At 39.9% G+C, this 140,540-nt stretch overlaps 3 protein-coding genes across 7 annotated transcripts in view; all 3 read right to left on the bottom strand.

The window, feature by feature from the left end:
* Positions 1-65,918: 65,918 nt before the first annotated feature.
* Positions 65,919-112,448, bottom strand: LOC118229261 (lysine-specific demethylase 4B-like). Of its 5 annotated transcripts, none has more exons than XM_035421068.1 (22): positions 112,392-112,448; positions 105,904-106,058; positions 105,034-105,209; positions 103,954-104,068; positions 103,459-103,652; positions 90,280-90,329; positions 84,473-84,576; positions 83,450-83,587; positions 80,550-80,746; positions 79,934-80,094; positions 79,583-79,851; positions 77,144-77,249; positions 76,299-76,474; positions 75,970-76,213; positions 75,062-75,138; positions 74,413-74,468; positions 73,659-73,767; positions 71,313-71,498; positions 70,267-70,434; positions 69,771-69,890; positions 69,089-69,181; positions 65,919-68,237 (listed from the first exon to the last, which is right to left on the bottom strand). In XM_035421068.1, the coding sequence occupies exons 2-22, from the start codon at positions 106,042-106,044 to the stop codon at positions 67,905-67,907; spliced, it is 3,213 nt and encodes a 1,070-aa protein (XP_035276959.1). In that variant the 5' UTR covers positions 106,045-106,058; positions 112,392-112,448; the 3' UTR covers positions 65,919-67,904. The 5 variants fall into 5 exon arrangements, with proteins under 5 accessions (XP_035276959.1, XP_035276961.1, XP_035276962.1 ...); XM_035421070.1 differs by lacking the exon at positions 112,392-112,448 and adding an exon at positions 112,065-112,372; XM_035421071.1 differs by lacking the exon at positions 112,392-112,448 and adding an exon at positions 111,217-111,817.
* A 1,272-nt stretch (positions 112,449-113,720) lies between these two features.
* LOC118228977 (E3 ubiquitin-protein ligase UHRF1) lies at positions 113,721-130,396 on the bottom strand. Its single transcript, XM_035420573.1, has 17 exons — positions 130,229-130,396; positions 128,266-128,428; positions 127,573-127,830; positions 127,091-127,233; positions 126,078-126,293; positions 124,348-124,463; positions 124,033-124,219; positions 123,126-123,249; positions 121,931-122,038; positions 120,438-120,542; positions 120,128-120,234; positions 119,775-119,937; positions 119,555-119,692; positions 118,372-118,507; positions 116,962-117,110; positions 116,746-116,844; positions 113,721-114,833 (listed from the first exon to the last, which is right to left on the bottom strand). Exons 2-17 carry the CDS (start codon positions 128,416-128,418, stop codon positions 114,687-114,689), a joined length of 2,349 nt encoding a protein of 782 aa, XP_035276464.1. The 5' UTR covers positions 128,419-128,428; positions 130,229-130,396; the 3' UTR covers positions 113,721-114,686.
* A 9,074-nt stretch (positions 130,397-139,470) lies between these two features.
* LOC118230597 (protein fem-1 homolog A) overlaps positions 139,471-140,540 on the bottom strand; it is a 3,242-nt gene continuing 2,172 nt past the window's right edge. Inside the window, exon 1 of the mRNA XM_035423733.1 lies at positions 139,471-140,540. This exon is cut by the window's right edge and continues 2,172 nt beyond it. The gene's annotated coding sequence lies outside the window, so the exon portion shown is untranslated.

Raw genomic sequence — 140,540 nt, 5'->3', positions numbered from 1 at the left:
GTCTGTGCTCATGCCTGTACATGAAAGCGTGTTTGTAGGTGTGCGTGTGTGTGTGTGTACTTGAGTGGGGGAATGGGTAATAATTTGTTGCGCAGCTTTCCTAATGACAGAGAAGGAGCGTTAAATGTATTACATCATCACTCTTCTTCCTCCATTTGCTACATTTCCTTGTTCTCAGTGTCCTTCATTCATAACATCCCCCACCTAGTGCGTGCCCATCTACCTGAACCCCTCACCCTTGCAGCTTTGCATTTTAATAGAGCTTAGCTTATTTCCCCGCTTATGCTCTCATCGCTTTCCCCCTCTTTTTTCATCTCTTCTCATTCCTGTTTTCTCATGCTCTTCAGCTTTCCTCCTCCTACTAATTCCCTTTTCTGCTCCCTTCATATCTCTCCATGCCTCCCTCTTCCATGCTATCCGCTATAGATATTTATCATTCCCTGGCACTCCTAGTCTCTCTCATGTTCCTGTATCCATATCACTGAACTCGCTCCTTAACTACGCTGGCCCTAATCTGCTCACAGACTCAAACTAGTTTTGCAGCACTTCACTAACTGCAGTAATTCAACACAAGTTATTATGCACCAACTGACTTCCGTCTTTGTTCTCCAAGAAAATATTTTAAGGTTGGGCTGTTCAATTCTTGAAGAAATGGCACACAGTGCCCTCTACTGTTGCACATGGAAATGGCAAGTAATATGCAAATCAAACATAAATCTCTCTTGTCCAGACGTGGGCAATACCAATGCTAGAGGGCCAGTGGGCAAGCAGAATTTTGCAGTTAGCCCATTGACACCATGCACTAATGTTGGTTTAAACCAAGTAAAATGTTTTTTATAAAAGGTACAACAACTTTGTTTAGCTGTTTGTCAGCTGTTTAGCCACAATTCCAACAAATGTTCTTCCTATTTAAATAATTAAGAGCAGAAGTCACATGCAATTCAGAAATAGATATGGCCCCCCTTGCCTACCCATCCTATAACTGACTCATGACCACAGAAAATTAGCATCACAAACACAAATAATGTTTTTGCTTCAGGAACCACTACAATCAGTAAACAGTAGCAATAATGTCTCCCTATGTAAAGGCTGAGGGCCAGTTTCCCAGAAATGGATTAAACCTAGTCTCAGACTAAAATAAAAATTCAATGAAGCTCTCTACTGCAAAAGGTTTTCAGTCTGGTACTAGGCTTAATCCATGTCTGGGAAACCAGCCCTTAATGTTAAAGGGACAGTTTGCGTTTCTGATGATCTGCTGGCTTTACAATGACGGGTATAGGGCATCAGGGGGTTTGTGGTCCAAAACAAGGCAATGCATTTCAGGTAACTCAAAAGCAGCATGTGTTACATTCTCAGGGGTACATCTGTGCATCCGCAAAGATAAATTTCATGATGCTTATTCACAATTATAAATGTAAATATCAATTTGTATACCTTTCCAGCACTTTCCTTGAGTACAGTGGTCTCAGGTTGCATGTACCATAGTTAGGGTCACCAGTTTTTCTAAAGCGCATGACCCACAGAGACTTAAACTTGCATAACAATCGATATCCTCAGTGTGTCCCCATCAGCACTGCACTGCCACGATCACCGGACTAATCATGCAATTAGTGGCTAATTTAAAATCAAATAAAAGCAATTTGTTTTTCTAACACACGGAGAAGAACAAAAGTGAACATGGATGGAATGTCAAGCAATTCAATATACTGTACTTCGCACAGTTTGCAATTTATCCATTGACTCACACGAAACAACAGTAGCTCAACAAAGATGAAAAAGCCGCATGGTCTTGTGTGGGGAATCCATCAGCAGGGCACAACAAGGTTTTGAGGGGTGGACAGATGTCATCCATGATATGACCAATGCATTTCTCAGTGCAGAACCGGATGACCACAAGCCATTTCCTCAAAGCTGACAAATTTGTGGGAGTTGTTATACAGTTTTTGCCAAGCATATAGTTGCACTACACAGCACTTGTAAGGAATGCAGTAACAGAGAAAGGTTTGTACCTACCAGTAAAACTGCAAAATGAAATGGGCCAGCTGGCAATTTTTAAAATGACAACACAAACAGTACAGCAGCTATAGGCATTGCATTAAGAGAGGAACATTCAGCCGTAATGCAATGAATTATAACATGATTGATAAAAATCTGCTTCTGATTGATCCTATAATATTAGTCCAAGATCTAATGCTTTTTCTCTCAGCTCCATTTAGCTTGGCATGAGACAGCCTGAAGGAAAGACATCCATGTGTGTAACAGTGCAGGTTTGTACCAACCTGAAAGATTGTTTCCCTTGCTGTTGTCACTGTTGACAATGAGCAGCCTCAGAGACAGAGCTCGGTGTCATTGTTCAATGGAATGAGTGTGGGACATTCCAATTAAATTAGACAGAACAAAATGTGCCTTCATTCCGGAACTTAAAGTTGGCTGGGTATTTCCAGAACATATGTAGGGTAGTTTTGTTTTCATTTAATTGCTTTCAAGAGAATCATTGGCAAGTTTAATTTGAAAACATTTAAATGGTGTAGTGTAGGCCCCATCTATCAGTTTAAATAGATGAAACAGAAGTTTCTGGAAGCAGTGCCTCAGTTTATATTCCAGATTTGTGTACTTGGAGATGGACATCTCACCAAATAACTTATGCTGTCCTAGCATAGCCCAGGGAGTTGAGTGTAACGGGTTTAAGGGCACAGCTCACATTAAATGAGGAGCATGTAAAAAAAATTCAGAAATATTAAAAGGGGAGCGATTCTTTTCCTATATTGCTTTATTCAGAAAATTTGCATGAATTCATGTTATGCTATTCACAATTAAACATTTAAAAAATCTGGATTCCTTTACATTGAATATGCCTTTAAACTGGCTAAATTTATTTAATTGAGTCTGGAGGTAAGTGCATGTGTTCTCGGGTGCATTTTGTAAGTGCAAAAATCCCTCTGATTTTTAATGTAGTATGTCATATTTCAACTGATGAAATAGATATGGAAGTGTCCACAGAATTGGTGGAAAGAGTATCTGAAAAAAATGGTTATAAGGGTGGCCAAGACATATGGCATTGCAAGATATACCTCCAAAAAGTATCCAAAAACTAAATTACTGATCCGATAAATTACTCTAATGCGAAAATCTCTTAAACACAACAAAAATCCAGCCCCAAGCCTACACTTGCTAAATACCTAACCCGTACCATAATCTTAACCATATTAATATATTACTATAAAACTTATCACTAAAAGGTGGATACGGAGTCATTACATTATGTTTATCTGGCAGACACTTTCATCCAAGGCAACATACAATAAGTGCATACCAAAGGTCGTTTGAACAACTACAAAACACAGGTCCGATATGGTACAATACTTATTATGTAACAGTTATCCATAGCCATGAACACATTATGTCCCGTTCACACAGTAAACATAGGCTAGGTCAGAAAGTTATGGTAAGTCAAGAGTCATGATGACAAGCTACAACACCAAGATAACGATGCAAGTCCAATGTAACAACTGGATGGAGATAGAAGTGTAACATGAAAATGCTACAGGAACAAATTAGAAGGATTCAAGTGATAATTGCGATCCTACATTGGGAGTGCCCTGCAAAGTAGTGATAGTTAGTCCAGGTACAGTCTGCAGAGATGTGTCTTGGCGGAAGATGGGCAATGACCGAGTGGTGCGTAGAGGAGCGGGGTGCTCATTCCATCACGGGGGAGCTAGGGTGGAGAAGCAACATGGCTGGTATGAGCGGGAGCCATTCACCTGGATGCCAGGGAGTGCAAGTCGCCCTGCTGCAGCAGAGCGGAGTGATCGAGCTGGCGTGTAGGGTTGAATCATGTCCTGAATGTAGGTAGGGGAGTCATCTTAAACCTACCATTTTTACATTAAGATGGGTGAGAAACTATATAACTACACTGTTTTTTGTTTTTGTTTTTGTTTTTTTTTGTTTGTTTGTTTGTTTTATTTTTTTATATTTCACTGAAAAAATATCGAAGTTCATAAGGCTATAGTGTTATTTCAGTGAAAATACATAATATAATAATGTAATATATAAATATTCTCAGATTCATACATTGTTGACCATTTGAAATATTGCCTAGGGAACAAAATAGGCTAGGACTGCCACTGGGCCAGCGGGTAGATTAGTTAATATGAGTAAAGAGTGAGTATTTGTAGTGAGTGTGGTCATTATTTGTGTTGAAAAGCCTGAAAAGTTCAGAATTCTTTTTGCTGAATAGGTATTGAGTATGCCCTGCCAGATCTGTAATTTGGATATAATATCTGTTATCCTAGTAGCATATTCTAACTGGATCAGCACTGCTGCATCCATATTTGCCACAGTGTTACACACAGTTTTACACTTTCTTGGCAGCAGACGGTATAAATGTTCTAAAAAAAAAGTTTCATATCAATGAAGAGAAGTGTCACCCCAACTAATTTTAGCATTCACACCAATGGTCAACTTTGACAAATCTATTCTGGTTCATTTTTACATAAACACAACAAAAAATCACAAATACCTTTTGAAATGAAAATGTGTTGTATTTAGAACCTGTAGAAATAGGCAACCATCTGTGCTGTCAACCTGAATTTCAGATAAGGGTAAAACACACAACAACATAAATACTGAGATCACGGTAAAACCAATATCCTACTGGTACACTGCATACTGACCGATTTAAATTTTTTTGCCTATCTTGTAACATATCTTTGGACCACAGGACAAAGATTACAATAGATCAGCATTTAAAGACACGCACACACATAAAAACCAACAGTCAGTGATGGACACAAGCAATGGCAAAACAGCTGTCAAAAACCATAAGGGTGGAAGAGAGCAATGAGTGAGCACAATTTAAATTTAGATTTAACGGAGGCATTAGTCATTGGGAATATTCTTATTTAAAAAGTGGAATGTTCAGATATGCACGTGGTAAACATTAGGAAGCATTATCCAAGCATGAAAGTAATTTATACAGACTGAGAGTCATATTTGAGAAAGATTCCAATGCATCTTCCTCCGGAGCCATGCAAAACCAGTTGGGGGATTCAGTATTCTCCTGGAGTGTACCATTCATAGTACATTAGTTTTTATTTAAAGTTTGAGGAGATGGAGATGAACATTATACTCAGCACTGATGCATGAAAGGAGCTTTGAACATTGCTGGAAGAAATTAACAGTTTAGATAAATGCCTCTCTCTCACTGTGCAACATGACAAGAGTCTGCCTGACCACATCCAGTAGTTAGAGAGTGGGGAACGCAGAATTCATTAAACAAAATTCACAATAAATTTGAGCAGCCAATGAATGAACATTGAATGCTGGAATAACGGGTTCACTGCACAGACAAATAATTCTGAAGGCTCCCAGGATTTTTCACCCAAATCTAATTTGCTGTCTGGATGTAGAAATCTTCCCTGACAAGGACTGCCACTCTCATCAAGTGTCTTCGGATCAGTTCTGTGTACAACAAAAAAATTGTTTTGAAATTTTGCACAAAAGGACAAATACTGTTGATGCTGATATAAGTATATCTCCCTGTGGGCAGAATTTCACACATCTATCCATGAAAGAATAGACAGTAAACAATTCATGAAATAGCAGCCAGCAAACCAAATGACAATGATACATTTAACTACTATTTTTTCACCTGATAGCTCTTTATTGTACATTAGGTGTTAAGTTACTGCCTGCATCTGATATTCAGAAGAGCGTGGTTGCACTTCTTTTTATTGTGTTACAGTCTCTGGATCCAAAATTCTTATTTTATTTTACTTTATTTTATTTAACCTTTATTTACCCAGGGTAGGTTCGCTGAGCACAGATGCTCTTTTGCAGGAACGCCCTGATTGACACTTATACACATTCACACCTGGGAGCTGCCCAGTACAACCACAATCCTCCATTGTTGGCCACTGAGCAGCTCCACTGGAGGGAGAGGACTTTTTTTTTTGCCAATTGAATCAGGGTATGATTAGGTGGCAAGTTTTTTTTTTTTTTTTTTGTGAGAGCCAAATCTGGAATTTTAGCCAGGACACCAGGGAAACCCCTACTCTTTGCGATAAGTGTCATGGGATCTTTAATGACCACAATGAGTCCGGACCTTGGTTTAACGTCTCATCCGAAAGACGGCATCTCCTACAGCACTGCACAGGGGCATTGGGGTTTATTTGACCAGAGGAAAGATTGCCCCTGCTGTCCCACCAACACCACTTCCAGCAGCAACTCAGTATTCCCTGGTGGTCTCCCATCCAAGTACTAATCAAGCCCACACTTGCTTAGCTTCAGCCAGTCGGCAGGAGCAGAGTGTGTGGTGGTATGGCTGCTGGCAAAAAAATATAATGCCACACAGTAAAATGTCCAGTGTCAATTCAATTTTGACAGAGTACCTATGTGTCCAACAGGGACCATATTTGCTTTGTATGAGTTAATTTAACACTGGACATTTTAATATGTAATAATGTATTGTATGTCTTTGTTTCCATTCTCTATTAGTAGCAACATAGTCCACTATCTAGTGTACCTGTTTCTCAGCCTCAAGTCTATGGAGAGGTGGTACTGTTTACAGGTAAATTTAGTTGTTTTATGCCAATTTTGGCAGATCTTGACCTTGAAATTTAAGAAAGGCTATGTTTACACGTTACAGAGGTCTTTATGACCTTTTTTCCTACATCCAGTTTTTTTGACTGCCAGTTTACATGTACTTTTACTTTTAAGTTATCCATATCCAATACCTGTGCTCACAAGGTTTACACTTGAAACAACTTGCCTGCGCACACAAGGGTTTGGTTACCGATACAAAAGTAAAAAACCACACGGCCACGGACATATCACCATCTACAATGGACACAAAACGAAAAGAGGAATAATAGTTTAAGTTGGTGCTTTTCGAAACATCTTAGGTCCGACTCTGCCCCACATACTTAAAATGACATAACCTTGGTTTTCACCACTGGACCGAGCCCTTGTCCTCCATTTAACTTCTTTTAACGTTTGCAGTTACCAGTGGGGAGTGGTTGTGCAAGTGATGTACGTTACGTATCATTGAAATGCAATAAACGTGTGAGAATATCCCATTTTGAATGACGCGCAAATCGGAATGACCGGGAATTTTCCATCTGTGCGTTTAGATGACAGTCGCATTGGCAGATTTTTGGTTCCGATCGGATTTATTTCCACATAAGAATGCGGCCCAAAACGGATCAGGAAATATCTGATTCCATGTGCTTTTTCCTGTTTACACATTCATAGTACATATCCAATATGTGTGGAATGTGAGCAAAAAATCTGAATTGGGTCACTTTTACCAGGCGATGTAATCGTAGCCTGTTTGGTACAATTAGGAAGAAAACCATGATATGATAGCCACAGTAGCACAAAGGTTCAGAAACACAGATTTAGTGGATGTGGATAAGGAGATTATCAGTAAGGCTAACTACCTAGCCATATTAACAATGATATTCTTAGTGGCAATATTGTCAAACAGTGGTATCTTTTTTATGGTGACAGAGCTTTCTCTGTGCAGGCTGCCAAATCATAGAATGCACTGCCTGATTAATTTTTGTTGCAAGGGCACAGATGGTTGTGTTTCACATTACACTGACTGACACATTTTAGCAGATATTTTAGGTTTTATTCGTCATGGGTCATTTTCAGACTTGGAGATTTACGCATCTGTTAAGAGTTTTGGCTATGAAGCCTGTTTATAAAGTAGGTATTCAGAACCACCTTTCACACCTGATTATCTTCGATATTGGGAGGCACTTCTTTGCACACACTGGAAAATGTACATTTTCTCAGGTTAAGCTCAAAATACTGACACTTGAATTCCAGTTGCACTGCCTTTAAAGTATGCCTGACTCATCTAAACACTCTAGAGAAAAGAGGAATCTTTAAGCAAGATTAAACTTTGATTATGAAAAACTATTAAATGAAAGCACTCATGAAATAAAGAGGTTTCTGCACGTTCACAGAGGTTGTTACGTGGAGGTGAAATTACTGCCCCCTGATGGTGATCCTGTACTGCTCTCTCCTCTCTCTCTTTTGATCTGAAGTCTCATTTTAATGAGATGCTGATTGTTTCCGCCTGCCTGTGGCCCTATATAACCTTTGATCCAGCCTTAGAACTGAGTGGTATACTATGAAGGAAGCTTAACATACTGTAGAGTTTCTTTGTGTTAGCTGGCTTCATAAAACCATACAACCGCAACCGGTCTTAACTGGTGTCACAAAGGTGGTTATAAACTTGCTAAGTGAACATGGGCTTTGCTCGGGCTCTGGGTGCATTCCCATAAAAGTGGCGGTGCCTGCCAAAATGAGCTGAGAGCAGTACAGCATTCTCAAAGCCTATTTCTCTCCTGAGGAAAAAAAGACTGATATGGACAGATATGGCTAACTGGCCCTCTTTGTCGGTGCTGCAGCATACGCATTGGCTCACATTTATTTATAAGTCCATTCTTGGTGTGCTCTCCTACCTTTGCCCTTACATTTCACGCTACATCAGTAGATCTATAACCTACGCTATGACCTGTACTTATTATCTGTCCCTAAGGTCTGTAGAGTATTTGGTAAGAAGGCCTTTAGGTTCTGTTCTCCCTCTTCCTGGAATAAACTGCAATCTGACCTTGGACTGGAAAATCTGATTACATTTAGTGAATTTAAATCACTAATGAAAGGCTTGGAAACAGAGTCACTAGCAACTTGCCCTTGTTTCTGAATGACTTAGTTCCTTTTAACCCCTGTCCCAGTTTTATTGCATATGATTTAAATGTATTTTTGTATGATAATGCTGTATGTTGGTTTTTTTTTTTTTTAACCATTGGTGCATTTTACTTGTATATTTTATATGTGTTGTTTATAAGTACAGGGTTTGATTGGATTATAAAATTTGTAGTGTCTGTAACTTTTTATATTTATCTTAATGCAGCCGTCTTGGCCCGGTCTCTCTTGCAAAAGAGATTCTAAATCACACTGAGACTTACCTGGTTTAATAAAGGTTGAATGCATTTTTAAAAAAGATATAGGATGGATACAAAGAACATAAAACAATCATAATGCCAAAAAGTAGCACTGTTGCTACCAACAAAGCCAGGGATGAGGGTTAACCAAAATAGCTAAAACCATAAATTTGTACTTTTCCACTCTTCGGGGAAGCCTAATAAAACATGATTAACAGGATAAATTAAAATATGCTCATTTTCTGAATTCAGCAGTTCCAAAAGTCAATACCCTTAAATGTTCAGTGCTCTGAATATTGAGCGCAAGTGGTATCACATACTAGATACCATACATTTTACATAATTTAATTTAATAGTTATTATTGAAAATAACAATTATCAATTAAATCAACAACTCAAAACAATCTATGTCAGGTCTTATGACTAAATAATTTTATTAAATAAGGAGTCAATTCGAATAATCAATTCACTCGCTCCTTCAAATTTTAGGAAACATCTATCCATCCATCCATCCATTATCTATACCCGCTTATCCTGAGCAGGGTCGTAGGGGGTGCTGGAGCCTATCCCAGCATGCATTGGGCGAGAGGCAGGATTACACCCTGGACGGGCCGCCAATCTATCACAGGGCACACACACCATTCATTCACTCATTCATACCTATGGGCAATGTAGAGTCTCCAATCGGCCTACCTGCATGTCTTTGGACTGTGGGATGAAACCGGAGAGCCCGACAGCGCTACCCACTGCACCACCGTGTCGCCCATTTTGGGAAACAGAAGACATTAAACAAGATGTTAATTTGAAAGTACTAGAAAAGAGAGACTTCTAAATCAGACCTCGCCAAACCTTGAAGACTATATTACACTATTTCAGTTTCAGCACCTCAGGAAAAAAGGAGATGAGCTAAAAACACACAACAAAGGAACCACCACCAAAATAACTAGGAAACGCCATCTTCTCCAATGCTTTAAAATCAACTGCAACACAACCAAATTGTTTTTGCTGTGGCTAAACAATTGTTTTAGCCCGTTTCCAAACATGAATATGTTGGGAGGTAATTCAGCTCAGCTATTGAATACCACAACAAGATGGAAATTTACTCCTGCTTTTTACAACAGAGGTGATATTTGTAGACAAATCCAGCCAGTTATAATCACTAAAATATTTTCCATGTAACAAAACCAAATCAGGCCCCGTAGGTTTCTGCTTGAAACTGGAAAAATGTAGATTTCAACTGTCAGGCTACAACCACCATTATCTACAGTATATAGACATTAAGATTTTGACTTCAATTAAATGCCACAGATTGCATTCAAACTTAAAATGAAAAGGAACATGATCCTTGTGGCAATCTGGGCTCTGACACCCCATAAATAGCTTTGTCTTCTGGCGTCTCTTCAGAGGAAACTCTGCAGGATACGGAACCCATGGATTTATTCCTAGATTAGGGTATCAGTGAGACTTTTAATTGGCTCAAGGGCATTTCCTTTGATGTTTGTGGGAGGGGGGGAACGGGCTGCATTCTTAGAAACAATATAATATTATATGAACCTTGAACAAGTTACATTGTTTCTCTCTCTAAGGCGATAATCTAAACACCAGGTGTCCAACACACTTCCAACAAATTAATCTACACTCTCACTAATTGTCCTACAGTTTATCTCTAATGTGACAACAGCTCATTCTAGAGCTCCTAAACCTTAAACTTGGCCAGCCTACAGGATATTTAAAATAGGCTATTGCCTGAAAAATCACACCAAAGTTTATTCATAAACTCAATAATTATGGGACTCGGGCATTGTCCCACAGTTAAGGGAAGTAGATAAGGATGTGTAGGGTTCAAGAAGCATGCATAGCCTGTCCACCCTGTGAAAACTCCCCCAAACACTCAGGATCCTGGAGGAATGGAGATTCAAGGAGTTGATTGATCAAAGGGTCATGCTTTTATATGTTCAATCTGATAGCGTGAACATAACCTGACCCAAACCAGGCAAGCCTTGGAGCATAAGTCACCATGGCATTATACCCCGATTTAAAGTCAGCGCTGTGATACAGAAAACCCCAGGTTAGAGCTAAAGTCAGCTCGCTAACCACATAATCTCACTTCGTAGAAAACCCCTCTGGTCGTGTCCTAAGGTGTTGAAGCCAGATTGCTTTGTGACTTGTGTGCCATTGTCATGGTGGTCTCCACTTGTTGCTGTCAACTTGGGCCCCCACCCCCTTTTTTTCTTTCCTTTAAAGCAAATGGTAGCCAAACCTCTGTGTTGGCCTAACTTTTGACTGTTCGAGATAGACAGGGAGGCCAGTATGCTTTTGGAAGCATTTATAAATTAGTTCTAAGAAAGTTCTGATCAGTTTTATTCCCAAAGCCTGCTTTCTTTCTGAAGTCACCTTTTTACTATTTGTATTTGTGTTTTTACAATGCACCTCCCAGTGGTTTTGTTGGTACTCTGCCTCCAGATGTCCTTTTAAAGCAGAAAGCTGTCAGTCACACAGGGTGAACTTCACAGTTATTGCCAGGCTAAGGAAGTATTAAGGTTGTTGTTACAGTTGTCTCAGTAGAGTTGAAAGTAGCACCCACTATAACACTCAAATGCTCTGTGTGTTTATTTACAGCCCATATAGTTTATATTTGACCAATGTGATGTGCCCCGTTCCCTGTGGACTGCTTGTGTGTTGAAATATTTAAACAATGAAGCTCCAAGGTGCCTCAGAAAAGGTTTTTAAACTCCCCCCACTTTACATTTTGAATACACAAATGGGTGAAACGGGCTTCACATTATTGTGAGATTAGCTTTAATATGGGACCTGGCAACTGCTTTGCAGAAACGCTTTGCAAAATCACAAGCTGTGACACTTCTAAACGTAACCACATTAAGCTAATACAAAAGGAATCCTAGTTGATTTTATTGCTTGACAGCACCGACAGATTAATGCGAGCTGTTATTGAAAGTGAAGCCTTTGCGATTTCTATTTGCTGCATGTGGACCTAATATTGTACTCAAAATGGCTTGTACTCAAATTCAGCTGCCTCTTTGCAACTGCCGTTGGAGAAAGCAGCCGTTGTAAGCATCAAGGTAATCTCTCACTTACGGAACAGTCCATGAAGGCAGATTCTGTGTCACACTGGTGATGAATCTGGATTTAGATCACATTTGACAAGCTTGTATGTTTAACCTGACCTGGTTTGATTGCAAGTTAAAGCAGTGTCACGCAGATGTTGACCAAGTTGTTATGTTTTTATTGTATGCTACCACTTACTCAAAAGCTAGTAGATAATTAATTAGCCATTATTTAGTTAATTGAGAAATAGTAAAACAAAAATATAATTTCAAGTTTTTTGGCCTTACAGATATACTATTTAAATGTATTCTATCGTGTCTCTCAGTTCATCTGCCAACAGAATTAAACAGAAATTTGAGTTTTGATGGGGGCATCGCCTTGAAAAATAAAGATATTTCTGATATTGCTTCAAAATTTGCCAAATTAAGGCATCTTAGCTAGTAGCTTTCTGTGAAGCCTACAGACTTCATATGTAAAAATGCTAATCAGAATTTTGATTAAACTGAATGCCTTGGAATGCAGGGTAAGTTGAATTCCAGTTCAAGCACTTTTACACCCATGGGGGCATGCTTAACCTGCACAGACTTATATTTTTCAGTGCATACAAGGAAACACCTACCAATATGTCAATGACATCATGGGCTCAGTATGCCTACTTTTCACAAATGCCCAGAAACTTTGGAATGATAATTAACTACAGGCTTTGAGATTGCTGCTCCAAGTCAAATGGACCATCCAACTTGGAGCCCAGGCATGTCACAGTGAATCCAAGAAGGTTACATTTTTGGAGCATACAGTAAGCTTTTTGGGAGGACCATGATAAACGAGTGTTGGAATTATGACATAATGAACATATGAATGATAGAACATTCTGCGAAAAATAGATTTATTTGTGGGCTGGAGGAAAATTCTGGGAAATGCATTTGCATTTCCTCCACATATAAGCAAAATATCCCTTTTCGCACATTTAAGCCAAAAAAATCTGTCACTTTCTCAAGCATACGCTTGAAAAGACTGATCTAATAAATAATAAATAAGCATTTAGCTTAAATATTTATTTTTGTCTTAAATATCTAATTTTATGATGGCATATGTAATATTTAGAAATTATTCAATTTAATAGGGGAATATCCCACTTAATACCAGTTTCTATTAACCAGGGTGCTGGCTTATTCAGGGTATGATTATCAGAATACGGTATTCACAAGACTCATGTCAAAATATTTGAATATTTCAAGATTATTTAACATCTGAACATTTGTCAATTGCGTGTGTGTGTGTGTGTGTGTGTGTGTGTGTGCGTGTGTGAACATCGTCGACAAATCCATTGTGCAGGAGTGTGGTGCTTTGGAGCACTTTCAGTTTGGAGATTTAAGACTGGCTGACAACAGGTTTCTCTATCCAGAACATTGGACCCAAAGGACTTTGTCAACACGCTTCCATTCCTCAACCACAGCAGGCTCACTGACTATTAAATAACATTGATAGAATCCGCACAGAGAGGGTAAATGTAATTCATTCCACCATATCTTCATTGTTATGCTGATGTGCTGTTGCAGGTGTGCTGTGTATTGCTCAACCTGCAGAATCCCTTCATCAGAGGTGGCAGCTGATAGGGATTAGGTGATCACTTTGCACTGCCGCATGTCTTCCTTTGGCAAGTGGAAAGGCCCTGGGTGCTTTAACAGGAAATCTGACAAGCTGGTCAGTGCTTTTCAACCAACTAAAACCATGTCGACACAAGGCCAAGCACCTTGACAGAATTCTGCCTCCTGAGGGAGGTTTGCTGTCTTGCAGTTTTGAAGCATTGTCAGAGAGGTGTAGCTGGAGACCTTGGAAGAGCTACATTCTCCTGAAGATAAGGTAGTATTTTCACAAGAATAACATGCTAACTGTCGAATGCGGTAATCAGAATGTAAATGCCTGATATGTGCCTGACCCATGTTAGTTTCCTCACCTGTGTCCATCAAAGCCAAAGCATCACCTGCCTGTGCCTCCTGTGCTCATCATCAAAACCAGAGCATCAACTGCCTGTGCTTCCTGTGCTCATCATGAAAGCCAGAGTATCACCTGCCTGTGTTTCATGTGCTCATCATGAAAGCCAGAGCATCACCTGCCTGAGTTTCCTGTGCTCATCATCAAAGCCAGAGTATCACCTGCCTGTGTTTCATGTGCTCATCATCAAAGCCAAAGCATCACCTGCATGTGTTTCCTGTGCTCATCATCAAAGCCAGAGAATCACCTGCCTGTGCTGACTGTGCTCATCATCAAAGCCAAAGCATCACCTGCATGTGCTTCCTGTGCTCATCATCAAAACCAAAGCATCACCTGCCTGTGTTTCCTGTGCTCATCATCAAAACCAGAGCATCACCTGCCTGTGTTTCCTGTGCTCATCATCAAAGCCAAAGCATCACCTGCCTGTGTTTCCTGTGCTCATCATCAAAGCCAGAGCATAGCCTGCCTGTGTTTCCTGTGTGCATCTTTACTGCAAGCATGTCTTATTATTCATATGCTTTGTTTTGGTTTATGGATTCATTTGCACAATTTGTGATCGCTGCATCAGAACATCTCCTGCCTTCACAGCAAGAATATCCCATCTTCCTGCGGTTAGAGGCCCTCAGTGGTTTAACAGAAAATCCGACAAGCCTGTAAGATCTCAGCTAACTAAAACTGCTGTCAACATGAGCCTGGACACCCCCACAGGTACTCAGAATGCACCTCTCCCAGTGCAATGTCTCCTTCACTTAAATCATGTTTTATTTTTATAATACTTTTATTGTTGTTTTGGAACTGTACCATGGAGCACTACTTCCTCCATCTAGAATCCACAACTTTCACTGCAGTCATTCTAGGTTTTAAGCTTAACTCTTGGAACTGTGGAACAAACACCACACCTGCTTACGTTTTACAGTACTGTGAAAAAGTATTTGATTTCCTGATTTACTCTAGTATTACACATTTGACAGACTGAATCTTTCCAATCTTTAGACGAGATGTGATGTTTGACAAAAGAAAACTAAGTAAAGAAAAATTATGAATTTGTTTATTTAATTTAAAAAGTTATCAAACACCCATATCACCCATGTGAAAAAGAAACTGCCCCCTAAGTGCAACAAACACTTCCTATAATTTGATATCAGTCTTTCACATTTCTGTAGATTAACTTTAGCCCACTCTTCTTGGCAGAACTACTTTAATTCTGTCAAACTGGCAGGTTTTCAAGCTTGAACTGGTTTAAGGTCTTACCACAGCATCTCTATTGGGTTCAAGTCAGGACTTTGACTAGGCCACTCTAAAACTTTAATTTTGTTGGACTTGCATTTGTGTGTTGGATTATTTTATTGCTGCATACCCCAGTAATGCTTCAGCTTCAGTTCATGGGCTGATGACCAGACATTCTCCTTAAGAATTTAAACAGAAAGGGGGCAAATACTTTTTCATGGCACTGCACATTATGGAATATGTATAGCATTCAGACCCAAATTATATACATCACACCTTTAAGCTATATTGTGTTTTTCATGCCAAACTCCATATTTATGACACTAAAAATGCTAGTATGAGTCCTCTGACCATTGCTTTCAACAAACAGTATTACATCAACATATACTGAGATGGGGAAGATAAATATATGTTTGCAAAGTCATGATCAGTTATGAATTTGCATATGTTCTTTCCTGATAAAGTAGGTGAAATGAACAGTGCGAAATCATTTTGAGCACTATCTTTTTTTCCCGAGCATTCTTACTTAAATTCTTTCTGCTCTGTCATCGTAGTGCAAATATGCCGTGCAGCACAGGATATCACAAGATGCAGTACAGCTTTGAACAATGACTCACACCGGAATCCAAAGCATGGGTAGTTTAAACAAGTATTTAGCTACTTAAATTAATGAGATTGATAACTATAACTGAGGTGTAATGTTTTCTTGTTATTGCCACACTTCAGTTTGACAGCTAGCTAATGTTAGTTAGCCACCCTGATGGGGATATCTGCTTCTGAGGAGGAAAAGGTACTATCACAGAAATCATAGTTACAGTAACTTACTCAAACTCAACTCAGAGGAAGAAAAGATCAGTAACCTCATCCTCAGTGTTGATGGCATCCATTACCCCTTCTCCCCTATGAGTTTTCCATCTCAGGAACATTTCCAGAGCCAGGACACTTCTCAGCTGCCACTGTGCTAAGAAGCTCATTCATGTATTTATCACTGGCCATTTGGAGTGCTGTAATGCGCAGTACTATGCCAGAATGCTTTAGGATCTCCTAAGGGTTCCGAGCTGCACAGTCAGGCTATTCAGCAACACCCAGACTTTTTTTAAGAACTCCACCGGCTATGAGTAAAAACCTGCATTGACCTTAAAATACTCCTACCAGCTTATAAACCATTGCACAACTTTGCTCCCTCCCACCTTTTTGATCACCTGTTCTCCTGCCAGCCATTGACCGTGTCAGTATGTTCCACAGCTGGCTAACTGACAATCTCACCCTCCCAGCATCACGCCTTGGCAGCACAGGAGCCCCTAATTTCCGGACTGCTATCCCCGGACACATCCAGGCCTCTGACAATCAATGCCATATGAGCTCGCTTAAGTCTGGTCTGTTTAGTGTGGTGTATTGCTGTTGTCTTATTGTATTGTACTGTGTATATTTAGTATCACCAGGTGCAAATTATTATTATTATTATTATTATTCAGCCTTTTGGATAGCTTGGCAGTATCTCACAATCGCAGAAAAACCCTCAAAAGCTAAAATAATAATGGAACAGGCTACAGCCTTGAATCTGTATTGCATGCACCTTTCCCCATTGTTGTTATTCTGTAATACTTTATCTGAAATGGCCTGCTGGCCAATAATTGAGAAACCTTGAAATGAGGCCATATGTGGAAAAGGATGAAAGGGAAAGAAATATTTTGAAAGAGAAAGGTCCCAGCCATTGAAGCTCAACAGGCTTAAGTGGGAGTCGACCATGTCTTCAACATGTCCCCTCTGTGAAAGGAGGATAAAAAGAGTAGATGGATGAGAGCGTGTTCGCAGCGCCCGGTCTGGGTCGTCATGCAGGTGTTTGAGTGAGAGAGATATAGAGAGCAGTAAAAAATGGCCACTTTGACACAGAATACAGAGCCACTGACAGAATGATGCTCTCCCCAAAACACTTGTAATTCAGCGCCATACAGAGAAATCGGCAAGGCTGCTTTGGAGATGCGAGAGAGCAGCCATAAAAGTGTATATATCAGCCTTTCTGACTGTGATGCACTGTTGTGCCTGCAGCACGGCTGCCTGTTGATGGGAGATTTGTGTGGCTCCTGCGTGATAACATGATTTATAGCGTCCCAGAGCAGGGGTCCATTTCAATGAGATTGACTTCCTTCAGTATTCATGAGAAAGATGCTTTTGAGCTGAGGGACTGTTGGTTTGTGTATGTGATGTGATGTGATGTGTGTGTGTGTGTGTGTGTGTGTGTGGGTGGGGCGGGGCAGGGTGGGGGGAGGGAGGGAGTCTAGAGTCTATTTCTGTCAAAGCACAGCTTATTTTTAGGGAATAGAATACAGATACAATGATGTATTGAAGTACTTACTTACGTATGTATTCATGTATGTATGCATGTATGTATTCATTATGTGTATATATAGGTATGTTTTTGCATTCCATAGATATATGTGTGTGTATGTGTGAATATCAGAGTTGGAGTCTATCTTATGGAATCGGTGCAAATAAAATAAATTGAAACATCATTTCTGTGACCCATATAGCCACTGAAATAAATGTTGTGTGAAAAACCAACATATACATTGGACATTTTGGAGAGTGAAATAAAGTGAAAATGCTTCTCTTTGAGGAAATGCTGCTGTTGGTCTGTTGCAGTTTTTATATACAGTATAGTATGCAGTACCTCCAGGACTGCATTGATGTGATCGTATCATTGGGAATTACTTGGCTCATGACATAACAGATTAGTAATCATCACGTGTTGTTTGTGTATTGGCAATGGGATGTTTATCTGCTAATATTGCTTTATTAACAGATGTAGAATAAATATAATATGCTCATTTTTCTACATTGGATTTAAATATTGTTACAGCAGTAGTATCTATTTGCGGGTGCCTCTGCAAATCTTAAATATATCTTCATTTTCCTCATATTTATCTCTTATTAACTACTGGAACACTGCTGGTGTACTAAGACCAGGTTTTTGATTAAATCATTTTCATCCTTTAGAACAGGGCTGCCCAACCCTGTTCCTAGTGATCTATCGTCCTGTAGGTTATCATTTCGACCCTAATTTGGCACACCTGATTCTGCTATTTAACGAAAATCTCTAGGGTTTCATTCCAATCGCTTATTTTTTACCTCCTACTTCCTTTCCTTGCGTCCTCTGATAGGTGGAGCTAGCAGCCCTATAGATTTTGTTGAGCTTTTGGATGGAAGGATGGAGGAATCCAGGAAACATGTATTAGGCAAACTGAATATCCTTGCTGTTTCAAGCATTAGTTGGAAGCAATTGCAGACATGGCAGATGTTGAGGTAGATCCACAGGTCAATCATTATGTTCCAAAACAATACTTCCACACTCGTCTGCACTCATCTTTCCATGCTCAAGTATCATTTGGGAGCCTTCTAGCTCCTTCAAGGAGCATTTAATCAGTTGGAATGTCCTTGAAGATGGCAGACCTTGAAAAGATTTCCGGGTCAGGCAAGAACTAAGGAGACAAGGACGGATAAAGTATGTGACTGGAATGAGCCCTAACTGTTGAATGCGCAGGCCAACAGTTGATCTCCACCATGTCCCCTGCAGGGATTAAAACTTGTATTTCAAGGGTTATCCTCCAGGGGTCCCCATTGGCACTCCAATGGCACAGTTAAGTGACTAATCATATAATTGAGTTTCTAATTGAGTCACTTATGAAAACAATTAGTTGATCTAAAGCTACAAATTTGTGTACTACATTGTTTTATCATCTTGTTGATTAACATTTTCAATGATAGTCCAATAAAGCATGACATTCAACAATATATTTGCTTATGTTGCATCTGTGTTTCCTACCTCATGGCATGCTCACAAGAGTACATTAGAAACACAGTTCTTACCTAATGTAATTTGAGACCTGTTCACACAAATGACTGAGAAATAATTTAAATAGTCATTTAGCCATGATACGATGCTCCTTGTAAACGTCCGTATGCTGCAAATTACATTCAAATGTACGTAGCCTGTTTACACCCAAACCCACCTTATAAGCTGACCAGTATTGGCCAAGCAGTTACTCAATATAGCCAAAAGGACCCACAACCACACAACATGGACGGTATAACTTCTGCCCAGTACATTGCCAGCCAGTGGCAAGCTATTATAGTGACAACCAAGAAGCATTTTAGACAATAAAATTACATTTCTAACGGTGTATTGATTGGTAGGCTTACATAAAAGGCCACACATTATTTCTCCTGCGTAAACAAACCATAACTTTTTCAGTGCACATGCTGAAAACATTGTGCATGAGTCTGAATGTTCTTGAAACCTTATGCCTACAAAGGTTGTTTTACAAGAAAAATCTATTTTGAAATGGCGAAGTCTGAGCAGAAAACTTGGCATTTGGAGGCCTTGGAAGAAATCACTTTCCTTTAATTTGTCACCCATTTGTGTGTATATATGTGTGACAAATTAAAAAACCAACATAAAGTTTTAGTATGGTGTTGGGCCATGAGCCATCAGAACAGCTTCAATGCACCTTGGCAAAGATCCTACAAGTCTCGTGTATAGAAGCGTCGGCATTTGTTTTATCCACTCATTTATTCAGGTTTTTCCTTTAATTTGTTACCCGTCTGTATGTATATACAGTATGTATGTATGCATGTATGTATAGTCAGTGACATTCTCAAATATTCTCAAAATATTTTTATTATTATTTAGTACTCTTAGTTGGCATACAGAATAGTACTAATAATAAAAATATTTTGAGAATATTGGGAATATTTTCACAAGTGGGATATTTGATGAAAACTTCAATCAATGGACCTCCAAAGACCAATCATATATCATTTGGTTACCAAGTGGCCTTTTGGAGTCTCCAAATAGCCTTTTTGGAAATCTGCCTAGATTTAGCTCAGAAAATAAAATGCAGAATGCTCATTTTTGGCATTGCTATCAAATTAGAACCAGGATTTGTCCAGCATAATGGCTGTGGCTGCATTGTGTGTCTAAGCCCAGCAAGCACAGCCACAAGTTTCTCTATCCAATAAAAAAATCATTTAGGTTTCAGAAGAGGGGGGTTGTGTCTGTATTGAAGAATAGTGACAATATTATTTTGAATATGTAATTTTCAAGCTTGTGTTTAAAAAGGGGGCATTAATCAGGTCCACCCTTTTTTTGGAAATACAGTGATTGCAGAAATACAAGTGAAATTAAAGGGGTGAATATGACTTAATTGAAACCTAAGTAGACAGTTGGACTGTCTATTATATTGAACCTCAACCATAATGATTATCGTTTCAATTCGGCTACAGTACACTATGAATACAACTGCACTACAACATTGTCTTCTTACAGTGAATGTGAAAAAATGAAAATGATTATGAAATGAATGTAATTAAATAATTGGTTTTCCCAGTAAAAAGCAAAAACCTAAACAAACATAACAAAACAAGAAATTCAAACAGGTGAGATCCTTTCAAGCCATAAGTAGTTTGCATGTTTGCATACAGTGTATTTTATATATTTACCCCTAGTTATTGAAACTGTTAAAACACAAGAGCATCCTCTTCTTGCTAATCTGGTTACTTCCCATTGATAAACCTCATTATTACATCAATTTTAAGTAGATTATAATATTAATATTGTATATTGATCAATGAAATAAACAATATGGAATGTATCTCCATGTCAAATGAAGATGGTAACTTAGCTCATTTGTTTTAACATCATTGTAACCCATAAAACTACATTAAACAATGACAATAACAGCATGATAATGGTCACCACATGAACAATTTTAATAAATTAAATTTTATAACTTGCATCTCATTGAAAAGCAACTACTGTTATACAGGTGCGTAAAATTATTTAAAAGATACAGACATAGTAGGCCACCAAACACAACATAGGCTAACATTAACAACACAGACAAAAATAGCAAGCTCAGGCTATAAAAAAATAACAGTGAAATAGGCGATAAATGGAGATATGCATGTTGTGTGGGCTAGGATATCGTTTTAAAGAAAAGATTCAGCTGTTGCTGAAACAACATGGTTGAGCTGTCAAACTGCAGGTGGTAAAACCGCTATGATAGCATACGGCAAATGTAAAAATCTTTATTGAATCTTTAGGGAGCTTGTTCAGGACAGTCCTTCGGGGTTGCGCATGTACAGAATGAGGCGTGCTTTGTTAGTGTTAGAATGAAAACATTCAGGACAGTAGATCTCCAGGAACAGGGTTGGGCAGCCCTGTTTTAGAGTGTCACTGTGGCATACATTTGCATAATTCTCCAAATGACCCACCAAGGACCACTTACTCATAAGCAATAATTATTTGGCCTCCCTCTACAAAAAGTGCATTGTGAAGTGTTGGGTGATAACCTTTCTAAATTGTGCACTACAAAAATAAAAACAGATTTATAGATTCATTGAAAATAGGGCCCACAATTCTTAGTTCAGTGCATATACCTTATGAACACCTTTGCTGAGACAATTTTTTGTCTTGTCAACAGTTTCTCTGTTGACCACTTCAGATGGCTTAATGCCACTTAATGGAGGCCTTATGTGTAGTACAGTATATTGAAAGGCACTTTACATTAAGTGAAAAGAAATGGTTTTATGCAGCCTCAATGCATCATTTTTAGTGTATTATGCAAAGTAATTTGGTTCTTGAGTGCAAAACAGCTTAAGTCTTTATGCCTGCTTTACAGTTTCAGTAAAATTATTCCATTTATTGCTTAATATTGCCTTGTATAAGCTTTTGGGAGGTGCACTGGCTAACACTTCTGTAAGCACAGAAAAAATCTTTATGGAGCCATAAAGTTATAAATTCTTACATAAGTTATTCAGCTCATAGTTGATATCCTAAAGAGATGTCCTTGTATGGCTTCATTTGTGATATATTCGAGTCCATTCATCAAGAGAATTCATGCATCTCTAAGAAGACACAATTTTTATATAAGTATAAAGATGCATTTGTGGATGAATGTAGCCCAAAATAGACATTTTGCACATGCAAGCACCTTCGGTACGTATTGATTTTCACCAAAACATTTGACTATAAACTCATGCAGAATTTACAATGGTCGTGTTCATTCTGGAGCATGGATTTGTTATTCATGCAGAGGCACCCATGAGTCATATGAAACATCAGATTAAGTCACATGTGACATTGCATGTGACATAAAATATGCCAAAATTGTCAGCTTAAAAAAAGCATTCATGAATACGCTTTAGGTGGCAGATCATCTTTATTTTACAGGATAAGAAGCAACATACTAGTTCTTGGTGATAATGATACAGTATATTAATAATGTATGAACCACAGTGACAGTGTTATTAGATTTCATTCTAATAATACAAAAGTCCACAACCAGACGTGGATGTGTTGAGCCCCTGTCATAAAGCCAGGTGGTATTAAAAAAGAAGAGAAAAAACCAACACAAGATATAATATAGCACCATAGTGTTTTTTTATTATTATTATTTTACAGCCAAAACCAAACAAAAAACAAAAAGTAATTTAAACAAAGCACATATTCCAAGATTTAAAAAGGGCTGCCCAACCAAAAAAAAAAGAACTGCTGTTTAAAATACACTAATAATGCTGTGATTTGGCACCCTCTACTGTCCACCCAGTGTAGTGTCAGTAAGGGGGAATCTCCTCTGGCTTATTTGGCTGGAGTAGAAAGTAGAAGTAGAAAACTTACAGTTGAGGCCAAAAGTTTACATACACCTAGGCTAAAGATATTCAAACTCAGATTTTCACAACTCCGTACATTTCATGTTACCATACATTTCTTTTAGCAAGTCAATTAGGGAATCTACTTTGTTCACATCAGATGTCATTTTAAAACAATCGATAGAGACAGATTTATTGCAGCTTTAATTCACAATATCAGAATTCCAGTGGATCAAAAGTTTACATACACCAAGTTGACTGTCTCTTGTCTGAAAGATTCCAGAAACTGATGCAATGACTTTTTAGAATCTTCGGACTGGCCAATTGTAGTAATTAGGAGTCAATTGGCAACTGTGGCTGTATTTAAGGGCCTACCTTTAGAGCCACTGCCTTTTTGCTCTTGATACCATGGGAAAATACAGGCAACTCAGCTGAGACCTCAAAAATAAATTGTGGACCTCCGCAAGTCCGGTTCCTCCTAAATAAATCTGTCTCCTAGCTATTATTTTGAAATTACCTCTTATGAAAATAAAGTAGATACCCAAATTGACTTAACACAGAAAATGTATGGTAATGTATGGTTGTGAAAAATTGAGTTTGAATGTCTTTAGCCTAGGTGTATGTAAACTTTTGGCCTCAACTGTAGGTGCTGGTGGCCAGTGACCCGGTCAGGCACACCAAGGAGGTCCGGGCAACTGAGGCCACAGAGAACTAGCCTCTGCTTTGAAAAACAATAAAAAGTTTGAGTACAGAGAACATGGAACCTGCTGCGGCAGTGTTCTTAGACCTAAGACCTAGACCTTTCTGTTCCTAAACCTCTGTGTTTGTATGAGGTGGGGAAGATTGTAATGAGGTTATTTTGTGAGGTGTCCGGAGGCTGACACCACCAGAGGCCAAAAGTTTACTGAAGCAATTTGAGCAAAGCACCATTCTCAAGGTAAGGCAACGCAAGCAGAGTCACGCTCGGGATTTAACCAATAAACCCTCTGTTGCAAGCTTAATTCTCTACACACCGAAGAAACTGCAAAAAAATACAAAAAATAGTGATGCAATGCCACAGTTTTATGTTAGCAACACCTGAGGCAAATGCATGACATCACTTTTTGTCTGTTCCGAAGGTGGGTATACGAAACGGACATCACCAGATCCACTTAGAGGGACAGAACAAATGCGCGCAATATCTTTTATAGGCCACATGGCATTGCAAAAGCCTAGAGCGCAGAATGTTTCATAAAGGGTCACTGGGATGAATAGACAGCAGAGGAGAACAGCCTTGTGTTTTACTAGGCAATAAAGCATCAGGCAGGGAAGCTTGAGTGGCCACGCTGGCGAATACCCAGAGGACTATGGGAGAGCGCAGGGACCTGTCAGGGAGGGAGCATAAATTTATTGCCAAATAGATTCCGTCTCCTTGTTAAATGTACAAAATGCTGCAAAGACTATGATCCCCGATCCAGCTTTCACGAGCAGAGACCACCCGAGCCCAGCCAGCCGCGGGGGCCAAGACGCCATTTGCAGGAGAAATGTCGCGCGCAGTCCGACAATTAAGATCCTCAACCTTCCATTCTCCCTCACCGACTGCCGCAACATTCAAGACGTGTTAACCTCCTGACTTAACATACCGCAAACACTTTTCAAATTCTGCCCTACGAAACGAAATTCAATTAACATTCGGTTTCCTTGGTTACCGTTCCAAAATTAAAATAAACAACATGAGGCGTGCATTTACGCCTGCTGCGCGTAGAGCGCTGATCCTTGGTCCATGGGCGTGTGTTGCATTCAGTGGAGCCCTCCCGAATGCTGACTGTGGCAGGCCGCCCTGCAGGGAGAGGCGTAATTGGTGGAACCATCACCCGGGGTTAGGAAGGGTTTAAGCCGGGATCCGCATCTCATCACTCTCCTCGGCGGGGCTTTGTTGAAAAGGTAATTACAACCGCAGTCTCCTTGCCAAGTCTCTCACTATGAAAGGTGATTATTTTCACCAGTGTAATGCTATGCCGCGCGCCGCTAGCTCGTTATTGTTGTTCAGGATCCTCAATCATACTCCCAAGAGTGGAATGGCAATGCCTAGTCTCGTAAGACATTCGCAAAGCTACATTGAGCTTCTGCTACAGCTGCTGCATGCTTTATCATGTGTATTTACTCCATCATACACTACACAATATTTACTGTGATTTTGATGTCAGACAAATTTTCAGAATCGGGAGAAATCATCAGTTTCAGCTTGAGTGAGATGTGCTTCTGTCAGCAACAGTTGTTTGGTGTGAGATGGTTAATGATGCAATCAGAACTGCCCTGATCTTTTTCTCATTTTGGACGCTCTGACAAAATCGAACAGGTTTGATTTTATCTGCTGTCTTTAGTCATGGCTCGTGTAATGTTGTGGTGTGTAATGATCCAGTTTATAATGTCTATAGCGGTGGTTTCCAACCTCAGTCCAGGAGACCCCCTGTGTGTGCTGGTATTCATTCCAACCACCGTTGCAATCCCAGAATTTTAACAAGCTATAACAAGATGTAATTGTTTGGAATACAGCACTATAAGTACAATGGGAACATTTTATTTTAATTTTTGGTGGCATGCATAACTATTTCTGGCATAATGTGACTAAAGGGGGGTACATAATCCATCTAAACATGAAAAGCACCTAATTAAGAAAAATTATCATATAGTTAAAATTATGGGATCACTGCTGGAGTTGGTACAAAAATCAGTATACACATGGGGTCATGGGGACCAAGGTTGGGAAGCACTGGTATACTGGTACTGGTCTACAGTATAACCAATGAGCTGTGCTGTCTTTGATTCTCATCAACCTCATGCACAGGTAGCTAAGCATGGCAAATGCCCGGAGCAGGAATGCTGGCAAGCCATGTTTCTACTGGTCTGTGGAACAGGAGGAGAGGCTGCACATAAAAATGTTCAGTGTTAAATCAACTCTACCCCTATAAGAGTTGAATTAACAGTAGACACTTTACTGTGTGGAGTTGCTGAGTCATCACAAGTGCCTCTTCCATATATCGTATTCCAGGCCACGTTCTGCAACATCTTTTTTCTCTTTAGGTGGTTTCTCAGCACAAATCAGTGCACACAATTGTACCAGCTGCCAATTGCTGCTGGTGGTCCTCCATTAGCTGCTGCTGGTGATCCTCCATTAGCTCTATGTACTAATCTTCTTTGCTGTCAAGTAAAACCAGTGTCTTGGTGTCCCACAGCAAACACCAAACAATCAAGATCAAGATCAAAGTTTGTTACAACAAATAATCCTTTAAAGAGTGCTGTAGGAATCATGTAAGATGTGGTACTGTGTGATTCCCTATCTTTGCTGATCGTACAGGACTGAAAGACCAGCGATTTAGAAAAGACTGTTTAATGTGAGAGGGTATTTGACTACAGTCATCTAAATCTCTTGCATTTATAAATGCACTTTGTATGCAGTAGCTAGCGGTATGAGTTGCTGCTTCTGTAAACACATTGAGATTTATTGCTTTCACACAGTTTTGCTCTATGATCATCATCAGTTTTGCTGGTACAATGGCCATACACTCTGGAAAATATCCTCATTCCTTTTAAGAGAGTAATAATTTTGTTTGAGCTATTCCACACCATGGAATTCACATTTAGTGAATTCAAAATGACTGAATCCGTAAACAGTAAAAAGAAAAAAAAAAGTAAAATACATTCAAATGTATTTGTTTCAAACTCAGATAAATTCAGATAATTACATTGACATTCAGAATATTTAGAAATTACGGTTTCAAATCTGGTTTTTAACTGTTTCTCAGGTGTTTCCTTTTGCATGGATTGTTCACACATAAAATAGCAGAGAGTGCCTGGTCTTAGTTTTAGACTTTGTTTTCATTTGTGGAGATTGCATTTAGAATCAGAAGCATACATCATCATTAAGACTAGAAGACTAAATATGGCTGAAAAACAATTAATTGGTATGCTGAGAAGACAGAACAGTTCATTAAGAAGGACAACACAGAAACGGGGTGTGCCTAGTTGAGTAGATTGGAAAGTCTTGAAAAAGAAAGAAAGCACTGATAGACTCAGAAATAAACACCGTACAGGTCAGCCAAGGAAGACAACTGTAGTTGATGACTGAAGAATCCTAAGAGCTGTGAAGGAAAAACCGTAGGTGAATGGTCAGTGACATGACCAGCAGTCTCCAGAGGGATGGGGTGAAAACATCACAAGCTACGATACATAGAAGACCTTGACAGCAGAACTATGTAGGCTGCACTGCAAGATGCAAACCTCTCATCAGCAGCATCAGTGCAACAAAGTTTTATGATCAAAAATAAACTTCACCACAGTGATGGAAAAAAAAGTGTAGAGAAAGGAACAACCTGTGATCCAAAGCACCCCACCCCCCCCGCCCCCATCTGTGTGAAATACAAAGGTAGTGTTGTGTTGGGCATGTGTGGCTGCTTCTGGAACCAGCTCACTCATCATTACTGATCATGTAATGGAGGATGGCAGCAGTAGGATGAATTCAGAAGTGTACAGACACATTTTGTCTGGCTACGTACAAAGAAGTTCCTCAAACCTCATCGGTTGGTGTTTCATCCTGCAGCGAGACAATGATCCCAAACACACTGGCTATGCAACCAAAGCATCAATGGTGGAAAAAGTGGAAGGTTTTGGACTGGCCAAGTCAGTCTTCTGATTTAAATCCAATCGAGCATGTCACTTACTGAAAAGAAGACTGAGAGCAGAGAACAGAAACCCCCTGAAACAAAGATCAACTGAAAGCGGCTGCACTGAAGGCCTGGAAAGGCAATTCCAAAAAAGATACCAAATGATCGGTGATGTCAGTGGGTTGTAGACTTCATGCAGCTATTTAAGGGCTATATATTAGACTATATTGCATTTGATTTTCTCAACACAAAGATAGCTGTTTCTGTAAAATGGTAAAACATATACATTACACATATAATACCGTGAAATAAAAGCTGATTCTTTGCACTTTTGTCTCATATTCATCTTTTCATTTCAAATCCAAATGCCTTAAATATTTATCAGAAATAACAAATTTCACTCTCCCGTTCCCATACTTTCAGAGGGCTCTAGAAGCCAAATGAAATGCAGGATCCCATGGCAAGTGCATGTGATTGTTCTGGATGTATTCCAAGATTTGTATAATGAAGAACAGATAAATATTTGATCCTATTTTATACCAGACGGGGAATGATGTCCTATTTTCTTTCTCCAACTGCCTCATTTTCCTAGACTGCAGTGCATGGTTTTTATGTTGTTTTGGGCAGGAGAGAAAGAAATGCATCATGGGGGATTTTTTCACTTAACTGTTTAGGAAGAAAATCTCTTTAGTTTGTTAGCTTGAATAATTATTATTTTTGTATGACATACGTATAATTGTTCACCATTGCATTCATACTACAATAAGAGTGAAAGAAAAATCACTACAAAACTGAATATGGTTAAAAAAATGACCTTTGTCTGGCACAGTACATGATACCTTTCAGCACAATGAATAGCATGCAGCTTTCTGGAAGAAGGTATATGTTAGTGAAACCCATATTCTAATAATCAGTCAGGTAAGTCAGGATTGTTTTTATAATAGTTAGTCTAAGTACTGTTTCCTTTTCTTTTCAGAGTTAGAAGTAATCTCTTGGACCCAGACAGCCTTTTGCCTTCAGGCCAAACTGTATTTAAAGGTTATCAACAGTTCCCAGAGATCTGCTAGCCCTTGGGCAGAAGTAATAGCATGTGCAGTGGTCCTTTATCAGGAAATCTCATCATCCATGAAAAGTGTTGAAAAAGTGTGCTGAAATGGTGCCTCTGTTGTTGGAAGGAATATGATGAGACACTGGGTGATGCATCATCGTGACCCTATCCCTTGATCTTAATAACTTGTGGCAGTCCCATTGCAAGGGATAAGACCATACTGTATTATCTCAGTCAGGGGCAGTATGATGTATGGGAGATTGGTGACTGGGGCCAACTGTGTGTGTGTGTGTGTGTGTGTGTCTGCATGCGTGTGTGCTTTTGTGTGTGTGCATGTGTGTGTGTGTGTGTATGTGATGTGTAAAGTATGTGTGCGTGCATGCATTTGAAATTGAATCAAGCTTATGTTTACAGTACTAAGATAGATAGAAGTAAAAACAAGAAAACATGAACTTTCAAAATGTTGAATTCCCAGGGGCATTTCTCCCCAAATTAAATATTTAAGATCTCCCAGTAACTACCAGTACCATAGTTTCTTCATAGGTACAGTTCCAGGCAGCCAACTGGTAGAATCCTATTGTATCTTTCTTTATAATTTTCTTTTCGAAGAACTGCTATGACTGGAATGGTCCATGAAATTTAATTAAACGTTGCAATGTTAGTAATGTTTGGAAATAGTAAGCCATATGAATATGGCAGTTTGGCCACATGCAATAATGAAATTAGTCTATAAACTTTGAAAGGTTAATTCTTGTGTTTGGCTTGATTTAATGTCTTGAAATTTGATATATATGTCATTTTTCTTCTGAAAAACAAATATGACTCAGGGGCTTAGTTTCTGGCATATTAGATTTGTACCATAAAATAAAATAGATACACATTTTAAAAATCCAAGAGTCGATTTGACATGAGACATCTTTGTACTAAACCCCAGGCAAGTTGAATCTGTGACTAAATATGCAAACAAACTCACTTCTTTCATCATTGCTTCAATTGTCATACATGGCGTATTTAAGGACTGAGTCATGAAATGCTTTATGTTCCAAGTTTGAAGATAATTCCACATGGCTGCTAACTAGCTTTCGATACTGTGTCTGTCTGCTGACTGTAGCCCACAGTTGTACATTTCCTATTGGTGTCACTGAGGTGACATCATGTGGAATGGGCTACTTTTGGGCTCAGAGTTCACACTGCCACAATGCAGGCCATAACATGCTATGATTCAAGATTCTACTGAGGGGCAGATGGTGTTTCCATACGTTTCTGCATTAAGTTTGCTACACTACCTTTCTCTCCTCTCTGCTGGAGGGCACCGTCCAGTAGATAATTATACAATTGCACTCCCCCTCCTCCCCCTCTTCCTGGTGGCAGAAAGCTGCGTGAGTGAATTCTTATCACACCGTCTGAACTCAGTGTGTGTTATTGGGAGTAGAATTTTAAGCCAGTGCTGCTGGTATATTGTTCTAAATACACTATTACAGTACTTCCACTACAATATATAATATGCTAAAATATTCTGTCAGATCAGCGTGTAAATCAGGTCATGTTGACTGCTTTCTTTCCTTTCACTGAGGTGGATGTTTGAGAAGCCACCCGGCTTAGCTGACACACAGTATGTGCTGCTGCCAGTTGGGTGTATTCCAGCACCTTTCCTTGTACTTGCATTAATGCGGCTGCCCCCAGTGTGGAGGGTTCAGCAGTTCTTGGTGTGACCCATCACTCTGCTGTGAATGATGGTGGCACAAGGGTGTTTGATCACTGTGAGACTGCCTGATAGGGTGCAGCTCTGTGGCGTAGCTCACTGGAAGTGGTATAGGGGGATACTAATCTGTAATGATCCAAGCAAGTGAAACATAACAATGGCTATCACTGTCGCCATGGTTACGGGACCTCTTGGATCAGTACAGACCACTGTGTCAGTAGCCTCCATTACCGTGAAGTGTATGAGGAAATAGCCAGCTCTCTCACCTTGAGCCTTACACTGCACAACAGAAGTATATACCAAACTGTAGTGATCCAAGAGTTCACATTACTACAGTCACAGTCTTCACTCGGCCTGACTTTGATTTAATTTATTTTTTCAACTTGCTCTAAAATTCTGTTTAACTGATTCCTGGGGACCAATAATGTATGTTGGCCTTGATCATTTAAGGTCGTTGAAAACATGTTTTTAAAATGTTCTACCATAATTTCTTCCTCAAATTTATTTTAGCACTATGCAGATTTGCCTGGTTGTCATTTGCTCTGCATGTAACATTTTCCACAAATGGTTAAATTTAGTGACCATTTGTCCACACAATTAAGCACCATTCAGCTGTTGAGACTATATCAGTCAATACAAATATCTTTTTGAAGAAGTAATTTGTCATATAGCACACAGCAGAAATTGAAGGAATTACCTGGTAGATTAAAAGTTCTAGGATGTGAATATTGAGCATTTATTCTTAATAGCATGCACAGCTGTCAATTACTGACATGCTGTATTATGGCCTTAAGAGGGTAAATAACCCTTCAAGAGACATTTAGAGTCTCATTAAGAATAATGGACTGCTTAGCATTCAGAGGTTGCAATTATGCAAGATATTATAAGCAACATTTATTTATTTATTTAGCTCTTTTCAACCATGGCACACAGTGATTCACTGATGATGAAGGAAAAATTAAATAAATTATATGTATACACACACATATATGGGAGGAGAAAAATGCATTATATAAGATACAAATAAATGAAAGAATAATAAAAACTAATAATAAAAATAAAAAACCCACCATATAATTAAACATTAGTAAAAGCCAACTTATACAAATGGGTCTTCAGAAGAGATTTAAAACAGGCCACAGACTCAGCAGTTCTAATGCTGAGAGGAAGGCTGTTCCAGAAGCTAGGAGCTTTAACTGAGAAGTAAAGATCACCTTTTGATTTCAGTCTCTAGAACAACCAACAGGGCCTTTTTCCACAGAGCTAAGAGGTCTGGGGGCTATATGGAGTTTAGAGCGCAGCAATGTAATCTGGGGCCAGGCCATGCAATGCTTTAAAAATGAACTAGTAAAATCAATTCTAAAATGGGAGCCAATGTAAAGATGCTAAGATTGGAATAATAAGAGTACTTAGTTTTATCCTTGTCAAAAGTTTTGCTGCAGAGTTTTGTATTACCTGCATCCGTTAGATAAATTAATGTACTGAAATCCATGTCTCCACTAAGACAAATAGAAAAATTACAGTACAGTTTACCATGTTGTCCTGCTGTGCAGCACTTGGGCATGGCCCCTTTCTCGACGCGGGTATTTTTGTCTCAGAAATAAATAAATAAATAAATAAATAAATGTAACTGATAATAAACATAGCCATTCCATGGATAAATGCAGCTGATAGACAAACAAATGTAACTGATCAACAAATAAATGCAACTGGTTCACATTTGTGCATCACCTGTCGCTTGCATTTATTTTTGAGACAATGGTTGCACCATGATTGCAAAACAATCCAGAAATAGGTTTTTTTTTCCACCAGTCCAGTCTAATCCAGCCAATCAGGTTTTAACACATCCTTTCACTGACCCCCACATCATTCTTACCAATCACAGCATGTATACACTTCAGGATTGTGATGTGTGGTGCCAAGACAACTGCTCAGTTCGGATGACTGTCGAGATGACTACCTCTTTGATCAACAAATGAAGCCTTCAGACCTTGAACCAAAGTGAAACTATATTGTAATGTGATAAACCAATCAAAGTGTCATCTTCCATTCCCTTTAATGCCGCCTGCGTTTGCCCCTTGTCAGATTGCTAATATAACGGCAGATTTAGCAGGACTTTGAAAGGACCAATTTATCTCTGAGGAAAAAGACCTGCCCTTGTGTTAGTCCATTAAAATTGTTTGAATTACTTCTCTTTATAATTGTTTTGTTCACTTATGGAGTAACAGTTGAAATCAGCAAGGTTTTAAGTGCTGGAAGTATAGAAATTTGGTCAGCGTAATTGAAAAAAATGTAAAAAAAAAAAAAAAAAGAATAGGGTAAAAAAAATATGTTAAAACCGAGAAATTTGGATTCATCTTTGTATTTGGCTGGACCGCAACACCGGGGCCAGCCCTAGAAACACAAATGTCTGTGACTGACTGAGTGAGTGACTGACTGAGTGATGAAGCTACACCATTGGTCGGCCAAGTTATGAAGTTACACCATTGGCTGGCCGGATCACATGTGTTAGGTCCAGCCATATACCTGGTCTTGTTTTAATCTTAGCGAGATGTAAAAAAAAATGTTTTTTCAAATTAAAAAAACTGTCATGCACAGTGAATCCCCAGGACCACATTTGAAAAACATTGCAATGCAATAAGGTGCTTTAAAATGTCTAAATATGTACATCATTCAGTGGACAAAGTTGGACTTCAATCAACTAAACCATTCCATCTGCTTGCCAGGCTATAAATGATGCAGCTCTTCTGCCCGCTGATTCCTCCTCGGTGGTGCTACTGGTGTATTTCAGTTCATTAATTGGACATGCAGTTCACCATCATGCCTTCTAAAGTCCTGTAATGTGTCTTCATTTGTGTTTAAGACATCTATGACTTTTGGCAATATTATGCAACACAGAACACGTCACAAAGAATATTCAGGCTATCCGAGGGCTGTATTGTAATGTTTCACCCAACTTATGCAAACAACTGAAATGTATTTTCAGTACTCTAAACTCCTCTCTATTAGGCTACAGTGTGTGTCTTATGAGTTTTCCATTCAATAACAATTGACACATTATATATGTGTCATCAGAAACGTGTTTAGCAGACAACCATTATCCTAATATTTCCCATTGGCCAAATTTATTCGTCATTTCTGCAATTGCCTAATATTACCTAATATGACCATCCATTATGGCAGTTGTATGTTTATTGTGTATATTGTATATACACAATAATAATCTTTCATATTTGTAATTTAGATATTTTTATACATTCTTGTACGTGCCCCAGTGTGTGTAACAGACAGGAGGGTGTTTGCGCATTGCACACCTGCCTATGTAGGCACATTACTATCTTAATATTTCATCCTTAAAATAACAATGAAACTGTGACATGACTTAAGACCAGATTTTGTTTGGTCATAATGCAGAGGGTTATATAGCTGCATCAAAATATCAATATCCTGACAATGACCATGACCACACCTCATTTTAAGACCAATCTGCTCACATGGGCACAAGGCCATTTGCTATTTTCACAGCGTGGGCGCTGGATGGGAAAATGACAACTGCGTCTGAAACTAGCAGAGACACTGCATGTGCGTTACTGCTACGTTGCAATGAGTCCAACATAGCCCCTAGTGGTTTAATGGCTTTGCTAACCTCTAGTGGCAGTTGGGAGTGGCAGCTGTCCCAATGAAATTGAATCCTCAGAGTATTCCTGTTGCTGGTGATATTCGATAATTCCTGATTATTAGAATTATCATGACAGAAGATATAATTATTGAAATGTGTTGTTTCATCTCAATAAACAGAAAAAAACGTTTGATGAACAAATTCTTCCAAACCACAAAGCTGGTTTGGGATTTGGTTACTCTTCTCCGATCTCAACAGAGTTCCAGTGATTAGGAACACACAGGCACGCACGTGCACACACACATACACACACACGCATGCATGCTCGCACGCATGCACACATGCACACACACACACACACACTCAAAACTACCAGATCCTTTGAAACAAATATTTCACCTCTGTTAGCTTGTCCTCAATTTGTTTTTCTGCATCTCCAGTAGACATGCTTTCTTTTCTTTTTCTTCTCTCTGACAGAAGCGGTTTGACTTTTGCAGCAACAAGGTTGTATGTTGTTAGCGCACGGTCAGCATACTCTACTGCAGTTCCTTGACATCCCCCTCACTCTGACCTTCTTTTCAGACCATCTATTTCATAAGTTACAGTCTTCCTCTTAAAGTCAGTTACTTAAATGTTTTTGTTCATCTAGATGACCGGGTATTTCTGCTTTGAACTTCAGGCTGACATTGGCGACCTGTATTATGGTGGTTCTTTAGACTCGTCTGATGTGTTCCCCAACAACCTTTTGAGCTGCAAGTAGCAGTTCTTTAAGATTCTTTAAGACCAGTCCTTTGTTGACAGAGAATAACCTGTCGATTTGAACAGAATTTATGGTTGTACTGCCAGAACCCATCATTGTGCCAAGTGAAATCATAGAACTCCCTCAGAACACCATCACACACCAATTCCAGCATTGTTTTCAGCTGTGACAAGTTTGCGAGACTCTACACCCTGCATGTTCCTGTCCCGTGGGTATCGTAGTTGAGCTGTCCTCAGAAGCTTGATTGGGAGAGCACGTAGACATTTTTTTGCTGCCAACCTTGATCTTAAATGCCTGGCTGTCAGAGACCTCTGTGGCAGCTTTAAGTTGATTGATGGCTACTCCTGCTGTAAAAGCAATGTCAGCCACAAGGCAGTCCTTGTGCTGGGCTGTAACTTCAGAAGGAATAGTAAGGAGTGCTCTGGTCGAACTGGCCTTCGACAAATTGCTTAGTAGAAGGTAAACTCATTTGTAATGCTAAGAGGCATATTGTTAAATTATATAATTCATTCTAATGTAACAGTCTAATGCATCATGTCAAAACATTTACCATAATAACAATAACTATAATAAAAATATTATTATTTATAATATTATTTTTAATAAAATGATCACAAAAATGAAAACATAATTCACCCAAAGGCCAATAAAAAAAAATGCATTTTTAAAAGTGATTTAAAACTGTAAACTGTCTGTGCTTTTCTAATGTTTGCAGGGTGTGAATTGCAGAGCTTGGGAGCCCTCATAGAGAAGGATCTATCACCTTTAGTTTTTAGTCTGGAGCACAGGACTGCACTACCTTTTTAATGTGAAGCTTAGGTGAAAATCAAAAATAACCCCAAGGTTCCAAGAGGCAGACATCACGTTCATTCGCTTAGGAGGTTCATAAGTCATTCAAGTGAATGACCCCCTGGTGTCCATAGTACCCATGTAATCAGCGAGTACTTGTTGGAAACAATGGTGCTGATTGCATTAGCTGGTAATGTCTGCACTTCTTGGCACAAGCAAATTCATGGCTGCAGCGCTGGCATACCCAAAGAAGAGAAAAAATTCTTGCTCTGTGCTCTGATTGCCTCAGATTTGTTTATACATAAATATATACATGATACACTAAACTTTTGGAAAGTTTGATTTGCCTTTTTATTCACAGAGGGCCCTTATTCAGATTTAAACATCTGCTTAAGTGATTTTTTTAAGTTGAAGTTACACTTTAGTTCTGAAAAACTGAAATGAAAACATTTGTGAATTTAAGAGTTGGATTCTACACCTTTTCAATAAAATGTCACCACTTTGAAACTGATATTTATTTGAAAAGAATAAAAGATTTTACAATTTAAAATTGGTAAACAGAACTTCCTCTTGTGTGTGAGTCTGTATTTGTAGTTTCCAACAGACCCATTTGAAACAGAATCCTATGAATGAGAAGTGGCATTAAAAATATTAGATTTATCTGTTGAATTACAGCCCATATTTTTGTTTCTGTTTTACCAACGTGATAAGAAGGCTTGTATGTTGAAACAAACTGATTATTTAAATAATGAAGTTGCAATTCACATGATAAAATGTGTTTATCTCCTTTTCCCTGAAAACACAAATTGGTGAAATAGGCTAAAAATTATTTTCAGATGAGCTTTACCAGTGAGAACACAAAGATGATCACTTTGAAGAATCCCATAACGCCACAGCAGACTGTGACACTGCTCAGTGCCATTCAGTGATGATGCTATCCAATCTCCACAATTCCAGTGTAACCCCAGGATTATTGTGGTAAAATGAGCTAGAATGTCTAATCCATGTTATACATTACCTTAAGCCTTTAGTTATTAATGCTGAAAATAAGCTCCTGGAATAAAATAAAGGTGACATTTTTATTGTTTTGCCTATGTATACCAGAACAGTGAATATGACATTAAATTGCAGACTCTCAGTGTTAATTTGAGAGTATTTACATCCATATTTGGTGAGCCATGTAGGAATTACAGCCCTTTTTATACATAGACCCATGATGTGGCTGCCATCAGCAGTCACAACATGAATTCTGAAGTGTACAGAAACATTTTATCTGCTCAAATTCAACCAGCTTATTGGACGGTGCTTCACCTTGCAGCAGGACAATGACCCCAAACATACTGCTAAACACACTGCATCAGCAGTGTCACATGACTCAGAACCTTCTCGTGGGAATGAAAAGCATTAACATTTTGAGACCTTTCATTTGCTGTACTGAAACAGAGACCTTTCATTTTCCCTGCTGAAACGCTGGGGATCCCTGCTGCACCCTCCACAAGGTAGTAGAATAATTGCTGCCCCAGGCACACAAATCACCCTGACAGCTGCAACTTCTTCCTGCAGCTATCACCCTCTCTGCAGTGAAAGCAGACAGAGACACCAACACAGCAATGCAGGTAACTTTGTAGTTTGGTTCAAATCCGTGACTGCTCATAATAGGCAGAAATATGTCAAGGTTTAACAACAGAACAGATACGGTCTAGCAGTTTCTCCAAATAGCTCTATTTTAGTGCCTAGAGATGCATTAAACTATTTTCTTCTTCACCGCCCATTTATTCGTTTTTTAAAAATCAATGAAACAAGGAGTTTGGTTATTCAGTCTTATTTTACAACAACACTCTGCTGAAAAGCTTGTGTGCGCATTTTGGTATTAATTATACCCTAATCATTTTCAAGCAAGCACTAGCAACAGGCCACAGTCTGTGCCAGAGAAGCATTAATGAATTCAGGAACACTGCGAATGGTGAGGAAATTAATACTGATGAAGCAAGCCGCGAAGAAGCACTTTCTATCTTTCAATTAATTTGAGAAACAGCAACTTTTCAACAGAAGTGAGGAAAGCTGCGAGCCCTGTGGGAGAGTCAGGGGTGACGCCACGGAGAATAGACAGGAACGGTTCCCGCTGCTTTTGGAGCAGCATGAACAAAACTGATTGTATTTTGCAGATTAATCATTTACAGGGAATAAATAAAATATGAGGAGGATACACAGTTCTCATAAAAACATATCATTTGTGTTCAGTTACACTGGGAAGACGATTTCCACATCATCAGTTTTGATTGTGTTATATCATGAATCTGTCACTCAAATGAAAATGGAGCAATTGCCATTTGCAAAAGGTAAAATAATGCATACGTGCATTGAATGTGTTATCCGTGGTATTTTAATCAGTTTTCTGATTAAAATTGAAATATCCAAATGTGATCATTCTACTGTAAACAATACTAGATTGTAAAGGTACCATAACAGCACTTTACAAGCTGGCAATATTATACAATATAATGACATGAATTTACTGTTTTTAAAATGTGATAGGACATTAACAGGGCATGTTAAAACCTGGGCCCAAAGAACATGTCGATCGCGTGTCCATCTGAGCTGCCAACCTGATTTTCAGTAGTTACCCTTCGGGTGTCCCTGTTGGCACTGCATGCAATCGTTTAGCAATCAGCACACACTTTATGCAGTTAAGGACTGATTATAAGGTGTTCAACAGGGATGAACATGAAATTGAGATTGTGCGCACAAAGTGCAACAAGGACACACACACAAAGACCAATGACAGAGTAAAGCAATATCCATCTGATTCATTGCACACTGATTTATTTAGTTGCACATCTTGCAACTTACGTTTGGACTGCAGGACAAATATTACTATAGACCAATACCAATATAACCCCTTCTCACAAGCCCCCTAGTGGCCAGGATTCCAGTGTTCTGAGACAACTCAGACATTCAGTGCTCCTGCAATCAACCTATGAGTGGAAACAACAAACTCTTCTAGTGTTCTAGCTCCATTAGTCGATGACACATGACAACTATGCCAAATACAGAGTTTCCAGTGCCAGCATTCTTGTGTCTCCTGTCTATTTAACAAGCACCCCCTCCCTGCAGTCTCGTCTACACCCCCCAAACATGACACACTGGACAATAGTGTCGATCTGGGAGTTCATACAAATATTCTTTCACCACCAAAAATTAGCATTTCACAGCAACAAGATTAGCCTGACAACAGCCATCCGAAAGGTATGCTGATACAATGCTGAAAAACACTGCTCACTGAATAGCAAAATAAACAAGAGTACTTTTTGTGAAATTACACCATGTAATTCTACTATTAATATCTGCAACTAAATATGGAATAAATATTCAATCTTTCCATTGGTTAGCATTACGTGTAAAGGTGTCACTTTCAAGATAAAGAGATCATTTATTAGTAAGTAAATTGCGGGGGGTCCATCGTTGATCTGACTAGGGGCCTGAGGTGGGAGAACACAAACCTCTCCAGGGTCTTCATTGCATGTGATGTTAGCACCACTGGTCTGTAGTTATTCAAGACTATGAGGTGCCCCTTCCTTAACATTGGGGCCAGGCATGATGTCTTCCATGCCTTGCCTGAGCATAGTTTCACCAGACCACTTCACACAAGGTCAGCAGTGATGTTTAGAGGATGGTTAGGAACAAGGCAAAGACTGCTTGTAACATTTCAATTTTTACATTGTGTCATATTTTTGTCATGATTACATTTGAATTGGTCATAAGAGACACCTATTAGCCTTATGCTAATAATGCTCAGTATATTTGTATTGGGGGGAAAATAGCTATTAGTGTAGGGGCAATTGTTAGCATATCTGGGCAGTGTTAGCATAGTGGCTTGTAGTGACCTGCTTTGTTAGAATTCATACCATTCACAATGGAATTGAGTATCTTTCAAGAGGCCTGTAATATTCTCTAATGTGGGCATTTCACATACTAAGCCTTCATAGGTGGCTTAGTCATGTGTTATGTTTGATGCACTGTTTTTCTGTGAAGCTAGAACATTAATAACATTTTTCTGATGGTGTAATATTATTTTATTGTGATCTTATTGTATATAATGTGGGGTATTAGTATATCCATGGGCTATACATGTCACTTAGGGCATGAAAACATTGTTTTCATGCCTAAAATTTATTTTGTGCTGATATGTGTGAGATGAATGTAAAAACTTTCCTTGAGTGATTATAGTAACATTTGTAAAATGTTGTCTCATCCTCGTGCAAAGAAAGATTACATACTGTAGAGTATGGGAAAACATGCTAGAGTGGATAGTTACATATTTAGGTACAGTATGCGTACCACGGTGTGCCACAATGTTTCATTTTAACAGGCCAATTTATATACAAATTATATGCAAATAGCATATTATTCATTTTGAGAGGGGTTTTGGACCCCTAGATATCATAGACCCCTACACTGATGAATAGATAGTAACTCCAACATGAAAATAATAAAAAACTGAGTTTTGTGAGTCAAAACAGTTTATTTGTAGTGACATATATGATTATGTTGTGATTTACAGCAATGCACAATTTAAACCTTTTGGATAGATATGGAGATACCAAGGGACACCAGGGTACACTGCTTACTTTTTGCTTCATAGATCTTTAGTAGTTCTGCTTATCACCTTCAGATTTTCCGCACTTGTTATACATGTATAGTTTTACCGGTTTTAAATATGTGATCTTATTTCAAGCTAAAGGAGAACAGGATTTTTTAAATTTCCAAGATAATTGAATTTGTGGAACTCTATTTTACATAAATTATGAATTTAAAGTAATCTAAGTTAGTATTGTAAATGCTCACGTCTGGAGTTATAAAGCCTTAAATAACCCACCCCCCAAATGGGCAAGAATTTGGGCAGATTTGCTTTTGCAAAGAGGTTAAAGACACAAAACCATAAAAATACAAACCTGAGACGGGTAAAACAGCTGTCGAAAAGCATAAAGAGTAAAAGAGCAGTGAGCGTCAGATTTTTAATTTATGATTTAATAATGAAGTGTAAATATTCAAAAATATGTGCATTTTTAAGAAGCATATGGTAAACAGAGGGACATTTCCAACATCTAGCCAACTATGCCGTAAGTACCCCAAATGCTGATTTGCATGAAAATATATTCAAAGAACAGATCAAAACAGCAGGCAGCCTGTCTTGTCACTGATACATCCACATTATGTTCTTGCGAAATTTATTTATTTTTCGAGGACAATCAATTACAAACCATTTGAGAGCCATTTTAGCAAATACAGCGTATTGACACACCATGAATTACTCTGCAGCAGCAAAAAGAATGTTTAATGCATTTGAAGATGATTTTAGGAACCTAACTGCATTGTATTGGACAATGCAATTCACATGATTAAGGTATACTGTGATATTCCATGCCTTAAGTTTGAGAGTCGGAAAGGCAGCATTCAGAGATCCTACAATAAACACAAACAGTTCAATAAAGTTTATGAACGGATAGCCCCTTGAGACGAACCATCTCGTTTTCGAGGGGGTCCAGCACAAAACATACAATACAGTACAACAGACACAATCACATACACAGAGGCTCTCATTTACTGACCCACCCACACGTCATTCCCATAAACCCACAACACCCACGCAAAATAAGTAGGAACTAGATTCCAAAAACTCAAACAGTTGATTGGATATCAAACATTGTCATAAGATTCACAACACAAACCAGACAATAAACCATCAATATATAAATTATTCTGTGTGAATAAGTTTAAGTATAAAGCACTTGCTTATTCTGTAAAAAATAAAATAAAATTGGATAAAAAACATTAAAAGTTTTTTGTGTGTTTTTTTTATTGTGTACTGAAAGAAAATTGTTTAAATACCCCACAGATATTTATAAGTGCTAAGGATTGGAAATTAGGATTGGAGCAATGGGCTTAGTAAAGAGAGAGAAGCTAAAACTGAGAATGAGTTCCCAGTTCTAGCCAGGTACAACTTAGCCTTAGCAGCTGTGATGGAAATGCAGAGCATTAGCAAGACAGACAGGCAAGCCTCTAGATTTGCACCATTTTCTCTCTGCTGCCCCTTATAAGGTTCTGTTGGCGTGGACGGTAGCAGATAGCTGTGGGCCAGCTGTAGCTGTAGCCTTGCATGTCTGGTGGCAAGGGGACATAAAATTAAGTGTTAAAGAAAGAGAGGAGAGGAGTGTGGCTGTAGCAATATCAGTAGCTTGCTGAGAGAAATGTTCCAGAGATTGGAGGGATGTAGTGAGTGTGGAGGGTGAGAGGTTCCAGAGATTGCTATGGACAGTGACAGCAGGGAGTTTGCAGAGTGGAGGACTTGAGAGGAAAAGTGAAAGAGAAACAGCCTGTAAGTGTTCAGAAAGTAAGAGAATGTTCAGAGACAGGAAATAACTGTTCAGTGAAAAAACTAGATGCGGTCATATATTCGACAGGTGAAGCTTATTGTTAGAAATATGCAACAACTCCTGCTAGTTAGCTGGATACATGCTGCTGATTATTTCAAATGAAAATTAAATGAAATTGCAAATTTGGAAGATAACAGCACAGTCCACCTAAGGGAAAAGTAAATTCTGTCAGCCAAAATGTTAGCCTTTTTCTTCACATTACAATTGTACGATGTTATATACGTTATTTTTGAAATTACTATGCTGATTCCCCATTTCCATTATTGCATTTTAATGAGCATACATCAGTTAATTGTCATAATATGATTAAAACTGAATCGTGAAATTTTGTGTTTGGAATGGAACACCAAAGTGAAATAAGGATTGAAAGCACACACATCTATTTAGGCTTGAACAGTCTGACACAAGAGGAAAGCACAGTCTCTAAATACCGGCTGCTCAGGAACTTATCTTTATTTTTTCTTCCTTCTCTGAATTTCTGAATTAGAATTTGAAATTGGCTGAGATTTATATGTCTATACCATGGAGGACCGTCCTCCTCAAGAATTTGACAGGAGAAAGAAAATCTATAAAAATAATTCTAGAAAAATAATAGTGCCAACAAATCACTTTCATATCCATTTCTAAGCATTTAGGATACACAGAAATTTTATTGCCCATGTTAAAAACAGCAGCTTCTAGCGCAATGAAAAAATGTAGCAGGGAGAACGCCGCCATCTCATCCTCCCCAAGCCTCAATAAGCATCTGTTCTAATATAGCCTCATTACCACAGCTACTCCTCTCCTATCTTTTACATAGCAAAGATGACACAGAGAACATTCTCCTCAACCAATCAGCCATCAGAATAAAAAATGACTTCCTGTACATCCAGTTAAAGTATACAGGAGGGGTCGATCAAGTGTCACGTGGCATGCGCTCCGCCATCCTCAGTTGTAGAGTATGAGGAGATTTTGTGAAAAATATATAGAGCAAAGCTTTTGATAAAATGTAGTTGACAAAATCTATAGAATTAGTGCTCTGCATGTTTAAACATCAGAAAAAATCAGGATTCTGGAATTACAGTAAATTGTTATTCTTGTGTATACTGTGAGATGTTTACTTGGTTATGTATAGTGTGAGATGTTGCTGATTACATATTAACTTGTGTCTTGATGCAAACTGCAATGCCAGGTTGATGTTTGTGCATGCAACTACTTGTACTTGAAATTTACAAGCTATTGTGCAGCTTTAAATGGCTGACCACGTGTAAGATGTGTGATTGACTACGAACCTGTTTATAACACTTATGATAGGGCTATTTCATCAATAGTTGACGTCGGCTTTAATGACAGAGAAGATAAGCAGTCCAAATTTTCTTCATGTCTCCCCATTCTCTCCTTTCCTCCACTCGTCTGCTCACTTGTACATACTTACAAGCGGTAGTGGGGGTGTGGAGAACGCACCCATTGATTAGTAATGGGACACACCCATTGAGAGAGGCAGACCAGTTGAACACCACCTGAAGCAACAGGAAAAATATGCCATTCAAATGGAGTTTTATAGGCCATTAGTGAAGAATTTAATATTATTTTTACAGAGATCTTTTGTGTTCCTGTGTTGCTCTACAGCTCCAAGCTGTATATATTGGTATGCATTTTTCTATATTAAGATCTTAGTATCTTTACAATGTATTATGAAAAATGTACAGCTATTAAAATGTTTGCATTTCTTGAATCTACAGAATTCATTATTATGCACATTCAGTCAATTTTGTAAGTATGTACATTATTAATCTTGGAACTTTGTTGGTATTCAAATTATGTCTTAGATGGGAAAAAAACAATGGAAAACATGGCTAACTGTAATTTGAATACCAACAAAGTTCCAAGATGAATAATGTACATACTTACAAAATTGACTGAACATGTATAATAATTAATTCTGTAGATTCAAGAAATGCAAACATTTTAATAGGTGTACATTTTTCAGAATACATTGTAAAGTCAAATTTTTACCAGCTTTTAGGGGTTATTTTAGGGGTTTAGGGATGATTTTCAGTCCCCCTTCTTTTCAGGGCCAGAATACCCTCCCCCAAGCAACAATTTATCAAGTAATCCAGAGCACAAAAGAAGACAAATTAGCCATTTTCTGTTTCTTAATCCCATGGCACATGTTTGGCTGTTGATCCAATCCAGCCCTTAAATTATCTAACAGTATTAACCGTATGATTACAAGCCTAATCATGGCATTAGTAAACATCCCGTTTATACTAAGTAGGAATTACTCATTACAAACGCAGTTGGCTGTATCACAATAGCTGTATCACTGCCAGATAATGTAATTCCCAGATATTGTACAGGATAGATGTACATACAGATGCAGAACTCAGTAAATACCACAAAATGGCTGTCTTTTTGTTTATTATGAAGGTTCATTTTTCATGTTTTCTGTGTTCTGTGTCTCAATTAATTAGACTGTGGATGTTAGGAGAGTATGACATTCCATCTTACATTCAAATATTTTGTAATGAGATCTTTATTTTTAAAACAGAATTGTTTTGTTGTGGGCTGTGACTGCTGTTTTATATTTTTTATTTTATTTTATTTTAATGCTCATGCACTCTCCCTCCTTGATTTTACATTTTGAAATACAGGTAGCTAACACACACAGACACCTGAGCCTGAGCCTTATCTGAGCCTGCATCATCCTTTTTGTCTCAGATGCTTATTCTCACTGAAACGTGATGCACATTTGTGCTTTGTTGATGGAACTGAAATTAAAAGGGAAACATGTACACAACGTACACAGCGGGTACACAATGCACCACACATATTCTTCACACAAGTTCTCATAATGCTGAGGTACTAAATATGTTTACTTTTTATATATTTTGTATCTTGTGTGAATATTTTCTATCATTGTAAAGGATAAACCTTATAATTAAATTATGAATAGGCCATAAACAGCATTACCCATGAGGCCCTGATGGACAAAGCTGAACAATAGTGTGCAACTCCAATTTCATATGTTCTTCTCCCTGAACCCCTTCGTGCAAGCCCCCAAGTGACCAGGACCCAGTTGTCACGGGATTGCAGGAGCACTGAATATCTGAGTTTAGCAATCAAACTATTAGTGACAATGACAACCTCTGTATTCTACCATTAGAAGACGATACAGGACATCTGTGTTGAATGTCCTTTTAACAAAAGCCCCCTCCCTGCAGTCTTATCTGCAACTGTACCTTCAACAATAGCCCGAAGGTATGCCAGTATAGGGGCAAAAAACACTGATCACTGAATTGAAAAATAAACAAGATGAATTCCTGTGTAATTATACCAGGTCATTCGACTATAAATATCTGCAACTAAATATGAAAGAATATTCATAGATGATTCATACATGAAGAGATGTCCCTTTCAAGCCTGAATGGTCATATATTGTTTTGCACAATTTGTTTGTGAAATATACACTCATTTGTGACACCTGGGCACCTTCCAAGATAGCCGAGCGTAAAACCACACATGCTGTCATTGTCGGTATTGTCATCCATAACATGTGTTATGTTACCTGGATCACTGGACTAGCCAAGCACAAGAAGCACGTCTCAAGAATCGATTGACCCATGGCGAAACACACTAGCAAGTACAAGTGCGAATACAAGGCTGAGACTTCAGGCTTCTGTTCATGACTATGGGAAATGTAGCCTTGCAGCAAGAAACTTTGAGAGAATGCACACCGTAAAAAGCTACAACAACCTCAAAAATGCAGATGCATTTAGCATTGGGTTTTTTGACAGCAAATAAGTGTTATCTTCTGCCATCTTTTTGACTGAATCTGCTTTCAAAATGGGAAGCAACCCAGATGGAGGATAAGCCAGATTCAAACAGCAAATGACATAGACAATCAAATTTAGAGAATGCCAAACCAAAACAGTGGACCTACAGTGAACACCCACAGTTTCCCCTGAGAGGTTTTCAGCCAAAGAGGATACTTCATATGGTTTTATGCGGTACTAGACTGATGTACATAATCATTGATGATAAATCACAAAGTGGCACTTGAGCTCATAGGTGTCGCAGCTGGTAAAGGAACTCGTCACATACACAGCCCAGTCTCAATAGTCTAAATGTCACAGGTTAATCCTTTGAAGAGCAGGTTTTTTGGAATGTTTTTTTTTTTTTTTTCAAAATTCCAAGTCAGTGTTCGAACTTTTCAATTAACATTGCTTTCAGTTAAGAAATGTGACAGAAGAGGCAATGGTGTATCGTGAGTATAGTCTCAGCTACAGTGGAGTTCATAGGCACGAGATTAAGTGGAGTGCCAAGGACCAGACAAAGGCTGGACATGCGGAAGCAGGAAGTATGAGATATTCTTTTGTAGCCGCCTCCACGCTGCCCACTTCCGTCACCACCAGCCGCTCCCCGCCGTTGTCACCTGGCCCCGCCCATATTCTGAGCCGCCACCTCAGCATTGTCACCTAGCTGCCTCTAATTTTATTAACATGAACAACTCTTTAGGTCATTTGAACCTTCACTCTGAGCCAACCAGAGATGGATGTATTCCCCCCTTGATTCTGGCACTTTCCCAGGTTTCTTGCTGTCTGTTACCAGGGGGGTTTTCCTTGCCACTGTTGCCTTCGGCTTGCCCCAGGGTTGTCTGTGAAGTGTATTGTGACAATTGTTTGTGAAATGCGCTATATAAATACATTTTGATTTGAAGAATTTTAAGCATATAAAGTCAGAGTCAAACCCGAGCTTCCTCATTTTAGTCTCTTCCTGGTTTTTGAAATATTTTGTTAGAATTTATCAAAATACCCCTGAATCCCACCACTGTCCTTCTAAAAGCCTTGGCCGTGAGATGTGAAAAGACATTAATCTTTCCACTTCTCTTATATTGAGCTTCAAAAGTAGGTCTACAGCGATTAAACAAACTGACCACAAACAGCAATAACAAGGTAATTACTGCACACTTCTTTAAGTTGTTTAACACTAGAAAGGCCAGAGGTGACACAAATGCAATACCCTCCTCCTTGCACAACTTTTCCTAAACATTTTGTCTTAAAATAACAGCATTCTACTCATTATATAAATACAAGATGTTTACACAATTTTCTTCACAAAAACCCCCCACAAGACTATAGGCAGCAGGTGCTGGTACCAAGGTGTGAATTGGTTGCTCTCTCCTCCAGCATGTTATTCAGCAACCGAATGACTGACGTTTTGATGTGAATTTGTTGATCAAGCACAATGAAAACTAATTTCACACATATAATCACTCAAAATGAACCCTTTTGCGCAGATGCCAAATCCGGCCAATCCTCACCAATCTAGGGAGTGTTCTATTTACAGTAAGGCTTTATAACTCCAGATGGGAGCATCACAGAGACTTGGAAAACGGCTTAAATGAAGCAAAATACATTAGATTAGATTAATAATTTGGGTAGAAATAAAGTGCCACAAATGCAATTATCTTACATTACATCATGTATGTTCTCCTTCAACTTGAAATTAAGCACTGAGAGATCACACATATATATATAGCAGGTAAAACTAGTATGTTTAATGTGCAAAATGTAGAAGTCATCTATTAGGACCTGTATCAACTACTTGAGTTGAATTGTGTGCAGTTTGTGGACATGAACAGTACTGAAGCAAAATGTTTTGGGTTTTTTTGTACTTCTCTTATTATTTCGAAGACAATTTTTGCATTTATTTCAAGTACAGGTTTTTTTTTTCATGAAGTATCACTATTTGGCAGGCTGGTATATTGTGGCATAGCTTTCAACTAATAATTAACATAGTCATTTTTAAATGTCAAGGTGAATCAGTGGTATGACACCCTTGTCATAGTGAGCCTTCTATACAGGTTTTATGTCCTTTGTTTCATAACACAAATTGCAGATTATGTCATAACAATGGTATGTCATAGTTATGAATGGACATGACTCTTCATGACAGGTAAAGTTATTCCTACAGCAAGCATGCATTAATAACTGTTAATTATACACAACAATAACGAAAAAAATAACCCATGTCTGCACTTATCCCAATATTTGTGGTGTGAATGGCTTGGCATGCCAATACATGCCCTTCACAAAACGCCAGTTTGTTGCAGAGCTCTTACCCCCTCATCTATTACTTTTATTGCCACCTGTAAATGCCAAGGACAGGGGCATTGCTATAACCCAGCTGGCGATCAATAATTCAGAATTGCTTTGAGCTGAGGGACACACGTGTGGCTCAGCTCAGAAGGCTTGTTACACTCACACATGCAAGTAAGAAGAACGCACCACTATGTCCTCTGGGCTCAACCTTAGTCTCATCATTTTAGATGCCCTGATGAATTTGAAGGCGTGATGCAGTGTGCGTGTTGGTTTTCAGTCTGAAAACCCATTATACATGTATTTGACTGGCATGCATGAATTCCCCTTGGACATTATTTACTATTTTGTCTGTAACACGGTTGTTACCAGTTAAAAAATAAAATAAAAGAGAAACAATCTGATCAGCAAGTACAAAACATGTGCTTGTCAGAGTTTTGTCTCATATTTTAGTGAATTTATGTTGGATGGGACCTCATGGGCATGGACGGTATATGATGGATGTCAAGAGCCAAGATCATCCAGAGCCTAAGGAACACACCTTCAGAAAAAAATTTAATTATTGATTTATTTGTTTGTTTGTTTTTGTTTGTTTGTTTATTTATTCTCACCCAAGTGCTGCTGTCAGGCTGTAACAGCTTGTCCATTTTTGTTTAGTGATGATTTTTGCTGTATACTGTCTTGGTGTATATCCACTGCACCAATGTGCAGCACTCAGTAAAGTAGTGTTAAACTTAGTATAATAAACTTGAAGTATGTGCTTAAAACCCTACATTAACTATATTGCAGGTATATACAGTATAAGTTAATCACTGGTTTTTGTGTACCTTTGAGTAATATAACAACACACTGGTGTTAAGTATGCTCTAAATAATTTACTAAAATATAGTACAACTTTTTGTATACGATGATACCACAGGAGGGGCGACACGGTGGTGCAGTGGGTAGCATTGTCGCCTCACAACAAAAAGTTTGTGGGTTCAAATCTCGGCTTGGGGCCTTTCTGTGTGGAGTTTGCATGTTCTCCCCGTGTCCGTGTGGTTTCCTCCGGGTACTCCGGTTTCCTCCCACAGTCCTAAGATATGCAGGTACGCTAATTGGAGACTCTAAATTGCCCATAGGTATGAGTGTGTGAGTGAATAGTGTGTGTGCCCTGCGATAGATTGGCGGCCTGTCTAGGGTGTATTCCTGCCTCTCGCCCAATGGACGCTGGGATAGGCTCCAGCACCTCCCGCGACCCTGCTCAGGGTAAACGGGTATAGAGAATGGATGGATGGATGGATGGAATACCACATGAAAAACACAGGGCAAAAATGTAAGTTCAAACTCAATAAACACACTTAAGCATATCATATTAAGAAATATATTCAAAAGTATATTTTTACACTTACTAAACATCTTAGTATACTTTTTATAAGTATACTTAAACTACAATTGTAGTATATTACAGATTAGCATTCTAAACCTGTCCTTTCAAGTAGCACATGAAAGCAAATAAGAAATATTAAAAAATACATTGCAATACATATAAAATACATCTCCAGACAGCACATACGCTATGGGTAGAAATATAATTATACAAAATTTTACACCTTATATACTAAAAATAGTTTAGTATGTAGCATATATGTATATATTATATGTATAATATACATATATTAGTATGGAAAAACACATTCATTTCGACTTGGGTTGTCTAGGGTTTTTTAGACTGTGCATAGAAAAAATAAACATGAGACCAAGTTAATTGGACTGGCACTCAAATTGCAGTAATTAGTGGAAATCAGTTAAAGGAATGTGACAAATTATACAACTGTGGAGCAATTGAGCCAGTTGGCACAAGGGTGCACATCTCTAACTGGGCATTCTCTCAAGTGAGTGCCAGCAACAAGAACCATGGGGCTCCAACCAAGAAAAACTACAACGATAAGCAAAAGATGCCTTCAGATACAATTTGCTGAGCAAAACTGGTTATTTATTATTACACCATAAAGTAAAGGTAGCAGTAGAATAGCATTTGAAAACACAAAATGCAAACTTTTTTTAAAAATTTTATTTATTAACTTTTGTTTTCAGTATGTGTCAGTATTTGCACTGATAAAAGCCTTTGTGGAATCATTAATTACACAATGCAACCTCAGTTTTAAGAGAAAACAAATGTACAAATGAAATCAATTATCCAAAAATCTGCACTATTCTGAACAATCTGGTGATTCTGGCAGGAAAATTCTAACTTCTTATCAACACAGAAGGAAGAATTTCCTGTGCATCACAAATATGCACAAGAACAATGTTAAACAGCTTGTGATGGGGTGCCGATGTGGTGATGTTCTTCCAAAAACTAATCTGGACACAACGCTTCTGGTGCCAACATTATGTTTTATTTTACCAAGCTGGTGCAAAATTGTGCAGCATTTACACAGTGCAAGAGTGCGACATGATTTCATATGGGGTGCCGTTCAAGAAAAAAATAATCAATTTAGTGTACAAACGTATTGGTTGCTTGGCATGTACCAACAGAAGCACCAATTACAAACCGATGTATGCATAAATGAAAAACCAATAGATGCATCAGTGACAAACCAATATAGGTGTGTTAATGCCAAAGCAATACATGCGCATATCAAACCAATACATATGCCAAGCAACCAATACATTTGTACGCTAAATGTATATATATTTTTTTTTTCTGAACAGCACCCTGTAATTTCAGATAAGTCTTTAACAGCGCACTGCTCTGGTCTGACCCACTGGGAAAACAGGTCTGTTAGACACACATAAAGTTCTCACCGCGTAAAGGCCTTTTCCTGTAGGTGTGCCTGTTATTCTTAGTTTTTGAGAATGGCAGCATAAGCATAAGACTTTTCATGTCAGTAACGGAACAGGGCAAATGGCCCAATCCCTCTCTGGCCATTACATGCTGTGGCAGTCCTTTCAAATGTTGTGAAGAAGTGCTCAATCTCATTATCTTTGTTCAGCGGATGTGGCTTGGGATGTTTAAAGTCTGGAGCCTTGTTGTGATGGTGTGGTCGACTGTGACCTCAGCAGCACAGCAGCTTCTCTTCCTCCTCGTCCTCTTCATCCTGCTCCACCTCTCTGGATAGCTCTGCCGTACCTGCACCTGGAGCAAAAGGAACCGGTGCTGCATTTTCCTCCCAAGGTGCTAATGGAGGGCAGCCTCCTTCTTCATGTGCTCCTCACACACTCTCTGGGACTATATAGGAGGGCCCTCAGCAACCCAGTCCGCTCCGACACCACTCCCTCCGTGGAGTCTCCCCCTCGTGGTACTGCTGACGAGTCCAGCTACCACTGTTAGCTCCAGCTCCTCTGCTGTACCTTGCCTTAGCTCTGGCGGCATGTCTTGTCTTGTTTCTATCAAGACTGCAAGTCCCACTTCTCACACCAAATGTGATGGGATGTCCGATATTGTGATGTTCTTCCAAAAATTAAGTCTTCTGGCGCCAACAAGATGTTTTATTTTACCAAGCCAGTGCGGGATTGTCCAGCCTACGTATATACCAGTGCAAGAAGAGAAAAAAAACGGGAAGTTTTAAATAAATATTTTACTGAAGGATTTTTTAAAATAAAATACTACTATAAAAGAAAACTAAATCAATACACTCCACCAGTATTTCTGAGTTTGCTACCCTTCACAAAACATGTGAGACATTTCACATACAGCTCATGAAAACCAGCAGTTACAGACAAGCATGCATATACCTAAGAGCAATGAATGTTGCACATGGATTAAGGGCATGAATAAAGAGTTTTACCGGCCAAAACTGTATACATACATTTATCTTTTATTCAGGCCAGTAGAAAGCAGGGAGGGTAACAGATATAGATGGCAGGGGAACTTATACATGGCTGGAGAGGTGGTCACCCTATGGACTGAACCACACTGAATCTCACTGAAGACATTAAAGGTTTGGAGAATTGTTCAGGGAAAGCAGCAGTCACTGACAGATGGCAAAACCCAACTTGACATGATTCACTGGTTTGAGCACACCAGGCATACTGCAAACACCATTCTTTCAACAAATAAAAAACACTTGGTGACGTTGCTGGAAAAACTCCGCTCTAAATCACCAATACTGGAAATCAAGTCCATGCAACCGGCTGTGAATGAGGTCCTTATCAAGCATGCAGTGTGAATGTTAGCCATCTATTCCCTGCTCTGCCAACTGTCAGTCAAAGATGAAACGTATATACATCACGCAAAGCAGAGAAGCAGCACTGAAATGTCTTCATTTGAATTCTGGTTCTCGAAACAATTCTGAAACAGGCCTATTCTGAAAGAGTTCTATTACCTTCCAATCTGGCACAAATGGTGAAGCAATATCATTTCACAGCTTTTTTTTTTAGATGTGGGGTGAAGTGCTTCCACTTATGGATAAATATTGACACCACAATGACAGTCCACGATACTCTTGCGCCTGGACTGCTTTGATTGCTTTTTTGCCGGTCTCCCTGCCTGTGCCACTACACCCCTGCAGCTAAAAAAATGCTGCCGCACGATTACGGATTGTCTGCAGTGTTCCCAAGCGTGCTCATGTCATAACCCCCCCTATCTAATGTCCTTGGCTACCTGTTTCTGCTCACATCAAGTTTAAAACCTTGGTACTAGCCCACAGAACAGTTAATAGAACGGCTACACCGTGAGTCCAATCAATCTTCGAATCTTACACCACAGAGTACGTGCAAGGAATTTATTTTCCACCCGCGAATTTGTCCGGAACGATTTCAGTTTGTCGGGCAAACGGTTAAAAAGAAGATGTCAGTGGCTGCTAGTGGTTTATTGAATTATATTTTTCTTTTGAATTAAGAGAGATCATCTCTTACGAAATAAAGATGAAAAAAGCTCTGACTAATAAAAGCAATTTCCACTGTTCACCACTGCAAATAGCCCAATTTAGATAGTAGATTATACATTAAGTGGCTTTAGAGTAAACCAATGCATTTAACAAAACAAAACAATTTGCTGATCATATTAAGCTTCAGCTTTAGGCCTATTCAAGTTCATGAAGTTTTGACAGTGTAAAAATGTGTATTTTTAACAGGCAAAAAATAACATTAGCCAACCACCCACTTATTTAGGCTGTCTTTTCATTTGCAGCAATGCTTCATGGCATGAAAAAAAAACACTGTTTTAAAAATGTTTCTGCATTCCTATCGTGACATTTGAGTACCTCTTTGGAGATACTACTACGTCATGTAGATGTCAATCAAGATATCCAGCCAGAAAATTGTTGCCGCCCACAAATTTGTCTATTTACTTCTTAATAAGACGGAACACTGCACCTGATTGGCTAGATGGTGGCTGGTTCATAAACCTTCTCATATTCCACCTAAATAGTGCACTAGAATATGTTTCTGAAAACATATGAGGTGAAAAATAGTTAATGTAATTGCTGAATTTTGGTTTGTATTTGATCTGCAACGCCCAGTTGGATCCGAGTTTCATGAGCCAGGCACCGCTACGCTGTAAAATAAATTTGCATATAGAATACATTATGCAAATGACATGGACACACCTACTCCATCCACTCCAGGATGCATTTTTTATAATTGTGAGTCGCTCTGGATAAGATTATTTGTAAATTAATGTGAGTGAAAATAAAAATGCTTAACAAGTGGCTTCAGAAATTCCTGTCATTTGCAGCCCAGTAAACATTTTTGTGGTGAAAAGTCGGTGAAACGCCATCTAGGCAGGTGACAACCTGGCTATAACTAGTTGAAAAGTGAAAGTTATCTAGCCAACTAGGACATAGCCTGGCTTATATGTGGGTAAAACCTGAGCTATATTTAGGTTAACCATTTAGTCTGTCAAAACGTCACTCAACCTAGATTTCCATTCCTCTATGCGTCTATATTCTGGCTTTTGCTCACTGGGAGTGTTCTTGTCATTCTACCGTCTTATTTGCGATGATACCACCCCCTGCTGTCAGATGTTGATGCAGAAGCGCAGAGAGCTGTGAGAACTCTCTCAGATCCTGATGTTCAGGAGCCAGCGCCAGAGAGGCAGAGCACTGCTGTTTGAACAATCAAAGCCCAATCTGTCAGCCAGCGCAAGCTACAGTATGCTGATGAGGAAATCGCCTGGAACGAAACACCCCTCACGGCCGTCACTCCCAGGCAGGTCGCCGACCCCCCCGTCTTTAATCTTGACTGTAGAGAACTAAGCACATGGTTTACAAGCTAGAAGGTAGAAATGGCTTAATATAGTTTCCCTCCTGGGGTCGACTGGACTTTTTCCAGCATGCTTGCACAGCGTTTTGGGGGGGAGAAACATGCTTTCTCCTTGATTGCAGCCTGGAGTAGCTTTTCAGTCCAAGCTGAGCCTGTTCCAACCAGATGATATATGGAAAACAGCTGTGTGCACACACCCCATTTCCACAATCTGTCCCTTGAGCCTCAGGCAAGAAAAACATTTCAATGGTGTGAATCAGTAGAGTTCTGCTGGGGTGAAACTAATGCAGGATTGATCTTTTTTGTTATTGCTGTTGTTGTGTGATTGCTCCAGCAGACAGTGAAGGACAGATATGGCACAGTGACTGATGAGCAGGGACAGAAAAGCTGCAGGTAGAGTGTGTGTGTGTGTGTGTGTGTGTGTGTGGGTGTGTGTGTGCGTGTGTGTGTGTATGTGTGCGTGTGCGCACATTTCACACATAACTAAATAACTTGAAGCAAAGCCAACAGGTGGCATTAGATTAAACTGGATGGAGTTGTGTACAGCAGGACTTGTTTGATAGATGACAATGATTTCCTTGCATGGCGTGGTGTATCACTGAGCCCTGGCTGAGCAGTAATGAGTAACAGCAGCCAGAAAGTGAAAGATCAGTCAGCCTGCAGACAACTGACTCTGAATATAACTGTAAATAGCTGTGGCACAGAAATGAGAAATGTCTTTGGAGTATTCCACTACTTTAATACCAACTTGACAAGTTCCTTCTCATATTTGTTTACTTTTATTTTCAGTAAGATTTTCTAAGTGCCCTGAATACCCTCTGTGGTCTCCAGGAAGCAAATTATATTTGACTATGTACTTTAAAATGCATGCTCCACCTCTTTTTTTGATCTTATTTTCAGTTTTTCCTGCTGACACCCAATGCATTGAAAATTCACGTTCCCTGACAGCGAATGAAGCCGCTGGTGTGATGATGTTGAAGGAATGAAGGCCAGGCCCCTTCGTCCTGTTTCTTCAGAAATGGAGCTGGATGAGCCTTACGCTAATTATTTTTGCTGTCTGCCCGACAGTGATGTTGTAAAACAGTATTAATCTACAACAGGGTATCATACACAGGTAGTCTTTTGCAGACCTAAAGAAGCAGGCTGTATTTTACCTCACCTGGTGTGGATATGTCTTACTGCTAGAAAGCATTTCAGAAATTAAATCTGCAATGAATAAAGTTGACATTAATTACCCCCACCTTCTAATTTCCCTGGCGTGGGGGGATCTAGACCAGCTGGTTATAAAACCTGTATGCACTGAATGAAGTGCTTGGGCTGATAATCTTGTTTGCTTGCTTTTATTCACACACAGATAATATCATTGTCATGTGCCTGCTTCTCTGTGGATGGACGCATTGTTATTTTGAACAATAACCCTCCCTGAAGGAAAGAAATGCTTTAATATGGAAAGAAAATGATAACTGCTCTGTCCCAGCAGATAAGCACAATCATACGCTTATCCACAAGAAATCAGCAACACATTTATCTTAGAATTAAAAACAGCGTGTATGTTTCTTTGGAAAAGAATACTGCCATGGTAGATCAAAGAAAACCTGCTCCATTCACATGCAATGGATATTATGGATTGTGTGGAAAGTTACACATCTTGAACCTGGCCCAAAGGGCAACCAATCACATGCCAACTTTTCATATCACACAATATGTGATATTTTCATCCATGCGCATTTCACATATAGTGAGCTCCATAACATTGTGGGACAAGCAAGGATTAATTAAAAACATGTTTATGTTATGTTATGTTTATGAATCCAGTGGTTCCAACATTCAATGCCCTTGTTAAAATGTTCAGCCCTCTGAATACTGGTCACAAGTGATATTGCATGCTAGAACCCCTCACTTAACCTACATGTAAAATATATTTTATGTGATTTAATTTAATAATTATTATTGAGAATGATCAATTAAATCGCTCAATTCATTGATAGGTCAGTCTACAGTGCACTGGTGGAATCAACCAACAAGCCAAAACAAGCTATGTAAGGTTTTAAGATTAAATAATTGAATTCAATATGAAGCAGTCAATTAGATCAATTAATTGAAATGATACATCTGTATTGAATGCAGGCTCACTACTTCTAAATTACAAAACAGAAGACATTATACAAAACATCAAACAATTAATCTAGAAACACCAGAAAAGAGAGAGAGAGAGATGGATTAGCAGACCTTGCCAAAGTATCACCCACTTCCAGTTTAAGTGCCACGTGATGAAAGGAAACCAGCTAAAAACATTCAACCAAGGAACCAACACCAAAATGAAAAAAGAAAAACTTTTCTTCTCCAAGGCTTCCTGTGGCCATCTTAAATACCTTACCCAGCATGGCTTGAAGATGTTTGCCCTGATTGGGTGATGTTGATTTAAGGTGTAGGAGAGAAGAGAAGGGGGTCAGACTTATTTATGACAAGGACTGGCCTACCTAAAGATTGCATTCAAACTTAAAGTAAAGGGAAAGAAATGTTACAACTGGTTTTCTGCGGCTGATATAAACAGTATCATTGGTATGGATAAATATACCATAGTCATGAGAATGATTCTCTCCACCTTTCTTTCTGAAAATGTCTCAAGCCAGGATGTAGAAACATCTTTCCTCCATGTCTTTTTTTCTTTGGTTGGGCCATGAAAGGTAGGAGGGTCACCAGGAAGAGTGTTGTTGTGTCATGTGACATGCCATCAGTTCAGTTATCCGATTCAAAGTCATGTAGTTGCCCCAGGTTTGCAAAATAATGGTACTGGGGATTTTTGCTTCTTTGTGTGATACAGGCACTGATGACATCATGTTATGCTAAAAACAAAAACATCAAAGCAAAATATATAAAGAACAGATATTCTATTTGTGATTGTATTCATATCAGCATTACATATTCAGTTAATTTCACACCCCCACACATCTGCCTCAGCGGGTCACATGAATGTCTTTTTTGTTTTTAAATCAGTAATGCTGTCCTCAGTAACGCAGTCCTTGAATGCATCAAACAATGTATGTAGGCCTAAATTATTTACATAATATGAAATGTAATGTATTTACTCTTGACAGTAACCAGTGTATTTGCAATGATAGGTCTGCATTTAGGAACCGTACTCTGGAAATAGCAATATCCTTATCCCTATGAACAATAATATTATGGCTTTATCTCCACAAACATGCAGAGAAGGGTTAATGCAGTGAGCACTCGGCAAACACATAATGACTAGCACTCTGCAAACATTCAATCATATCTGAAATCAGTCTCCTTCATTATGCTCTAAATGGCTGTGAGAATACAGAGAGCTACCACAGGCTTAGCTTATATATGGATTTTTTACCAAGTGGGCCGGCTTTCCTGGGGGTTCAGGTGCTGACATTAAGATAGTCTTTACAAATGTCTAGCAAAAGAAGCAGCAGTACATATCAGGCTGCACAGTTAAAGTCTCTTATTGTTTCTATTATTTATATTGAAGTCCTACAACAAATCACATGATTTGTCAATCAACACCATCTGTGTAAAAAAGGGTAGTGGATGTGTCATGGACATGTCTGTACATCTAAATCATAAATGTCAGACAGTCCTGACTCACTTAGATATTTGACCCTGTAATTCTAGCAACAGTACTGGCAAAATAGTTGGCTTACACTAAATTCAGGTGCTTTTCATTAAGTTAACAGGCTATGTAATGTATATCCAAGGGAAATGCATTTTGCTAGTTAACTAACCCTAAAAAGTCGTTAGAAGTTTTTAATTTAAAAAAATTAAAATAATAAACAAGCTTATTTTAAAATTATAAAAAATTATGATATGGTTTAAATTATTAAAAAATCCATTCAATTTATTTAAAAATAAAAAAGTAATTGTTTTAAATGAAAAAATTAAAAATTAAAAATGATAACAAATAAATAAATAAAAATGATTTTAAAAATTAAAATATTAAATATTACACATTTGAATTTTTTTAAATGAGAAATTCTGAAGCAAAAACGATTTTTAAAAAATTAATATAGAACTGAGGCAGCATGCATGAGATACTACTGGAATTATACCCACAACCTCAAGAATTTTAAATGAAGGTCCAGGATATAATCCAAAAATACTACCATCAGAAACAGCATCAGCATTCTCCCCCTTTAGTTTATAGAGGCATTTCATGGTGCCCTGGCGAGGATTTCACACTCACTGCTGCCCTGACTGTTTGACATTATAAATACAGATCAAAAACCAACAATCAGACATGGACTGTTCATTTGGCACCATTGTATTGCAGAGCATGAAATAGCTGATTAAGAAATATGAGTAATACAGTATTGGAACCCATGACCTACTTCAACCTCTCCCCTCAGTCCTTTTCTCAGTCACTTTCTCTCTCAGCAGAGTTCATTTTTAATGAGTAGTTTCCCCTATGGTATGGGCTGGCTTCAGCCTGGCAGATATTAATCACAAGTTTCTTGTCTTCTGATTTGGCTTCCTGTCAGGCTGTCACATGCCAGTTCCTCCACAGAAGCCCTCAGTGCGCCAGCCCTGTTTCTAATGAAGAATTTGAATGAACTTGGACAGCACCCTCCATTTTTTCCATATCTTTCCCCCCTTCCTCCTCCGAACAATCCTCAGCCCTTCTTTCTCTCTGGTGTGTTTCCCACTAATTCTCAAAATCAGGGTTTAACATTTCACAAGCTGGTGAAAAGAAGGAAAATGAAGAAAATGTAGAAGTAGGACACATCCCCATCAGACTATCACTGTGACATCTTTCTTAAATTTTCTTCTCCGGCTTCTCCTCAATCATTTCTCCCTTGTGCTTTCTTCTGTTTTGCTAATCCAAAGATGTTGTATGTCGTACAGATTGAGCTCCCTCCCAAGATGCTTAATTTCCATCAGCGGCGGCAAGCTGCAGCTGAAATGTAAAACTCAACCGCTGGATCAACGTAATATATTTCAGGTAATATCTTACATCTCAGTTCAACACAGGTTACACTGATAGCACCTCCCCGTCTCTTCCACACCTCTCTCTACCCCCCGCCCCCTTTCCCCTTTCTGTTGTATCGCCATTTTTTTCTTTTCTTTTTTTTTCTCTTAATGTGAAAGTGATTCATCTGCTCGAGACAGTGACTGAGACTCTGAAGTGACGGGAATACAGTGTCTCTCTCCCATCCTTCATTCTGCTCCATTCTGTGTGCTGACAAAGACTCCTGTCTGAGTGACACCTCACCTGCCACCCCACTTTTCACTCACTCCACCCATTTTAGTGAGAGTGAATTAGGTCTGACCCTGGATTTTATACTACACTGAGTAGTGTATATATTGGTTGATGTCTGATACATTCTCTCAACCTGTTGTATTACATCGGTTTCATTATTTTTGAAGGTGTATTTTCAGGATATGTTTTCTGATGAGTGCGGTGTCTGACTCAACTCTGGGGAAGCTGGTTAATGATGAGCGTAACTGCTGTGGATTAATCTGTGAGGGAAGTACTCAGATTGGGCTGTTGATCATCTTTATTGCTTCAGTCACAGATTATTACAGTATCTATAACTTTTCTTGCCTATAACTGAACCCAGTATACATTGGACAGACTCTTTAGTCCAAGGAATGTAAAGATAAAATTTACAGCTCTATTAAATATGTATTTGTTGGTTATAGTGTCATAAGTAATTTAAACAATACATGGCTTGATTCATTTTAAAACGTGTCCCTTTAAAATTCTGTTGTGCTTGGAGAAGCCAGCCTTCCAATTTGGCTTTGTACTACAGTTCCCATCAGGTGTCTCATCATAGATAAAGACTGAATTATTGGAGCTGGAGATAAGGGAAGAAAATAGCTGTGTACACTCAAGATAAAGTAGGGACTTCATATCAGAAAATCTCGAGGTTTGTAAACAAAACCACTTGGCCACTTCCAGGTAAAAAGTGCTCTGCATTTTTAGTTTTCACTGAATCACGTTCTTGATTAAACATAAACACATTGGTGCTTTGGTTAGTGCTAATTCACCTTAATTCAACTTGCTATCAGCAGGTGTAACAGTTACACAGGAACTGTAATGGCTGGAGCTGCACAACCACATTGCTCAAGGTTTGTGGTTCGGGTTTTTATTTCCAATTCCCTATTAATTAGAAGTATCATTTAATTATTCATAGAGTAAGCGATAACAGTATTATACGATCAAACCATAATAAGATGCTGAGCTGACAAAGCAATGAAACAGGACCTCAAGCCATGTCCATAGGTACAGTATAGTCACAAATGTGGGCCCTCCTCCAGCTCCTCGCATTGCTCTACTGCTGCAGACACTACTACAAGTGGGGCAATGCGTGCTGGTGCCAAAGAGAGCAGCTGGTGTCCTTCTCATTTTGAGACTCCTTTTAGTGCTACTCCAGGTGCTGGATATCTTTGGTGTAGGTGTGCATTGTCCTCCTAATGGAACAGGTGTCTGTCAGACGTCTTCAGGTCTTCAGCAGGTCTTTTGAGTGGTCTCAACACTTACGTTAGCTGCCCACAGCGTTTGCTGTTTAGAAGCTGATTAGGATGCAGGGTTTGCCACAACAGGTGATGTTCTGGCATGATATGCTCTACCTAGCTAAGGAGCCATAATTGTCAATATTATTCGTGTATATACAGAGGGATGTGTTGGTGGGAGACACTCAGCCTCCTCAGTTAACCCAAGTATCTGGGGATCTCTAAAAGCTTCCTATGTGGGACCTACGTGTTCAAGCTGAAGAGCAGTGCTCAGACATACAGTACAGCGTGATGGGCTACAACCTGTTTTAAGGTTAAAGTTTTCAAAGACCCTTGTGCCCAAGCGTCTGAAGGCTGCAAAGGCAGTGGATGGTTGTTTTACTTTCCTTTTCAATGCTGTTTGACAGTAAGCTGACATTGCCAAGGTTGGTGATGTTTTTTTCTCATCTCTGTTTGAGTGCCTTTTTTCTTCCCTCAGGGGAGTTTTTCCTCATTGATGTTTTTTGGAGGGATTCAGGCCTGGCCTTTCCAAAATTTTTCTTTCTGCAATCCATTTTGAGACAGTATAAAGACTCAAGAGTTATGGTCTTACAAAGTTTCATTTTTTTCAAGTTGTGCTGTAGTGTCATCATGAGGTCAATGTGTACCATTTTCATACAGCTTGCAATTTCTCTGCTCCCCTGCAAAGTTTTGTCGTTTTTCACATGATAGCGCACAACTTATAGCCAACTTTAAAAGGGGAAGTAATAGCTTTGCTGCTTATACGCCTCATAAAAGGGGAGATGGCTTTGTTGTAGTCATCCAAAATTCATTCAGGTGCAAACAATTACCTTGACAAATCGCAAAATTTGTTGAATGACCTCTGTTTGTGTGAAGTAGTAGTGGTTCACATGAGTTCAGTATCAATACACCTGTCCCTCGGTAAGTGATTTTCAAACAAAGATGCAACCATGAAGACCAAGGAGCTTTCAAATGCACTCAGGGATAAAGTTGTATTAAGGCATAATTCAGGAGAAGGCTATAAAAAGTGAGGCCAACGGCGACATTGAACAAGCTGCAGAGTTCAATGGCCGAGATGGGAGTAAACGTTCATGAGTCAACAACAGCCACACTCCACAAAGCTGTCATGTATGCTAGTGGCAAGAAGGAAGCCATTTCTAAGAGAAAAAAGAAGATGGAGATTTAAGGGAAACTGCAAACATGGCAAAATGCTTTGCACCCTGTATACACTGTGCATTCCCCAACCCACAACATCCCTATTATTGGCAGCAACATGTTATGGGAATGTTTCTCAGCAGCAAAATTATCGTTTTCCCTGCTGTGAGAATTCCATCAGTTCTACCTGGGCCAGTAAATGCTCACACAGAACTGTGACAGAAGGTAAAATAGCTAATACAGCTTTTGTTGCCCTGTCATCATTGGCATGGCAACAAAACTTATATGTGGTCAATTTGATTTAAGCTCCTGCAATGACACTGTGTCCTGAACATTTCTGGATTAGTGTCACTTTCAGTAGGGCTTTGTCCAATGGAAATTGGGATGCTCTCAGAGCAGACAAATCCTACACAAATTAAATATAAAGATTTCTCAATGATTTGATTACAAATGAGATGGGGTTTTTTTATACCTTCTATAATCAATTCAAAAACTGTTGATAGGGTTTAATGGTTTTAGTTGTCTGTTAGTGTTTTAGTCATGGTTAATTTGTCTTTACTAACAGCCATTTGCCATGTTTTGATTAAGACTGTTATTTTAGAGCACAATTAAAGAAATGTAGTTTAAATCTTCTCAATTATTTACCAATCATCCCATATTTGTTAGCAACTCAGGGATGATTGGAAATGAGGTTAACTTAAGTTCGTTTGGAACCACAGAGTGGTTTAACAGTTACTGTGTCCATGTATGCATCTCATAATAGGGCAAAATGGATTCTCAGTGTATGTAAACCCATAGGGCAAAGCACTGCCATTGTAGAGTCTACTGCTCACCAGCATTGCATTCTGATACTGCTGCTTCAAGAGAGCGATGATGATGGTGGGGCAAGAGGAGGAGCTGACTGCAGTCACCATGAATGAAAAACAACCAAATTATTTAATTTGTTGTGATACGATCAAAGAAGCCAAAGTAAAACCCCTTTGAGGTATTAATTATATTTTAGATTCATTCATTTTAGAATTTTTTTTTTTAATTTTAATTTTTTACATAGCACACCTGACCTTGACTTTTGGCACACTGTGGTTGAACCTTCACACTGTCATTTCACACCACTATTTTTAGCTGCGACCACAGCTCTATAGCTCTGCCTGTAGGCCGGTCGGTTGGTCCACAAAATTGTCCCACCCCGTAGCGGCCACAGTTTTCCCCACCAGGAGGCTGAAATTTGGCATGGAGGTTAGTCATGACCGAAGGTAGAGGTGAGTAACTTTCAGGCCGATTGATCAAGGGTGGGGTGTTGCGATGGGCATGGCCTATTACAAAAAGGTGCATAACTTCCGAATGGATTCACATATTTGATTTTGTGGAAAGGTTGGTCATGAGCCAAAGAAGAGGCCACGTGTTTGTGTGAGGGTGTGTGTGCGGATGCATGCACACATGGATGCATGCGCGTGTGCGGTCGCAGCTATTGCGGATTTACGCTTGTTCAAAGACGATGATCCATCTAATTGTTACGATGCAAAACGGCTCACTATTACTCACCAATTTCAGGCCATTCTTCTATTTTTTAAGTATCAAGGCAGGTTAGTTGGTTTTTGCATTCAAACAGACCAAGTGGCCAAAAATGGGATTTTAAAAAAAAGTATTTTCCCGGTCTTGTTGAGGCATAGCTCACTAGCGCCAGTACAGTTGGCTCCAGTATAAGTGTTTCAGCCACTCTCTGTGGTAACAATACGGTCAAAATACAAAGTCATTTATTTTCTCCCACAAGAAAATATAGTCAAATAAGTGTTTTGTCTTCATCTAATGTCTCCTCATGTTCCGATCTGTCAAGTTATTGTGTTTTTTGGACAATTGTTTTTTGTAATATTTTGTGGACGAATCAGGTAGTTTGCATAACTTAAAGATTGTTTCTTAAAGATAACATGAATCACATATGTAAGCCTTAAACTGAAATCTACTGAACTGATATATCAGCACGACATATTTCTACACAGAGAATCATTTTAGGGGTTAACATAACATTTTGTCTCGCTCTCATGGCACCTACAGTGCATATGAGTGCAGGCTGTACCATCTGGTGGTGCCACAAAGTCCCAGTAGAGCTATTTCTATATCCAAGTATTTGCAGGTGCAACATTCCATGCAGGTGTTACAATAAATGTCTAGTAATTTATCACATTAACATTTGTAGGAACACCTGGGGAGGCAAATGATAAAATTAGCGAAAACCCCACTTCTCTGACGTGTTATGTATGCAGTTAGCATTTCGCACATTTAGTAAATGACTTCACATGCCATGATGCATTCTGCAGTGAATTTCCTTATACAAAACCTCAAAGATGTTTAGTACAGTGGTTTTCATCACTCAGCATTTAGCACAAAACCAGTTAAAAATGTAAATCAAATGCATGCGGTTTGGAGCTGGGGAGCTGTACGGGAAATGTACGATTTGATCAGAATATTCTTTATGGTTTGTAAAGGGTATATTTACAGGGTGTTTACCATTTAAAGTTTTCAAGTGTCTTCAAGGCTAGACTGCTACACTCTGACCCCCTCGTCAGGCTCCTGACCCAGAAATATGACCGTAACATCTGATCTTGCTTCTCTTCAGTGGTTAAGAATCATGTGATTCACAAACTTTTGTTCCTTACATATATGGCATTATCCGCTGTACCAAAACATTGATGACATGGCCACCAAGCATTTGAATGACCTTCCCCAGATCCTACAGCAAGCAGTAGTTTAACTAGACTGTAATTCATCCACACCTACACATAACCGGCAAGTTAGAGTTTTACCCATCCATTACCCAGGAGTAATAATCTTACATTTAGTAGGGTTTCTGCAGCTTTTCCATTAAATATACCAGTAATCAGCAATTAAGAGAGAAAAGCATAAGCCGTAAATTAACAAATAGATTTTCTATGTCCATATGTTCATAACAGTATTTACAGTAAGGGTTTAGTAGGTTTGTATGAAAGGCTGAATAAAACAATTATTCAAAAGCTTTGGAGAAACTCAAACCCTGAACCTCAGAGACAGAAGCAGTGTGTTTGGCTTTAGGAACCAGGTAAAGGCTGTAAGGAATAGATATCCAAGCAATAACTGAAAATAATTGAGTTTTCTTATCATTTTTTGAAGCTTCATGAACCTTGGATGTGGACTATTTTTTAATGTGCAGTTCTTCACATTTTTTTATTAAATTGTGTGCCAGTGTTCTTAAAGGTCTGTGAGATCATTTGCATATTGCATGGTTCCTTGGGATAACTTTAGAAGAGTACCAAGAACAAACTTGCGCAGTTTGCATGTAGACACACTAAATGCAGTCTCAGAGTAGATAGCAAGTAGATATTTCACAAAACTAAAAGGGAAGAAATCCAATATAATAGACCTAATAAATGTCAACTGAACTACAGTTCAGAATGATGAAATAGATAAGGCAACCAGGTTTGGTGCTTCTCTGCTTTACGGTACGTGGACTGTCAAGGATCAAAGTTGGAAAATATTACAATTACTGTAGCGCCGCCATGTGGTCAAAACAATGGCATGTTGAGTCTGTGGACATCTCCCACTCTTCTCTCAAACTACAGTACCTTCATTTTACAGTTTTCCAAAAGTGGTTGAAGAAAGTAATGGCAGGACAGATAACATGTAATGTCATGGGAGATGTTTGCTTTAGCCCTTTACGGCGTGAGATCACAAATATCGGACTAGTAGACTTAGAATTCTGACAAAACATTCCAAAAAAAACGACTCTTTTTAAACAATACCTAAATGACAGTAAATAAGCTGGATAATACATGTAATTCGAAGAAATATTCAGCACATGGAGATGCATTTATCCATTTGATATCTCAACAGCTTACGGTACGACTGAATTTCAAAACAAAAGCATATGTTATAGCACTTCATGAGGGCCATCTGATGGCGTATTGTGTCCTGGGTTACTGTTAGAGCTCTTTAGGGACGTACCAGATGCAGTTCATCATTCTGCGATTAGCAGATCCGTGTACGCAAGCATAATTACTATAACTGCTACTTACCTCATATTTTGTCATATTGCAGACTACTGAACCCCAAGAAAATGCCCAGGCATTGAAACACAAGAACACCAAAAACAAATACAGCCATATTTTAGTTCTCACTTAAGCATTTAGAAATTTATTCTGCAGCAGATAACATTCAGAACTACGAGAAAATTTTTCTTCAAAACTTTTGGTTGCTCATTAACTTGGTAATGCTTACAAATATTACTTCAAACCCAAACAGAAGATTAATCCTCGTCAACCTGGGCAGAGTTTAAATGAATCAATCCTTATAAATAGCATCTAAAATATACACAAAAACTGAAAAATTGTCTGAAGTGTTATGAACTGTTTACCTAAAACACTGTTTACCATCACTTAAAACACCCTTGACCCCCACCCTCCGCCCAGAACAGTAAGTGCCAGCTATTTCCCAGAGAATTTGTGAAAATTTGGGTCCTATCCAATAGTTTGCATTGTATTAGCCCTTTCTGTAGGTTACAGTGGCGTCATAAATGAATATGAACCATACACTGATGACATCAGGGCTGCAAGCTGATGCTTAGGCTAATTAATCTGACACAAAATTATATATCTTAAATAATTAAGAAACCATTTTGGCTCAGGTATTTTGAGTTATCCCTGACATGTGCAATTGAGATCATACTTGCATCCCTTCTACCTGAAGGGGAATGAGGAGGCGCAGGGGTTCAGCCTACATTGTGTCTGTTGCGTGGATTCAAACTGCTATGGCAAATTGAAGCTTATGCGAGTGTGTGCGTGTTGGGGGGGGGGGGGCCTGTGGGAGTGCGAGGGTGACAACAAAAGACCAAAAATACTTGTAAATGCAGCTCAAAGAAGAACCTCCCTCTGTACATAGGAACGGGAAAGAAGACTGTTATTTGTTTTTAAATATCACTTGAAACATGGTTCACAATTCACACAAAAGAGCAGTACGTGCCCGCCAGTAACAATAATCATATCACCCTTGTCTGCAGTTCAGGTTCTTTGTAGCACCTTTTCAAATATGGCTCACAAATATATTTTTAAACGTGAACTTCTGAGAGAATCTAAGACATCTCTTATTTGTCCCTTAAGTGATAACTAAATGTCCTTAACTTTAAGTCACTTACTATGTAACATTTTACAAAACTGCATAAGTACAAAGTAGAGAAAATCAAATGCTTTTTAAAAGGTCAAAAATAAATAAAAATGTTTTACAAAAACTTTTTGTAAAACAGCCAGAAGTTATTCCAGCAACCTGAAGGGCGTTAATTCAAGTCTGTGTGGATAAAATCAAAAATGTCCTAGGTAAGGCAGTTTATCCACAACTCACAGTGTTCTTGTGGACACAGGCATGCCTGCGATACTGAATTATTTACATGAAATGTTTTTTCTTGAACATTATATTTAAATACACCTCTCAAACCCCACATCAACCCTCAGACAAAAAAACAAACAAAAAAACATTGCATTATTGGAACTGTTCTCACACATTTGCGTTCTCCACTAGAGTTATTTGCCGCTTTGCTTTCAAAAATAGACATTCGAGGAACAGCATTAGCAGAATGCTACCAACACATCCAAAGAAGTCTGTTTTGTGAGGGAGTGTGATAGCTCTGAAAAGAGAGGTATTACATTGATCCTTGCAGATGCAGGGGGGTGAGAAGCATTCACCTGTTAGCTCTTTTTCTGGAACAGCCAACAAAACTAAGAAGGCAATAACAATGAGAAAGAAAAGAATAACCATGAAAACAAGTCTTTGTTCTCAACTTGAGCATAGTCTGCCCTCACCTGGCAGGGTGTTAGTATTGCAGTTGTCCAATACTGTTCCAGCAGAGCTGTCGACCAGGGTTGTCCAACCTTATCTGAAAAGGACTGGAGTGGGTGCAGGTTTTTCTTCTACCTCAGCACTATGAAACCTGATTCTACCACTGATTAACTAACCGTGGTCTTCAGTTAAGACCTTGATAAGTAGAATCGGGTATCGTAGTGCTGAGCTAAAAGAAAACCTGCACCCACACCCGGCTCTTTTCTGAAAGGATTGGACACCCCCGATCTAGACACATAGCGAAGACTTTACTGATCCAAGTTGCATCCCTCCTGAGGGTACTGCATATCTAGAATAGACTCGACGAAGGACAGGTAGCTCGGGGAGTGGCCGTCTGAGTATGCAGAGCTCTGGGGGACAGCTGCTGGAGTGGATAGGGTTGGGAGGCCTCTGGGCATGGAAGAAGCGACACAGGCAGTCGAAAGGCCGAGACCTGAGGTGTGGGGCAGGGCGGTGGTGAGATTAGTGGGTGGGAAGGCCGCGGAGTGCGTGGGGAACGGTGAATCGGGGGCCAGTGGCAGGAGATGAGGTAGCCTGCCTGCCTGCAATTCGTGTCCTGAGAAAACTGGGTCTGTCAGGGACTATGACCGAAAAAAACAGACGCAACAAAACTGTTAATACAGATCCGAAGTACAACAGTGCTAAATCTCAATCTCGTTAAAAGTCTCGCTGTAAACACATGCCCCTTAAATGCATGGACCTCAAACACACAGCACTTCCACTTTAATCCATATGGTAGGCCTAGGCGATATACTAATCAATATCCAATGCAATAACGGTCATCGCCACCAAGTGGTGTATTGTCTTTCTTTTCATCTCTGTTTCTTGAATTATACGTGATGCGGCAGTAAACATCTACACTTCCGAAGCCACGTGAAATGCTTACAGAGAAAGAATGTCAACACTGTTATCTGTTGGGTGCTGATAAAACAGCCAATCAGCAGCCAGGCCTTGTAGCTTCCATGTGATTGACAAAAACACATCACATGATCACATGGAACCTGTAGGACCTTGTTGTCTTATGAACACCCAACAGATAATAGTGGTGACGTTTTTTCCTCGGAAGCATTTCACGTGGCCTCTGAAGTTTGCACATTTACTACCACATCAGGCATGATCAAAAAAAAGATTAAATGAAAGGCAGTACACCACTTCTGTATTCAATAATTATCGTTGTGGAATACTGCCCAGCCTTACCATACGTTACTACTTTTTTGTGGCGATAATCTATTTACCGAATATTGATTTGTTTTCGTAAGTTATGAATCAAACCTTTCAAAAATTCCCGCCAACATTTCACCTGCCTTTCATAGACAAAATAGACAATGACTTTGAAATAAACTACTTGCTTTTAAAATCAACCAATGTGGTATTTTTGCTGACAGTGAACTTTGACCCCTGTGCCACCTGCCTATGGACTCTATGGACTCACCAGGTGGGAACTGATACTCTTGGGCAGTACTTGCCCCAGCATGTGGAGTTCACTGCGTTTCAGTGTCATTTGGGATTTGTCCTCAAATTCCACCTGGCGAGGGACAATAGGGAATCAGTTACACGCCAAGACATGGTTTTGCTGAGATGCAGAGAGTGAGTCACTGTGTGACTGTGCTGTGCTGAGGTGTGCGTGGTAACTTACTGTGACTGTGCTGTGCTGAGATACGAGGGATAAAACACCGTGTGACCGTGCCGTGTTGAGGTGTGTGTGGTAACTTACTGCAACTGTGTTGCACTGAGGTGTGGGCGGTAAGTTACTGTAACTGCTGCGCTGATGTGTGGGCAGTAAAAAACTGTGACTGCTGTGCTGAGGTGTGGGCGGTAAGTTACTCCAACTGCTGCGTGGAGGTGTGGGCAGTAAGTTACTGTAACTGTGCTATGCTGAGGTGTGCACGGTAAGTTACTGGAACTGTGCTATGTTGAGGTGTGTGCGGTAAGTTACTGCAACTGTGCTGCACTGAGGTGTGCATGGTAAGTTACTGTAACTGTTGCGCTGATGTGTTGGCGGTAAAATACTGTGACTATGCTGTGCTGAGGTGTGGCCAGTAAGTTACTGTAACTGTGTGATGCTGTATTGTGATGTGTGGATATGTGAAATGGTGGCGGGATGCTGAACTCACCTGGTAGAGATTCTCAAGGCGCGTCCTGATGAACGAGCCCCTGAACACACTGGAGTCCTGACACAGCACCAGAATAGGCTGTCCCACCTTGGGGGGGCCAGACTGCTGGCCGTCCTGCCACTGACAATGAGGGAGCGGAAGTGACGCATCCATTAGAAACAGACGGTTTCAGCACAAGTTCATTTGTTGCACCTGCACAAGTCAGCAGGCACCAGACAGCACATGCAGCTCCAAAAAAAGCGCAAAGATCTATTGCAAGAGAGCCGTAAAATGTAAGCATAAAAGTACCACCTACAAAAACTGCAAACCCCTCCAAAATCAACTGAAGTATTTCTAAGTCAAGTTACAAACCATCTCTGCATTACATTACATGCAGAAGAACACGAAAGTACAAATACATACATCCTTCACTAAACTAACTAAAATCTTGGAGGAATGATCAAAGAGAAAACTGGAGCAGTTTAAAGAGAAAAGCCCTGTTGAGGGTATCACTAACCCAGACATTCTCTGGACAGATGTTGTCACTGTAGGAGCCATCCTCAAAGTTGACGCCATAGAAGGTTTGCGTGGCTATGCCAGTGATGGTGCAGCTGTTGTACCATCCATCACTCTTCCGTCCAATCATCTTCTGGCCCAGGTACAGCTCGCTGAATGCAGGTTGTGACTTTGGACAGAGAGGGAACACTCCTAATTCAGTGAACAGTGAGCCTAAATCCTGTAAGAGCGCCTTACATAATCCAGTTTCTCGGTGGACACGAGTGCCCAATACGTTAATCACGATTGGCCAGTCGATCGCAGAGGCCATGCTGGTAGATTGTGTGTCATTTGAAAAAAGTATCTCACTTAAAATTAGAATTCTTCCAGTTTTCATCCCTCTTCTGTACTGCGTCTAGCTGCATAAGGTAACTAGCTTACAGGTCCAAGAGAAAACTTCAGCTCGGCGAACTTCAGCTGACGCCACCAAAGAAAAGTAATTCCAAGGTTGACTCCAAGTAATTCCAAGTTTTTGAACGAGACCTGTCGGCTTGTCTTTTTACTTCACTGTGTCTAGGCTTCTTTGCATCTGCCATTGCAGCAAATTAGCACCAAACACTTTGTTGGAACCACAGGCTCTGTAGCCACGCCCACCCGTCCCCACACAAAAAAGAGCGCCATGCCCAGGAATGTCCCAAACACATTTTAGATGAACAAATACAGGTAAAAGGTGCACAAATTCAGCTAGTGTGTAAAGACTGAGATTGCCAGTACATCATAGATATGCCTTGGCATAGTTATTTTATAATATTTGAAAATACAAAATCCTGCATCGTTTGCCTTTAAGTGTACTCTCAATGGTACAATGGTAGTATCACGCCAAGAAGTCAAGATGCTAGTCTTGTAGTCACACACCGAGTGCCCTAACTGCAATGTTTACACTGTTTCCTATCTAAACAATTCACAGCCTCATCACAAAGAAATGACAAATCCAAAATGCAACTACATCCGTTTCATCACTGTCTTCCTTGAACCTCGTAGCTGCTTCTTACAGGCATGTAGACGTACCTTGACGTCAGTTGTTTTGTGCTTGTGGCAGGTGACTGACACCACATAGGGCCAATCAGCAGGTCTCATGAGCACTCCAGCGATGTGCGCGCAGGTCACATGGAAGGATGTGGAGCAGGTGTCATAGGAGCACTGGATGCAGGCACCGCGGATCTTCTTTGAGTTCTTGTGACAGTAAACGCACTTCTACAAAACACATAAGGAATGATCTCCAATATAATTATCTTCACACAGACCGACTACTGTACATACTCATAGTCAAATCAGACCCTTTTCTTGAAAATAATAGTGTTTCTAGAATAAGATTTTCAATTATTGTAAAATGCAGTGTATAAGTGCACACAGGTTATATATACATTTTTTTCATTTAAAAACGGATATATAACCTGTATAGGCCTTCTTTATTTCAGAAAGGCATTTCCTGGTAACCACGTTGACAGAAGATGAAGCTCATTCATGAAATCTACTCGCTGTTTCCACATTATCACCTGAATTTCAGCTCCGATCACAGGTAGCTAGCAAATGACCTCAAGACGTTCAACAAAACTACTCCATTTGGCTCTAAAAGAATCAGTTATTTTTCCGAGTAAAAACATAATCAGAAAGGGTAAATGAAAGTAAAAGTAACAGAAAAAACACCATTTACCTCAAGTGGGATAAGACAGAAAATGATCAAAGCCAGGAAAGGTCACTGTGCTGTAGGATTACAATACTAAATAAATAGTTAAAGCTGTTAATTTACTTCGTTTTCTAATCCGTGGTGTTTGCTTCAAGTTGCTCGATTGTCCCTTGATAAACGCAGTTTTAGTATTTTTCATTACAGGCGTATCAAAATTGATGGCCACTATATAAAAAAGGTTACATGTTTGACTACAAGCAGGTGTATTAAAGAGTCTAACATATACACAAAACCGGATATAAACTAAAAAAATGTGTTTACAGTTACTTTTCCTAGTTCTAGTATTCATCCATTTCAAACTCTTTCAATATATTTTTCATCCCTGATTATCTTGTCCTCCTCTCATTTCCCCCTGTCCCTGACATCTCTTATGACCCAACGAAATCAATAACAATACTCCATACATCATTTCACCTGCCATGATCTAGGACATACCAGCTCCAAATATCAGTATGAACTTCAGATTCTCTGTATTGTGTTGTCTGATTGAATACTAGTGAGTTAATAATAAGATACAAAAATAACCAATATAATGCAAGAAAAAAGTTTTTTTATTATATTTGAAACTTGAAGGCACTGGCTGGAAATGTAATTTGCCAATGAAGAGGAGGCAGACTTGTTAAAATCTTGTTAAAATCTTGTTAAAATAAACATTTAGCCATTTTAGATGCATATACTGAACAGTGTGAAACCCTTAGGTCTTAAGGTCGTGTTCACCAATTTAAATGTAAATATTTTGGATTAACTGTCATTAAAATAAAAAAGCACTTCTCTCCCCCCTCTTTCCCTCCCCACATTCCCCCTCACCTCTCTCTCTCTCTCTCTCTCTTTCTCTTTCCCCCCTCCCTTACCTCTCTCTCTCTCTCTTTCTCTCTCCCCCCTCCCCTACCTCTCTCTCTCTCTCCCTCGTTGGCTCAGCATTTAAATCAGGATAGCAGGAGAATAAAACATTTAGGAAATAGCCAAATTAGAAAATATCCATAATCGAACAGATCCTCTCATTAAATAAACTACGCGCATACAGGTGTGGAGTGGTTTGCTCCGTCTTATACATGTGATCATGTGATGATAATTTTCCTATGAACAACACGGTGACAGTCCTGCTTGCAGACCGATGCACTCCCTCTGTCCCACAGCCACTGCTGAAATTCACGCAGCAAATTTCTGGGATTTAAAAATTGGACGTTAGACAAAAACATATGAAAGTTTTAGATTTTCACAGTGGAGCCAAATCCTAGCCAGTGGAGGAGTTTGCATGTTCTCCCCATGTCCACGAGGGTGTCCTCCCACAGTCCAAACACGTGCAGGTTAGGCTAATTGGAGACTCTAATTTGCCCATTGGTATGTTGGCTGTTACCACTATGAAAGGGTTCATGTTAAAATCGACTCAGAGTAATACTGTACTCTGTATGGAAACAATATTTTACTTCCCAGAGTTCAGTTAAGTTCAACTCTTGGAGAGAGTTAAAAGATGAACTCTCAGAAAAGAATTAGTTTAACTCTGGCCGACACTTTATTCGATGGCACTCAAACTCCCAGGGAGTTCATTCCAGACCAAATTTTGCTGTGCGCTACTTGTGTGTTTAACTGTCCAGCTGTCCTGTACCCAGTACACAGTTTCCCAGAGTGATGTGTTGTGAAGGAGGCACAGGGCACACAGGACTCACCAGCCTCTTCCTCTGCGCTGGAACGGCACCGAGGTCCACAGGTTCCCTCTTGACGGCGTTGACGAAGCGAGCTTCTGGCACCGCAATGGCGCATATCACGTGTACCCACCTATACGCGATACGACACGTACCACTTTAGTGACTTCCTCTTAACTACCTAATAGTATTCTGTATTTGTTCAGTACAGTCACACATTTTAAAAAGGAAAAACAAGTTATGAAACGGTTCAATGATTAAGGTGAATTCAATTAAGTGAATCAAACTAACAGCTAAATCGAATGTTTTCACTACATTTCAAATGGTTCAGACAGGTTACTAAAGGGTGTGTTGACCCAGGATCAGTTTATGGGAGCATAATTTATGGTATATGGTGTGTGGACATTAAACATTTCAAAATGATAGCTGCAATCTATAAACAAAACAGCTGCAAGTCTGAAACTATTTTTTTCGGTTATGAAAAAAAACACATTTCTACTTCAGCATAGATCCTATTACCGCATGTCTGTTTTTCACATCCGTGGCTTGAATAAAGACAGTTTCTATGGACAGCTTTCCACCAATGTGTCAATAGTTCAGTATGGGTCCAGACAACCATCAACTTTGTTATTGTGAAAACAAAACTGTTTAGCTGTCTGATGTTGTCAGCTCAAAGGTGAATGCAGCGCCAATATGACATATCGCAACTCTGAATGTAACTTACAGAAAATGCATTCCTACAGGTATAAATGACCTCTGAGGCACGTAAAATACTGACCTTCCATCTGTAGTCACCTTGAGAGCTCCACCTCTTAAATTGCACAGGCAGCAGTCCTGAATACACAACACAATAAAGTATATCGCTGGCTATAACAACACAGTGAAGACAGATCGTGATGTGACATCAACCAGGGGTTATTACAATACCGGTAAGACTGACAATACTATGTCCTGAACCATGGGTTCTCACAGCAGGATTAAGACAAAGTGTGTCCATGTATTGGTACCAAACCAGAACTAAGTTGCTCTATGTATCACAAGGCGATTGCTTTCTTGTAGACTTGCACAAATAAACTTATATTTCAATCTGTCTGAACCATGTTTTTTTTCACAATGTAGTCTAATTAATGGCATAATTTTCAGTTGTCCCATGGCTGCCATGTGCCACAGCATTAAGGACAGGCCAGACTAATGCACGTCCCCTCCAAGGTGTGCAGTGCCAGCTCTCTCTTCTTTGCACTCTGAGGTCTGCAATCATTACACCTGAGGAGTAATACTTTAGGCACATTTGACACAAGCAGACCAGAGAAGTAACTTGGACATAGAACATTATTTCAATGACTTAATGCTTGTGAGAAGGAGATGTGGAAGAACGATGGTCATATTCCCTATACAAGAGAACGCACAGATATAAAACAGATTCTCACCATTGTCCAGGCACCAGCCAGACATCGAGAGCACGTCCAGGCTTCACTCATACTGTCCAGGGTGATGCCATAACAGCCTGAAATGAAAGAGGGGGAGAGGCTGACTCCATATTCCACAACGTGCAGACACTTCCAGTCTCAGAGAAATGAGACAGAAGAATGCATAAAAAAAAGAGTGTGCCAGAGCCTTCTGGTTAGATTCCCATTTGACTATGAGAACTTGACGATGAGAATGCTCCCCAGTCTTAGAATGCCTTTACTGGTGACAAAAACACGTTCCATGCATGCCGCATGCAAACGCACTGACAATCTCTTTGATACTGAGTGCTGCAATGAGCGTAACACGGATCAGCTGGGCTCATTACTCCGCCAAGGCAACGGGAATATAAGTTTGAACACATTGCATATTCAAAATTTATCATTTCTAAGAGTTTCAAACAAGTTTGATTATCAAACAAAAAAGTAATAGCCCTAGTCCTGACACGACAGTTACTATGTCAATATTTAGTTTAAATCTATTTCCCTGTGTGATAGATACAGAGACACCTTGTAATAAATGCTTATTCCTTTTACCCATTTTTGCTACTTTTATCTGTCTACGCACGTCGTTTTGTCAATTGTTTCATAACGCTAACTGCAGACAGTGTCACAACAAGGGTATGTCACAGTTACGAAAGGACATGTCATGTTTTATGACGTAGTAATGACACTATTTCCATGGTCCACGTCAAATATAGTGTTACCGCTCAAACGATTATAAGGAGGTCAAGCTGCCACTTACTCATCCTGGTAACTGGAAGTCTGGGACAATACCATTATAGTCATGAATGCTTATGTTCTTTTCTTGGGAATGATGATCATGTATTACTGTACATGAATGTACTGTTTTACAGCTTAGGGAAACTCACTGGCGTGGACCTGCAGGCAGCAGGTGGAACAGAACAGCAGCACGCTGGTTCCATCAGCCCCAGTCTGGGAGCTGCAGCGCAGGGGGTCCGTGCCGCCACTGTCCTCCACGGCGGCGGAGGCAGAGTGCGGGCCCTCCGCCCTCCAGCCCCGAAAACCGAAGCACGTCTCCGGGACGAGGGGTTGGGTGTGGCTGCCGCAGCGGGGGGCGTGGCCGTCCGCTGAGAGGACGGGGTCCTTGTGAGGCTGGCGGAGGGAGAAGGCGGCAGTGTGAAGCGGGTGCGGCTGAGGTCTTCACGCCGCGCGGTCACCGGCGGTACAGTGCGCTCACCTCTGAGTACGGGGAGAACAGGGCGCAGATGGCGCAGTGCGGCGCGATGTCCGCCACGGCGGCGTTGAAGTGACACTCTGCCAGGAAGTTGGACGGCCGGCTCTGCCACAGATGGCACTTTGCTGTCTTGGCTTCCTGCTTCTCTGCGCCCTCTCCTGGCAACATAGTGAAGAGCTCTGTAGAAACAGAATGTCAGGGGTCAATCAGGGTTCCTGCAGGTTTTCAGACTTTTCAGACCTCAAATTTCACAGCTTTTTGCTCAAAACTTTCACCTTAGCTGGGAAAAGCCTTTACAGACTTAAAAAAAGTATGTATTTTCAGAATAAATTAAGCTAGTCAAGGAAACATTAAACCCAGCCTACTAAGAACTTTCAACAACCCATTTGAAAGCAAGATTAGTTAGCTAGATGCTATCAGACCTGGGACAAATACGTATTTGTTTTGGATTCAAATACTTTTCTGTGCTATATTGATCTTGCCTGGTGTAATTGAGCCTGACAATATGACCAGAAGGTGGGGTTGGCACTTTTTGAGAATATTTCATTGGTTTCAATACACCAGACAAGATAATTAAAGCGTAGAAATGTATTTGAATCCAAAACAAATATGTATTTGACCCAGGTCTGGATGCTATTTATAGAATGCAATATATAAAATGTTTGTAACAGCTAAAATGGTTTTATGACATTACCCATCCTGTACCAGAGATGGGTTACAAACAAATTTATAAGGCAGTTGCAATGGTAATCTAACAGTGAACACAGAAGCCTTTCTCGGCATAATGCCAACACTGAAAAAACAACAACATCAGTACTGGTGAGAAAGACCCTTGATGACTAACTGACCTTCATCACTGGAAATGTCCTGCTTGAGGACGGAATGCGGGGAGCCTGTGGGTGGCCTGCTGATGGGGTGACGGCGGCTCTTCTTCACCTCTAGCCTCTTCCTCAGCTGTGAATAGGAAGAAGGGTTGGACTGTGCACAAAAACAGTGCTGTAATTGCACCCACCTGGAAACAGTCTGATCGGGTCACTGAGTATCGGCTCCTACACACACTGGCCATTGACTGTTTACATAAGAACGGTACGACTATAGAATAAGATTAACCACCTCATTAAAACAGCATCCACCCCTTCTAGAATGATCCAGAAAAAAACACTCAGAATGAAATGAAATCAAAGAGAAAAAACGGCTTTGATGTAATCCCTTTTTAACACTGGCTCTTGTGCAAATCAAATGGACTGCAGGTGAATGACTTCCTGTATATCTCTATTAGTTTGTCCTGAACGTATATAACCTCAAATACATTTAAGCTGCACTTTTGTCCTTTTCTTCAATGTGTCACTGTTGGCACTCTAATTTAGGTAATCAGTGGTAAGCAGTCAAAAGAATGCAACCAATTATACTGAACAATTAAAGGCTAATTGAAAAATCAGTACGCTTAACAGCGCAATTCTGTAAACTAATGCGGTTTCAGGGAAGTGTCAGCGAACATAAACATCCAACTACAGACTCCAACTACATTGTGAGAAATGGCTTCAAACAAATGGGTACACTAACAATATTTGCCTGGTATCCTGTGAACCGATGGATGAGAACAATCGATCTTGCAAAAATGGAAAATAATCATTACACCATGAAGAAAAGGTAACAACAGACCAACAAAACATGAAGACTAAACTCAAAAGCATTCTCTGTCCAAGAAGGAAAACAACAGAGGAAAATGACAATTTTTGTTGTATTTTTGATTTCTGATTTTGTTTGCAGCTTGAGTCTCTAATCAGTGTAAATCTTCCCATAGAAATAACAGTGTTAGATACTATCTAGTCTGTAGATAGTCCGAGCACTAGGTACAATTTGGCAAGCATTATTGGGCCTATTCCCATCATTATGTTATGTTATGTTATGTTATGTTACTATACGTTACGTCAGTGGTGTCAAACTCGTTGCCATGGAGGGCCGTGTGTATGCAGGTTTTCATTCCAACCAATTAATGCTGCCTTAATTGAGTCCAATTACTCATTCAGCCATATGCGTTTAACTGCATTGAAGCACAGAATATAAGAAAATTTTTATTTAGACAATGCGGGTCACCATAGACGTCGGGTCACCACTGTGCACAAACCTGCATCCCTAATTCAGCAAATAATTTAACTAATTATATAATCAAGATCTGAGGCTGGAATGAAAACCTGCATACACACGGCCCTCCATGGCAACGAGTTTGACACCACTGCGTTACGTTATGTTATGGAACAGACTATCCAAAATCCTGAGGTTTTCATTTCATGCATGTAGTAACAGTAATACTTCAATAACAAAATATTAAACATTGTACCAGCTTAACTTAAGAAAAAAAAACCTATGTGTAAGATTTTGTTTTGCTCAATTGTGTCCCCACCAATGTTTAAATCAAGCCCATGCATTTGATCTTCTTCTACATTTGGATCATTTCACACAAATATAAGCCGTGTTGCACTTCAAATATAATTTCAAATGGGCAAACTCACTTTTAAATGAAAACATATTACATCATAGATAATATATCTCATAAATACACTTTTATTTTCTATCATCTCTCTTCTGCATATAACCTTCCTTGCTTTCAATATTTGTGCACAGTATTCCATCAAGAAATTCAAAATGTATTAGTATTTGAAAATACCGGCAGCACTTACAAGAAGCTGTTAGTAAAATAGTAGGAAAAATGAAAAAAATAGTAAATAGTAAAATAGTTCAGACTGTTTTTTTAATATTTCAAAAACAACATTTATTTAAGGCTAGCGTGTTTAGAAATACCTCAAACATTAAATGCTTCACACACTAGAACCACATTTCCAAATTCAAATTTTTTTTCTTGTATTTACCCAGGTCTGGTGAGAGAGGCACTGATGGCAAAGTGAGAAAGATGAATGTGATCACTGACGCTAAAACGAACCGGAGAGCATCGAGCACTAGCTAATGAAGATTGACTGGGCCGAGAGGCTAATGGGCCATAAATACCATATGGTGTTGAGAGCCACAGCTGTACGCTCCACTGATGCTGTGGGGGGGTGGGAGTATAGGGCCTCACAATACCAATGGCTACAAATCAAAATGGTGAACATAACCCAGCGGAAGGGCTCAAGTTGTGAAAGTGATTTTAGTTGTTTTCCGGCTTGAATCGCGTTTCTTACAGTACTGTGACTGTCCGTTGTAACAGTCTTCATTCCCTCTCACTCTTTAAGGAACTGACTGCCGAATGCCGGGAAAAATCTAAAATGCGATCACGCCGTCAAACTCACCTGGTTGGCCTCTTTGTCAGGTCTGCCCTCTGCTGGCAGCTCTGTGTCAGTGCACTGCTGTTCCACCCGGCTGCCTCCGCCAAACTGCTGAAAGGCCGGCCAGCAGGAGAGGCCCTCCTTGTCAATGGCAGCCTTCTTGGGTCCAGGCCCCAGCGCCGCTTGGTTCTCCTGCATCCCCTTCTCTGTCCCAACCTTCTCTAATCGCTTCTTCTTTTTCCTCTTCCGTTCTTCAACTACAAAGTGCTTTGGCTCTCTCTGGGGGTCATAATCTGGGCAACAGATAAGCCAATGGTTGGAATGACGGTGTTTGTATGCTTTTCGTTCCACCCCCCTTTCCTTTCTTCTGCTTACCCTCAGCCTCTGTCAGCTCCGCCCTCTTCTGCAGCCTACGGGCCTTCCGCTCCTCCACCTGCCGCGTGTACTCCACCAAATCAAACTCAATGCCCTCGTCCGCCAAAACCTTAATCTCCACCTCCTTCAGCCGACGTAGCCGCTGTCTCTTCTCTAGGGCTCTGAGCCGAAATGGGGACCAGTAACATGGTTCTCAGCAACGTCATCTCAATAACCCAGAGTAACACAGTACATTAAAGCAGATATGATGGGATCGTCTACGTAGTAACTCAGTACACTGGAGCAGACGCAGTGAGGTCACCTCATTAATGCTACAGTGAAATTAGCTGTCAGCACAGTGACACAGCTACAGTGTAGTCAACAGTATTATCAGTGACAGCTCTACAGTGGTTAAGTTACCTCAGTGTCAGCTATAGTGTGATCAGGTTACCTCAGTGGCAGCACTATTGTTGTTAGCAGTTACCAGTGTTAACTCTAGTATGGTTAACAGACTCACCCTACCTAACAGATCCAACTCAGTTAAGAACTTATGATTAATGGAGTAAAATTAGCAATGTGACATGTGTTATTGACACATACACCTCAGTAGCTCAGTTCATTGATTCTGCTCTCTGACCTGTGCAGTAGCTCGCCCCGGACAGCGGCCCTCTTCTGTTTCCACAGCTCCAGCTCGGGGGAGGTGACGGCAGTGGGCTTGCGGTGGTCCAGCAACGTCACGTCTTTGCCCTGCTTCCACAGCTCATAGCGCTGCGGCTGCAGGTGCCGCACAAACACGTCCATGGAGATCTTCACCATGTCGCTGCGACACGTGCACTGCAAGGAGGGCAGAGGTCTTCAAGGCCACTGAGGTGCATGCAAGGAGGCGGAGCAAAGATCTAGCCTCGCTGCAAGATGCGTGCAGCACAACTTTCACCACAGTACATGCATTACACTAAATTCCATTACAGGCATTGAGCAGACGCTTTTATCCAGTGGCTTGCAAATCTTTTGCATTTTTACACAGGATCCATTTATACAGCTGGATATATATTGAAGCAAATCAGGTTACGTACTTTGCTCAAGGGTACCCGAGAATCGAACCAGCAACCTTTAGGTGGCAAGCCCAGTTCCCTACATCACACATACAGTAAATGCTAAATATAGCAGAATAAAAAAGGAGCACACAAGTAGAGACAAAGAATGAAAGTTGAACAGCTGGCCTAGAACCACCATAAAAACAGGCCGCTACTGCACATTCAGCACAGACACACCCGTGTAACTACCACCAAGGTCAAAGAGGGCAAGTAATAATAATAATAATCTACAATAAGACCAATAAAGATGGTCAACAGTCAAGTCTCAGTACTTTTCCCTCATAGATTCGTCTAAATTACACCACGGCCATTACACGCACCATCGTCCCCAGAGCTGAGCCAGACGCAGCCCTCATCAGAAAACGTATTCTGACAATACACCTTCAAAAATAAAGTGCTGTACTGCAACAGACTGGGAGAGAATGCACCAGACCTCAACTGTAACATATAAACTACTCAGATTAAGTCTTCACCCCATAAAAGCCAGGGTCAGACCTAATTCACTCTCACTGGCTGGAGTGAGTGAAAAGTGGCAGGTGAGGTGTCACTCAGACAGGAGTCTTTGTCAGCACACAGAATGGAGCAGAATGAAGGATGGGAGGGAGATACTGTATTCCCGTCACTTCAGAGTGACTCATGTCTCAGACACTTTCCTGAACAGATTCATCACTTTGACATCAAGAGACCAAAAAGAGAGGCAATACAAGAAATAAGGCCACGGAGAGGGAGGTGGTGTCAGCTTAACCTGTGCTGAACTGAGATGTAAGATATTACATGCTGCAATATACAAGACAGTATACAGGGCTGCGTACAGTAATTTGTCCTTTGTGTACAGCAGTGGTGGACACAGGCGAGTCGACTGGTTCACATGCTAAACCTAAGCTGATGCAGTTAGTCAGTTGTATTTTTCTTTAACTGAAGCTTGTCATAGATGTGTGGGGTAATGATGCATCTTGAGCAGGAGAGCAATCTGTGAAGTTACTATATATGAAATCTCTGAATTAGCAAACCGACGAAAGTGAACAACCGACGAAAGGCCAGAGCAGAAAAGTGCAGAAAGATATAGCAGTGAAAAGAAAGAGTCAGAGCGGTGTGATCCCAAGCTCTTCCTGTTCATCACTTCGTTTCAATTTTCACCGGTCTGTGAACTGTAAAACCCATTTGAGAGAACCACCCGGAAAGCAAAGCGTTCACCAGCAATCCGGCTCTTATAAACCACTGAGAAAGGCCAGGCCAGGAGAGGGGCGGAGGGTGAATAGAAATCCATCAGTTAAATGAATCCAGTTCAGTTCTCTCACAGAGAATATGCACCACGTACTGAGATGATCACAGTAATGATTTCTGAATTATTCAACAGCTTGTTCATGCGATAAATGAATAAATGCAAAACATGCAACTTATTCATTGCATGTATTACTGTACATGTACAGTGCCTTGAAAAAGTATTTTCCCCCTCCCTGATTTCCTCTATTATTATTAACACAAAATGTGATATTACACAAAGGGAAAGTGAGAGTAAACACAAAACACATTTTTTAAATTATTATTTCATTTTATTAAAAAGCAAGTTCACAATGGCTGAAAAGAAACAAAATTTATATTTTGGAGTAGTCAAAGTCTTGACTTGAACCCAGTAGAGAAGCTGTGGCAGGACCAGAAGGGAACAGTTCATGTTTGAAAAACTACCAATTTGTCTGAAAGCAGTTCTGCAAAGAAGAGTCGGCTACAGCGATGTGAAAGACTGACATAAAATTATAGGAAGCGTTTGGTTGCAGTTATTGCTGCTAAAGGCGGTGCAATCAGATATTATGTTTAAGGGAGCAATTATTTTTTCCCCATGGGAGATATGGGTATTTGATAACTTTTTCATTAAATAAATGAAATAATTTAAAAACGTGTTTTGTGTATACTCAGTTTTCTTTGGTCTCATATTACATTTTGTCCAAAGATCTGAATCCATTCAGTGAGACAAATATGTAATAATAGAGGAAATTAGGAAGAGGGCACTGTATTTATTTAAATGCAACCCAATTCACTGTTTGTACAAAACAGCCATTTTAATAATCAAACCAAAGCCCTGCTAGGAGAATAAAGCTAAAGTTCATAATCAATGCCCACATGAAAGATTTGTGAGAACAAAAAACGAAGAGAAACCTTAAATTACATACTGACAGGCAGAGCAGCTGCAATCCTCCAAATGTAATGACTGTTTTTTTTATTATATCCAAATAAATATAATATCCTCAAAATGTAATATACCCTCCCAATGTAAGAGATTCATCTCAGTGACACAGCTGTAAATTACATATTGATAAAGACTGCTGACAAAAACGAATCACAGATGTGGAGAAAAAAGGTTAAACTGTGCATCATTAGAGAGAAACAATCAAAAATGATAAATCCAGGAAGGTTTTGTCTTGTTTTATTAGTTAATGCTGCTAACCTGAGAGGCCATCTTGCCATAGTCGATCCAGCGCAGGGTGGCAAAGTTGGTGGATTCAGCGCAATTAAAGCCGTGGTTGAAGCCAGTGTGGTAGCCATAGGGAAACGTGATCATAAACTCCCCAGCTTCCTGGGTGACCTAGTGACACAACATCATCAAAAAACAGTCCATCTGTAATTCTTTTTTAGTAGGAAGTAAGTTTTTTTAACTTACTTCCTCAGCACAGAACATTCATTTCTCATTATCAAGTTAATCAAAACACTCACTCGCTATCAAACAAATGCAAAAACTCATTAGTTTCTTTTGTTTACATACATTATACAATTACAAATTCTCAATATTGTGCTAAATAAAAGGGTATTAGAGTGGCATATTCAGCGTACGGTAGGTAGTTTTAGTCTCACTGTTTTCTACTGTATTCACTTTTTGTGAAACTAATAAACAAAAAGATAAATAAAATAAAATAAAATAAAATAAACTAATAAATAAAAGATTTTATTATGGTGTAACATTTAGAATATTAACAATTTGTCGTAGGTAATGAAAAAATAAACATAAGAATCATTTTTTATATTGTGTATTTGCTATCCTGTAATACAGATGAAATTAGTCTCAAACACTACTCTAGTGCTGTTCTCAACAGTTCGCAATGCTGTTGCAGTCAATATTCATGCTACTGAGTTCAGAAAATCTTTTAAAATGTTAGGTCCCTGTCTGCCAATAACTTTAGTTCAGTTTTGTTTAGAATTCAGTTCAGTTTTGCCAAATTATTAATAATTACTATCATTAATTTATCAATGTTGTTTTATCTAACATCTTTATCAATATAAAGTAAATATGATTGACCAGCAGTTAGGGGGAAATTGCATACAGGTATTTATGTCCCTCTAACGTCTATTTTGCAGTGAACACTCAAATGTTCATGTATTTCCAAAACCATTTACTTTATTTTGGTACCTAAGCACGTGGAGCTAAATGAGTTCTGTGCTCTCCTAGCTTCACCCCTCAGCTCTAGACACCCACCCTGTGGAAGGGGATGCCGTACTTCTTCAGGGTAGAGGGAGAGATGAGGGTCATCTTGTGTCTGAGGAAAGCGTCACAGCCCTGAGAACTTCCAGGGAAGAAACCTGCAAACAGTACATCATAGGTTAGTACAGATGAAGAGCAGGGCCAGGCGGAGTGCGCTGCCAATCCATCACACCCAAGGATGAGTCGTTAAAAGCATTAAATGAGGTGAAATAAGGTGACACGGTTACGAGGGTCCCAGAGATGCTATAGCAAAGGCGGACACGATGCTAGACTGGTAAGAAGTATACCTGACGGACACGGCACCACGGAGCGGTGTGATGCCGAGTCACAGCCGTACCAGGCCCCAATCCCAACACCAATCCCAGGCCCCAATCCCAACACCAATCCCAGGTCCCAAACCCAACACCAATCCCAGGCCCCAATCCCAACACCAATCCCAGGTCCCAATCCCAACACCAATCCCAGGTCCCAAACCCAACACCAATCCCAGGCCCCAATCCCAATACCAAAACCTGCCCGCTGATCATCAGTTCATGACGTCACCGAGATGCAGGGGCAGAGGATCACTGGAGAGTCTAACAGCCTGGTCCATTCCCATCCAAAACAGGTTGGGCATTTTGCTGCTTAAAGGGGAATTGCACTTTAAAACACTTCTGCTTCTCATGACTGATATTGTCCTTCTAATGAATGTGTCGCCCTTCATTTTTCGATTAGTTATTTCATTATGTTAATATTTTACGCTGTTTTGTTGTTTTCCTTTACAAATGCAGGAAGTAGATCCAGGCAGTTTAGTGTCGAACTCGAGGATGCATATCATTGCGCGACTTCTGATGTGGGCGTACCTGCAGACAATAACATTAGGTTGGTCGTAGAAATAGTGATTTTGCTTTTGATCATGGGATTGTTGTGCCCTATCGATTTGAGACGAAATACACCGAAGAAGAGCTGGCTAATTCGCAGGCTGATCGTGCGAGAGCGAGAGCGAGTCAGGAGAGGGCCGAGATTGAGGAACCACAGGCTAGTCCCAGGACAAACAGCAACTGGTGGTACACATCCTATGTATCACAGACAGGTTGGTCGTAGAAATTGTGTTGTATTACTACTAGCTAGCCAAACCAAGCTAGCAACCCTATAACAACAGCCAGCAAGATGTCTAACTGTTACCGTACACATGTATCACAGACAGAAGCGATAGCGTTAGCCAGCCCGCTTAGTACCTACCACGAGCGGTTCGACCAATAATGGGAAAACGGTGGGTACAGCTCCAGGCTTCAGACAGTTGCCTTGGTAGTCGATGGCTTCAAAGTGGTCGCTGCATACAGTCCTCGTTTGCAAACTTCCTCGGCTGTTATGTTGGGGTGTCTGATTACATCTACCCATGTCTGGCACAAAGTTGTATCGCGTGGAAAACTATGAAAATGTGCTTTCAAGGCAAGTTTAACGGGAGCATTATAACAACCGGGTACAATGCACCTCATTAGTACACCGATATCGCATCAAATAAAAGCTAGCAGACGTTAGTTTGTTCGATTTCAACGTTAAGTTAACGAAATGTTTTGCTTCGCTTCTTCTCGATTTTGCCACGAAACATAATCGAAGAAGAAAAAACAGGAAACCGTACTACTATGTGGACTTGCGCAAAAAAAAAATAGGTCTTTGTTTCTAACGTTAGACATTTAAAATGAAATAACTAATCGAAAAATGAAGGGCAACACATTCATTAGAAGGACAATATCAGTCATAAGAAGCAGAAGTGTTTTAAAATGCAATTCCCCTTTAAATCAAGTCTCAGAATTTTATGCTTGCCCCGTTCCCCGGGCCGAGGAGGTAACTGAGCACCCTGGGAAGGCAAGATGCATCACCCCTAAACTAGCACATGGTGCCCCTCACAACCTTTGCACAGGGGAAGACAGCTATCATCGCCCATGAAGGTCGGCTACAGTACTCGGTTTTTCCGTTCGGTCTTCAAGGTGGCGATGTGCATTGAACCAATGACAGACCGATCCTTGTTCTTCCAGGCAAATGCATCTGAGGCAGTTTGGGAGCTGTCCCCTCCCAGTAGTATGAGGAGTACTGAACTCTCCCCTTGCCTCTGGATGCAGGGAGTCCTCGTCATCAGCATCACAGACAATGACCGGATTTTAGAAACGAGCGTCAGCTGGATCAGCATCATAGACGGCAGGCACAGAAAAGGAATTTCCCCCTCATTGCTGCATCTGCCTCCAGTGCATAATCAGCACAATGGGCCACATTCCCCAATCAAGATCAGCCACTAGTGTTCACTCAAAATGGAAGCAGGCCTTGGAATACTAGCTCTGCCCATTCCCACCCTGCCATCCAAAACCTCTTTGTTTAGTCTTCCATACAGAAAGCAGCTATGATATTTTCGTTGCCTTGTCTGCAGTAGTTCCACATTGAACATGACCGTGTTACTGGTCTGTAGTGGCAAACAGGGATGGGCATCAATTGTGCCAATATCAGTGCTTAAATGATACTTTTTTAACAGTAGCAGTGCCTAAGCAGGTGCCTGAACCAATACCTTTAAAATTATGAGCAAATGGTGACATTAAAGAACATCTTTTTATTGGAAGACATTGTATTTTAAAGGGGCACCGAAATGAGGCACCAAAATCTGCGTTGTCACTCGGTCCAGTACGTACTGTTCGTATGGAAACTGGTGCCACAGTGGTACTGGGTTTTGGTACCCCAAACCTATTACCAAACTTCTCCAACCCACCAACCAGAAATGCCACAGGGGATTCCACAAACATCGGCTGGCCATCAGAGAATGCCAAAACACAGAATTAGTTTGTCTTCTATTTGCTTTGCCTTTGCTTTTGAATTATCCTCCTGTTTTCTTCCTAAATTGCAATGGTTTATGCTCTAGCTGTTTGTTATTTTGTTTGGCTATTAATAATAGACAATTGTGTGCTAAAAAATGGTGTTCTCATTTTGGACTGTACTCTATTTTTCACCTAGTTTTCTTGTGCCACCCAACATAAGAAGTAAAATATTTTTACTGAGCTAAAATAGACAAGAAACTTAGATAGACAACTTTTCTAACTTTTTTTTTTTTTCTTTTGCAATTTCTGACATGTCACTATCAATCGATGCATACCAAGTGAAGTGTCTGGACGCACTGAAATTGGATAAGTCTGCCCTCAGCATCCCAGAGGCCATTTCCAAAACCACGTGCCAATCGAGAAATTTTCATATTTACTGAATTTTTTTTTTCTCCCCAGCAATGGGTATTCACGGTGAGAAATATATCAAAATTTCCACAACATTTTCATGCAGGCAAACAATGCCTCCACCCCATGCAGAGCATCGCTGCAGATGGTAGCTGAAAAAATAAATATGATGCAACAGCAATGTAAAAGGCTAGCTTCTCAGCAGGAAAGGTATTATGCCTTGCGGGAGATAGATATTCAATAGCAACCTTCAAAAAAAAGTGTGCTGTCAAACTGACAAAAGCATGCAAACTTAATCTAAAATCTCACTCAATGTGGTTAGGCAGAGAGTGGAGCATTATTCCAATGACACAGAAGTCACCAAAACTCCAAGACCTTTTAGTAGGGGCTCACATATATCTTTACGTGCACACTGAACACAAACATTCAGAACTTAAGTCTTAGAGGACTGGGAATAGGCTATACCCAGCCAACACATGACCCACTTACAATTCAAAAACACATCACCTTGCTACGCTGCAGGATATCAGAGAAATGTAAGACTGTACAAAGTCTTTACTTACAATAAACACTACATCGTTTTCTGAAAGGCTATATAAGACATGTAAAGAGAATCCGTTTGGCAAATGATGTTAGCAGGTAGCACAACCAATTTTATCTCCTAAACTAGATTCTTTGGCTGCTTCTTTTTCACAGGGAGAATGTCACATTAAAAGCCTTTCTTTCATACAGCAGCAGCTGATAAGGCTAGACTCAACTAAAGAAGACTTGATTTCCTTGTACTTCTCATAAAAAAAATACTGGGGTGATGCCCAGAAAGCCATTTAATAGATGTGAGGTTTAAAGTTGCTATGTCCTTCACTTTAATCCTCTTGATTCTGAGCACACACATACAATAACGCTTTTCTTTGGCTAATGAACCACAGAAAGAGAGGAGAGAGGTGAAGAATGTGCTGAGCAGTCTTCCTGTAGCAGAGGGCTTGTAATTCAATCTCGCTAATACGGTACCTACCACAAGGAGCATCTTCCCGAGGCCAGGTGAAGCTTTAAATTCACCGTGCCTGATGTCCCAGCAAGTTCCCAAAAGAGGTAGTTATAATAACGATGGAGATGAAAGCAAAGAAAGCACCTGGCAACACCTCATCAGAGGCTATCACACTTTCTCACTGAACCACAGACCAAACAGCTGCTTAACGTCTTACGACGATGTCGCTCGGAGCAGACGGACCTGAAAGAGCAGGAAGGAGCAGTAGAAAAGGCAGATCTTTCACCGTGCTCAGAAGGCCTGCTACAGAAACGTACAAAATCAATCTGTTAAATGTTTTAAAACAAAACGTAGCAAATCAACCAGACAGTTCTATTCTATTTAAAGGAGTCCGTTTTGTACATTTTTGTAACGGACAGCTTCAGAAATGTTTGGCATAAGATTTGTTTAACTACCTAAAAAAGTAAAAATTGAAAAACTACTGCTCTCATTAGCATTCCGAGGAGAGTCGCGTCTAAATCAGCATCCTGCTTGCGTATGGCTGCTCAGACAGAGATGAAAATGGGAAGAAATTAAAAAAAGCTTACAAATAAAAAAATAGCCGGAGGGTGGACAGACACACGTTTGACATTTACTTCCTGTGACGCCAACTAATGAATACCCGTCTGAATATAATAACAGCAAAGGTTAAGCGATTTATGCCCTTCCTGTTTTATGTTGGCCCTTTTGGCCAATCAGATTAAGCTCACGTCCCCTCCTTTCAGAAGACTCCTGTTCAGAGGTTGTTTGAGCCTGGCCTACTCAGAGCAACCAGCAGTGATGCTCTGGGTATTCCTTACACATCCCAGTCTCTATCATTCTCCTCTGCAGGAGCTGATCTCTGTTCTTTCACTTCCTCGTTTGTTACCTGTTTATTTATAAATGCCCACTTTTTTGTATGCAAGTGATTCCTTTGATAAGTAGAGACTCATTAACGAAGGATAGCACTACTCAACAGTCACTGCTCAGTGGGAGGTACATCCAGGACTTTAAAAGGAAAGTTTTAACCACAATCACTATAATCACTGTTTAATGGCAGAGTATGCAAGTGCGCAGTTTAAATGCTTTAAATGCTTTTTTGTGATAAATAGCAGAGCAACTAAAAGCCAGAGTACACAAAAACTGTTCTTCTTCTGATTGTTAGGATGAATTTAGGCATTGAGATGCATGCAGTGTGCGTGCATGCATGTGTGCAATTGACTATGTGTAATTATTTAGTTCAAGCATTCTCGAGTGTTTATATTTGGAGACTCTGGATTTTGGGCATTTGTTGAACCTGCTGTTGGAGTGAACCTGCTGTTGGAGACTGGGAAGGCATAAATAGGTAACCATGTCCCTCTCAGAGCCTAATGCCACACTCTGAAGTCATTGTGGTGCAAACACTGAGTCTAGATCATGATGCAGCCATTCATCAGAGATAAATGCTTTCAGGTGGCAGAAGCCAGATATCTGCAGAGCAGGAGGGAATGTATCACAGAGACAGATTAGCTCCTGTGTTACCCGGGAGAAACACAGAAATAAGCACAGTCCACAGCACTGAAAGGAAGACACAAGATGGGAGACCTATGGAGAGGGAGCAGCTTTACCTTTGGCCAGCCTTTCCAGCCTTTTGCCGTGCTCTGGAGGAACGGCGTACCTGCGGAAAGACGGGAGATTAATGCCACACAAAAGAGAGGGAAGAAAAGGAGGAGGAAAATCACAAAGAGGAGTTGTCGAAGGAGATGTGTGCGAGTGTGTGTGTGTCTGTGTCTGTGTGTGCGTGTGTGTGCGTGTGTGTGTGTGTGTGTGCACCTTTCAGTTCTGTATTGATCTGCATAATGAAGCTAGCATACCCAACAGGTCACCACCAGATTGTCGAACTGGATCCATTAAAATACTGCCCCATGCATTTGTTTTAGATATTTAGAGAAGTTTCTGCTGACCTGCCAACTACAATGGGATTCACAGAATACAGGGTTCAATGTGTACTCTGAGATAAAGCAAGAAAATATGAACCTCCAAAAAGCAGTTTGTACAACAAAGTTATGTTTCCAGTGGTTGTATATATGAACACATTAGTTTTATAACTGCAATATCAGTTTTTATATTGTGCCAGTAGTTCTATCCTTCTCCGGTTGCATGCGCCAGAGGAAATGGTTCCAACGGAAAATAAGATTAAATGTTATTTTCAAAGCATAATCAGGTAATATACAGACCTACAATCTCTAGAGGTAAGCCACAGCCGTACAAGCAGCTTTGCAGTTACCTGAAATGTATTTTCTTGCTTGCGCTACAAACACCAAAAGCCCCAATACCAGCCACAGTAAAGCCGTCAGAAACTTCTGTAAATACCTGAAATATCCTTCATTGCACATAGAAGACAATCCGGGCCAATCAAAAACACACTAAAACTGAAATTATACAAACAACTCCAAAGCCAGGCATTGCCATCTGGTGGTGGAAACAGGTACTACCCATAGGCAGAATATGAAGTACTTCCCTGGGGTGGCCGTCAGGCAGGCTCGCTCAAAATTAAATAGGTGAAATTTTAAATCTTTCAGCTCCATCACGTCAAGGCACTTGGTGTAGTAATTCTCCTCATCACTCCTGAGCAACATCTGCCTGCATTAGCGGCACAGTTCTCCAGCACAACAACTGGAGCTGATGGTCACTGTTGACTTTGGAGGACACGCCAAAAGTGTGACCTCCTGACCAGAAGAAATGACAGTAATAGGACAGTTTGTGCTTTAAAAATTTAGAGTAAAATTAAGTAAAAAAAATTTTTTTTTTTTAAAAACACTTAATAAATATCATGCTTCCACTTGTATTTAATAATTCCTTTGTGCTAATGAGTAAAAATATTTTACTGGAAGCATGTAATCACTGCTTCATACACTTGAAACAATCAATCCTGAATAATCATTTAGAATGCTTTCTGGCCTATACTACAAATCTGATACCTCTACACCCTCTTCATAATTTCATGAGAAAGGAGTGCTGTGACTCCTTTCTTATGAAATTATGAGGAGGGTGTAGAGGTATCAATATTAATCAGCTGAATTGAGTGGAATGATACATTGCACCTTTAATGTATAATTTACATTGTAATTACGTAGGCTACAAATAGAAAATATCTTTTTTATGTAGTAATATAAGAGAAAAACTTAAAGTGTGACATGAGTGCAGCTTACAAACTGGTTCAAGGACAAGCCAGTGCCCCATGAGAACCATGGATTATTACACCGCAAATACTCTACCTGTCAGAATAGCAGGGTATTGACAAGTATAAGTAGTACTTTCACAGCCTGTAGTTCTTTCCTCAACACAAAGAAGCAGGCCCTCCTGAAGCAACTTTTTAAGCAATCGACACATTGCAGTACCCCGTCCACCTAAAATAATCATCACATTACCACAGCAGCATCCCATATGAGGCAGCGAGAGTGCAAGCTTTTGTTGTTGTCCAGCGATACCACACAAGCAACACCTGATTCAAGGAATGAACCAATCACGCCCTTCAATCAATACCTTGATTAGATCAATCAGACATTTTAGAAAAAAACCTGTAGCCATATTCTGATAAAAACCTGCCTTCAAGTCTCCTGATGTTCCACCATCGCACAGGAAAATCTGACGCATCACCAAAGAGCACACTCGGTAGTCGAGGGGAGGACAAAGGGAGGGAGAGGAATTATTTTAATTGTACCACTCTGTGCAGTCAAAATCTAAAAACAATGGAGACGCTTGTTGCAGCTTCTTATGTTCGGCAATGCAGTTCTTCCTGATTGTATATTGAAGGAAATCGGGTAATGTGGATGCAGTAACCACCTGGCTATGAACAAATATACAATAATAGAATGAACTACTACCACATATACCAATGCACATTAGGTATATTAGCTAGCAGGCTGGTCTGATATGTGGTACTAATATTTGTCATACTTTCAATATCATATATTTTCTAAATTATGACATTAATACCAGTGGAACTAAACTGCTAGTTAACCTGTCTGACTAGTTTGCTGTATGTGACATTAATATTTGCAATAGAGTCTGGCAGCATTTGGACAGTGACACAAAGTTTTGGCTCTGTGCTCAAGCACATTGGACGTGAAATGAAACAACGAATATGAGCCTAAAATGCAGACCATCAGCTTCAATGTTTTATTAATAATAATAATAATACTCTGAGTATCAGATTTGGTCAGGGGAAGATGGCTCTGAGGAGATTGCATGTGGCGGCTTTAAGGAGAACACACAGCCTGCAATACTGATTTGTTGTTTAAACGGGTGCGTGAGGCCGTAAAAGAAAACAAACACATAGGCAATAATAGTGGTCTCCAAGGAGTCTTGGAGAAGAAACAGTCGGAAGTGTGGGAAGGTGTGCGCGGAAATAAACACCAGCTCTGCGGATCTCGCAGGCAGCAGATTGTCGCCCTGCTGTCATGACCACGGAGGCACGGTGGTCTCAGAAGGGCTGTACTGAGCATATATGCATGAAGAATAGAAGTCTACCTATCCCCAAAGGTATCATAATTGTGTACAGAGCAAAAAATTATTACTAAATCATTACATGTTTAACTGGGTAGCTCAAGAGTACAACAGCAAGTCAAGGCACATCGCTGCCTAGAGATTCTTAACAGCCTATTCTGCATGTTCATTGAAATGAAAATCCAGGTTATTCGATGTCCATATATTCAATTAATGACTATCTGACAGGAGACTGATACAAGACCTCATTAAACATGAGCATCCACCACTATCACAGAGGAACAAAACCATTGCAACCCAATGTGCACCACTTACGCTATTCAATGAGGTATTCATGAAGGATAGAATTTTGCCAAGGAAATATTCACCAATATATTTCATAAAACTTAAGCACTGTTTTAAAGCAATGCAACATGTTTACTTTATTCAAGAAGAGAATGGTCTTTCAAATATCTTGTGTGTGATCAATGTTTGAAATCTTGGCCAGGGTCATCAGAAAGTGTGATGAAGGTCTGCAGCTCTGGTAGTAATGCATAAAAATTTAAAATATAATATAAATGGTTCCACACTATTTGCTAATCTCTCAACTAGCCTTTGATAGCAATTACCAAATTAAATCAAATAAATATATTTTACACATTAGATAAGTGGGGTGCTTTAACTGTTGATGCACTTCCATTCAGTTTTCAGAGGGCCGGAGAAACTGTTGGATTCTGAAAATTAAACACATTTTACTCAGTCCTCACTTCGCCAACACATTATATAAGAAGCTAATTAATGGTGCAAAGAAGGAATACTCTATTAATTTGAGGACTTTGTTCAATTTGTTCTCAGACAACTAATACTTTTCTCTAAAGTGATAAAAATTCACGAAAGTGGCAAATTATTTCTTTTGAAAATACATTATAACGGATAAAAGCTAATTAAAGATTGGATACATTCTAATTGATTAATCACCTACAGCTGAAATCAGCCAAGTTCTAAATGTTCAAAGTGTGTGTACTAGCCTAAACAATTTATGGACAGTGGATTCCCTGGGTTAGGCAGGATTCTTGCAGCAGAGATCGCCTTCTTCCAACTCATCTCCTTGTGAGCTCAAACTTATGAGTTGTGGTGTTATTAGAAGCAGCACTTGGCATCATGTGCTTCTGAGTACAGCACACGCTTATGAGCAGTCTTCCAAATCAATAGCAGGGGATTCAGCAAGGATTGCTGTTATACAAGACCGAGTAGTCCAAACTGAGCAGGAAAGTGGGGGGGGGGCAAGCATGAAGAAAAGTTTAGACAAAGCTGGTCCTCAGGTAATGTATGTATATTTTAATGTATATTTTAATGTATATTTTAATGTATAATATATTGATTTATCTATTTTCAAATGAATAATAATAATACTAATAATAACTGTTATTATTATTATTATTATTATTATAATAATCCTTGCATGTATAAAGCTCTTTTCTCACACTCAAAGTACTTTCCAGTGACAAGGGGGAAAATCGCCTCAACCACCACCAATGTGTAGTGCATACCTGGGTGCTGTACGGCAGCCATTTTGCGGCAGGATGCTCACAGGACATCAGCTGAGGTGGAGAGGGAGAGACCCATTTTCAGCCAATTAAACAGAAGGATGATTAGGCGGCAGGGTGGGAAAGCCAGGACACCTGGGAACCCCCTACTCTCTGTGATGAGCACCATGGGATCTTTAATGACCACAACAAGTCAGGACCTTTAATGTGACATCTGAAAAACCACACCTGCTACAGCACAGTGTGCCCATCACTGCATTGGGGTTTATTTCACCAAAGGGAAGCTTGCTCCCTACTGGCTCACCAACACCATTGCCAGCAGCAACTTGGCTTCCCAGGAGGTGCTCCATCCAAGTACTAATCAAGCCCACACTTGCTTAGCTGCAGCCATTTGGCACAGATAGGGAACATAGCAGCATGGCTGCCTGCATGGCTGTATAGCAAAATCAAAAGTCCTTTTGATATGACACAACATAGCAAAATGAATCAGAGCAGGGCCAAGTTACAAAATTTTATCAAAACATGTAGCATTGTGGTGGAATAGTGATAATATGGAGTCTGTAAAACACACTGGTGAAAATGTGTAAATTGCCAAAATTCTGATATCAATAATTTGGTGAACAGACAAGTGTGTTTTTATATATGTAAGAAACATGTTTTGTATACAGGTGTTAACTCAACTTTTTTTCTCGAGTTTGTGTTAAAAAAATTCTGTTAAGAATGGACTTAACTGGTCTGAGTGCCATCTGTGGAAAGTGCTCAAACCTGTAAATTATGAATGCGGGACACAAAATGGCAGGCATACTGATGCATGCATGGCCTCTCCCCTACCCATGTGCCCACCGAGTGGGTCCAACAGTGTTATTTTGCAACACTAGATCCATGTCACCAGACCGTATTGCAATCGCTTTATGAATCTGACAGTAGATCCAAGGGAGGTGTTATGACTTTATTGCCAGCGAGGCTTGAAGAGGATGGAGTCAATTTCATGGTGGCTGCACAAGACAGAAAGGCTGGGTGAGATTTAACATACAGAAATTACCTGGGAAGGTAAATGAAATTCTCTTCTGAAAAAGCGCCGGCAAAAATACTCTGAAGCTGAAAAGACAGTAGGGGTGCAACCATGTAAGACAATTCTATTTGTCAACAGGTGACAGCAAGATATGTCAAGCTGCTTTCCAAGAAGTGGAGGTAAAATACTAGAGAGTGAAATAAATAAAAAGTAGCAGTCTTCCAGCAGTAAAGGTGATTCGAGCAGAGGAGAAAATCATGGCTGACTGAGATACCAAGTACATATAAATCAAACTGATCACTTGTTTTCATGCTGCGCAGCAAAATTAAGCGTTTATACACATTTAGTACAAGTTCTTTTCTAGAATGACTTACACTGACTACATTGTTAAATACAATTAATTTATACAGCTGGATATTTTAACAAAGCGATTCAGGTTAAGCACCTTGCTCAATGACAAAGTATTATATATTATAGATCTTGAAAAGTCACTGCCTGAACTCCGATGCACCATAAAGAAATATAGTGAGGCATAAGGCTACAAATTAAATATGCAAAAGTGTGAAGCAATGGTCCTGGGCACCCCTATTTCAAAAGAAGTTAAAGTGGCTTACACATGGAAATGGGACGCGAACAGAATTAAGTACCTGGGGACAGTAATACCTAAGAACACAAAGCTACTGTATAAATTTAACTATGAGTCCTTGGAGGAACAAATGCAGCAAGACCTGAAGCGGTGTGGCATGGTGTTCTTATCACTGAGTGATAGAATAAATGCCATAAGAATGAATGTGCTTCCCCACTGCTAGTCTTCATTCCAGACAATTCGCCTGCACTCAACAAATACTTTCAAAAGCTGGGACAGAACGTTGAGCAAATATACGTGGGATGGTAAAAAAAAGAAACCCAGACGAAATGAAGACACTTAAACTGGCCAAAGAGAGGGTCTCACTTTCCCCAATCTAATAAATTACTACTATGCAACCCAACTCCAAGCAGTGCATTATGACTAAACAAAAATTCTGAAACCAGATGGAGGTAAATTGAAATGTCTATGTGTAAATATTCAATAAAAATAATACCCTTTTCTGTAAGAAAACAAGGCTACAGGATATCAATAATACATGGACTAGAAGTACTTTGAAGATATGGGGCCGAATCTGTAGAAATATTGCTGCAACTAAGGACATAATAAGTATTGCGTGAGATTAAAAATGATCCTGATTTCACCCCAAATATGACAATTGTATCTTCTGAATTACTTAGGCAGCAATACCATTTACAACACTTTCATAGATACCCACAAGTGAGGAATTACACTGAATATAAGACAACAGAGAGAAAATTAAGCAGTGATTTTCATCTGTTGGTGCAGTTCTTGGTGAAGAATTATAACCGAGAAAGAGTTCCTCATCATCTCTTCTTTTTTTTTTAACTGCAAAGACAAGACGCTTCAGTCATATAACATAACTCATACTCTCACTTTCAAAAAATTGGCTTTTTTTGGGTCTCATTCGGTTAAGGCACCATGCTTTGGTAAAAGGATGTGCCTGACAGTCTAGGATCGAATTCGGACTGCACCAGTGCCGACTGTGGCTGGTAGCTCTGCATGGTGACATGCAATTGCTAATTAGGCTACATCGCCCAGGGTATAGGAGGGTTCAGTTGGTCAGGCGTCTATGTTTGTTGCTAGTTGATCAGGTGTTGGTGGATTGTATGCTGAAGCTGCATATGAAAGGTCTTTCTTTGACTCAGTTCTATGTGAATTCTTGGCTGTGGGCTGTGATGTGAAAAGAATGGCAACACCATGCGTTTTGGAGGAGAACTGCACATCTCTACACCGTACTGAATTGGCAATGCTGTTAGCACATGAACATGCCTTTGGGCATTCCAAATTAGTGGGGGAATTGGACACGTTCAGCCCCAAGTTGGGTGCCAATAACTTTAATAAAACATTATCATCACCGTAGGGAAAATGAGTAAAATTAGAAGAAATGTAAAGACGCCAATGAAAGTATTTTTTAAAGTACCACGCTCAAGGGTGCAAAATCTCACCTGGGAATTGAACCTTTAGCCTTGGAGTTTCAGGCCCAATTACCAAACCATTATACTCCATCCCCACCCTGCTATATACTGCATAATGAGTGTGTCCACAGATCCCCCAGCACAAGGGCAGAAACAACAGCAGATACTTTAATAAGCAGATAAAAACACAGAATCTTTATCATTTTCATACTGCCCTGGCAGAAAATAAACATAAAACTCAAACTTCAAAAACATCAAACATGACATTTCCGTCTGATTTTGTAGAGGGGGTGAATTTTGAAAATATAGAACAGAAATGTTGATCAAACAAGGAAGATGTGAATGATGCAAACAAACTAAACTAGTTTAAACGAATAAGCAGCCCTGCTGTGCTGTTTCTGTGTAGCCCTTTCATTTTATTACATCACATCAGGACCCATGCAGTGTAGCTCTGGGGTGAGCTGTAGCTCATATGAGTAGTAATAAAATTATCACCCAAACTCAGATTTGTTGATTAGAACTTTGCTTATGTGAACACCTAAGTTTCTTTCAGCAAAACTTTTTTCATTGTAAAAAAAAAAAAAGTAACTCACATAAACAAAGCTTTCAATTGCCGTACACCAGCACATAAAACAAGTGTAGGAAAATTAGTAGAAATCAGCTTTTTTTAATTGGCTGCTTTCATGAAATGTATAGGCTGGTAGCAACCCAGCTCAGATTTGGCTTTCCAACTGTCCACACCAACATCATTTTGGTTTTCAGGTCAAGTGTTAAACACCAACTGTCTGAGCCATGAAACAATCTGATGAAGAGTTTACAAGCGAAAGATCAGAAGCACATTTTTTAAATGACTTTTTTGTTGCCTGTATCTATTAGTAATACCATTAATCTAGTGGGTATTATTAGTTAGCAAGCAAGCAAGCAATAATAACTGAATCATTTGACAGAAAAACATTAAATCAATATAAATATTCCAATCCATTGGATGAAACAGCATAATGTGTACACATACTGCAACTGGCTACAATGAACATGTGTTATTGGCTGTAAGTACATTTAAATAGATACTATTTTTGGTAGAAGTACATATTGAAAAATAGGGAGAATCTAAATGAAATTAAGCTATGCTTCCTCTTACCCAGAGTAGTATCTGTACATTCAGATAGTTTTGCTGAAATGTGATGAGTTATAGAAATTTTCTGCAGCTCAACCTGACAAAATACCCCTAGCAGGCCCATCTTCGCATGGCCTCAAAGCGCCAAAAATTTACATTCAAAAATTCAACAGCAACGTCTCTTTCCAAATATAATCCCACGGTTTTTCACAAACATCCACAGAGCTAAATTTGGTACACTGGTCCCAAGACAAGGGTCCCAAGCACACTTCACAATCAACCAAGAAATGGTGAAATAACCTCAAAATGACTGTTTTTTCATGGCCATCTCAGTCTCCGGACTTGGACCCAACTGAAAATATGTGATTTAAAGGGCAATCCACAAGTACAGGACAAAAGATCTCATTAGGATCTTGAAAGATTCTGTATGAGCTATGTTCACCAAGCTCATAAAAAACACTATAGAAGATGAATCAGCGGTGTTTTCTTTGTGAAGAAGTGTGCACAATACACTGAAAATAGGGGCGTGAATATTTTTGACACCTATTTTTTGAGGAAATAAATGTTGAAAAGTTAGATTTTGGTTTTGGTGTTTTAATCAATATTAAAAGTAGAATATTTTCCTCATGTCTGAGAATTGAAATATAACTTCAGCACTTTATAGTATTATTTCATACACATTTATCTCATATGTTTTTTTCATCTTTCATCATGGGTGTGAATAATTTAGGAGGGCAGAGTAGGCAAACAGCTTCACTAATATTTACAAATACACAAAATCTCTTGTACATCAACACAATAAATCACTTTCTCTCAAAAAAAGAAGGGGCAACAGCAAAATCCAATTCTGTTCAGTTTTTTTAAGGTGAAGTGGGAGCAAGACAAATGCCTTTTAATTTACAATCATTTATCTTCCCCTCTTCCCACCGAGTGCTTTGTGATTCTCACACTGAGTAATAGAGGAGTTGTACTCAGTATAATGAAATGTCCAGTTTCATAAAGGCTGACACCGGCTGAGCTGCTATTTCTAATGAGAATTCAAAGGACACACTCTGAGCTGGCAGTAGACACAAACACACACACACACACACACACACACAGAAAGGGGTACACCGTGAATGAAGAGCCTGCAGATGCTATGTATAAAAATGATCAAGTGCATCTGCATTCAAAGAAAGAGAGTGTGCGCAGTATTGGGATGTGCACCGACGCCTACATCCACAGACAACAAAACAGACTTGGATCTTCCTGCAGCGGCTGATACGGATGCTCTCAACAGGAAGGAAGAACACCAAAAGGTAAAAGGAAAAAGCTATGCGCCAGGCATCAAGGGCAGTGACGTCAGACCACCGAGAGAGAGAGGCGCCACGAACACCATCTCAGCAATAATGAGCCACCACATCAAGCCACTCACAGACAAACAGTGCCCTGCAAATCACAAATCCCAAACCTCAACAGCAAACACTGTTTGCAAAAGCCAATAAACTGGAGGTAAAAGAAGACAATACAAAGGTAGTAGCAACAGTGAAAGTGCTGACAGTACACAGCTATATCATTAGATTTCCCTGGTTAGGCTTGAACAGCATGCAGTGCCCTGCCTTCGGGCTGTCACATTCTGTTAGCGTCATCATCATCACTACTCTACTGTCACCTCGGTTGGCTACTAATCTAGACACCTCATGATTATAACCCATATCCCTTCATTTACTGTATCATGTAGTTTTATTTTCTGAGAAACATTTAGAATCACCTCGCATAAATCTGAAGTTATGATGTGGGAACAGCAGTGTGCTGTTGGGGGGAGGGGAGGGGGGGTGGTGGGTATTAACTCCAAGGACAAGAATAAAATGTGTGAGAGAGAGAAAATTTTTCACTGCTGCCTCTCTCTTCACAAGTCACAAGGCACGAAGAACGCCAGCCTCTCAGTGAGCCTGTGACCATGCGTCCTCTCTATGTGTGACTGTGAAATGTGGGTTGTACTAACAGCCTCTCTCTCTCATTCTCTCTCTCTCTCCCTCTCTCTATCTCTCTCTCTCTCTCTCTCGTTAGGAGCCATTAGTGCCACAGCGCCTTAAGGGTGCAAAGTTCTGGGGGGTTCAGGTGGAAGGTTACCCCACTCCTTTAGAGGCACCTGCATTGGAAAATAGTTCATGGGGCCCTGGTGACAAATGGCTACCAAGCACATGTTCAGGCAGGGGTCACAAATGAGTGCCCTTTTTGTCATGTGTGTGAGACAGTTCCACGTGTTTTTTTCTGAATGTTGTAATGCTGCTGATGTTTTGTCTTTGTTGCATGTAATATGGGACAGGGTGGGTGTTGCTTTCAGGATTTTGGATCCTGTGTACTCTGTGCACTATAAAGCCAAATGTATTTTGTTGAGTTCCATTTTGTGGCAGGTTAAAGTGGCAAAATGGCTGGTGTGCAGGAATAAACTGAGGGGTGCTGAGGTGACTCATCTCGTTGTAATGCTGAGAGGGATGGTTTTTGCACACCACAAGGTTGAGTACGCCTATTTTATGATTAGGAATGATGGGAGGGCTTTAAGAGCACATGGGGTTCGGGAGGGGCCATTTGCACTGTTGGGGTAGACGGTTTGAGAATGTTGTTTAGAAATGATTTTTTTTTTTTTTCATTCTTTCTTGTCACCTACATTGGGTGGTGGTGGTGGTGTGTGTGTGCACGCGTGCATGGGCTTGTGTGGGCGAAGTGTTAGGGTCAGAGGGTGACGGGACTGGGTACCCTCTTTGTCCTGATTCTAAGTTGATATTGTAACTAGATATTTCATTAAAGAACATCAAAACATTGGGGCTCTGTCACCTGGAAACACACTGGCAGCATCATTACTCATAACCTTGGTCTATACAGAAAACACTAACATGGCAAACAAACCATCTTGTTTCCTTACGGCTGTACAGGTTTATTTTTTGCTCAGTTTTGCTTTGCAGTAGTTTCTGGTTATTGGGAACAGCAGCACTGTTGTCAAGTTGTGCTCAGCGGCATATATGACTCATACCATTAGCTGTAACTACTTTTATCCTGTGCAGATGCCACTCAATAAAGCTTTTGAATTTTGTCTCACATAAATTGGTTTACATTTGGCTCTGCTGCCCTCCAGTGATCACCAGCAGCGGTACACACACTGAAATTCACATACGCCCTTCAAGTGAGTTCCTGTTATAATACTAAACCAAAATTCAATACAAGGAGCAAAAAGAGACTGCATTCATTTAAATATTTTCAGACATACAGACGGGTGACAAATTAAAGTAAAAGCCTGAATAAATGAGTAGAGAAACATAACAAATGCAGATGCTTCCATACAGGTGCACTGTATGATGAGCAGGCCCCATTAACCTTGATTTTGGATCAAGGTGGTAAGAGGAAAAGATCTAAGTGACTTCGAAAGAGGGTTCATTATTGGGGCACAGATGGCAGGAGCTTCAGTCACAAAAACTACTCTACTGGCCAGTGTTTCAATAGGAACAGTAACTGAAGTCACATCTCCTTTTACATCTATGGGAAAGACACCAGTACATAGGGGAAGAAATTGTGGTCGAGAGCGTACATTCCGTGATCGTGATGCGCGTGCATTAGTGTGATATGTAAGGGAAAACAGAAGAGCAGCTCTTCCTCAGGTGACTGAAAATGTCAACGCAGGACGTGATCAGACTAGGTTGGCAACAACAGACTACATAGAGAGGGATATTAAAATAGGGTGGCATTGCATAAACCCCTCATTACAAAGACGAACGCACAATCGAGAGTTTAGCGGTACAAAAACCACAGGCACTGGTCAGATGAGTTATCCTTCATCATAATCATGACAAGTGGGCAAGTACATGTGTGGCGTATACCAAGAGAACGGTACAGGCCTGAATGCTTGACCCCTAAAGTGAGGGGGTCCAGTGGCTCTGTTATGTTGTGGGGGGCATTTTCCTGGCATGGTTTGGGTCCATTTGTCCCCTTATAGAAAAGAGTCACTGCGAACCACTGAATGGTTTTATGAGTATGAAAATGACCTGAATCATACACTATGGCCTTCGTCGTCACCAGATCTCAACACAATGGAGCACATATGGGAGATTTTGGACTGACGTGTTAGCGCTCTCCACCATCATCATCAAAACACCAAATGAGAGAATATCTTTTAGTGTTCCATCCCTCCTGTAGAGTTCCAGAGACTTGTAGAGTCTATGCCAAGATGCACTGAAGCTGTTCTCACGGCTCGTGGTAGCCCAACACCTTACTAAGACACCTTATGTTGGTTTCTCCTTTAATTTGTCACCCATCCATACATACTGATAGTACTCTACTGCCCTCTGGTGGCCTCTCAGTCTCTCCTTGATGCTTACACCATGGTTTGCCAAAGGGGGTGACCACTTATCTTTACCTGATCTTTACATTGTTTAATGCTGCAATAGAAATAATTACTTAAAATTATCATTTATTCCCAATTTTTAATTCAACAAAATGGGGCAACATTGGAAGGGAGAGAACACTTTTTCACTTTTCTGTGTGTGAGGAAGGAGTGATATAAAACCAGCTGAGGAAAGTTAGGCAAAGTAGAAGAGCACAGATGCATCAGGTATGGCGTCACCAAAGTCCAGGTAATGTCACTCACCAGGACTTGGGCTCGCCAAAGTGCAGGTAGTTGATACTGTAGAGGTCCATGTCCTCTGTGTGCCAGGCGAAAGTGGTCTTCCACATACCAAAGTACAAGTAGGGCGTGTTGACCCCCTCGATGACAATGCCGCTCTCCTGCTCCACCATGTCCAGCACGGTGTTCAGGTGGCCAATATTCCACTCTGCCACATCCTAAAACACAGTGGGGACCACAGACTGCCTGTTATCCTAACTAGACTTCCATTTTCATGCGCTTGCTTTAATGGCTTACAACAAAGTCCAAACCAAGGTGAGAGGCTTGACTTGATACAAAATAGTCAGAAATAAGAAATCTAATATTATAAATGATTTTTACAATATTATTTATAATATTTTATTTATAAATAACTGTGGAGACTCTTAATTTCATTGAAGAGTCTCCACAATACGAAACCCTTCAAATATAGGTGCATTAGGATGGTGGAGTGCATCTTCTTGAGGTCAACAGACTCACCGGGTCATACAGAGAGCCACTGATATCGGCCCCATAGATGGGCGACACAAAGGTCAGGTTTCTCCAGTACTTCCTCTCAAGGTCAAGAAAGTCCTGGTGCGGAGGGGTGCAGTACCTGCCAGGGCGGGAAGCAGAAACGTGAACAGGAAGAAAGGGTCCTTCATAGAACCTTTACTTCCCGTATGAAGGGTCCTTCATAGAACCTTTACTTCCCGTATGAAGGGTCCTTCATAGAACCTTTACTCCCCATATGAAGGGTCCTTCATAGAACCTTTACTCCCCATATGAAGGGTCCTTCATAGAACCTTTACTTCCCGTATGAAGGGTCCTTCATAGAACTTTACTCCCCATATGAAGGGTCCTTCATAGAACCTTTACTTCCTGTATGAAGAGCCCATTCACAGACCCCTACATTTGACTTCCCTCAGAGGGAAAGGGCCCTTCATAGACTCCTACATTTAACTTCCCTCAAGGAGAGATGGCCCTTCACCGACTCCTACATTTAACTTCCCTCAGAGGGAATGGGCCCTTCACAGACCCCTACATTTAACTTCCCTCAGAGGGAAAGAGCCCTTCACAGACTCCTGCTTTACTTCCCTCAAGGAGAAAGGGCCCTTACAATAAAAAATAAGCAATTGACAGATTTTAACAGAAGTGCCTTACAAAAGGTGCCCTTCACAGGCTTCGACTGTAACTTCCTTCAGGGAGAAAACACCCTTCACAAAAATACCTACGTTTCAATTCAGCTGTAAATGCTGATTAAAACCCATTCATCCATTCTTTTTTCCATATTCCTCAGGGCCTCCACTAACTGAAGAAATAATGGTAGAGTGCTTTTATGAAAGAAAAAAAACTCATTGCACCCCTAAGCGATCATTTCACCTGTTTTCTGTATGAAACGACGGACCAGGCAGATGGCAGCACTGCTGATCGGAGACAACCGCCAGAAGCTAGCTGCAATTCCGTCTCTTCTGACCTCACCCCCAAGCACTCCCCTCCATCCTTCCCTTGCCGCCTGCACCACCCCCCCCAGTCCCCACAACTGCAACCCCAGTACCACTTTCCCCCTACGGTGCTCACTTTGGGCTGTTAGCCAGTTTGCGGTACTCTCCGATGGTCATGGCCTTCTTCTGGATGTTGTACTGCGTGAAGAGGCCGGACTGGCCCGTCACCACCTGCATGATGGGCACCGGGATCACCATCTCCTCGACGGACTCGTAGGACCGGCGTGGCTTCCACTCCTTCGGTGGGATCACCTACAGGGGTCAGGGAGAGAGCGAGGGACAATTCACAGCCCGTTCTCTCCATTACAGCACCCATGCTGTAGAGCTGCGGTATAGAGGTGGAAAATCCAGGTTCAGACAGTAAAAGGCCTCCCCCAGTCTTTTGCTCCAATCACCTGCATTTGCTAATTAGCACAATTCTTCAGCCAGGAGGTAGAAATAATTAGTACATTCAGCTGGCTGAGTTCACTGGAGGAAGAAACACATCAAAGTACCAAAATGACTGTGATCACGCGTAAATTGGGTGTGTAAATTGGGTGCTCCAAATAAAGTAATGAATCAAAGAAAAAGAAGACTCCACACACCAAAAGATACCTCAAAGGCACTTAAAGCGATGTCTTTTAATTGAAGACTTACAACAGACATTCAAGCACTGCACTTTCTCCGGTGTGAAGAGGTATCGTTTGGTGCGTGGAGCCTTCTTTTTATTTGGAGGAAACACATGGCAAGGCTTTCACTTTCTGACACCTGGACTTTCCACCTCTGGGGTGATAATGCACATGTGGTTGTGTTGTAAAAGTCTGGCTGTTGTAGGGGTGTGTGTGTGCTGAAAAGGCGTGGCTGTGCTCTAGTGGTATGGCGATGCACGGCTCTTCAACACAGCTCGATACACCCGGAGGCCCAGGACTCATCGACGCCAGGGAGAGGGGCGCCTGCACATACGTACTTTGGCCAAGCCGGCAAGGTGAGCCCCTCGAGCCTCAATGTAAGCAATGTACTTCCCAAAGTCCCGGAACTCTTCCATAGTGGGTCGGAATGTCATCACATCACAAGCCGGGTTCTGACTCACAGGCCAGTCCAGTGGCATGGTGGCAGGCCGTTCTGAATGAACAGGGGAAGGCAACAAAGAAAATGAAGATGTGATAAAGAAAACTAATTTCAAGTGCAAACAAATGGTAAATGGACTGCATTTGTATAGCACTTTTATCCAAAGCGCTTTACAATTGATGTCTCTCATTCACCCATTCAGACACCAATGGTGTCAGCTCGTTGGGAGCAATTAGGGGTTAGGTGTCTTGCTCATGGACACTTCGACACGCCCAGGGTGGGGGATAGAACCGGCAACCCTCCGACTGCCAGTCAACCGCTCTTACCTCCTGAGCTATGAACAAAATTCATGAGGCCCAAATTTATCTCAAGCGAACCCTTTGATGGTTAAGTATGATCAGGCCCAACATCAGCATTGAGACAATGAACGGTTCCTTACTTCATATGACATGCATACTGGCATTTAACTCCAATTAGCCAAAAGCAAACTTTCCAAAGTAGAATAATGCAGAGGACAAAAACCTATTTTAATCACCTATTTTAAACCTTCATCTCTTATGGGACTCTCACCACCACAAAGCTCAGTTGCTGCAAGTCAGGCTGGCAAGGCCCCACAGGGGTACAACTCAAAGACCTGAGGTAAGTACTAAGAGCTCAGCCTAAATAACAAAAAAAAAAATAACCGAATAACTACATAACAAATAAATAAAATAACTGATTCAATTAGATAATTAAGAGATTAAATAACTAACCAACAAATGAAATATCTATATCATCAGCTAGACAACTTAATAACTGAAATTTAAAAACATTTAGGATGGTAAAATAATTTGTAGACTATGAGGTCACTCAGTTTTAATGGAACTTAAGTTAGCAAGTTATTAATCAGTTCTGAAAAACCAAATCTACCAAATCCAGACCTGGTGGGACAAAAGGCTAAACGTAGTAAAATTTACAAGACTATTTTTAACAGACGGACAGCAGGTACATGGAACGCAAACAATTGTTTACTTTTGCTGCACTGGCCACGGAGTTGCAAGCAATTTGAGAATGAGTCACTTGTGTGCTTCACTGTCATCAAACACTAAATTGATATTTGACTGGACAATCAGCTTGTGCACATCATCATTTTTAATGTCCCACTTTTTTCACATACCCCAGAATTCACCTTTAGAATTAGAATTAGGCCTAATACAATATAATGCAATCAGTACTGAAGTTGCTCTAAGCATTCAGTTATTGCATCATTTTTGTTATGTTTTTCAGTTGCTGTCACAAGGACACAGCGGGGCACTCTGAGCGTAATAGCTGTGTAGGTTACATATAACTGAGTACTTTCTAAGAACATTGTGACAGGAAAATGCAGTAGTACTACATTTACTGCTACTAATTAGTAATACTAAGTGGTGAATAGTAGTAAGTAGTAGCCTAAATAGCTAAGCTATCAGAAAATCTCAGAAGTGGATGCAGCATAAACAGAAAACATGCATTAGGCAAACCAATTGGCACTTTCTGTTGTTTCCCCGTTGCACTCCCATTGCAACTCACTTCCAGGTGTGTATCCATATACAGAAAGAGATAGTTTTGTTGTTCTGCACAGATAATGCCCTGTTTTAACCCTTGTTTTTAGTTTGATTAGTTTTAAACACCAGTAAAAACACTTGACAATTCTGAGAGATAGGCTATATTTCATAACCAGTGACTAAACCACTGTAAATCCGGTTCGTGTTTTGTGTTTCTATTTGTTGTTCATCATCTCTATTTGCTTTATGTCTTTATAGCCTATATGGTTTCTTTGCTTATAAGATGAAAAATCATTCTGCATAAAAACTTTGTTTCATTTAAATTTTTCAGATGAGCTTGATTTCTGTCTCCTATGCCTTCATTCGAGTGAAGATAAAATAAACGCATCTTTATCATCAAAAAATGAATGGCACGCTCATTGTTATATGTAGGCTACTCTATCACAGATAATGGCAGCGATTAACCATTAACTGTATATTGCTTTTATTGTTTGGAATTGAAATAAATGTAATACATAGAGTAATTCTGCATAAGTTCTATTTCTGTATTTCTTTAAAATCCCAATAATATCCTGGGTATAGCCTACCTGACCCGATTCACAAGTAGGCTACTTACAAGTAAACAGAACGCAAGGTTTAATGCGGAATTTAATTACATATACATGTTGGACACCAGGTGGCGATGGCTTTAATTTGTGTTCCAATACAGCAGAGGTAACCAACCCTGGAGAGCTGCCACCCTGTAGGTTTTCATTTCAATCCTAATTTGACACACCTGACTCTATTAACTAGCAGCTCAACAAGATCTCTAGCTGTTGAATGAGTTGTGCTTTGTTTGGGTTGGAATGAAAACCTACAGAACAGTAGATCTCCAGGAACACCAGGATAGTTAGCACTGCAATAGGGTTTCATGGGTCATAGTCTTATTCAAGTTATTGACTGTTCTATTACACATTCCCAGCATGACAAAGGATAGCATTCAATTTTTTTTTCTTTCAATGTTTTAATTTTGTTTATTTAACCAAGCCACTGTGCCAGAACACATACTATGTGAATTGTTTTAAGATAATGTAAATGACAGTTTGTTGCCATTTTACTAACCTACAAGAAATAATCTTGATATGACTTTGTGTAATAGCCCTTACAGAATCTGCAGCTCAGAGATAGTTGAATCACTCAGGACTAGTGACCACAGCACATTACATTACAGTACATTACAGGCATTTGGCAGACGCTCTTATCCAGAGCGACGTACAACAAAGTGTATAACCATAACCAGGAACAACTATGACGAAAACCCTAGAGAGAAGTACCGGTCCAAGTGCAGGGAACAACCGCATAGTTCAACTTGGACCCTGAAGGCTACACTGATTAACACTAACACAAACGAAAACAGCAACAACACAGTCTATGGAAAAATACAAGCAGTAGTTAAGACAGGTGCATTAACTAAATCACCTACGAAACAGCTACCTAGTTACAACCCTAAGCTTACGGTCATTTAAGAGATTACAGGGAGGTAGGGAGGGATGGGGAGAGGTACAGCCTGAAGAGGTGAGTCTTCAGTCGTCGCTTGAAATGGGTCAGTATCTCAGCTGTTCTGACCTCCACGGGGAGGTCATTCCACCATCGTGGGGCCAGAACAGCACAGTTGCAGCTTATGTTAGGCAGGTTAAAACCATGTCCTCAAGCTCTACAATTTTTAACTTCAGATGAATTTAAGTTACAAAGATGTCTAGCCTGCAAAACTGTGAATGCAAAAAGGAGCAAATTCAAAAGAATAAATCTTGATTTGCAGAGTAAATACATTCCAAAAAAAGGTAAACCATTATTTAAAAAACAGAGCACACAGCACATGAACACCTTCACAGGACAATTTGAGATGAAAGAACGGATTTTACAAACTGTGTAAAAAACATAGTCCCAAGAGAAATAATATATAGTATACGGTAACCTGTGCCAAGGCTAAAAAAAGAAACAAGTGGCTACAAAGCTCTCTGAAATGCATATGGTTTAAGATTCAATAAGTAAGCATATTCAGCCATTCGTGCCTACGCGTACCAATACTTCAGTAGAAGGGAAAGTTATAGAAAAGGTTAAATACATTAAAAATAATAAAAGAGCTCTGATTTAGAATAAAAGCATATTGCTCATGTTGTAAATGGCTACCTTGTTGGAAGCTACTCCAGAGAAAAGGTCACAAATATGCCTATTACAACATACTGATAAAAGCAAGCGGAAGTAGCCTACATAGTAAAACATTTTAAATGTAAAAAAAGAAATTGTAACGGTAGGAGGGGTCATATTGCAGCAAGGTGCTGTGGAACGTCCCACAAGAACTGGTGTTGGGACTTCTTCCTTTTTTGCAGAAATTATCTTGTTTCATTAGTACCAAATATATTTGCAGATGACACAAAACTTGGGGGTTACCAAGAAGATTGGAATCTACTGAGGTAATCCAAAACAATTTAAATTGAATCCAGAACCGGACATGGCAAGGTACATTTAATGTAGCATCGTCATAAATAGTAGGCTAATTTTCTCTAAAGCATGTGACCCACAGGGATTTAAACTTGCATTACAATCAATATCCTTGTTGGGGTTCCCATAAGCACTGGATTAGCACAATGACCAATGACTAATGACTAAACTAAATTAGATTGACATTTAAAATAAACAGCCATCAACTACCTAACCAGTAATAAGAGCAAATTGTCAACAGGAAAAGTGAGAGCTTTGAGCGGCAGATAATTGGTCTAAAATATCACATGGATGGGTGTGTTGGCTGCATCCTGTCTCCTCGTCTGATTGAGCAGACAAACATACCGTCTTCTCTCTGTTCTTTTCTTTTTTGTAGCACTAAATAAAATAAAGCAACTTTGCAATAATCACCATCTATCTGTTGAGGTTTAAACAGAAAGTTCTAAGGTTCAGACCCACTAATAAAAACTCCCACCGGAGCCATGCAAAATAAGCTGGGGCAGTTGGTAATAGGCCTATACTGTGTAGTGCCATTCCCAGTAGGATAGGAATTTATATGTCAGATTTGTGACCCAGGAGATGGATATCACATCAAATACTCCAGTGCTGTCAGAGCACAAAGAATTATTGAGTGACAAGGATTTAGGGGCACATCTCACTTATTCACAAAACATGGGAAAAGCCTCATTGAAATGGTCTGCTAGTTTTAGAGTACAAAAACCAGACTAGATTAAATGTATTTTTTAGTTGAGCAACTAAAAAATCCAAACACTGGCTCAGCAGACACACAGCACACTTTAAACAATAAATATCCAATGTGTCCGAACATTCAGAGAAGTTGTGGAGAAAATGAAATATATTACAACTACAGTACAATCAAAAAGAAACCAGATTTCTTTCAACCTGTTTCACTGTTCTCGATTCCAAGATTTGACAAAAACTCTTATTCCAAATTTATGTCGTCAACCTATGATATGCATATCTACCTACAGCTACATAATACTAAACTGGTCTTTGTGTTCAGGCTTCAGTAGCAAATCCAGTTAAATAAATAAATAAATGCAAATGATACAGTGTGTATTCCAGTCATCAGATCAGTTGCATAAATATTTAAATAATATTTATATTCATTCTGTAAAGCCTGTTTACAAAGGCTACGAAAGCCACTGAACAAGATTACAATTTGAACAGAACTACAAAATATATACCCACTGATGGCGCGAGCTGAACATGCAGTTGGGTACGGATTGAAATGAAAGATTTTGATGCTCTTGAAAACTTCGTCTTCGTCGGAGATTCCGTGGAAATAGACTTTACTAAAAGTTGCTCAAGCTTTCAAATTTATCAATTGACCAAATTATCATGTAACGTTATGTGATTTTTGTAAAATACCAAAATTAGCTTCAAGTGCATTGACAGAATCAAATTAGACGGTCGTCCCTTGATCTCAGCATTTTGAGTCAATAGCCTACACGTTCTGAAAGCAAATACATCTGAAATGGTAACTGAGATGTGTCGCGCCGTAAAATTCACTTAAAATTTGAAGTCATGGTCAAACTTCCCGAATCTGGGTCGATTTTCTCTAGCAAGTATGGATAGTAAACCGCTGCTAAATTATGTTGCACTTGGCTCAGGAGACCCACTAAAAAACTACTAAAAAACCTACGAAGGCTAGCCAACAAGCTAGTTATGCCAATTATATAGGAATGCGTTAGCAGGACACATGGTTTTTGACAGCTGTTGCTAACCATCCCTTCATCTTTCTGGATGCACTTCCAGGAGTCCATATAGGTTATGTCAGCAAAGTAATTATTGTTTATATTCCATTTTCTAAGTATATAGAGATATGAGAAAATGGATATGCTAATATGGAATAGGGAACGGTGGCATATTGGCCAAAAAGTTCTGCCTCATCTAACCTACCGTGCTTTAAACCTAAACTTTGGTCAATGTAAATAGTGCAGTTGCGGTTAACATTTTTCACATGGAAACACCTGCAATCACTGGCGTTAAATTAATTAACCACGGAGCTAGCAGACTATAAAACTGTACTGACCAGTCAGCTAGTGTTCCTTTCGATAACGTTGGTGGCTGTCGCCCCATTAGCAAATCCGTCACTCTTTGGTTTCCTTGTTTTAAAAATGAAAAACCAGAAAATTGCCGTGTTGCGTGAAATAACGCTTGCATGGGTAGACTTAGTGGATTTTTAGGGATGAAAATTAGCTAGCAATCTCAGTTTTACCATGTTTTAAAAGGCAATCATTTGTTTCCCTAATGCAAAAAGTCATAACACTATGTCGAATGCAAACAAAGCAGGTGTAAATAGATTCGGAAATTAACATTTTCTTCTGCACTCTAAAGCGTGCAGGGCGTATGGTTTTACCTTTAATTGTGGAAATTATCCTGTGTCCTTTATTTGTAGTATTCAATTTTGTCGCGCGCCTTGCATCCCTTACGTTAAAAATAATTTGCATGTAACGCTTGGCATCACGCCTACTCATTTGGTCATTGGTTAGACATTCTTTAATGGACTACACTAGGTCTTTGGCTTGCATATAATCAGTCACAAACACGTACAAGATGGGATATTGGCTCAGCCCAATTCTTGTATTTGTATATTCCAAAGAATCTTAAAACCTCTAAAGCCAGTGAGATTATGCGCCTCCCCAACACAAACGTTGATGGAGCTGGATGCTAAATGTTGTGCGCCCTTGCAGCATGTCAGTTTTAGCAGAAGGGGAACTCAGCCGACTGTTTCATCACTGGAAATAATGTTTAGCGTGCATGACTCGGGCAGCAGACCTGGAGTTCATTGTTCGTTCTTGGCTTGCTATAAATGCAATCTTAGTTACATGCGTCTGTATTGTGCAAATCTTTTGACACGAAATATTTTATTTAAAGCAAATATATACCATAAAAGTTTTCAGAATAAATATCGATGGCAAAACCATTTGCATTGCAACAAAAAATATTAATACCATTTTCGACTGCATGTTGAAATTTTTGTTGCACGTTGAACATAATACTACGGAGAGGAGTTGGTAATGGGTCTCTATTGGCCAGTATAGACAGTTTGCCTACACTCCACTGGTCGTTCCTACGCGTGACTGTAGAAGTCAATGGGCAGTTTGCAACAGGTCAGATAAGTTCACGCCTAGGGTTTGCGTAGAACTTTGTTAGCCAAATCTACGTTGTCGGAGCAATCTTACAAATGCCTGCTCTTCTAAATGCTTTCAGTTTAAGAATCTATGCGATTGGTGATTTCCGAATTTGTGTTTCCTTTACACACTGATTTCATTTTATTTCTTTCCCTTTGCCATCAATATATGACTTCAACTTTTAAGGTGTATTTTTGCTTTCAAAAATATATATTTTTAACGCAGTGTCAAAAGTTTTGCTGGCATAACAAAGACAAATGTAATTCCATAATTTACTCGCTGGTTACAGTGTGATAAGTTAGATGCAATCACACAAACTGTTTAAAACACAGCCACATTTTGAAAACACACCACTGCCACGCACCATTCTGCAATAACTCTTTAACAGGAGTGAAAAGGAGACTATTCAGGCCTGTCTTTAGTCTCCCACAAAAGCCAGCAGGGTTTCAGGGTACCTATATCATCCATTTAACATTTGTACATTGTCCCCATTAAATAATCACCCCCTTGTGTCACAAACATTGTACATTTAATTAAGTATACAACCAATATAATTTAAGAACTTTATTTTATTTTAAAAAGACATTGCAAATCCTTGGATTTCTTACATTTAAACAGATATGCGATAATGCACTACATAACAGAATGGCTAAAACAGCTACAAAAATACAATTTCAAGACAAAGTTCCAGTCTGAGTTCATTTCTATGGAAACATGAGGTATTGCCATAAAGTTAACCTGCAGTATTTTGTGTTGAATTAATGAGCACAAATATACCAACTCAGAACCAGTGGGAAAACAGTGTGTCCATTTAAAAACAGTAGAGAAGGTTAAATTGATTCCCAAGGGGTCCTGATTGTAATTACATAGGACTTTGAATTATAGATAAAATATCTGCTTCAGTCTTAGTTTTATATGAAGCTGGTTAGCTGTGAAGCAGTTGATAACAGCAACCCTATCCAATGCAATTAACTCAATGGTCAACAGGAGGAAAAGATAACAATAATCTGGAACAAATCGCAAAAATTTACATGGGAAGGGGATAACTAGCCTATTTAAACCACTTAAATATAAAGCCTGCCACTTAATTGAACATGTTAAAAACTACAGCAGGGCAAATTAATAGTGATTTAAAAACAATTGTGGATTTTCTTTAGCTCCCTTTTGTTAAGAAATGTAACTTAGGTGTTTTAATGACGACATAAACCCAGCCGTGGTTTGATTGGCCAGTACAGAAGGGCTTCATTTTTACCAAGGCACTGGCTCTTATCCCTTTCTATTCAAGCTACGAAGCAAATCTTAGAGAATCTGAAACTAAAAAGTTACCAAAGATATTATGGGGAGTATCCATCACCCAATTAGATAAGTCTTGTGCACTATGGTCTTCAAACCATCCAATATATTATGAAAAAATGATTCTCTGTACGAATTGCACTGCGAATCCACCATCACTGTTCATTCATTCTTTAAAGAGGGAAAGCAGTGGTAATTAAGGACGTGGAGGGGGGGTGAGTCGCTCATCACCGTCCACTGCTGTACCCAGGGAAGAACTGGCTGAGGATGGCTTGGAGGGGCTTGTTGACTTTCATTGGGTTGTTTTTGCCCAGGTCATGTCTGCAAGCTGGACACGTGTACACTTCAGCCTTGAAAGAGCGCTGTAGACATTCCTGAAATGCAAGAACACTTAAAAGTTCACAAATTTACCCAAGGACTCCACTGTGCATTCTACTAGTCCGATCTAAACTTAGAGCAGGGTACTTTTCAAACTGTTGGACTGTGATAAAAACAAGGCATCACATCTCTCACCCAAAAGAATGCCTTTTATATAACATCCACTGTTAGAAATACTGACATTTACTCTTTGCAATGAAATACAATTAAAAGCATGTCAATACCAACCTCGGATAAATACATTAGCAAGCTATGGAGCTGAAAATTAGCTCAAGTAAAACTACTACAGATGATTAAATGGTTATTTTCAAGAAATGCATTACCATAACACACAAGACTGTTCAGTTAGTATGAAGCACCAGCACACTTCACCATGCCAGAAAAATTCTGAATACAGAATAAGCTACAAGCATTTTGGGATCCCTTTTTACAATGTCACAAGTTTTCCTAATTAATTTTAACACAGCAAATTAGGTTGACGCTTTTATGCATAATGTTTTGCTAAATGATGACAAGTGAGGCGTCACAATCAAGGCATGCATCCCTTCAGTTGATCTACAGCCTGAAACCCTACCGTTTCAGTCACTGAACTCATTTAACCTGTTGAAGGTTTGTTTCTACAGTTCTGCTAAGGTTGCATGTAAATACTGTGTCCTTTTAGAGCAGCAACGGTACAAGAAAACATTGAGCTGAAGGACAGGTTGTCAACACTGCAATTCAATGTGCACTCATAAACCACTTATGCTCTCAAAACAAACTTAATTGCTTCAATGTCAAGGATCTGCTTGAGGTCATTATTTAAAACTGTGCCATGTCACGTCAAATTCATTTTCTTGCAAACATTCAGTTTCCGGATTATTCTCAAATTTGGTTGATACATTATACATCTAAAGCCTTGGGATATTCTCTTCCTGAAGAAGACATGCCTCCTTTAAGACTTTCTGTATTGGGGAGACTCACTTGGATCACAACAAAAAAAATTTTAAAAAAGTTTTTGGAGCATTAATAGCAGACAATCATCATTCCTCACAATATAGGTCCCTCTGTTCAGTACCCAATTAAGGGTGATGCACACCTTTTACAAAGTTAAAGTTTCCTAGTTACCATTGGAAATGTTTAACGCAGTGCAAATAAGCTTTTAAAAAATATGAGGCAGGTTTCAATTACCCTGGGTCAAGTCAATGAAGTCCTGATGCTAATCTTCTGATAACAGGTTGTCATCTGTCCTACAGGTACGTGCAACTCATTTTGAACTCATATTGAACTCATTTTGCAGTCCCAAATGCTTATATGATCAGTAATTGTAAATCTGTCCCAGCATTAAATACAACAAGGATTAGCACTTAGCACTGTCAATACATCTAATTCTAATTTTAATTTTTAACAGCTACAACAGCTTTAAACCTGCACCAATTCTGAACCACTGACCAGTTACTTTAAACAAGGACACTGCAGTTGGCCCAGAGATTTCCATTAAAGAGATATAATCCAGCCTTGTAGCAGGGCTCCAAAGTGGTGGTCAAGAGCAAATAGACATTGGTACCTCTACCGTGAAGAGGTTGCATTAAATAGTAAGTATAACATATGGTGTAGACACTTAATAATCCAGCTTAAATTCAGCTGTTATAACATACTCAAGATCATCATTATTCTCAAGCACAGCACTGGGCCAAAATACCAGCTTCCATTTTTAAACCCCCACTATAGCACTTCATACATTCATTAGGATTGATAGTTTGTATTTGCGTGAATGGAGAAATCTCGACAAAAAAAAAAAATGTACTGCAAGGTATTTACCCATGGATACCAAGACAAACATTTTTGGTTAAGAGGCATCAAACCAATTAGACGTGTTGGTCAATACATTCAGAATCGAGGGGGAGGAAGAAACAGACAAAGCTTACTTACCTTGCATACATTGTGCTGACACTCCGTAGTGACCGGCTGATAAACAACTTCCTGGCAGCATATACACAGGAACCCCTCTTCCACTTTGCTCAGAAATTTCTGTGGATTGGAACAGAACGCGCTTAGCCCAGGTCTACAAACGGGGAAAATGTCTGCAGTTCACCTGAACGAAGGCCCCAGACAGAGCAGCGCTGGAGCGCGGAGGGCCATACGCACCGGCCCCTGCTTCAGGGACTCCATGGCTTCGTCCCACAGCTTCTTGTTGAGCTCGTCCTCCTTAATCAGAGCTTTCTGTTCCGCGGTCAGTTTGTACGTCTCCACTTTCGACTTTTTGGGTGTATTTTTGGCTGGAGACTTTTTCCCTTCTGTGGAATCAGGGATTACAGAAATATAAAATGGTTAATACCACTTGGTGTTTATTCACAAGTACAGTGCAACATTAACAGAAACTTAACCAGAACTTGCCATATGCTGGTCAATCATGTTCGCTCTTGCTCTTTGAGAGCAACCATGTTGCAGGTTTTTGTTGTTCCTCAGCACTGAATTACAACAGTTGATTGCAGTTCACTCACTTGGCTTCTTGAGAGAGAACTGGTTGTGTAATTTAGCTAGCTACAAACAGTGGAGCTGGTTAGCTAATGCAACCACCATTATGCCTTTAAATCCCCAATTTGCATTTGCACGATGGAAGAGTGACCAGTCAAACTCTGTCATCAACAGGTAAATAAACACAATCCTAAGACTTCAAAGACAAGCCATGTTTGCCAAGTCGACTATCGTTAGCAAACACTGTGTACAGTGCCCAAATGACCGCCTCCCAGTCGCACTCTGTAACGATACCTATAGATGCACTCTTTTGCTATAAACGTTTGCCTAAATTTTCTCAGTCACCATCTACCTTTCTAAATGTTAACATGTTTCTCATCCTAAATGACAGCAAGTCTAACCTAAAAACCATTACTGGCTAAATGTGCATTACGTTGTAATGTTGTTGATAGAATAAAGCAATTGCATAACGTTGCTTTTTAACTCAAATACTGACCCCCGCTCTCCTTTAAATGCCAGTCACATTCTGAAATCTACAGCACTATGTATGCAAATAGCATCTAAAAACAAACTTTACGAGCCAGGATAACTGCATAGATTGTAATGTGGATGAAATAATTGAATTATATATGAAATTAAAATATTAAAATTGACCGTGATATGCATTTCTTTTTTTTCTTTTTTTTTTTTTTTTTAAATCACAAATTAATAAAAATGTAATTTAATACAACCTGTAACTGGATAAGATTACCATTCATAATAATTGTAACGTGATTTGTGTGGAGAGAACAATTTACTAAACTGGGACAATTAAACAGAAATAAGGAGACACTGGCATCAGTGGATAAACTTTATTTTCAAATATTTTCATATTCTTTTGTGTGAGTGCAAAATAAATGTTAATTTAAGTTCGGCAATTTTGGTTTGTTATCATTAAATAGATGTATTTTGCCAGGAGCAAAAAAATAATAAAATAATTTAACAAATAATTAAATCAGACGCCGCGCTGTCTAAATATCGGTATCGGCTGCTGAAAAACCCATATCGGTCAACCGCTATCCACCATGCACCAACACTCACCTAGCTGGGATTTCCTCTTTCTCTTCCCCTTGCTGGGTGTGTCAGTGACCTCCTTCTCCTCTTCCTCCTCCTCCTCCATCTTGTTCTCCTTCTCTTTTTCCTTAGCAGCCACAGCCTCCAGATACCCCTCAGGATACTGATGGGGGGGTGAGATATTTGATCACTAAATTATTCATACACTACAAAACACATTCACAAAATGACTACGCAAAATACCGAAGATACCATCTGCAAGAGATGCACATAATTTTGGGACTGCCATCATCCAATACATGGATGTTTTGTTCTTCAGTAAAAACTTTTACATAATCAATATATGGTCAGTATATTGTACAGGGATCTCTTGGGCTGCAGTGTTTGCTAATTTACAGTGTCTGGACTTTAATTGGCTACACACCTTGTTTCCAAGGCTTCAGTTGTCTGAAGACTGAAAGGAAACCAAAACACTCGAGACATTGCAGGATTTTGCAACTGCAGTTTGAGATCCCTGGTAAAGACCTCACCTAGCCCCAGCCCGTCCTTAGAAACGTACACATTTATACGCATGCACACACGCACAGTGACCGTGGGAAGGCACACATTTTCACAGGCTTGTGGGCTTTAAAAAAATAAACAAAAATAATGAGTGAAACAGACAGCGGAGACTGAGTTAACTTGGTAAATGCTTGTTTTGTGCCATTTTACATGGTCATCCACTGTTCGTAATGTTTTGTGTTGGTATTTATTAATTAAATAACCAATGTTTCCAAGGGAAAGTGCTAATGTTAGTTTCTTACCAACTCCATATTAACTAGCAAGCTGAATCTACAGCAAGAAAACAGCCATTAGTTAGAATATGATTAAATCAAGCGTACATTTTCATGCCGTATAGTTCAAATTAAGAACTGTCTTTATGTGGTGCTTCCAAATCCCTCAGGAAACACCCCATACTATTCTGAATCAAACATCGACACCGCAGAGAGCTAAACCTAGGAGTGCAAAATCCAACATGGCAAGCAAATTCATTATGTAAAAGGGCATCATCACCCTGATTTGACATCACAATTTTTAAAAAATTTGTTTTTAAAGATTTTTTCTTTTTTACATGGAGGCTTTGATCCCAAGTTAAACAGCCTCACAAGCCCCAGACTGAACATTTTTCCCCTTCAGAAAGTGTGCTTTCTACAGCTAGAGCGCGGTGTACCTGCATGGAGAGCCCCAGTTTCTTGACCCTCTCCTTGCCATCCCGGGTCCAGGGGGCGGGCTCGTCGTCGTCGCGCTTCAACATGTACCTCCACACCAGGAAACCCGACTTGCCCTTCTCCGGCCAGTACTTCACTACCTACGAAACAGAGGGGACGTTTAGCCCACCGACGCTAAAGACCGAGCCGCCCTTTCCCTCGGACGCAGGTGAGCGGGACTACCTTGTAGATGCCGTCATACCGGTTGCCGTCCTCGGGGGAGTACTTGCTGTGCTTGCGGCCTTTGGAGCTGCGCACCACCCTCACGGGCTTCCCCTCCTTCCAGGCCTTGGCGTCGGCCCCCCGCTTGTCGTTAATCGGCGCGTTGCAGTTCAGAGCCAGCGCCCTGGAGGGAGCAGTCCGTGGAAAACCCATGTTAAACCAGCCCTAGTGTGCAGTCTACAATGGCATGACACCAGGAAGGACGCTCAACAAAAACTGAAGTTAGTTTCCAGAATGTTGGGAGATTTCTCCCAGGTCACCCAATCAAGATGCACAATGTTCAATGGGTGAAATATTTGTTTTTTTCTCCAGACCTGTTCATGTTGGTCAGCTTCTGATCACATGACTGCTCAGCAGTCCTCTTATTCCCTGACAGGTCCCGCCCACCAGATCCCGTATAGGTGAACTCATTCCCATCGTCCTGAGGGAAACAGAGGGGGAAGAGTTTCAGGTCACACCACCCATGAAAGCTTGCCAAAAAAAGTTATTCTCCCCACTTCCCACTCAAGACATTAGCAACCACCAACTTTAAATATTCGTGCTCATGTGATATAGTGTGGAAAATAGGCTGCGTTGAAAAAGCGGTTGGTCGGGGAGATGCGAAAGAGGGAAAAGCAAACTGACCACATCGTCCTCGTAGCCTCCAGCCAGCACAAGGGAGTAGGCGCCATCATTGCTCCTGCCGTGAATTCCAGCAACATGCGGCCTATGGACTCCCGACTCACTGACCTGACAGAAGGAACATCCAGGGATACAACATGAACGCAAAGCATGGTCAGTATGACCAAACCAGCCTGCTACCAACTAAAACAAAAAATCAGATTTACTCTACGCAAACAGCACCACCGCCATTTTTCCATTTTAAACTTGCCAAGGAACCTCTAAAACTCTGCTTCCAGCTGCACTGAAGCAGGGGTCACCCATCCAGATTAATTCTATATATTAACGTTGAAGAGCACTGCATTTTTTCTTTTTTTTTTTAAACCAGCAGGTGTCTCTGCAGAGCGGCCGAATGTACTGCCCCCAATGTAATTACACACACAAATATAAAACAAAAATCGGCATCCGGGCTCACTAACAGGTTATTTAGCAAGGAAATATTTTTAAAAATTAGAATAGATAAAGCTATTAACTCGTTACAAAAGTGCACTGACGGTTCAGCGATAAAGAAGTCAGAAATTACTAAGTCGGCCATCTTATTCAAAATAAACCCAGTAGGGATTTTGTATTGGTGAAATGAAATATTATTCATATTCTAGCCAACCCGTCTGTTCAATTTCGATTTGTCCAAGTTATCCCGGGAATGAGGCCCTATACAATATTTTCTGACATGGCTTGAACAATGATAGATTTACATGTATATCTTCGCCAAAATCTTGTCTAGAGTGTGGTATAAAACAATTTCGTTTTACGAAAGGGTGTTTTTTTAAATTATTATTATTAAAAAGGAGACATGCACCACCTTCTGGATTCCGAATCCCCAGCGGTTAGAATAGTATGCCACAGCCAGCTAACCTGCTGCTAGAGAACATGTCTTCTGGTGGCTACGTCACCGGGAAAACTAGTTTGAAAAACGAGAATCTTACATTGTATATCTTCGCAAATATGTTTTCCAGTGTGCTATAAAGCATTTTAGTTTAGCGAATGGGTGTTTTGGTGTTTTTGTAATTACGGTGAAAAAGGGGACACGAGCCTAGCCTATTTTGGGGGGCCGTTACATTAGAAACGGAGGCATTTTGGCACGTATACCATTTTGAGAGTACATATTTTATTAAATGGCACATCCCATTACAATATATACTTTATTAGTTTTACTGTACGAATAATACTAAATACTGGATCACGTTGTTGAAGAAAAAATATAACTGCACCCTACATTCACAGTTTCCCCCCAACAATAGTGATTACATGACGAGGAAAGCAGCTAATTATTTAACATTGTATTAAAGCAAACAACCGTTATTTTCAGGCAATTTACCAATTTATATGATATTTGATTATACTGTTGAATTTATGAAAATTATGCATGAAAAATAAACTGTCAAAATATGTTTTCTGAAAAATCCTCCCGAGTCTCTGTTCCTCATCCTCAACCTGTTAAATAGCAGAACCCTTACCTGGACTCGGAACTTCCACAGGGAGCCCACAGGCACCCCTGGCACCGGGCCGTAGTGATTGGATGGGACGATGGTACAATGCTTTGTGCGCCCAACGCAAGCCATGCCCTGGGGAGGAGGGACACACACAACAGGCCAATTGACATCAACCAGCCATTTTTTCAGCCATGTGACCTGAGCTCTCAGATCACTGAAATGGTTACAAAGGCCAGTATTTCACAATGTACATGAGGACTGGAGAAACCAGTGATAAAGGGTAATACTAGAGCACCCATCTTTATTTCTGTACTCTCAGAAGCGTTGAACCAAAACAGCAGCAGGAAATAAGATTCCATTTCTAGACAGTGTCCGAAACACCTTATTTGCCTACTACAGAGTATACAAGTTGTATATAACTTGTATGGAACCTGTATATACTCAACAGGAGGCAAATAAACTCTTTCAGACACAGCCCAGATGAACTTGCTTCATTGTTTAATTACCCCAAATCAGTAACATTACAATTTAGCAACATTTCTTGACAAGCTGATGAACAGCTGAATGAAGTCCCTATACAAAAAATAATTTAAAAAAAAAAAACTTTAAATCTATGAGTAAAGCATAATTTATGTTTACAGATAATCCGCTAATTGATTCAGGGTACCAGGAGGAAACCTGCAGACACCAGTCCTCCAGGTCCAACCCAGATCTAACACAATGCATGCACCTCACAGAAAGCATCATTGTTGTATGACACAGAGAAAACCAATCATTTTAGACGATGGCCATTCTGTTGAATATTCAGTGTTCAACAGACAACTGAATGTTGTTGTCAAGGTTGTGTGTAGACTTTCTGTAATTTCCTGTGTGAGAAAGGATCTACCCATCTGGATATGATGCAAAGAAATTAATCAACGTGATTTATGCTTCCACCAGAGTAAAAGAATATAATTAAAAATAAATACGTCCAGAAGCCACTGACCAGTGTGAAGCCTTCTCCCAGGATGACTAGGTACAATCAGGGCTGCATAAGCTCAGCCTGGATCAGCTGAATTACACACAAACTACAATTCCTGGCATTAAGGGTACGGAAATTTGAAAAGGTTTGCAGACTTCGGAAGACTTGAACCTCACTTGTTACGATTCTTGTTCCAACTGGCAAATAAAATGAGGAGCAAACCGGGCGTTGCTCCAGACTGCCCAGGAGAAGTCTTACCTTCCCCCAGTCCCGCTGGCTGGAGGAGCTTGCAGAAGCCATCTTGGCTTTCTTTTTGCTCTCCTTCAGTTTCTCTCCAGCAAGAACAACCTCGCTGACATCATTTCTGCAGTCTGGACAGTACCTGAAGGTCGGATCACAACATAAGATTTCCATGGTTTCCCCCAGGTATTAATAGCAGAGGCACTGAATTCACAAACACCTCCGCGTACAGAAAACTCAATAAAACCTCAGACTCGGCTCTCCAAGGTGAAAAAAGGCATGGCGGCGCCATTTAACAAAATTGGCATCGTGTAGTCATGTCCGGACCAGGTCGGGTGTAGGCTATACCATGTGAATGCCACCGCTGCTTACTCTCTGAGGCACTTCACCCTCCACTAACTATTTTCCTGGGGGAAACCCTGATGGCCATCATACAAAAGGTCAGAAAACTTCTCCATTCAAGCAACCGCCATTAACATTTACAACTAATGGTTGAGAAACTTGTGTAGTACCCCAAATGGGTGGTTCAAACCACGGTGAGAATGAGGGGCAAAGGAGACCACTCTTAGGCCGTCAAACCAAGACCACCAAATTCTCCTTTAATTTGGTGACTTAAATCGGATACCAAATCAGGTGAGCCTCATGCCATGGGGGGAGGCGGGGGGGGTGGGGACCACACAGTACAGGCAGCGCTGAAGGACTGGGCTCCTATAAATTCATTACATTACAGGAATTGCTCTCATCTCTTATCCAGAGCGACTTACACAACATTTTACATAGCATCCATCATCCATCCAGGTTAAGTACCCTGCTCAAGGTAACATCTTACCTGGGAATCAAACCTGTGACCTTTTGGTTACAAGACTAGCTCCTTACCCATTATACTACACTGCCGCCCACACAGAATCGCGGCGCACGCACTCACCAGTCCTCGTCCTCGGGGATGGAGGTGAGGGGAGGGCTGAGGCAGTATATGTGGAAGGCCATGTCGCACTCGTCGCACAGCAGCTGCTTGTCGGGGTCCTGCTTCACGCCGCACACGTGGCAGTTGCAGTGGCGGCAGTTCTTCTTGGGGTCGTCCTTGCAGTGCTTGCACTCCGGACCGTTGGACCCTGCGGACGTTCGCTCATTAAAGAGTGCGATGCCGGCGTTTTACATTTCCTGCAATTGTACCTCTGGGAACAGAGTAAACGCCGTCCAAAATGGTCGCTCGCGCTACAGATTTACGAACGGGGCGTACTTTTCAGGGGACTGTCGGCCGTGGCTCCGGTGGTCTCCGTGCTTCCGGGCTCCTCGATCTTGAAGATCTCGGTCACAAACATGATGCGGCAGTCGTTCAGCGAGTCGCCCGCATCTCTGAAACACAAGCATCTCACGTCAGCTACAGCGTGGCACACGTTAACACACATGTTCTAAGAAAAAGAGGACCAGGAAGATGAAGTTGGCTTGTGGAGAAGACTGCAATGAACCAGGGATAAGTTCAATTTCGGACAGGCATTCGACGCACAAATGTTGTATCCACACGAAAGGGTGTGAAACTAAAAGGGCAACTGTGAATGGAATTGAGAATTCTTTGATTAGCTGCAGGATATTAAATTAATTGAAACCCCAATGGCTCATTTATTTCATTGATATCAAGTGGCATGTTTCCAGAATTTGGTGGAGGCACATTTGTCCAAATGAACCAGACTGGTTTTGTAAAATAACAGAATTTCTTTGAATGGTATTGAATTATTTTACAATTCCAATTCAAATTCTGCATCTTGAATGTTTATTTTAAATTTTAATTCAAATTCCAATTCTGAACAGTGGAAGAGTGCATACACCCATGCTTCAGCTGCAGCTACCCTTACCATGTGGCTTAGTTAAGAGGCTCCCTTCCTGGGGTCAAATGAGGTTACCTTTTCATAAACACAGCATGAGCATACACAGCTCATATAAGTTTTTCTTTGGCCCAAATGCAACTCTCCCAACCATTGGTCTAAAAATAACATACGTTTCATTTTTACCAGTTAACAGAAACATTAAGGAGCAGTCTGAAAAAATTGGGTTTTTTGTGGGAAACAGCCAGCAACACTGCCTTCATGTCTGACTGGGGACGTTTCACCACTGGGAATGAGGGCAGAGAAGAGAAGGGCCTATGATACCACTAAATCAACCACTGTCAAATGTCAGAACTTTGTTGGTGGAATCAACAGATCATTCTACACTTAAAAGTTGAACAATATAGGCAAAGCATCCTGTAAAGACAAGGCCCACTGGAAAAAAAAAATCAACTAAAAACAGAAGAATATGATCTTACTTCAAATTGCCCCAGTTCAAAATGGTCTACTCTTAAAAATAATGCAATGCAAACCAACTGCACCATACAAACAATGTTTTGATCAGGCAGGTTCTTTATCTTATGCCCATGGTGACATGGACAAATCAAAACAATATTTTCCACACGATGGCTTCCTCCATATTTTAAAGACATACCCACAGGAACAAAGTCTTTCCAATGGATAAACATACATTCTATCCTGCTGTGTGTTCCTCTCTTCCACCCAATTTATTTACTAGCACTTTACAGAAAAATACCAAGACATTCCCCTCATTTCATACAAAGATGATGAAAATGCATAGACGCAAATCAGGGACCGTTAACACTACCCCCTAGTGAGGTACTGAAGTTTTTAAAGATTTTGTTCAGTGTGAAAGTCAACCAATAACTTCTCTTCCATATGGCAGTTTTTCAAATTTAACGAACTAAGATGCTCACAAACATCTACCATCTCCCACCCTATCATATAAACCACATTTTCCTTTCACTTGTCTGTATTCATTTATTTCTAGGCCCCTGCTTATGTTTTGTGTCAGCCTGTTTCGCCTATATTTTAGATTGTATCGATTATACTGTGCACTTTGTCCTTGAGACAGATGGAGGGGGAAATCACCCTTTTAACTTTTAGTTAAGATCGAGACAAGTACCCAAGGATTATCTTGGCGTAGATTTCACGCAGGGTGCGGGTCTCCCTCTTCCTCTGGATCTGGGCGTCGTACCAGTAGCCTCGCTCCTTAGGCTCGTCAGGGTTGTAGTTTACCATCACCACCATGCCCTCCTCCAGCTGGTGCCACTGGTACACGGTGCGGGCACGCGGACGCACGTCTTTCCCCTGTAGCGCCACCACGCCATTCTCTGGGTAACTGCACAGATGAGAGAGAGAGAGCTTATCATACATGCACGCACATAGCTTACAGAGAGAGGGAGTCGCTTTGGTCAGAATTAATGAGGGATCAGCAACAGCCCAGGGGTGTGCATTTTAGCCACACACTGCGGTGTACGGATAGCTCTAAATAAGCTGGCCCTGCACCCCTAGGTGGTGTGGTCAATGCCATGAGAACACTGAGGAACACAACACTGCTTCCAGTCTGCTGAGGCCTTTCAAGTAGTTTACACTACGTAAAGTTAATGTGAGGACAAATTCTGAATTTTTTGGGACATACATACATTTTCTTTAGTCAGGTCAATTCTATATAACTAGCACCATTATCGTCATTTAAAATATAGAAAACTATGGGCAATGTAACCTCTTGATTTCCGATATGATAGGGAGTAGCTCTTTCAACTGAATTCCCACAGTCATGAATATGATTCAAGTTAATGTTGGTCTTTGAAAACTTTCTTCAACACGATGTAAAAGGCAAAAGTAACTTCACTCAAAGATTGCTGCTAGGTTTTATGTTCAGTCTAGAATAATAGAAACAATAACAATAAGAACAGATGATAGGAAAAGCAATGAATGAACAGCAACAATGCAACCACATTGTTCTTCAGAATATGTTTATGCTTTCATTCAATATGGTCACCTTATTTTACCACAACACTGCCTTGTACTTGTATCATTGTTCTTGCTTCCGCTCTTATGCATGCAATGAATCATGAAACGCAACACTGCAAGAGCTGGATAAGAGTGTAGCAAATTAAGTTTTAGGGTTCTTACTCTTCATATTTGACATGGTAGCGAATGTCCTCTTCTGTGCCATCTGCCTCCGCAGAGCTTGGAGCTTCCTTGGTCACGTTGACAATCTGGGCCTCAAACCAAGCACCCATGTTCAAGTCTCGGGCATCCACATATTCATTGATCTGAAAGTGAACAAAACAATTCCTCAGCAACCTCTGCAAGCAAAACAATATCAACAACCCTGCCACCAGAGCAGGCACTTATATCCAGGACGACTAACAGCTCAGCATCTCACATTTTGGCTCATGTCACAGAAGATCCCATGTCAGACTACCGACTCTGTACAAAACTGCACACTGTAACTACAGTACAGGGCAACTTACAAAAGTGTTTCGGGGAAACGTTTTAGAAGGTTCTCTGAATCTACTATGAAGGATTCCAGAGGACGTAGAACTAACCTTAATTTCTTATATGCAAGTCTTGCATACATACATGACACACAAGCTTAAGGCCAGTCTCACCTTGTACAGGCCAAAGCCTGGATCGATGAGCTCAGGGAGCTCCACCTGGGCTGAGGTGCCCGCAGCCTGGGCTTCTACCTCCCCGTGCGTAGAGTTCTTGTCCGACTCACTTTGAGCAGAGCCACAGCCCGAGTCGGAGTCTGAAAGTTCCGCCTCCTTGTCCTTGAGGACAGCAGGGGGCGGGGCTTGTCTCACAAGCAGCTGCACAATGTCGTTCAAACCCACATTGTAATCAAAGATAGTATGTCCATCTTCCATCTGGGGGAGGGGGAAAAAGCAGCCAGGTTGAAGTGTAAGCATATTTAATACTTAACTAAATGCACAACATGCATCAAGGAATTCCTACCACCATCAGCCAAAAATCTGATCACTAAATCATTCAATTGATTCTAACGATGGTGTATATAGCTGCTTCAGTATATTTTCAGTCACAAAGTCTGGCAGTATGCTTCAGGTCAATGTAGCTCAATTTAAAGATAAACTTGCTTTAATACATGAGTACTAGGCACCCGGTTCAGGCTAGAATGATCCTTTGGGAAATACTATGTTCATTTTTCATTTTCAACATAATGCTCACTGACAGCATTTTGTCCTTAATATGTTTTTTATGTAAATAATGACGTATTTTGACATATGATCCCATATTACTCTGCTAACATTGATAGGATAACAGTGACTTTGTGAAGTTTTCACCTGTTTGCCCCTGTAGAAGAGTCGTTGCCTTTCTGGCTCCACCTTGAAAAGCTGTGCGATCTTCAGCCTAAGCTCATCCACCTTGGTCAGCTTGGATAGGGAGTCGATCCGATGGGTCTCCTTGCCATCCATAGTACGCACCTGAATCCACATTGTTGCAGTCCTGCCACAAAAATCAAGACAACCTGAGCAGAAAATACTTTTCACAGTCGGAAAAGCAAATAGCCTGCCTCTCCAAGTAGTCTCACACCCCAGAAAGCTCTTCTCAGGCAGGGAGTGAATCTTACAAGGATAAGATCGGTCTATTATTACAAACACACGAGTATAAAAAAGGGCATTCTGTTAGGATCACAGGGATGACTTACAGTAACTCAAGAAAATGGTACCTTAATAAACAGCAACTTATGTATATAGTTGTATAGTCTACCTATTGGTTCAAAGCTGTGAACACGAGAATAGTCATACATTTGGAATGTCATTCCTACACTGACAACAATGCCATCAACAGATCATTTAGCCTAACGTAATTCCTCCAATAACTGTAAAGACCAGCGATGATGGAATGTCGATGACAAAATAACTAGCGATATCCATCGCTCAATCTTAAATTACTTCGCCGAACTGGACCCTGCTCTTTATAACTGTGTCCCTTTAAGTAAAGAGCAGTACATTATTTTCATTCCAACTTCATTCATTCTAGCAGTGCAACAGCACTCCGAGCCATGACAGCACCCATAAAACACGGCGTTTAAAAAACGTATCATTTCTTGTCCCGCACACGTAAAAAATCAACGCCGTCGGACCAAATAAAAAAGCCAGCTAGTTATTTTTGATAAATGCATTATCAACATGTCCTTGATGAAATCTTCACAAGACGCCAGTTACAAATGTAACCAATCAAAGAAACTTAGCTATCAAGCTATTTTTGTTGTCAACTTGTTTGTTCAGCAGAAAACATTTAACCCGCTTGTGCTCGCTGGCGAACGTAACTTTAACGTTACTTAACGAGTTGGCTCCGCCGGTTTACCGTTACCGTAAGCATTTGTTCTGTGAGATTTAGCTGCAAACTACATTCGTAGCAAACGATGTAGTTGTGATAGTTTGCTAGAACTGTTCATTAGCGGGACACTTTGAAGTATTTGTGGTTAGTTAGCAACCCAAGTCCAGTTCCACCATTTTGCATAGCTACACAATGCACAACCATCCTGTTGTAGCTGGCTAGCTACCAATCACTAGAAAACGCAAGAATGAACAGTGAACTCCATCTGTCCAAGCTTAATTACAAATGCCATGTGGTCCGCGCAAGAAGAGTTACTGTAATTTTCTACAGCAAGAGATTTGTGTCTCTACTGTGCACGTCTGTTACTAAGGTTACTTTTTAATGGAAACACGCTAATTTATAGTCTATGTTTATGAGTAAAGTAGCCAACTAGTGAACTAGGAGAATTAACACGAGTTCTCATGTTTATCAACAAAAGTGTCGAGCTGTTGGTTTGTGGTCATGTGTGTAATGTTAGCTAACGTTTTCGCTGCCCGCCCCTAACTTACCTCACCAGCAACAAACATGCGCATAACCAGGTTGCTTGAGTTTGAGTTAACGTCAGTACCGTTTAGTTGATTTTACTTTTAGACAGCTTTATCCGTTCTGACGGCTAGCTGCCTTGTTTCATTTTACAGGTGGCGCCAATGACTTAGAATGTCACACAAGGTAGCAGTGTAAGTTATGTACGAGCCTGTTCAACATAAGAGCTAGCCATGATTAGTTTGTAAATTAATAAATCAATCTGTAGGTTATTCTTATTGATTGTGTGCTGCGTTGTTTGCGGTACAATAACATAGGTACAAGTTGAAGTTATAGACTACACCATCCATAGAAACTAGTTTAAATCGTAGCTAGTTTAATACAAGACAATCGCACATTTTATTTACGGTTAATACAACTTAAACAAAAAACTGGATTTACCTGTGTTTGGCCCCCTTCAAAAATGCTGAAAGTAAGTCAGAATGTATTTAGCTTTTTTTTTAAAAACAACTTCCGAGAGTTTGCTAAATGTTCCGATAGACTACAAACCAAGACAGAAACGAATCAATGAGACTTCAATCGTATATTTCCCCGCCTGCCTAGTAAAAAAGTCGTCTTCCTATTGGCTACTAACATTGAAATTCTCATCTTTTATTTGGTGATTGTCATGTCAATCACAGTTGTGGCTGGAGTCTCAGCTCAGCGCGCGAAAGTTTGGTCTCGCGCCCTGGCTTGATTCCAAGTACTTTCCGCGAGAACATGCAAATTAATAGAACACGAATCAAATCATAAGACGGTCATTACATTATAAATCATAGTAATGAATCCAAGACATTTAAACGTTGTGCCTTCTTGTTGTTATGTTATAAAAGACATTATTTAATTTAGTTATAAATAGCAAAACATATACCGGAATTTTCTCATTGGATAATGACAGCGTTTATGTTATGAAGAGCCGTCGTACACCATTTAAAGGCCAGCCCTGCTGCTATTTTGCACTGTCCGTGTTAATTAACCAAATATTTTAAAAATCACTTTCGTAGATAGCCCGTTGCTTTCAAAAATAGGTAGATGAGGCATTTAAAAAACGAGAAGCACTGGCAGCATCAGTTCTTTCGGTAAACCCACATGCCAAATGATTGACAGGATTAAGCGCCAAACTAAGGACGCTTGTGGCGCCGGTTTCTGTTTTGCTCGGAGCTGCAGCTGTAGTATTTGGCGGGAGAGCAATTTGTCAAGTTCTTCAGAACTATAGAGCTTTGGACGCCTCCTGCATCCTGTGGAATACAATGCATTCTGTATGCACCGTAAAACTGGATTAACGTTGTACATACGTTAAGACAGTTCAGCTTTATTTTGTCCACAAAATCCCTTCTGCTCCTCCTGTCCAACGATAGGATATTACAAAGGCGAGAGCGATATATTTACTGAACTGCCGTTCCTCTAAGACTCCGAGTTTTAAATGTAAGTGCTGTAGTGTAGCCTACAATTAAAATTATGTAGGCTAATGATCTAGAAGAAATAACCGGCGCGCCACCGTGAGCAAGACTCATTTTTAATTAATGTGCTTGATACATTTCGCTGAGGCAACTGCAAATTCTGTAATAGGCTACTCGAGGGTTTTTTTAAAGATAGGCCTACGTAGCCTATCGTATTCATTGTATATCGTGTAGCCTATTTTTGTAGGCTATGTATTCCTGGTAGCAAATCATCTACAGAAGGGGAAGAAATTCAAGACATCATGAACTTTTTATTTATTTATTGTCAGGTAATGTAGCTATCAGAAGGGCGCACATCTCCAAAAGCAAGTGGTAAATGTTCAGGGAATAGCTTTGAAGGACTATAGGGCTCATAATGTGCCTACACAAAAACGCAAATAGCAAGTTTTTAATCCGTGTTTAATTTTATACATGAACAGTATTTAGTATATTTCTACATCGAGCTAATTGACTTTAATAATTTATTCTATTACAATAGTCATTTAATCACAATATATAGGCTAAACATAATTTAAACGAGATTAGTGGAGCTTTTGGGTGATGTACCTGCCAAACTAATGATTCTTGGTTCAGCAGCACACCCACAGATCAGAATTACAATGCTGTGAAAAAGTATTTGTACCTTTCCTGATTTCGTGTACTACTGCATATTTGTCCCCCAGAATTGTTTTAGATCTTTAGACAAATTGTAATATTAGAAAAAGAGAAACTGAGTAAACAAAACACATTTTAAAATAATTGTATTTATTTAATGAAAAGTGATCAAACACTCATATCACCCATGTGAAAATTAACTGCCCCCTTAGTTACTCAATCAACAAATAAAGCAAATTTAATTGATAATTACATTAATCTGATTGAACACAGCCAGGCTTGATTGCAGCCAGCCACATTGAATCTAAACCTCACTCATGTTGAGCCTTACCATCAGAGTGAAGTAGGCTAGTCACCGCAAAGTTTCTACAACCACACTATGCCATGGTCAAAGGAAATTCCTGCAGAGATGAGGAAAAAAATGTTGAAATATAACAGTCTGGACACTCTGGGACACCACCAAACCACATTGAGAGCCATTATCTCCAAATGGACAACACTTGGAATACTGGTGAATCTTCCCAGGAGTGGCTGGCCTGCCAAAAATTTCCCCAAAGAGAACAACTCTTCCAAGAAGATCCCAGAAGAACATCCAGAGAACCTCATGTCAACAGAGAATTCACGAAAAACTTCACACGTACACACAATAAAGCCCCAAACTTAGTGTATTTTGCTTTTTTTTTCCATTCTTCTTTTTGCCGATTATATCATCGCTCCAAATGCTCCAGGCCCACAAATAATGTCTCCCTGTTGGACATTTAGTTACATCAGCCAATAAAAACGTCAGATATACATGCAAAATGGACATATATAGAAGTGCACATGTTTAAAAAACAATAAAATTGCGGGAAACTCATTTATATTTCTGAAATCAAAATAAAATACACCCACACTTCGACAGTTCAGCTTTTGACATTTTGACCGAGTTTAATGTTAGATACCATGCTAACGAGACAACAGACCGAGTGTATAATGTTAGTACAGACGGCTCTGAAATTGTCACGAAAAGGGGGGTTAGAACCCAAACGCAGTGAGGGAAAAAACTTCAAACTCCAAACGGTAAATTGAAACAAAGACTTTACTTTCCAAATCAGGAACTAAAGCAGGGAACAAAAGGCCTCGCAGGGCAACTCTCAAAAAACACAAAGTAAAACTTCAAAACAGAAAACAAAGAAAATCCAAAAACACGTAGAAAACGGAACGTGGGCAGAAACACACAGGAAGCTACTCTCAGGCAGAAACACACAGGGCCGAAACACAATCAGAAACACAGAGAAACCAGCACCCAAGTCAGGGAAGAAAAGAACTTAAATAGACAAGACACTAACGAGACACAGGAGGGCACAATGCACAATCAGACCACCGAGCGGGAAGGGAAAACGAGACATAACCAAAAAACAATAATTGAATAATTGAAAACAATAATACAATTAAACAGGGAAAAGGAACAGAACTACAAACTGAAGTTCTGCCATCTGGCGGCCCAGAAAAGGAAACACAGACAAACACAGAACCATGACAGAAATTAAGCACCAAAATCTACATAGCAATTTGGTCCGGTAGGTCACGTTACCGGTCGTATAGAAACCGGTGCAACATAATGACTTCTTCACGGCAGGTATATTGATTTTCTTATAGTCAGAGCGGTCAAATTCACCACTGTGCCTGTTAACTACTTTTAAACTAGGCTACTGTAACTACCCTGCAGTGCCCCATTGTGAATGAATGTTTGCTAGCACTATAGATCCTTTACCGACATACACTGTACAAACACAATACCCCATTAAAAACACTTCAATTTCAAAATATGACAAACACTTTCATTTATTTGTCATTCATGGTCAAGGAGAACTGACTGAATCTATGTCTATGTGTTCCTTTCAGCTAGAATGTATGTGTGTTCACATGTATTTATGTATATGCATGTCTCTCTCATAGCCTACATTTACATGCATTATTATTGTCACATACTTACAACACAGTACAAAAAGAAATGATATCTGAAGAAAAGCACATTTGCAACGTACAAAAATGCCAAGTTACTCACACATACAAATGTCACTGGGTAGCATTTCTTTGGAGTACAGCTTGTTTAATTTGTGTGAGCTAAGATAGCTAACATTGTTTCTTGTAGCTTGGCCTAATTTTTATATCAATACTTTTAATGGCAGGCCTAGATTTGGCAAGTTTGAATTAATGACCTATAAACAGTGCTATGTATGTGTGAGTAACTTGGCATTTTTTTATGTTGAAAATGTGTTTTTTCTTCAGATTGAGTATACTGTACTGAAATCATTGCTGGTAGTTACGACTTACGGTGTACCACCATCCATGGAGAGAGGACTTCAAGGCATTCTCCTTGCATGTGCCTTATAGCACCTGCCCTTATTTTGATTTATTGATTAAATATGCCTACACTCTTGCGCCAGTGGTGTAGGTGTGCAATCCTCAGAGAAAATGGTTTCACAGCTCATCATAGTGATAAAATGGTTTCACCACTCAGAAGATGTGGTGGCTGGCAGAAAATATTGGAAGAATGAGCCTTCCCAAATCAACAGAAGATCATTCTCAGAAAAAAGGCTACAAAAAAGTGTCTGATACAAACACTTGTCACTGGGGGGAGGGGGGAGGTACCTTACAGGTACATACAATTGTACCCCTAGCCAGCAATATATCATTCATTTGTACCTTTTTTCCTTCTAAAATGTACGTATTAGTGTCCAAATAGAACATTATTGTATGTTCAAAGTACATTTGGGAAATTTGTTCCTTAAAGAACAAAAATGTACCTGCGCTGTACTTTTATTTGTTTTAGAGTGATGTTGCAGAGATGGCCTTGCTGTAGGAACTGCGGAATAAGGAATAATCATACTAACATGGAACCATGTGTGCAGGCAGACTGACAAACTACACTTCAACCAACCCAGCTGCATAATAGCCTACTTTGCTTGACCAGAACAATAATATTATTCAGTTTTATTAATGTACATTTTTTCTACATGTCAGCTAAATATATGGTTTTGACCCAATAGTTCATGTTTAAAAAAATTAATTAATTAAAAAAACGAATCTTTGCTTTAAATGTCATGTCTAACAATTAAAGGAAAAATTGTTGAAACCTATATTTTGCTAATTTAATTTAAAATTTAGCAAGTACTTAATTACATTTATATTTATGAAACTTAAAGAATTAAATATTCTTAGAAATATTACCTTGTATTCAATAATTATGCAATGTCTGTTCAAAATATTAAGCAAACCTTAATATTTTGAAATGTAACATCATGAGGCAACTTTTGAACTTTTATAACATAAATATCAGAGAAATAGAAAGATCAATATTTCAGGTAATCTTGAATGAAATTGATATTTAGCTTCCATTTGGGGGAAAATAGATCCAATTTATGTTTCATTTGGTATCCCATATATTTGATATTTACAACAAATTTTCATGTTAATTTTAAATATAAACTCATACTCATTACATCGCAGTCGCTATCCTTTTTCATACAGGACAGATATTTGTTGAACAAACATACAGCAGAATAGTTGGAAAATGTTTTTTCTTTCCATTTCCTTTTCAGTGCGGTGTGTGCTGCCACCTAGAGTACATGTGGAGTACCTTATTCAGGCAAGCACTTGCTCTTCCTGTCGCCTCAAACACAGTTAGGGAACAGCAAGGCCCCAAATCCATCAGTTACTAAGTCTCATTAAATGTGTCCAGTTCAAACTGTTTCATAATTCAATTAGATGTTTATGGCTGATTCATCTTTTCTGCGAATCCAAGGGGCATCTTTGCCATTTCATTTCTTGAACCAATTTTGATCCCCCATTTCTAGGAATGTCAGAACACTGGTACTGTTACTGTTATATATTATTGCAACTGGAAGCAACTCCCTGCAATTACAGTAGACAACTCTGCATATATTTTCCTCCATGATGTACTCAGTGGATACAGACATCACACCTTTTGGACAGTACAGCCTGAATGGTCTGGAAAAATGCTAGGCATTCTGAGAAGACACCATTGGGATATCCAGGAAAGGAGGAGGAAAGGACAGCTGACTGCAGTACTGAAGAAATGTGTGCTCTCTTTTCAGTATGGGTGCAGCTGCATATTTTTACAAGTTGTGGGAATTCTGTTATATTCATTGGTTTGTTATATTTTTTTTATTTTGGACCAACCAAAAACAAAGCTTTATAAAAGTCTAATTGGCAGTGTGTTTGTTTTTCAGTGTCAGGTTGTGAAAATAATAGTTGTCACTTTAGGAATGTTCCTGAGATGGGAAAAAAGGCCACTTTGCATCCATAATAATCCCAAGACTTTTTACTTCTGAGCAGGGACGTACAGTCAAGCATCTCTTTCAGTCATCCCATAGGCAGAGGAGGAAATGGGCATGCTTGGAGGGAGCCAGGCTCTGGGGCTGGCGCTAGCTTTAGTGAAGACTGCGCAGTCATTGGAGGGAACACTGAGCCAAGGACAGCATGCCATCAATAAACTCTGGCTTTGGCCCATGGAACTTCGACACCCACCACCTTCTGGAGTCAAACACTAATGAGCTCCGCTGAGAATTCCAAGTATAACACTGCCCTTCCCCTGCTGAATCAGGTAGTGAGGACCGTCCCCTGAACCAAAATAATTTCCCATAGATAGCATAAGATGGTTGAAAAGGATCTTGACAGTGATCTCCGTAAGTGTGTCATTAGCAGGAGTGAATGTTCTCATATGTGAAGCGACAGCAGATACTGCACCACTGCAGTACCTGACATCACTATGCAACAAAGCAACCTTCTCCAGTGACACCCCTCCTATAACAACAATATAGTCATCTCTAATCCAACCATTGCATGCTCAGAATTAGCAAGTCAAATTGCTTTTCTTATGCTAGATGATGATTATTCAGTGCAAAATTTTTAACCATCTCTCAAGGAATCAGCTTTCTAATTAGACAACTACTAAGAGAAGGCTTCATTTAAAATATGTAGAAGCTGGCCATTGTTTAAGGTAGCTGAATATTATGGGATATATAGTATCATCTTTTTTTATTACTAAAATACAAAACAAATCCAAAAAGTTAGCTCCACATGTTAGTGTTAGCTTTTAAAAACCAGCAGGTCCATAGAATAATGTTCAGAGCAATAAAGTCCAATGGAAAAAGTATGACAAAGAATATACGAACAGTGCTTGGGGCCGTTACCATTGGTCACTTCACCCCACTGATAATAATTACCTTATAGGTCAGGTTTATAGGTTTCTTTTGTCAAGACAAGAGTGCAACTAATTATACCATGTCTTGTGTTACGGCAGCAGTGAGGTCCAAACTTCTACTGTGAGGTCCAAAAGCTGTGCCAATCTACTCTTAAATAAACACTGGTCTAACCTCAACTAAATGTTCAAGCCATGTTATATTAACGTATTCTTATTTGGCACATATTAACAAAGCAGTTTTGTTGCAAATAAGCTTTTTAAAAATACATTAAACTATTCTAGGCTTCCTTGGTCTTTGGAGAATAAAATAAATGGCTTAACTTTTGTCAATGACATTTTAAAGCAATTTTGAATGTGGGAGATGCTCTTGCTGCACCTATTATGTTGGTGTTCTTTGTAGAAGGCTTGTACTGACAAGGCAGTAATAACACTGCATTTTTGTCCTTGCGAGCGCTTGTTAAATATCAAGTTACTGCCTCACATGCAAATCCACCTGAAACCTTGGATTAAAGTCTGTCTAACTGCACACCGCAAGCTGGCATTTAATGGAGCCTTACACAATGGGCCAGATCACATTTGAAAAAGTTCAGAAAACTCTTTATGCATCAGACTTGTGTTTAAAAGTTTAAACTACAAAGGTAGAAGTGGAATTACATAATTTAAAAGTTTAGCGACGATACCAAAATCACATTTCTATTCTAATCAGGGCTGTAGATTGGAGATGAGAACCCGCCATGGCTGATAACTTGTAGATACGTCATCGCTTAAGTCCAAAATACACACCTTAACACTGGAAAACCTGTACTTGCATTTCATTTAAAAGAAAATTACATTAAATCTGAGTCATTAGGTCATTTACTATTGTTTTAAAATTAGATTACACCTATATCATTATTAAAGCAAATCAGTGCTTTCATTTCACTTTTTCTTGGAAACTTTAAGGTGTAACTTAATTCCTTATGACTGCGGCTTTGGGGAAGTTGTTAATGTTGGACATGAGCAGACCCATATTGATGAGAGGGAAGGGGGAGTAAAGGAGTGCTAAAGGTCTCCAAAATTAGACAGGAAATGCCACACACACCCCCTTTGACGTAAACCATACTCCATTTATAAATCAAGCATGCAGAAATTGTGGGCGGTCAAGTTTCTATTATTCTAACTACTTACCTAATTAGAACAAAGCAAGAAAACAGTTGATAAGATAGTTATGTATAAATGCAAAAGTGTAGGAATGTTGTAGTGCAGGAATAACACCAGTTGTGTACAACAGGTGACAGTGTGGCAGGCTGATTAATGATCGTTTGACCAGAAGGTTGACTGCTCAGTTCCAAAGTGGGGAACCCCCACTGTACCTTTCAGCCAGGCACCGCCCTTAAATTCTTTCAGTAAAACATCTTGTTGAATGTAACAATAACTGTAACAATAATTCTTCCTTTCTATTTTCTTTCCCACACCCACTCTTAACATGTATAAAACATTACCTGAAACCAGTGTCATTTCGGTACAGGAACTGGTTGTTGGAAGGCTTTCCTGTACAGAAAAAAACACCTACAGTGGCTGCTATTGGGTTACAGCAGTTGCTATGCTTTAGCCTGCGCACAGCCAACCAACAAGCTCCATGATTAAGCCGGGCCTATGACAGGAGAGCGCAAGGTATTTTTACTTTCATTACTCCCATTTCATCTATAAAAAGACCCACGTGTAATCGCATTGGTCAGCACGAATAAGCAGTCGTGCAGCCCAAAATATTCCCCTTTCTCAACATTTAACTCAGTAGCTCAGTAGTGGATAGTGGGGCTGTAGTGTCAAGAAGGCTAGTAGGGGAAAAAGTACATTTTTCTTCCACCATAAATATATCTTCTAAACATCTTGTATCTATACTATATAGCTTTAGATTAAAAATCCTCAGTCTCAACATAAATAGTAGTTAATCAAATCAGGTATTTATGTCTGGTCATTGTTATAAATGTTTGTAGGTTTACTCAATTGACTCAAACTGCTAAACACTAATAATTCTACCCTTCGGATTTTTAACCTGTTTCCAAGTAAAAAGAATAGCCGCACTGATGAGGTAATGTGTTTCCATGGTACCGGCCATCGGAAGGGCAGGGCCCACTTTCCTAGACCAGATCAACGCACAAACCTTAGAAGACCTCATCCCACAATACAAAAGTTTACCCTTGGTAAAATCAACAATCACATAATAACGGCATTGCTGAAGTACACTCCAGCTGTCCTGAGACGAACAGTGCACACATCCAATCAAAAACCACACCCACTCAAAAACAAAAAACCGTTCTCACAGAGCACAGCAACAACAAAAACACAAACCATTCTAACGGCGCACACAAACAACGCCCGCACAAAAACACCACCCGCTCTCATGGGATACTGAATTTTATTCAGGCATCTCAAACTAATGCTTTGTCCCGAAGGTGTTAAATTCATTAATCTGTTAAACTGAGTGAGTCCACGGTTTGGATGCAAAATAAGATCCTAGGATTTTCCAAAGTGCTTTAAATAAAGGTCAAGTTAACAACAGAATGCCGTACAGTAAAATAACGAAACAAAACAAAAAATGTCTGATAATAAGACTAAAGAGGCAGGTGTAGTCCGTTTACAGACTCCATAATCCATTCAAACCTCCTCTGATTGTGATGAAATCCTGTGGTTAGACCAAGTTACTTCTAGGATTAATGACTTTCGTTCACTGCAATGGACAGACAGCTCTAGCAAAGCACAACCGATTCTCTTGGTGGTTAAAATAGTTTGTCCTTTCCCAAGCTCTCCTTGTATCGGGTTTAACAAGGTTAGGATACGGTTTCAAATAGGATACCATTAAAATACAAGGAAACTCTGCTATGGCCAGTACAGTACTCCAGTCTGGTAAGCAGCCATACAAATTTCACTCTTTAAAGCTGAAGACGCTTCACAAAATCAGAGCTACTCTATTTGGCTACACTGGCCATCAGTGAAAACTGAGAAAACATTTTTGGCACAGCAGACTGTACTTCTTTTCTCAAGTGAGGTTAACTATAAAATGGAATAAATAAAAATAAATGGCGACGACAGAAAGACAGACCATGGAGCTGGCCAGACAGGGTCTGTACCAGAGACTGATGGATTTTCTTGCAATATAAGAAAGTTTAAATTCTCACCATCATTTTATCCCAACATGCAGGCATTTCAGAAAGTTTATAATCCCCCTAGCAATAAAACCCCCATTCCTTATTCTCAACTACTGCCAACCCTCACCTTAAAATAATTGTACTGCCAAATTACATACCGACAGGCAAAGCTAAACACTTGTTATCTTGCTCTTGTGGACATCAGAGGACATTGCAAATGCCTAAATAAAATTAGAAGTTCTAACTGCAAATCCCAGCCAAGTATTTCAAAGTGTTTGTCCTTTTAATGAATGGGGGGGAAAAAAAGAAGCTAACAAGAGAAA

This window comes from Anguilla anguilla, chromosome 6 (genome assembly GCF_013347855.1).
Source record: "Anguilla anguilla isolate fAngAng1 chromosome 6, fAngAng1.pri, whole genome shotgun sequence".
NCBI classification, from domain to species: domain Eukaryota; kingdom Metazoa; phylum Chordata; class Actinopteri; order Anguilliformes; family Anguillidae; genus Anguilla; species Anguilla anguilla.
The sequence above is the reverse complement of the archived record's forward strand: the minus strand, read 5'-3'. Positions and strand labels throughout refer to the sequence as shown.

Excerpts from the sequence above, each read along its gene's own strand:
- LOC118229261 (XM_035421068.1), bottom strand. The coding sequence starts at position 106,044 with ATGCCACTGGACTGGCCTGTGAGTCAGAACCCGGCTTGTGATGTGATG. Across the intron at positions 80,747-83,449 it reads ATGGCAAGATGGCCTCTCAG|TGCACGTGTCGCAGCGACAT; the intron begins GTTAGCAGCATT and ends CCCTCCTTGCAG. Across the intron at positions 69,891-70,266 it reads TCTGTCCAGAGAATGTCTGG|TGGCAGGACGGCCAGCAGTC; the intron begins GTTAGTGATACC and ends CCTCATTGTCAG.
- LOC118228977 (XM_035420573.1), bottom strand. The coding sequence starts at position 128,418 with ATGTGGATTCAGGTGCGTACTATGGATGGCAAGGAGACCCATCGGATC. Across the intron at positions 124,464-126,077 it reads TACGCCAAGATAATCCTTGG|AGATGCGGGCGACTCGCTGA; the intron begins GTACTTGTCTCG and ends CTTGTGTTTCAG. Across the intron at positions 118,508-119,554 it reads AACTGGGGCTCTCCATGCAG|TATCCTGAGGGGTATCTGGA; the intron begins GTACACCGCGCT and ends CCCCCCCATCAG.